The 121,988-nt window shown below is 44.8% G+C and overlaps 1 protein-coding gene and 1 long non-coding RNA gene across 5 annotated transcripts; one reads left to right on the top strand and one right to left on the bottom strand.

The window, feature by feature from the left end:
- Positions 1-11,265: 11,265 nt before the first annotated feature.
- LOC140900545 (uncharacterized) lies at positions 11,266-31,492 on the top strand. Its single transcript, XR_012155661.2, has 3 exons — positions 11,266-11,412; positions 18,651-18,807; positions 31,276-31,492. It is a non-coding gene; the product is annotated as an uncharacterized LOC140900545 (long non-coding RNA).
- LOC140900544 (lethal(3)malignant brain tumor-like protein 4) lies at positions 17,024-101,342 on the bottom strand. Of its 4 annotated transcripts, none has more exons than XM_073317979.1 (22): positions 101,273-101,342; positions 83,547-83,715; positions 79,272-79,434; positions 78,229-78,343; positions 76,933-77,104; positions 74,060-74,117; positions 69,853-69,941; positions 66,974-67,078; positions 64,440-64,575; positions 63,869-63,960; positions 62,546-62,697; positions 60,462-60,538; positions 59,047-59,132; positions 51,432-51,542; positions 49,097-49,211; positions 48,900-48,999; positions 47,321-47,485; positions 41,692-41,826; positions 41,207-41,268; positions 35,494-35,660; positions 26,506-26,568; positions 17,024-21,927 (listed from the first exon to the last, which is right to left on the bottom strand). In XM_073317979.1, exons 2-22 carry the CDS (start codon positions 83,661-83,663, stop codon positions 21,799-21,801), a joined length of 2,409 nt encoding a protein of 802 aa, XP_073174080.1. In that variant the 5' UTR covers positions 83,664-83,715; positions 101,273-101,342; the 3' UTR covers positions 17,024-21,798. The 4 variants fall into 4 exon arrangements, 3 of the variants coding, with proteins under 3 accessions (XP_073174080.1, XP_073174082.1, XP_073174081.1); XM_073317981.2 differs by lacking the exon at positions 101,273-101,342 and adding an exon at positions 100,784-101,055; XM_073317980.1 differs by lacking the exon at positions 101,273-101,342 and having other exon boundaries at positions 83,547-85,704.
- Between the last annotated feature and the right edge of the window lie 20,646 nt (positions 101,343-121,988).

The raw sequence follows: 121,988 nt of genomic DNA on the forward strand, positions 1-121,988 counted from the left end.
TTGCCTCTTATCCATCTGCTCTCTAAACAGTTCCAACTTTTCCATCTCTGCCCACACGGAAATTTCTTTAGGCCTCTCATCATTTTCAGATTCATAATCTCCTTTAATAATTTCCCTTAAGCTATTTATGCCTCGTTCCTTGTTGATTTCCACGTCCCTCTGAATATTGCATGTGCTACCCTTCCCTAAGGACCCATGCTTAACAGAAAGCAAATTCTTTGCAAACCTTTCTGGAGCTGCTAAATGGTACCTTTTCTCTTCACTGGCATTATTATATCTGTGCAATTACCACAGATAAGATTTTCAAGCACACTTAAGTGTTATCCACAAAGTTATTATCTGGAAACTGCCAATGATTAAATCTTGGCAGTACGTGCATCTCCAGGGGTCACGATTAGAAAACGAAAGTGGAGTCTCTTCTTTTGAATGTGGCACATTGTCAGAGATTCAACAGATTTCCAGCGTCACAGCTCTGAAGCGGTCTGACAACATGAGCTGAGATGCATGGGATTCATTCCCATCTCCCCTCGGAATGGGATGGTCTATCAGGCAGAAGCATAATTTAGCCTGTGGGGAGCTATGGAGCAAAAAACTGGCTTCAGCCTCTAGTTTGCTATGGAGAGGCTGGAAGAGATTATTATTGTTAATTTATATAGTGTGTGACAAAGTTCCTCCTCTGCCTTGGGGGGTCCTGCGCTTATTGGCGGATTTTCTCGCCTCAGAAGTTCACGGCAGCCCTCAGTTTGGCTACTTTCGTGGCTCAAATCTGCCGTTCACTCAGTTAGCCTCATCACTGGCCAGCCTGGGGAAAAGGAAGAAGAACAACCCCCGCAGTCTCTACTGATCCACCTAGTGGATCAGGGAACAGGCCAGAGACCTTCCCCTCTGGTGGAACCCACAGTCCAGTTCAACTCCTCTGGTATCAAGTAGGGAGTTGCGGGGATGGAGGTTTGGGGGGAACTTGGGCCCGCCCTCTACTCTGGGTTCCAGCCCAGCGCCCTATGGATTGCAGCTGTCTACAGTGGTTTCTGGAACAGCTGCGTGACAGCTAAAACTCCCAGCGCTACTTCCCCATTGCCTCCTCCCAACACCTTCTTTATCCTCACCATAGGACCTTCCTCCTGATGTCTGATAATGCTTGTACTTCTTAGTCTTCCAGTCGTACGCCTTCTCACTCTCAGCTTCTTGCACCTCTTGCTCCCAGCTCCTCGCATGCACACCAAAAACTGAAGTGAGCTCCTTTTTAAAACCCAGGTGTCCTGATTAGCCTGCCTGTCTTAATTGTTTCCAGAAAGTTCCTGATTGTTCTGGAACCTTCCCTGTTACCTTACCCAGGAAAAAGGGACCTACTTAACCTGGGGCTTCTATCACTTTCCTGTAGCCATCTGGCCTGATCCTGTCACAAGTGCCACAGACATGTATGGGGCTTCTCAGTGAAACATAGGGCCAGACTGTAATCCCAGTTAAAGTGGTGTAGATCCAGAGTGACTCCATTGACGTCAGTGGAGTCACTCTGGATTTACCAACTGTGTAAATGAGGTCAGAATTTGACCCGTGATCTCTGCCTCAAAGACTTTACAATCCAAGGGCCAGATTCTTACCCCAGTTACATCACTGAGTGTTGTGGAGTTACCTTAGATGCATCCAATGAAGTGAGCTGTAGCTCACGAAAGCTTATGCTCAAATAAATTGGTTAGTCTCTAAGGTGCCACAAGTACTCCTTTTCTTAGTGCAAATGAGATCAGGATCTGATTCTAGCCAGAGACGGTGACGAGATTAGTTATTATTACAGACCCCAAGGGGTAGGAGTGACCCTAATACCTAAACAGTAGTTCCTTGCGCTCAAACGCGAGAACAATAAAAGCCCTGACAAGAAAGAAATCCAGACAAAAAGGGGTCCTCCTCTCCAATGTATTCTGGGGGTGTCTTTTGTTTCCTTCCTCTGCCACGGCTGGAGATGGGACATTGGGCAGGGAGGGCCAGGACTCTCAGGTGGCACTTAACATTCTCTCTCTCTCTCAGGTGCTTGGTGGCTGGTTCTTGTTCATGTGCTCAGGGTCTGACTGATTGCTCTATGGGGGGTTGGACAGGAATTCCCCCCTTTTTAGGCTATGTCTACACTATGCAGCTTTTAGCGACACGGCTGTCTCGCCTCAGCCATGCCACTAAAAGGCACGCAGTGTAGCCACTGTTTGTCGTCAGGCGAGAGTTCTCCTGCCAACAAAAACTTCCACCCCCAACGAGCGGAGTTAGAGTTGTTGGGAGCCAACAAAGCGCTGTTCACACTGGCACTTGTCAACAAAACTTTTCTTTTGCGCCCCCAGCTCAGATACGTGAAACTCCCGCAAGGTTCCTGCCATTCTCTGCAGCGTGGGGGTGTGGGTCACTTGCCAGGATTATCTGGGTATAGCTCACATAATCTTTTCCCTGCCACTGTGGGGACCTCGGGCACTGGTGCACCTTGGTGCCCCTGTTCTCTGCCTGAGGCACTGTAGTGGTCCCTCACTCAAGTACAGAGGGAGGCCACTCCGCCTCACTACTTACAGGTGAAAAGCTCCACCCCACCCAAGTGGGGAAAAGCACAACATCCTTTAGCCCACAGCCACCTGGCTGGGGCAGACAACAACAGTCTCTAGAGGGGCTCTGGCCCCCTGGGCAGAACACAGCCACAAACAGTCTGTAGCTGCGGCTGCCTAGCTGGGGCAGACTACAAGCAGCATGCAAGCTTTCTGGCCTAGGGGTGAATAGGCTGCCATCCCAGGGGTGGGGTTGGTGGCAGGAGGACCCAGGCCCACCCTACACCAACAGGTTCCAGCCCAGGGAATCTGGCTGCAGCCCACTGACTCACACTCCAGACTCTGGGTGTACAGTCCCGTGGTCCAAAGAGTCTCTGTCTCCTTAGGACGCTGGGCTGCTGGTAGCTCCTCAGGGTCCTCGTCTGCCTCCCCTGACAGCAAGGCATTGGTCCACTCAGGGGCTGGGCCGGGCTCTTGCAGAGCCATCTGCTCCCTAGAAGAGACATCCGCTCTCTCCCATGAATCAGCCGCAACTGAGCTCCAGGGCTCTCCTTTTCTACTTCCTGTCCCACCCTGGTACTGGGGGGGAGGAGAAAGAGTGAGTATTTGGCTCCGCCCACCCAGGGGAGTGTAGTGGACTCTTCCCACTCCAGTGCGGAGGGAGGCCACTCCGCCTCGCTACAGGCATGAAATAGTCTCATCCCCTGTGGGCTGTAATACTTGGTCTAATTTCAGTTGTTGGGTTTAGTGTGCGGGTGGGCTGTGATACACAGGTCAGACTGGATGATCTGGTGGGCTCTTCCGCCTTAAATTTTATCACCCTAGGACTGTAAAAGGGGATCACAGCCAGGGCAGGATTAAAGCAATCCAGGCCACTAGACACACCGTGACACAGGGCACCTATGCCCCCAACTTTGTGGTGGCAGGGGGCTCCGTGCCCTTCCTGAAAAGCAGGAGCAGCAGTGTGGGGTCAGCATGGGCCCCATCTTCCCACCTTAGGGGCAGGGCTGACTGCAGGGTCACCCCAGCTGCTGGGGTGGACCTGGGATGAGTGATCTGTGTCCACTGCAGCCTCCTCGTGCTACACACAGAGCCCTCTGCTGGAGTGGTGTTGGCAGGGCCCCTGAGCACTGGGTGTTGAAGTTATCACCGTAATGAGATGCATGGGTCAATCACTCTCCTCAAAGCTCTTGTTATAGGCTCTCTGAAGACTCAGGCAGCTATCGCTGCTTTGGTTACACTTGGGCCATAGTTTCAAGCTTTTCTTTGCAACTATCAGGGCTAGAAACTGACTTTCGTTAAGAAAAAATGAAATCCTACAGTCTGATATAATCAAAATGACTTCAGGAGCTGATGCCCTAGGCCTGGGATTACGATGTCTATGCTTTAATCCACCCTTAGTCATGCTGTCTTGTTTAGTGTTTTAGTTTAATGTAACTTGAATTTAAATAAACATGAACAAGAACAGGCTTCAGGGCTCTAGAATAGCTTCAGTTGGACCTTGGTTGGAGATGATCACTTTCTGTAATATTGATAGATCACGTCTGCTTTCCACTCCTTGTCCTGGTTACATAATGTTCTCATGTAAATTTTATAAGAGAAAATACAAAATTGCCTATGCATAAAAAATGACTCACTGGAAAACTGATCACATTGAACTTAACTATGTTTTGATCCACAGCCAAACTGCTTCATTTATTTGAAGTGTAAATTATTCCTTTATCTAACGCCCAGTTCACAGGGAGTTCAAGGCCATTTGCTTTTAATGGGTCTCTAATCAGAAAGTTTTACAAAGTAGTGGGGAGGTGGGGGGCGAGTAGAGAAAGCATTTGGGAGGAACTTGAAATCCTCTTCTGTCAATTTATAGATGCAAGGTTTCTAATCCCCACACCCCCACCTCGGTTCACCCACGCCAACTCCTCTGCATTGCTGGAGGGCACTTCTCAGAGTTGTTTTCTCTGGTGAATTCTCTTTTGAATGTTGTTACAATTTCAGACAAAGAATGTGTACTATTTAGAAACTCTTAAAGTCATCTCTCCCTCACCCTAACCTCATTCCTGGCAGCGTTTGTCCTTGTGATCCAGACTGAAATCTTTAATGCAACGAGGGGGTTTATATTACAGTAGTACAAGACTCCTAAGGCTGCAGTGTGATGGTTCTTGGGTATCCAGGACAGGGAGTTACCTGGTTACCCCCTGCCTCTAGATAGAGGGAATCTTGCTTGAGGGTAGAAAGTTGGCTAGATTGTCGGGCTCAACGGGTAGTGATCAATGGCTCCATGTGTAGCTGGCAGCTGGTATCTAGCGGAGCGCCCCAAGGGTCGGTCCTGGGGCCGGTTTTGTTCAATATCTTCATAAATGATCTGGAGGATGGTGTGGATTGCACCCTCAGCAAGTTTGCAGAGGACACTAAACTGGGAGGAGTGGTAGATAAGCTGGAGGGTAGGGAGAGGATACAGAGGGACCTAGACAAATTAGAGGATTGGGCCAAAAGAAATCTGATGAGGTTCAACACTGACAAGTGCAGAGTCCTGCACTTAGGACGGAAGAATCCCATGCACGGCTACAGACTAGGGACCGAATGGCTCGGCAGCAGTTCTGCAGAGAAGGACCTAGGGATGACAGTGGACGAGAAGCTGGGTGTGAGTCAACAGTGTGCCCTTGTTGCCAAGAAGGCCAATGGCATTTTGGGATGTATAAGTAGGGGCATTGCCAGCAGATCGAGGGACGTGATCGTTCCCTTCTATTTGACACTGGTGAGGCCTCATCTGAAGTACTGTGTCCAGTTTTGGGCCCCACACTACAAGAAGGATGTGGATAAATTGGAGAGAGTGCAGCAAAGGGCAACAAAAATGATTAGGGGACTGGAACACATGACTTATGAGGAGAGGCTGAGGGAACCGGGATTGTTTAGTCTACGGAAGAGAAGAATGAGGGGGGTTTTGATAGCTGCTTTTAACTACCTGAAAGGTGGATCCAAAGAGGATGGCTCTAGACTGTTCTCAGTGGTAGCTGATGACAGAACGAGGAGTAATGGTCTCAAGTTGCAGTGGCGGAGGTTTAGGTTGGATATTAGGAAAAACTTTTTCACTAGGACGGTGGTGAAACACTGGAATGCGTTACCTAGGGAGGTGGTGGAATCCCCTTCCTTAGAAGTTTTTAAGGTCAGGCTTGACAAAGCCCTGGCTGGGATGATTTAGTTGGGATTGGTCCTGCTCTGGGCAGGGGAGATGGCCTCCAGAGGTCCCTTCCAACTCTGTTATTCTATGAACTGGATGTCATCTCCCTAACACCACCAGCCACTCAAGCACCCCCTTCCGGACTATGCCAACTCTTGCTTTGCCTTGCAGGTTAACAAGAGGAGCACCCCAGTCCCTGAGTGCCTAGTGATATCCAGCCCCTGACACTTGTTTAAAGAAAACAAAACCTAGATCCAAACTTCACAGGTGTTTGAAATCCAAACTCCCAACCAAAGCAGGGAGTTAAGCCCAAATCCTAGGCTAATCCCCTTAGCTCTGGGCAATCCTTTCTCTCTAACGGGGGAGAGATCAAACACAGAAAAGAGCACCCATTTTTACATTGGCTTATGGAAGTGTGGGAATATACTGAAGGTTAGGAAGATATTGATAACTTTCATATCAGAGCACAAGTGTAAATTCTGTCCCCAAGTACTTCTGGGAAAATAAACAGTTAAATAATGGAGAGCACACAACTAGTACTCAGAAAGCAATGCCTGAACTTAGTCTGAGGACAGGTCTCATGAAAGATACAAATGAGACACTTTTACATAGGAGATAGTCAAATAATAAATCATAAACAAACTCAGGCATTTCTAAGGCACCAATCACTGTGATTTCTAAGTGCTGGAGAACTGACTCATTGACTCTAAGTGTATTTCTCTAGGAAACAGATGGAGATATTCCAATAATAAATGTACCTATCTCCAAAGGGGGAAAAAAATCTCATTTACATTAACAGTACCTGGGTGGAGATCAAATGAATAAAGCCAAGAACAGAATCATATAAAGAGTTTAAGTCAGACTTAGACTGGACCCTTATATACTTAGTACTGGGGACAGTGTAAGAATCAAACTATTAGAGGATGCTACCCATGATTATACAAGGTTGTAGAAAAATTGCATATGCTGTTTCCCCAAGTAACACAATGAAGTCACACTATTACACTCTTCACTCTCACCCCTTTGAGGCATTAAAAAGTCCAAAGATAAAAGGGAACCAACAACTCAAAACAGAGTCATCCATTATGTGTGGGAGCCATCCTACTCTTCAAACAACCTATCCCTTGGTTGGTCTCCAAGGGTCCAGTCATCCCATCCATTGAGAGGCTCATCCAACCAGCAAGCTGTCTCAGTCTCTCTGCTGCAATCAGGCCTCTCTCCCAGGAGAAGCAGAGCTCTGCCCTCCCTTCTAGCTAGTCCCCAACTCAGCTGAGCCTTCTCCACACCTGATATCTGCTGCAGGTGTACTGGGGCGGGGCTAACAGGGTCCACAGGCCCTCATTAACCCCCTCCCTGTCACACTCCTGGGCAGGGACGGACACCAAGGACTCACTGAACCAGAAAGTCCAAACTCCTTTCAAGAATGAGCCCCTCCACATCAGGCTTAACTTACCTTGGCAAAGCAGCGTGGGGAAGCTTGCACCATAGTTACCTGTTGGTGGAGAGGCAGAAGAATTCACACTGTAGGGCTGAGCGTGCAGCGCTTGCCTCCAGCAGTGAATTCCGTGTTAAGAGAAAAAGAGAGGGACAGATTCTTGGTTGTTGTAAACTGACTTTAATAGAGTGATGCTGGCCCAGAGTCTTAACACCTAAACCCCCTCCCTGAACTAAGGACTTTTGTTTACACTGAGTGCAAACAACTGGGTTGTCCAAGGGCAGTTTTGAGATGAACAATTCATTTGTTTTCATTATATTTTTAAAATTATGTGCCTGCTTTCTTTTTGATCTTGCTGCAACAGATGGATTCTTGCAGGACCCCCTCTCTCAGCAATGAGTAGAATAATCAAGGTTAGAGAGACCAGGACAGGAGTTCCACCAGCCCCAAGCACTCATTTTGGAAGCTTTAAAGAAGAGGAACATGGTGAGAGAATTGGATTTCATGTCATGCCCCGAATTCGCTAGCTGGAGAAATGAGTGTACACAGTCCCACCTGTCACGGTGTGAGACTCACCCCTGCGGCGCCTCCTGCTGGTCTCTCAGAATCATAGAATCATAGAATATCAGGGTTGGAAGGGACCCCAGAAGGTCATCTAGTCCAACCCCCTGCTCGAAGCAGGACCAATTCCCAGTTAAATCATCCCAGCCAGGGCTTTGTCAAGCCTGACCTTAAAAACCTCTAAGGAAGGAGATTCTACCACCTCCCTCGGTAACGCATTGCAGTGTTTCACCACCCTCTTAGTGAAAAAGTTTTTCCTAATATCCAATCTAAACCTCCCCCACTGCAACTTGAGACCATTACTCCTCGTTCTGTCATCTGCTACCACTGAGAACAGTCTAGAGCCATCCTCTTTGGAACCCCCTTTCAGGTAGTTGAAAGCAGCTATCAAATCCCCCCTCATTCTTCTCTTCTGCAGACTAAACAATCCCAGTTCCCTCAGCCTCTCCTCATAAGTCATGTGTTCTAGACGCCTAATCATTTTTGTTGCCCTTCGCTGGACTCTCTCCAATTTATCCACATCCTTCTTGTAGTGTGGGGCCCAAAACTGGACACAGTACTCCAGATGAGGCCTCACCAATGTCGAATAGAGGGGAATGATCACGTCCCTCGATCTGCTCGCTATACCCCTACTTATACATCCCAAAATGCCATTGGCCTTCTTGGCAACAAGGGCACACTGCTGACTCATATCCAGCTTCTCGTCCACTGTCACCCATAGGTCCTTTTCTGCAGAACTGCTGCCGAGCCATTCGGCCCCTAGTCTGTAGCGGTGCATTGGATTCTTCCGTCCTAAGTGCAGGACCCTACACTTATCCTTATTGAACCTCATCAGATTTCTTTTGGCCCAATCCTCCAATTTGTCTAGGTCCTTCTGTATCCTATCCCTCCCCTCCAGCGTATCTACCACTCCTCCCAGTTTAGTATCATCCGCAAATTTGCTGAGAGTGCAATCCACACCATCCTCCAGATCATTTATGAAGATATTGAACAAAACCGGCCCCAGGACCAACCCCTGGGGCACTCCACTTGACACTGGTTGCCAACTAGACATGGAGCCATTGATGACTACCCGTTGAGCCCGACAATCTAGCCAGCTTTCTACCCACCTTATAGTGCATTCATCCAGCCCATACTTCCTTAACTTGCTGACAAGAATACTGTGGGAGACCGTGTCAAAAGCTTTGCTAAAGTCAAGAAACAATACATCCACTGCTTTCCCTTCATCCACAGAACCAGTAATCTCATCATAAAAGACGATTAGATTAGTCAGGCATGACCTTCCCTTGGTGAATCCATGCTGGCTGTTCCTGATCACTTTCCTCTCATGCAAGTGCTTCAGGATTGATTCTTTGAGGACCTGCTCCATGATTTTTCCAGGGACTGAGGTGAGGCTGACTGGCCTGTAGTTCCCAGGATCCTCCTTCTTCCCTTTTTTAAAGATTGGCACTACATTAGCCTTTTTCCAGTCATCCGGGACTTCCCCCGTTCGCCACGAGTTTTCAAAGATAATGGCCAATGGCTCTGCAATCACAGCCGCCAATTCCTTCAGCACTCTCGGATGCAACTCGTCCGGCCCCATGGACTTGTGCACGTCCAGCTTTTCTAAATAGTCCCTAACCACCTCTATCTCCACAGAGGGCTGGCCATCTCTTCCCCATTTTGTGATGCCCAGCGCAGCAGTCTGGGAGCTGACCTTGTTAGTGAAGACAGAGGCAAAAAAAGAATTAGTTCTTCCAGCCTCCAGAGCGCCCTCTGTAGGCTGGTGTCCTGCTTGCCCCCGTGTCCTTCCCATACCCCGGTGCCCCTTTTATCCAGGGTGCTGCCCCCCAGCAGTACCCCCACAGTCTCTAGGTCTCCCATCCCCGGGGAACCCCCACCCACTATCCCCCCCTCGCCTCAGTCTTTGGCTACTGACAGTCACCACTGAGACCCCACACACTGGGGCGGATTGCGGTTTATAAGCCAATCATCACAGGCAAGGGGGGTTTGGACCTGCTGCCTCTGCCTACCCGTGGGCTGCCTCCTGCAACCCCAGTACCCTTTTTGGCCTTCCACTAGGCCTGCAGCCTGGGAGGTTTCCAGGCTGGAGATCCCCAGCTCCTCTGGCCTTCCCCCAGCCCTGCTCTACCTTAGCTACGCTCCCCAGCAGCCAGGCCCTTCTCCCTCTAAAGGCAGAGAGAGTGTCTGCCCCTGGCCCACTGCCCTCTTATAAGGGCCAGCTGAGCCCTGATTGGGGCGTGGCCACAGCTGAGCCTGCTTCCCCCAATCAGCCTGGGAATTGCTTGCTCCCAGCCACAGCCCTGTCCTGGGCTGTTTTAAGCCCTTTAAGGCTGGGGCAGGTGACCTGCTTCAAAAAACTAAAACCAATGTTAGCTAGGCACAGCCCTTTCACTCTTGGACCGGTCTTCAGCAACTGTAGCCACATAGGGCCTTCAGGGTAGAATTCTGACAGTCTCCATCTCTCTGCTGCTTCAGCTCTCAAAGGCTCAGTAAAACCATTCCCAAGCAGTGAGCATAGGCTGCTGGTGCCTTAGTACAATACTTTGCACAGTCTCTGGTGACTTTCATAGACGATCTCAAAGCACTTTACAAATTAGTCTCCAAATGCGCTTGTGAGGTAAGTAGGTATCCTCCCTCGTACTGATGGGGAAAGTGACATACAGAGAGGTGAAGTGACTTGCTCAAGCTTACAAAGGGAGTTAATGGCAAGGCTCGGAGCAGAACCAAGGAAGTGTTTCCCTGTTCCAACCACTAGACAACACTGCCCTCCTAGCAGTTGCAATACATAAGTACCAAATATGTAGATTTCTTTTTATCACTTTATTTAAGAAGCTTTAATAGGTTTACAAATCACTGTTTGAAACACCCAGCTGAGTACATAAACAGGAACCATGCAGAAACAAAACAGAGAAGGGAAAAGAGAAGATTGTCTGTTTCCACCAAGCGTGGCCTGAAACTGTCCAAGAACATCCAGATGTCTAACACCTAAGGCTTTGTCTACACTGGACTTTCGTCGGTAAAACTTTTGTTGTTCAGGGGTGTGGAAACCCCACCCCCACCCCCCAATGACAAAAGTTTTACAGACGAAAAGCACCGGTGTGAACAGTGCTTTGTCGGCAGGAGAGCTCTCCTGCCGACAAAGCAATCACCACGCGTTGGGGGTGGAATTTCTTCTGTTGGCGGGAGAGCACTCTCCTAAGTGCAGGTAGAAAAAGGAGGATTCAACCAGAAAACCGGGCAAGGATCCATCCTGAACCAATTCAAAGGCTGGAGCAGAGGAGACATGCAGTAACAGCTATGCACTACTGCTACCAAGATGTGAGGCTCAGCCAGCATCATGCATCTGGGACACTAGCATATTACCCACCAATTCAGCAGGGTCCATCAAAGTCAGGAGAGGCTCCACAAAAATGTTATACTCCAAGAGTGCATGTTTTCAGTTCAGAGCAGCACCAAGCCAACTCTTTCTGCACATATCTCCCAGATGGAATTCTGAGTAAATGAGTCATCAACTCGTGTCCCCACTCCCTGTTTCAGCGAATAGAGTGTATTTCATTCTGTCTCTGGATAGGATTCATGTAAGAGAAACTGAAGATTAACGTCCTGAAGATTTAGAGCAGGCTGCACTGCAGGGACAGGAGGACGGTGAAGAAATTTGGCAGCATGTGACCTCCAGAAGAAGAAAGGGGAGCGTCCATGTACCAGCAATGCAGATACAGGTAAGTAACCATTTTCATGATCTCTCCACAGGTATTAATGCGGATAGTGGACCAGATGATACGTCTGAGGGAAGGGAGCAGAAGGAGACTCTGCCGATTGGAAGGCATGAGATGCACTGTCCTAGGGTTGGGGGTTCCACGACCACCTGTCCCAAGAGAAGGATGCGGGTGGTGGTGGTCGGGGATTCTCTCCTCAGGGGGACTGAGTCATCTATCTGTCACCCCGACCGGGAAAACCGAGAAGTCTGCTTCTAGCCAGAAGCTAGGATTCACGATGTGATGGAGAGACTGCCGAGACTCATCAAGCCCTCGGATCGCTACCCCTTCCTGCTTCTCCACGTGGGCACCAATGATACTGCCAAGAATGACCTTGAGCGGATCACTGCAGACTACGTGGCTCTGGGAAGAAGGATAAAGGAGTTTGAGGTACAAGTGGTGTTCTCGTCCATCCTCCCTGTGGAAGGAAAAGGCCTGGGTAGAGACCGTCGAATCGTGGAAGTCAACGAATGGCTATGCAGGAGGTGTCGGAGAGAAGGCTTTGGATTCTTTGACCATGGGATGGTGTTCCAAGAAGGAGGAGTGCTAGGCAGAGAAGGGCTCCACCTAACGAAGAGAGGGAAGAGCATCTTTGCAAGCAGGCTGGCTAACCTAGTGAGGAGGGCTTTAAACTAGGTTCACGGGGGGAAGGAGACAAAAGCCCTGAGGTAAGTGGGGAAGTGGAATACCAGGAGGAAGCACAAGCAGGAGCGCGTGAGAGGGGAGGGCTCCTGCCTCATACTGAGAAAGAGGGACGATCAGCGGGTTATCTCAAGTGCCTATACACAAATGCAAGAAGCCTGGGAAACAAGCAGGGAGAACTGGAAGTCCTGGCACAGTCAAGGAATTATGACGTGATTGGAATAACAGAGACTTGGTTGGATAACTCACAAGACTGGAGTACTGCCATGGATGGATATAAACTGTTCAGGAAGGACAGGCAGGGCAGAAAAAGTGGGGGAGTTGCACTGTATGTAAGAGAGCAGTATGACTGCTCAGAGCTCCGGTATGAAACTGCAGAAAAACCTGAGAGTCTCTGGATTAAGTTTAGACGTGTGAGCAACAAGGGTGATGTCGTGGTGGGAGTCTGCTATAGACCGCTGGACCAGGAGGATGAGGTGGACGAGGCTTTCTTCCGGCAACTCACGGAAGTTTCTAGATCGCAGGCCCTGGTTCTCATGGGAGACTTCAATCACCCTGTTATCTGCTGGGAGAGCAATACCGCAGTGCACAGACAATCCAGTAAGTTTTTGGAACGTGTAGGGGACAATTTCCTGGTGCAAGTGCTGGAGGAACCAACTAGGGGCAGAGCTCTTCTTGATCTGCTGCTCACAAACCGGGAAGAATTAATAGGGGAAGCAAAAGTGAATGGGAACCTGGGAGGCATGAGATGGGAATGGGAACCATGAGATGGTCGAGTTCAGGATCCTGACACAGGGAAGAAAGGAAAGCAGCAGAATATGGATCCTGGGCTTCAGAAAAGCAGACTTTGGCTCCCTCAGGGAACTGACAGGCAGGATCCCCTGGGAGAATAACATGAGGGGAAAAGGAGTCCAGGAGAGCTGGCTGTATTTTAAAGAATCCTTATTGAGGTTACAGGGACAAACCATCCCGATGTGTAGAAAGAATAGTAAATATGGCAGGCGACCAGCTTGGCTTAACAGTGAAATCCTTGCTGATCTTAAACACAAAAAAGAAGCTTACAAGAAGTGGAAGATTGGACAAATGACCAGGGAAGAGTATAAAAATATTGCTCGGACATGCAGGAGTGAAATCAGGAAGGCCAAATCGCACCTGGAATTGCAGCTAGCAAGAGATGTTAAGAGTAACAAGAAGGGTTTCTTCAGGTATGTTAGCAACAAGAAGAAAGTCAAGGAAAGTGTGGGCCCCTTACTGAATGAGGGAGGCAACCTAGTGACAGAGGATGTGGAAAAAGCCAATGTACTCAATGCTTTTTTTGCCTCTGTCTTCACAAACAAGGTCAGCTCCCAGACTACTGCACTGGGCAGCACAGCATGGGAGGAGGTGACCAGCCTTCTGTGAAGAAAGAAGTGGTTCGGGGCTATTTAGAAAAGCTGGACGAGCACAAATCCATGGGGCCGGATGCGTTGCAGCTGAGAGTGCTAAAGGAGTTGGTGAATGTGATTGCAGAGCCATTGGCCATTATCTTTGAAAACTCATGGCGATCGGGGGAGGTCCCGGACAACTGGAAAAAGGCTAATGTAGTGCCCATCTTTAAAAAAGGGAAGAAGGAGGATACGGGGAACTACAGGCCAGTCAACCTCACCTCAGTCCCTGGAAAAATCATGGAGCAGGTCCTCAAGGAATCAATTCTGAAGCACTTAGAGGAGAGGAAAGCGATCAGGAACAGTCAGCATGGATTCACCAAGAGCAAGTCATGCCTGACTAATCTAATTGCCTTCTATGATGAGATAACTGGCTCTGTGGATGAGGGGAAAGCAGTGGACGTGTTGTCCCTTGACTTTAGCAAAGCTTTTGCCACAGTCTCCCACAGTATTCTTGCCAGCAAGTTAAATAAGTATGGGCTGGATGAATGGACTATAAGGTGGATAGAAGCTGGCTAGATTGTCGGGCTCAACGGGTAGTGATCAATGGCTCCGTGTCTAGCTGGCAGCCGGTATCAAGTGGAGTGCCCCAAGGGTCGGTCCTGGGGCAAGTTTTGTTCAATAACTTCATAAATAATCTGGAGGATGGTGTGGATTGCACCCTCAGCAAGTTTGCAGATGACACTAAACTGGGAGGAGAGGTAGATACGCTGGAGGGTAGGGATAGGATACAGAGGGCCCTAGTCAAATTAGAGGATTGGGCCGAAAGAAATCTGATGAGGTTCAACAAGGACAAGTGCAGAGTCCTGCACTTAGGACAGAAGAATCCCATGCACCGCTACAGACTAGGGACCGAATGGCTCGGCAGCAGTTCTGCAGAAAAGGACCTAGGGGTTACAGTGGATGAGAAGCTGGCTATGAGTCAACAGTGTGCCCTTGTTGCCAAGAAGGCCAATGGCATTTTGGGATGTATAAGTAGGGGAATTGCCAGCAGACTGAGGAACGTGATCATTCCCCTCTATTTGACATTGGTGAGGCCTCATCTGGAGTACTGTGTCCAGGTTTGGGCCCCACACTAGAAGAAGGATGTGGAAAAATTGGAAAAAGTCCAGTGGAGGGCAACAAAAATGATTAGGGGAGTGGAACACATGACTTATGAAGAGAGGTTGAGGGAACTGGGATTGTTTAGTCTGCGGAAAAGAAGAATGAGGGGGGATTTGATAGCTGCTTTCAACTACCTGAAAGGGGGTTCCAAAGAGGTTGGAGCTCAGCTGTTCTCAGTGGTAGCGGATGACAGAACGAGGAGTAATGGTCTCAAGTTGCAATGGGAGAGGTTTAGGTTAGATATTAGGAAAAACTTTTTCACTATGAGGGTGGTGAAACACTGGAATGCGTTACCTAGGGAGGTGGTGGAATCTCCTTCCTTAGATGTTTTTAAGGTCAGGCTTGACAAAGCCCTGGCTGGGATGATTTAGTTGGGGATTGTTCCTGCTTTGAGCAGGGGGTTGGACTCGATGACCTCCTGAGGTCCCTTCCAACCCTGATATTCTGTGCTTCTATGACGTTATCTCCAGACACCTGGAGATACAGGCTAGTGGGTAGTAATCTGCGTACTATTTTCTCGCAGAACCAGCCGTATCCCTCCTTTCATGCAATCTGCTATTTCACAGCAGGGTCAGCTCAGGGCAGCCAAAGCTAAGCATAAATGCTGCACTGCTTGGCAGAAGTCTGGGGACAGGCAGAGTGTCTACATTTTTTTAGTCAGAGACAGAAGGTCTGACTATCACGTAACTAGCTGTGATCTGTAAAGCAGTGAGGAAGTGTGGTGCTGGACATGAAGTCAAAAGAGCAATAATATTATCAACAAAAGGATAGCTAGATGATATTGCATAGGGCCATATCACCCACACTGCTGTTTTATCTTCAGCTTAAAACAAGGGGACTCCTCAAGCACTGAGGCTGTGATTCAAACACTGCCAGAGAGGCATACAGAATCCTTACTGTAAGAAAGAATCAGGCCTAGATTGATTAGCAATGAACGAATCCAACACAAGCTTGTTAAAATCCAACGCAAGGCTTGTTTCATTTAGCAGGCACAAAATAAGCTATGTGCACACATCTGTATAAGAAGAGATACTCAGAATTCGAATGGGACAAAATGATTCTATGATTCTATGATTTCATGTGCGCTTGAACAGAACAGTCTGCATTTGGGTGAATGGGTGTAAAGCTTGTCTACAGCACTGGAGGCAAAGGATTCTCAAAGATTTGGATGAAGGTGTTTGATGGAATGAGATACATTAAGGCTATAGCACAACATATTGATATTGAGCTCACTGTGCTGACAAAAATACATGCAGTATGTAAAATTCCAAGTGCATAAAGATACAAGAGCACTGAGAACTAAAGCAAAACTCAATTTGACCAGGGGCAAAATGAGATGTTACTGAGCAGACACTGACTAACTTATCTAGATGCTTTAATAAAAAAAACAAGTCATGGGTTAGTGCAGATCAAAATATCTGAAAAAAATCATTGAATGTGAATACTATGACTCCTTACCCCGACAGGAACAGTTCTGGAAGTTATGTCTAGATTTCAAAATGCCAGTGTTTTTAGTTTTGGGTGCACAACAAGGGTTTTGGCAGGTCCAGCTTCAGCTGAGATAGTCAAAAGTCTGCACCTTCAACTCCCCCCTTTTGGTAGGTATAAGTTTAAATGACTTCCCCTTGGGATTGTCTCAGCCCCTGAGCTACATCAAAGCATCATCTACAAGAATTGACTATGTGGATGGGTGGAACTAATTGTTAATCTGCTAATTTGGGATGAACGTGAACACCATCACGCTGCATAATGTTTGCAACATATCAAAAGAAGAGAACTTTAAAGTCAACATGAACGAATGCCAGGCTGGGCTGACTGAAATCAGTTATGTGAGACATAATAAGTGACAAGAGTCCAGCCAGAAACAGAAACAACTGTACAAATAGAAAGACCCTCAAATGAAGAGGCCTTACACAGATTTATGCGGATGTTAACGTGTCATCTCTAATTTGTTACAAATTAGGTACTTCAATCACAGCACTTCTTGAGGATAGTACAAAATAGCATTGGGATGAGTGGAAAGAAAAGAAACTTTAGGGGTTAAAGAAGTTGTCACAAGAACAGAAATCCCGAAATGTTCTGAGATTATGAGCCTAAAATCTCAGTTGATACAAATTCCCATTTGTATGGGAGCTGTCCTGTTTGACGATCGCCTGGAGCACTAACACAGAACAGAACTACACTCATTTTGGAAGCAAAAATACTGGAACTTGTCTTTGGCTGTAAGCAGTTTCATGGGTATGATTGTGAACACAAAAAATTCCTCAAGTCAGCAGATTCTGACCTTTGTCACCCTTACTCAGTTCATATGACTGTAGGCATGAAATAAAGCCCACTTCCTTACCAACACCCATGTCTGTCAGATCCTTATTACAGTAAACTCAGGAAGAATCAGTCACACTGAAACAAATATTATATTAATTTTATTCACAATTCCAGAAGAAAGCATCAGTGGTAGTTCAATGTCAAACATGGGGCAGCTAGCATAAAAGGTTCAAGTATTAAACAGCAAACAAGTTTCAAATGCTGAAATGAAAACCTCACTGTGAATTTCCCCGTTTTGCTCATATTTCCAGTTCAAGTCATAGAAGTTTGAAAATATACTAGCTCATCACATGATGGAGAGAATGTCAAAAAAATTAAAGCTTTCTGTGGTATCATTCCCTTAACAGGGCATAAAAGTAGCAGACAGGAAATCTTCTACAGCTGAACTGGTTTATCCCCTGGGCTGATTCTTTTTCTTTGGTTGTATGATTTTGCTATCAGTGGTGCCGACGACTTCTGTCCAACTCTAATGCGATTAATGACACAGAGCAGAAATTTGCTACCATCAGTTTACAAGGATGTTCATTTGTGATGAGACAGAAATTTGAAAACAAGACTCCCTGTTAAGAGGGATTAAAAAGAAAAGATCTGAACATTTTGGATTTCTAAAAAGGGGATGGGAATGCAACATACTGTACAAATATAACAAAAATCATTTAGAACTTCTGCTTTCCAATTGCCTTGCTGATCCATGTGTAATAATTGTCATGCTTTGTATTGCTGTGTTGATGAAGTCATAGATTTATCTTTGATTGTTTTTTTAAATGGCTGTTGTCTTAAAACTGAAATTCAGTCTGGCTGACAGCTCTTTTTTTGCTTATGTTCAGTGGTCCGATCATGAAAACCCCCAAACCAAGTGACAAGAGCCAAAAAAATTTTCTTTCTACTTTAAAGGAAATTAAAGAGCAGGTTTCAAACTAACAAACAAATATAATTCAAACATGTGCTTTCAGACCTCTTGCTTAAAGACAAATTGACTAGTATTTACAAAAGTGGCAGCCTTTATTTCTAAGATATGTCTGCACTGCAGCTGGAAGTGTGCTTCCCAGCTTGGGTAGACAGACATGCACTAACTCCACTTGAGCTAGGTGCTAAAAACAGCCGTGTAGCTGGGGTCTAACCACCCAAGTTTGTACCCTGGGGTCTGGGTGGGTTTGTATTTAGGGGGCCTACCCCCAGCTGCTGCTTGTACTACCCCAGCTACGCTGCTATTTGAAGCATGATAGGTTGAGCAGAGCTAGTGCATGTCCATCTACCTGAGCTGGGAAGCACGCTGAAGTAAAACTTCAGGTGATTTACTTTTTTAGCTTTCCAATGAAATTATTGGAAATGGGATCTTGAACAGTTATTGTAAAGTTGCTTGTTTTTATTAAAAATAGATATATATGTGGAAGGAATAGAGCTAATAATAGATACATGTTCTTGCTTATTCTGTGAAGAAAGTGACCAGATTAGAAAAATAAGCACAAGAAGCATATTCCCCCTCCTTCTATCCCCAAACGGTTCCCTTCCTTCTTCCTGGCTGGAAGCTACCACTATTGTTCTTCTTGAATAAACTCCAGGCAAGTACAAATTCTCTTCTTTGATGTAGCTGGCTAGAAAGCCCCTAAATTAAAGATCTCACTTCTCTCTGAATAATCCCAGTGATTGCAACCCTCATGGCTCGTTTCACTGATGTTCATTTTCTTTTTTTCCCTTTTTTGCCAGGAGCCAATCTGCTGTTCCCACTGAGGGTCCCAATTTAGGGAAGGAAGGAAAACAGGAAACTCAGTAGGACCTGCTTATTGGGAACAGAGACATAGTGAAACACTGCACTCACACAGCACAATTCATCAGACAATGTCAAAGCACTTTACATGGATGGGTAAGTTGTATCCTGGTTTTACAGATCCTGGGGAGGCACAGTGATGAAGTGACTCACTGAAGATCACACAAGCAAGTCAGTGGAATAACCAGGACCTGAACCCAGGAGTCAGGCCTCCCACACCCCTGCTCTAACCACTAAGTAATGGTGCCTCAATTAGAATGTGAAGTGTGTCAATGCATGAGATGTACTACTTGTGATTCCAATTATAGGGACCCTTTGCTTAGGGTGAAGTTTACCATAAAATGAAAAGCTTCACCATAAAAAGGAGCCCACTGTATTCTAAGTCACCCCACAGCATTTCTTTATATAGTACCAGTACACTCAGACTGTGATAATGAAATTGCACTCTTTGGTGATTATCCCCTGTTATCACACTGGAAATGTACTTATTTTATAAAGTGCATATCTGACCCAGCACCACAAAGCTGCCTTAAATTACTAAACTCTACTGCAGTGGTGTATGCAGTGCACCATCTGTTATTTAATATTTCAGATTAATCATAGAAACTCCCTCCCACCACTCACTTACAGTAGCTCTTCAGTGTGGAAGGCTTAAACTCCTTAACTCCTTGTACAAAAATAGAAAGCTGGGAGACATATTGCTCCACAAATTAATCCTACACTAAACAGATTCAGCAGCCTGGATTCTGCTCTATTTACAATTTTAAAGGACTTTTTACTTGACGAAGGTTACAGAGACCTTGCTCTCAGAAGCTGAAAAGTAAAGTTCGAACATGGATGTAGTGGCTGGAAGACCAACAGTTGCCCTTATGTTTGTGTCACACAGTTGTGTTCAAAGCGTTTAAATAGAGGTTGGTAGTTAATAAGTATTGCGGTAGGTGTGGGACTACGACAAAGGCAGCTACACTGGTGATGTAGACTCCAAGTACAACAGCTGGGGGGTTTGGCGGTGTCTGAGGGCGGTTCATATCTTCCCACCATGCAAACCCCTGGGAAACTCATCCAGCAGTGGTCTTGACTGAGGGCAAGCATGAGCCAAGTCATATAACATTAGCCCTGCTACAGCATTCAGAAGTGCAAACTCTCTTACATACACCAAGCCTTGAGTGGTGGGATTCTATGAGGACAGAATCTGTCCAAGCTCGTGAGGATCCCTCTGAACACCCCCGTCTCCCACATGCACACAAAATCCCCAAGCGGATTTCTGATATGCAACTACCCAGTGAACAGGTTGGCCAGGGATGAAGCCATGATGGTCCAAGGCATGGGAGGTCGCAGAACAGAACTCTTGGGGATGGAAAAAGTGATCACTTCCCCCAGGTTTTGCTATATTGAAAGGAGTTTTCAGTGTATTAACAATTGTGTGTAATTGTCACATATTAGGCATCACACAAGGGGCCTTCTGCCTCTAAAAATGACACTGTGTCTTTTGGAAGAGCAGGAAATATTGCCAGTACTTTATTGGTACCAAAGTGTACGGATTGTTATGTATTGCACAGGGACATAACGACACACTTTGTCCCCCCCCGATACAATTACTACCTGTCTCATTCTGGACAAGCTAGTTCCCTTACTTGAACCTCTGCCTTCCCCAAATAGGCTCAGAAAGCCTGGGACTGTCTGGTGCCATTGGCAAGTTGGGGGTAGGGAATTTTAAGCAGAGGTGGCTGCCTCGCTCTGTTCCTATTCTCTCTTGGCAGAAGCCTCATCTCAGTCCTGCATGCAAAAGGCACTTTTCCCTTTCCATTCAAATCCTCAGCCTCATCCAAGGAGCCTTCTCTGCCAATTCTGCCTGCAGTGATGCTGGAATGCTCCAAGGAACTCTGATATGACAGTGCCATGACAAGCTTTAGTCATTCAACACAGTGCCTGCTGTTAAAAACTAAAGCAAATGTTTTTAGGAGGTCCTGTTCACAATGGGAGGAGAAACATGCTAGCTACAACTGGGTTTAAACAGGACTGTTTAAACATGGTGCTGCTCTTAAGGTGGTGAGGGTCTTAGTGAGACCACCAAATTCATGAATGCCCTTTACCTCAGTAAGATCTCCATGGTATAGAGATGACAATATTCCAAACTATCCCTTGTGGGCATGCACGAGCTAGAATCATTATTCTAAATACCTTTAGTGTAGTCCACTCCTTCAGTAGATATCTCTGCCCAACCACTGCCTGTCTTAAAACAAAACTTCCAATCACTGGCCTATCTTAGAGCTCTCTCCAGTTGCCTTTATCAAACCTGGTGGAATGAAGTCTTTTAAACTCTGCATTCAGAAAAACTGGACCATGTCATACGAACCTTTTGGTCTGAATTGGAATTGCTACTTTCTTTCCAAAAATAACGTAAACCATCCCTGTGATGGAGCCGTTTTGACCCCCAATGTTGCGGTTCTGTTGGTCTGCAGGCATCTCATTAGCTGAAAGTATTTGACAGCCAAGAGCAAGATGATGAACTGTGGGATTTTAAAACCAATCTGGAAAAGGTCAGCAGTTGATTCCTAGTGGTGAGGAATTCAAGTGCATTGCTTTGAAGTGCAACCCGTCCTCCTTTTTTCTCCTACTGCCCCCCTCAAGTTTTAAACATACAGAATATATTGTACACGCTGGTGATAATTCAGACTCTTTCAGGCACTATCATTAGACAGAACAGTCATTTTGCTCATAGGGTTTTGCTTGAGATAGCAGCTCCTCTAATAATATCACCCTGGATTCCCCTTATAACGGGAGGTTTCTTCTAGATCTTAAAAAGAGATCAATATACCAAAACCAATTTCAATTACAAAATATAATCATCTCCTCTTCCTGGAAGTGACACCACCCCTATCCCAGGCTGGGGCAGGATTTTTACATCTTCAATATCCTTTCAACGGGTTTCACATTAAGTCAGTCTGAAACGTGATTAGGCCCCTGCTTACAAGTGTTCCAGTCAGTCTATTCAGCACTGTGTAAAGCAGGCACTAGGCGCTCGGTTGCTGATGCGGTCCCCCTGTTCCTCTTTGTTCCCTCTCGGCCTGCATCAGAGGGATCTTTTCAGTCTTCTTCTGCAGATTTGAACATGAGGATGGCATTGTAGATTTTCAGTGCAGGACCCAGCTTAATGCTCAGTATTTTAACTATGTCCGCCTGGTTCAGGAGGAGGAAGGCTTCGCCGTCTATCTGCTGTAGGACAGAGAAACAGTACGAAATGAAGATTACTGCCAGGAAACTTCCATGATTCCCTCCCCAGCTCCCGGCTTTCAATTAAATAAACATAATGTATTAGGTGCTGATGAAAGAAAGCAGCGTGACAAGCCTTGAGCTCCTGTATTTATCCACAGATAGGCATGCACAAGCTAAGCTTCCCGCACATGCTACCCTTTTCAACATGACTCAATCCTAATGTAGACGGACCATCTCTGGAAGTGAAAGCACCTTTGCTCAGATTACTGATAAGGGTGCAGTTAGTGGCTGTTATGATGGCTGGTTATGTCTATTAGGAACTATATTGTGGCCTAAGGATTACTTCTATTTTAAAATTCAGATGCAATCAAGGATCCTACAAACTATTCAGAAAGTAAAATCATATACCTGACTCTCCAAAAAATCATGAAAAATCATGGAAAGCAAATCTCCAGTAGGATGTTATTCAGAAACCACACCAATCATGGGCTGGAGTAATACAACACTCTGCTACTTTATACAGAGCTTCTTGAAGTCCCATTAAAACTATTCAGGGCAAAACTTAAAGGTGAAGGATCTTTGACCTGCAGATCTGCACAAATGCTTTGGTCACACATGCTGAAATCTCATAGCTGAGAAACAGTTTCCTGTGATTTAAAAGTTTGATTATTTTCAGAACTACAATTCTGCTCATAAATATGGAGTCTCCATGTAAGCAGAAAACAAAACAGATTCATGAGTAATCAGTTTAAAAGGCGTAAAATGGGATTGCTTAGTTTAGGAAGGAGAAATGAGAGAGGTATATAAAACAATGCGTGGTACGGTGAAGATAAAGCGTCCGCTCCTATTTACCCGCTTTCATAATACAAGTGCAAGGGAACGTCCAATTAAATTGAAAGGAAGCACATTTAAAACTGATTAAGGTACCCCTCTTCTTATGTTTTTACAAAATAGGTATTTAAGCTGCGGAACTCACTGCCGCCAGGTATCACTGAGTCCCAGACCTTAGCAATTTTTTTTTTTAAAAGGGAGTAGACATTTACATGGATTAACAAGAACATCCACAGTTACCCTAGAGAGGATAAAGTTATAGGCAAGCGTGACAAGGTGTCCTGAATCAGGAGCTAACAACATCCTGTCACTCTGATACCCACTGGTATTATATTATTTGGTATTAATTGGGACCTAATTGGACAAGTAGTTGACTGAGGGTGTCAATTAACTGAGTAGAGCTACCGCTGAAGGGCTAATTGAAAGGGCAGTAGCCCTAGCAGGTGGGACTATATACATGACAGGAAGGAAGTGTGAGAGAGGAGGGAGTCTGAAGGAAGGCAGGACTGGCTGCAGGGAAGCTGGCTATGGAATGTAAATACATGTAAATAAAACACTACAGGCTGTAGCCTGTTGAAAGAACATAATAAAGCACAGCGGTGAAGGAAACCTGGAGTGGTTGTGGTCTGTGATTAAGGCCTGAAAGGACTCTCTGGGGGACCACCCCGTGATAGCAAACTACTCCATCAATGTCCATTACAGGGATCTGCAGCATCTGGCATGGGCCAATGTCACAAATAGGGTCCTGGACTAGGCATGGCACGTTTCTGATCCACGATGACAATTCTTACATTCCTAGGATTTTTTCTAACTGGAAATCTGTTGGATTTTAACAATTGGCTGAGTAACGTGGGTCTGTCTAATTACACTGGACAGTCAGGTGGGCAAGGCAAAGAAATGGGAGCCAGATCTTATTTCTGTTCCCCTATTCATAAAAACACTGCGCAATCTTGTGCAAGTCACTTAACCTCTCTGTGCCTCAGTATCTGCAACTGTAACATGGGAATGCCAGCAATGCTCCCTAACTCATAGCGGATCACACAACTTAATTCATGAATGTTTGTAAGGTGCTCAGGACTGCTGTGATGAGCACATTAGAAATGCCTAGAAATAAACAGAGAACTGCTTAAATAAAACCAAATGGATCTAAAAAAAAAAAAAGCATGCTGCAAAGCAGTTGTATATTTCAGCATGATATTTTGAGGCTGATACAATTATTACCACTTCACATTGATCCTGTTACTTTCTAAGTCATTTTATTTTAAAGAGACCCAGTCCTGAATTAGTCCCAGATACAAATGTAGTATACCATAGGCACTGATATTATGTGTCACTTTGTTCCAGCCTGCTTGGCCTCTTTCTAAAATTCTTTGCACAATTAGTTCTCTTTAGTGCTAAGGTAACTCAATAAGAAAATAAAGCATCAACTTTCTCTCCTCCCCAAAGCCTGCGCTGGATTCATTTACCTAAACAGAATGCAGTTACAGGCCTGATTACATCTAATGGACTATTCTAGTGGAGTTCAGAGGTTCTGCCACTCACACCTTAATTCTTGCCAGATGCTGGCTAAAGCTCAGCCCATTATTAAAAGTGTTTTAATTTCGACCTGACAATTTAGTTGTTATACAAGTCTGAAAATACATGAACCCCTTCATGCCAAGGGTAGGGACTGGTGCTGAGCAGGGCTCTGGACTGCTGGAGGCAAGAGGTGAAATAGGAAGGAGCTATGCTGGAAATGAAATTAACTCTAATTACAGATATAAAAAGTTTAAATGGTGGATTTATTAGTAGATTTACCACTAGAATCTCATTTATCCAAATCTCTATTTTCTGAATACTTTGTCAGGAATCGGGTTATTTCCCTCTGCTTGGTTACACTAAAAGGTCCCCTATTTATGTGGATAAATTCCATGTTCCCCCCCTATTTAGTTAAACAGTGTTCCACTGTAATATTACCTTCTGTACAGTACTTTTTGAAAGCCTCAAACTGTTTTACAGAATGAAAATATGTACCGATATACATAACTATGAGCATGACTTCCATTTGCCTGCCACTGAAATGCAGCCATCTCAGGGGTGCAATCATTTATGTATATCTGGATTTATTAAAAGTATGCCCATTACAATGAGCACTATGTACTATTATTTATTCGGAACCCAAGAACATGCTAAGTGCCTCACAGAACATAGAGAAGATAAAGTCCCTATCCTCAAGAACTTACAATTGAAATAGACAACACACTGATGGTGCAAAAAGGAGGCACGAATAAGCAAGCTGATCAAAGGAGTGTTAAGTACACCTTGAGTTGCACCTGGAAATGTAATCGGAAGCCAGTAGAGTCCAGAGAGTAAAGGTATGATTCATTAGAGAAAGTTTGCTAAGTAAGAAGACAGCCAGGTTCTGCAGTAGCTGAAGTTTTTGAGTGGTGTTAAAAGGCCAGGCAGAGTGCAGTTCAGAGTAATCCAACTTGGGATGTGACAAAGGCAGGGAAAACTGTGGCAAGATTTGCATCCAAGAGGAAAGGCTACAACTTCCAAAACAGCTGCAGATTCAAAAAAAGGTCTCACCCGTTGTTGCCGCCTAGGAATCCAGGAACAGACAGCAATCCCTAAGAGAATCCCCAGGTTGCCAACCTCACTAACAAAAGCAGACATACCTAAGGCTGCGTGTCTGTCATGGAGGTCACGGATGTCACAGATTCTGTGACTGTCCGTGACCTCCGTGACTTCTGCAGTGGCTGGTACAGCTGGCTCAGGGTCTGCCTGAGCCAGGCAGTCCCTGGGTTAGCAGCAGCAGCAGCAGTTTGCATGTCGGAGGGGGCTCAGGGCTGTGGCAGGGGGTTGGGGCAGCACTTATCTCGGGGAGGATGGGGGCTCCCAGAAGCAGCTGGCATGTCCCTGCAGCTCCTAGGCGGAGGAGCCAGGGGGCTCTGTGCGCTGCCCCTGCCTGCAGGCACCATCCCTACAGCTCCCATTGGCTGTGCTTCCTGGCCAATGGGAGCTGCGGAGATAGCACATGTGGTGGGGACGGCACACGGAGTCCCCCGTCCTTCCTTCCCTTAGGAGCTGCAGGGACATGCTGGCTGCTTCCGAGGAGCTGCGCAGAGCCACGTAGGGAGCCTGCCAGCCCTGCGAACCATCCCCCACCAGCACAGGTCCCAGGCCACTGCCCCTCCCGCAGCACCAGCAGGTGTTCCAGGCCATGTCCCTCCCCCCTCCCCCTCAGTATCAGCAGGGGGGTCGCGGACAACCCCCCCCCGCATCCGCTGCGCCCCTAGAGCACCCCGGCCCAAGTCTTAGTTAGGGGTATATAGTACGAGTCATGGACAGGTCACGGGCTGTGAATTTTTGTTTATTGCCCGTGACCTATCCATAACTTTTACTAAAAATATCCGTGACTAAAATGTAGCCTTAGGCATATCCCATTACTTGAAGGAGCAGATGAGATCTTCAGTGCAGTGCAGTGCAGTGCAATACACTACATGATAGTCCAAGACAGGACCTGAAGAATAACCTATGCAAGTTTAAATTCACCCTCCAGTTTTAAAGTTTTACTCATGCTGGAATTTGGCTAGGATGCTGCAGCTCCCCAGAAGTGCCACATTCTTTTTCGTAAGCAGAAATCATAGCTTAGCTAGGCACTAGGCACCATGCACCATGACTCCAAATCAATAGAAAGGCAAGAGCACGTAGCTGGCATTAGAACCTCCAGTGCTACAGGACAACACTTAATCAAGCTTTACTTACCTCTTCCCTGAATACCGAAGCTTGTTCCTTACAGCCAGGTAAACGCTGGACAAAGCTAGCCACCTAAAATATATAGTGGAAATAATGCAGTTAACACAGAGAGATTAATGGGACACCCTCAACTTAAAAACCGTATTTCCATCTTAGTATCTTAGTATGTTCTACCTATTACAGTTACAAATGACATCTGAAATGTCTATAGCTGAAAGTGATGTCAGCAAAAGTCTCTTTTTCCGTTTGTCTCCTCTGTGCATAGTCAATTCCACGGTCTCCCATGGAGAGTCCACCAGTTTCTCCCTTGCTGAAAAAGCCCTTACAAAACATTGACATTATTTTTAAGGATTTACAAATCAATCAATCAACCAACCAGGAGGTATGATTAAGAGGGCGCTCTGTCAGAAAACAGAACTTTTGGAAATTAAGATAATGTAAATGAGTTGACAGTGTCCCTAAGAGGCAAGATTTAGACAAGTAAATATGTATCACTTGCCCAAGGAAGGGAAACAACAGTTTACACACATGTGAAAAGAGGAAGCACTAGGGAGAGAAAGGAACTACCATTCAGTTATGGTGAAGCAAGGGAGTAGAACTACGACCAATGGGATAAAATGAGGAAAAGTTAATTTTGCGTTGAGTAGCGGGAAAAACTTTCTAATGGTGAGATGTGTTCGACTGTTGAATAGTCTCCCCAGGGATGCGGTGAAAGCCCCATGAGTTAGTTTATTTAAAACTGGACTATACAGTGCACTATATGGGGGAAGAGAGAGAGTAGAAGAAATAGACTAGTTGACTTTATGTGTGTTGTTTCAGTCTCTAACTTCCATGGTTCATGGAAGATTTGTATATCAAGGCATAATTTGTTCAAACATCTCTTACTAATTGGATGCTTCCTATAGGGAATGGCTCTATTTCATAAGGCATGTTCACTTGAGTTGGTATAGATGTGACATTTCTCCCACCAATGCAAATGGACAAGCAGTTAAAAGGGACACTGTCTAATACTATTTCCTCTCTCTTCTTTTTAACTCCTGATTGCCCAACCCCATCCTCTCCTAAAAAGCACGGATACAAAATGCCACCTCCTACTGATTCTACTGTTTCTGAATTTAGCAAATATTAATTCTTCCTTCTCGCTCCCATGAGACTATACAGAAATGAAGCAAACAGGGTTCCTTCTGTTTACAGAAAACTCCCATTGATTTCATTGGAACTGTAGGTGCCCAGCACCATTTAGGATCAGGCCCAGAGTTTAACTACTATTGCCGGGCCAGCAGGGAGAGTTCTGTTTCAGAAGATCCACACAAAAAAATGGTAACTTTATACCACAAGGAAATTTGGGGTTTCTGAATGGTGAGATATGAATCCAGCAGCCTAGGTTGTTTGCAGAGTTAATTTCTCCTTGGTTTCCCCTATGGAAAATTCCTATAGAATTTAAACAAAAATTAAGACCTTTCTATAGGTTTCTGAATTGTGCTACAGAATTTAATAGAAAAATCTATACTACATGTACACGCAACAGGGTGGTCTGTCTCCTTTAAAGGGCAATGGGGCCCAGAGCTAGCCAACCCTATTCCATGATAGGGGCCCTTTAAGAAAATAGATGTTTAAGGGGCTAGCAGACAAACTGGGAAAGGGAGCGAGGGTTAATCAAGTGGCTACCCCTGAACACAATAGAAGTCAGCTATAAGGTGACTTTCAGGGGGCAGAGAAGAACTGCAAGGGAGCAGCTCCCTGGAATGGGAACCAGATCCTGGATACTGGTGGGATAGAGAAGCCTGCCTGAATCACTGCACAGGCCAAGAGAGAGGGCTGTAGAGTCCTGAATGAAGGGGAAGGACTTGTGAATCCAGGCACCAGAGCAGGAGGAGACATGTGGAAACGACTCTGCAGAGAGGCTGCAGGCTGCAGTCGGATGGAATTGCGAGGGGATGGAGCTGGAACAAGTTGAATGGGAAGGCACCAGGAGAAAGACTGGGCCAAAGAGGAATGTACAGTATACTATAAAACAACAATTTAGACCCTAAGAGAGGGAATGTTACTTTATACTTTGGGCTGTGAAGGGTTATTTGGGAGAACCAGGAGGGAACTGAGGGCAGGGTGTCTGCAGAGCGACACCATGCCATGAGAGGGCATGCTGTGAGACCTGCTAGATTAGAATACAGTAATAGGAGGTTCAAAGGCTCTCATTGTCTAAGATCTTATGCCTGATTATGCATTCCCACTCCATCCACGTATGGAGGGGGGTCCTCCTCACATAGCTCTCCACCTCCATGAGGAAGAAGGGCTCAGGTGCTTCATGCCAATAGCCTCCCCACTCCTCTGGCCCAGCAGAGAGTACTTTGCACTGTTGGGGGCTGCCTGGGAATAGAATCAGGGAAGGCCAAGGGAAGCAATGATGCATGGCCAAGAATGAGATTGGGGGAAGCTACAGTGCCAGGGACCCAGTGGGGGCTGTTAGCCACCAGAGTTGGTTCGGAGATACAGGACTTGTGCATGGATACCTCTGGCCTCCTGCAGATCTCCAGGGATCATCAGATTTGTGGGTGGGCTCTAGGGCTTTTCCTGTGGGATGGTAAACCCCAACCTGCCCTTCCCACAGGGAAAGCCACAAAGCCCCCCACATGCTGTGTGGTGATCTCTGCGAGGATATGAGAGATGCCCATGGGAAAAGTCCCCACCTGTGGCTCTGCATGCTGGGGAAAGAAACAGGAGATCTGATCCATAGGTTTTAGAGCAATTTCTAGAGAACATCCTGTGACGCTGTCACGGAGTCCCTGGGCGATGCTCTGGAACTGTTCCCCATGAAGCCAGTCAGGACTCTGGGGCAGTCGCCTTTCTGTGAGCAGCCTGTCTTCAGGACACACAACTCCCACAGCTTCCACCTTCCTGGGTCTGACCTCGGAGCATTCAGCATCCTCTGCCCTTCCGTGCGCTTCCCCCAGCGAGTCCGCTCACGCAGGGCTCCTGGGGAAGCCAGAGGGTCCTGCCCCCCAACTTTGCAGTCAGACGTGACTCTCAGCCAGCCAGTAAAACAGAGGTTTATTAGGTGACAGGAACATGGTCTAAAACAGAGCTTGCAGGTGCAGAGAACAGGACCCCTCAGCTGGGTCCATTTTGGGGGGGGGGGCAGTGAGCCAGACAACCACGTCTGCCCTTCACTCCATGTCCCAGCCAGCCCCAAACTGAAACTCCCTCCAGCCCCTCCTCCTCTGGGCTTTGTTCCTTTCCCGGGCTAGGAGGTCACTGGATTCCTTTGTTCTCCAACCCTTTAGCTCTCACCTTGCAGGGGGGAAGGGCCCAGGCCATCAGTTGCCAGGAAACAGGGTGTCGGCCATTCTCTGTGTCCAGACTCCTGCACACACATGCCCTCTAGGGCTCTGCAATGATCATACACCCTTATCGCACCACCTAGATACTTAAGAACTTCATAGGGGAAACTGAGGCACCCCCACACTATTCAGAGGAAACATTAAGAACAGTCCCACTTCGTCACAGACGCTCTGTACCTTGGGGGAACACCCTGCACGCCCATGTTCACCCTTATAAAATGATTGCGTGGTATCCAATGCAAAGTTTTTCATGTCGGGTGTCTTTGGAAGGCTCATGATGCACTGAGCATTGTTGTTATAGTAATGTTATAGGTTGTAATTTTATGTATATAGTTATGAGGCAGAAAATGTGTCCCCATGGCATAAAACAAGCCCAGGCAAAACTCTCCAGGAAGAGAGGGGCAGTTCGTACCTCATCAGGGCATGTATGGGACAAACCCAGCCCAGCCTCAAAGGAACAAAGGACACTGGCCTAGGCAGCAACAAAGGATCTGTTGGACTCTTGAGTGAGTCACCCCCTCCCTTCCCTTGGGGCTTGTCTACACTACCAAGTTTTGTTGACAAAACTTATGTCGACACCCATAAGTCGACAAAACAAAAATCGCCAAAGGGTGTTCACACTTGCTCCTTCTGTTGACAGATTATGTCCACATTGGGGACACCACAATTGACAGGGCGAGCAATGCACCACGGGTATGTATCCCACAGTGCGTGTTGTGGGAAGGCAGAGCTGATCGCTGCGCATCTTGGGATTCTCTCTGAGTTCTCCCACAGCCCCGTCAGCTGCCGAGAGCAGCATTGTGAGTAGCTCTGTAAGCTCTCGGTGCTGAGGAATGGCAAAGCAGCACAGCAGTCTGTCCCCCTCCCCCTGCAGCAATCTGTCCCCCTCCCCCTGCAGTCTGCCTGCTGCTGTGTTCCTAGTGCAGGGCAGAACAGGAGCAGTCCAATGATTCGCTCTTTGTTTGTTCCCCAAACGGAGCAGCACACAGATACTTCCCGGGGCTTTGAAAGGGGAGGATGCATGCCTGCAGGGCAGCAGAAATCAAAACACTGAGCAAAGCAATCAGAGCAGGCATTGTGGGATACTGGCGGAAGCCAGTTCTGTCAACAAAACAATCCACAGTGTCTACCCTGGCTCTTTGTCAACAATAAAGGGAGGGGAAAAGACAAAAGTCTGTTGTAGAGGTGGAAGTATTTTGTTGCGACAAAAGTCCCATTGTAGTGTGTACGTTCTTGCTGTTTTGTCGTGAAAAGGCAGTTTTTGGTGACAAAACTTGCCAGTGTAGACAAGCCCTTGGCCAGTTTGGGACTACAACAAGGTAATGTTCACCTGACTCTGAAGGGGGGGGCGCGCGGGGCAAAGCCAAGAGGGAATAAAGAACATGATAAAAGGGAGAGACGTTTGCCATACTCTTCCTCTCTCTTCCATTTCCATCTACAGACTTCACCACCAAGCAACTGAAGTGCTGATCAAAGGGGAGAGCCTGGCTGAAGAGCTACCAGTCAGCCTGTGATGAAAAGCATCTAAGTTTGTAAGGGCACTGAAAGTGTTAAGATCAGCTTAGAATGCATTTTGCTTTTATTTCATTTGACCAAATCTGACTTGTGCTTTGACTTATAATCACTTAAAATCGATATTTGTAGTTAATAAATTTGTTTATTCTAACTGAAGCAGTGTGTTTGGTTTGAAGCGTGTCAGAGACTCCCCTTGGGATAACAAGCCTGGTGCATATCAGTTTCTTTGTTAAACTGACAAACCCACATAGGCTTGCAGGATCCAGCAGGCATAACTGGACACTGCAAGATGGAGGTTCCTAGGGTTGTGTCTGGGACGGGAGATATTAGCTAGCATCATTCGGTTGCACAATCCAAGCAGCAGCTGGCCAAAAGTGCCCACTCACGTAGCTGGGAGCAGCTTACATGCCTGAGGCTGTGCGTGAACAGCCCAGGAGTGGGGGTTCTCACAGCAGAGCAGGGTAAGTCTGGCTCCCAGAGTCGAGAATTGGTGTGGCCTAGCAGATCAGCGGTCCAGATAACACCAGGGGAACATCACACATCCTCAATGTCATGAAATTCTATAGGGCTTCTTCCATAAGGGTTGCAATGAGGTCTTAGATTTGAGCTAGGATACTGAAGTCTCCATAATTCTGGCATCTTTAATTACCCCTTTCCTCTGATGGATATGCCTTCTAGCATAGATCTCTATTATTATACCTGGTAACAATTTTGAAGGTAGTGGGACGCTGGAGTCTAAGCCAGTATGGGGCCTCCCTGTAATAACATATCAAAGTAGGATTGACAAGGCCATGTGAAAATATGCAAATAGGAGCTAGTATTAACAAGAGCTTTATAATCCACACGCAGCTTGCACAAGGACAATCTCCCACAGCCTTCTGTATTAACATCTCATGCGGGATTAACTAATGAGCAATTCAAGCTCTGTCACATATTAATAGATCCCTGGGACTCGACCCTCCCAACCCTACCATCTAACTCCACTTTGAAAACATGACAGGAAGCTTTCAATAAATAATAAGCCCTCATTCAAATGACAGCTCTTTTTGACTGGTCAGTATTATTGACGGCAAGCCTTTACTTGGGTGTCTCAGATTACTGCTGGTCATTCATTTCAGCTGCTCTCAAACCTTAGAGATTAAAATAAATTATTTTTCTTTAATGTGGGTTTTGTAAATTAAATAGATCTTTAGTTTCAGACTAAAGGAGAATTTTCAGAGTTCAGAGGCACCTGGCACCAATCACTGACCAACAACTGCCTGGCAGGAAGATGTTACGAGTCCAGCTTTCAAGGACAAGCTCTAGTTAGTGTCCAGTAAAACCTAGCAAGTCCTGCTGTCTTTAGCTTCTTCACAGGCCTTTGTACATCCTGGTTCTTCATGGGAGAACTCCATGGGAGAACTCCATTGACTCCATGGGAATTCTGCAAGATTGGATCCTTTTACTGATATTTAGGACAAAATCTGATATGCCCTGTTGTAACAATTGAGGCCTAGAAGGCCTATTTTAATTGTTAGCCTAACTGGTGGAAAGTTGGTAAATGTTTATGAAGTGCCACAATGATCTGTTATATAAAACTGTTTAGGCAAAGCTGCGAGAAGGCGGCAGACAGACGGCCTTCATTTAAACAGAAAGGATCCACTGACACCACTCCAAGGACTGTGTTAAGAGGAGTGGAAATCAATTAACCAAAATTTGAGTGTCAGAAATTAGGCTAATTGGTGGACAAAATAATGAGAGGATGGATTATTCCACCCACTATTTTTTTGGAGCTGTTAAAGACTTTTTGGGGTGGGGGTTGGGGGAACCAAAAGCAAAACATTTTTTACTATCGGTGCCGTTGCAGCAGAAGGATTGTTGCCGGGACTCTAGACCTCGATACTTCAGTGGGGAAGCCTGTTCATCATTACTGCACCAGCGAGGATCCCAACCTGATACATGTGACATCCTGACATATTTTCCCCTCCCTCATGTGCTCCCTTTCTGCCCGCCTCGCTCTCCCTCTAAGCTTTTCACCTGATCCTGAAATGAACTGTACTGCACCGAACCCACATGGTGAGATGAGCCAGCTCATCCAGCTCTGCTCAGCCTGAGAAGGGCCAGTGAAGAAGAGGGACCTGACCAGACCAGACCAACCAGACTTTGGTCCTGACTGGCATGCTGAGCCAGGGTCCAGAACAACAGCTGTTATGACCAACCTTCTAGCCCAAAGTATCTGTCTGTAACTGACCAGGCGCCCTGTATCCTAAAGTCAACAAAAGCTGCATTTCCCCCATCTTCACTATCCTCTCTCTTCTCTCCCTTCTGTGTCCGTCTGTTTTGTCTAAAGAAGGAAAGCAACTATCATTCCCAATTCAGAATTAAACAGCAGAACTAACTTTATTTCCTCACCAAGAAGGACTGTTTAACTAACCAATATTCACTATCTCCAAAAAGGACTTTGATAGGTTTTGATTAAGTTTCTTTTGCATAAATAATCAATTTCTCATTCAGTGCTCTTTACCTCGTTTTGATTCTTTTCCTTTTGTGTGGTTCAATCAATAAATGTCTAACCTTTGGCATGAATTTTATAGTGTTTGCCAGAGTAAGAAGCAGGCTGAACACCATTTAACATTGGACAGTGATTGGGTTATGTCAACACCTTTAACTCTTTGGGCCCATATATTCTATCAAAACGAATACAATAGCCCTTAGAAATTCTCTGGTGTTGCTATAATTGACCTCCTCCTCAAAATCCCTGGTGGTCACTGTCATAACATGTAGCAAAGACTGTAGCACAGACAAGCATAGTTTAGTGTATTCTGATGTTCAGTGCTCAGCATCTGTACTGCCCCTGCCTCACCAAGGACACATTTTTTGGCTTGTACCCCACTCTGCTCTTTTATGAAAGAAGCCTCAACATTTTGTCCAAAAGAAAAATAACATTCCACTTGTTCTATTTAAATTAGCAGTATCAGGTGTAACAATTCTTGCCCTCCCTGGTTTTGCTGGATGATCTACTGGAAAGCTGAAGTAGAAGCTTTCTCAGCTCTGAAAAGCAGGACACAGGGATGGTGAATCTTCTACAGAGAGATTTTTCTCTTGAAAGTTGGTTGTGAATTGAATTCAAACAAGTTTTCACAAAACCAAAAGAGAGTTTTAAACAATCAGACTAAGTAACCCACCCTGTCATAACTGCTTAGGTTACAGTCTCTTGTGATGTCATAATTTCTCTAGTCTCCAGTCTTCTGACGAATCCTCCAGCATAAAGAGACAAGTTGAGATCTGATTTTCATAGTGTAAAAGGCAGGACGGAAAAAACACTTGTTTGAAAATCTATGAAGCCTCTCTATGGATCATAAAGAAGCAAAAAAGGTCACAAACTTTATTTTTTCTTTGCAAGATTTTTTCACCTCACAACCCACATTGCCACGGATTTCCTCCTGCATGAGCGGGCCAGCCATCACGCTCCAGGAGTCAAGTCTCTGACACTTCAGAACTGGTGGTGCAATTCTAACCAACGCCCCAGGCATCCAAGCAAAGAGAGCTGCTCAGCACACAGCAGTGACATACTCTATCAGAGACCACCTAACTGCAGGGGACACATCCTATTTGCAAGTACTGCATCTCATAAGCTAGGACTGCAAAAATGTCTCTCTGACCGCACAACTATTGCCTCTCAGAAATCATGTCATACTGTGGCTGGTTTGGTTCTGCATGTGAGACAGGCAGGGAGAGGAAAGAAGAAGGAATCTAAGCATGCACAGCACAATTTTACGATTATCTGCAATGTAAAGTGAGTCAGCAGCAGAGTCAGGGGAGGAAAAGACCGGAGGAAGCCAGCATCTACTGTCAGCATTTTGTTTCAGGCCTGAGAATGAAAAGGGTCAGGAATAAGCGGCTGGAAAAAGATCCATAATCAGGGAAACACCACATGGTTTGACAGTAGGGGATTAATACAAAATTTTTTCAGGGACTCAAAGTAAAAACTTTTGGCTGAGCCAGTTATTTCCCTGCATGAGCCATCACTGCAAAGTAAACAGAAAAACCACTGCCTATATAGGGGAGGAAAAAAGATGTCTTCCTATCAGCACTAGAGAAAAAAGGAATGACCTGAGATTCCATCAAGCAGAACAAGCAGAAAAGGCAGATGCACAGCACTCACCTCTTCCACGGTCCATTTGGCCACGCTCCTGGCAGTGAGGCCCGAAACCTCCGGCAGCAGCCTGCAGTGCTGCTCCCAGCATAGATGGAGGCGGTGGGTCGGGCTGGAGGACAGGGAGGGCATGAAGACAGACTGATGAAGGGCCTGCTGCAGAGCAAATTCTGTGTCTGGAAACAGAAACAACAGGAGTCAGAGTCAGTAGTCAGTCCTCAATTTGAAGCAATACCAAAAAAAAAAAAAAAAAAAAAAAAAGTGTGTGTGTGGGTGGGTGGTAATACTTCGAAAGGGGAGAAAGGTGGGGCAGGAGCGCAGACTGCTATTCTATGGCACACTGCACTCTGAGCATGCCCCCACAGAGGGGAAGGAAAAAACCAAAAGCAAGGCTGCCAGGCTGGCGACGTGATCGTTAGCTGTTTCTAGGCAAAATGACGTCCTGCTGCTAACACAGATGATGTTTGCAGCGTTTTATTGACAAGGTGGAGGAGTTCTGGTAACAGCATCTTTGGCTGGAAATAAATGGCACAATTCCAGTTCACAGCCCGTAACCGGCTTGCTAACAGTGAGACGCATGCCAGATGATGGCCTGGACCAACTCCCTCCCCCACAAGAGACTCTAAAGCCAGTAATGCTCCAGACACCAATATTTCTCTCCATTTGTCAAACGAGAGTGAGGCTTAAAAAAAAAAAAAAAAATCACTCCCCCACCTCCCCCCCAACCAAATGAGCTCACTTGATAAGTGCAGAGTCATGGTCCTAAAGGGATTTGTCTGGTAATACAATGGGAACTGACGCAAAGGATGGAACAACACAGAACATGTTCCTCTGGGTTATAATGGTTAATGTTTATTGTCCCCTCTCCTCCCCCCACCAATACAAAAGGGAAGCATTTCTAAACCTTGGAATACTTCATGTAAGATTATGGTCAAGGTTAATGGTGCCACCATGTGGCAACAAAGAATTATGCTTTGCTAGTTTACTGGCAAAAAAATAAAAGCTTATAGCAAAGATACAGCTTCCTCCCTTGTCATCCCTCCAGGGCCGCTGAAAAGTGCTGGGACGGCTCTTTGATTAAAGTCCTGCAGACTTTATCCACAGAAGAGGTGCAGCTTGCCCCACGTTGCCTGGCAATGTGCCTCACCCTTATTCTGGAGGGCCACCCATAGGGGTGAGAAGGAACTGCAGAGTCCATGGGCCATTTAGTTACAGTATTGGACTTTCTACTGAGATTACCAATTGGTGCTCATTGTGGTGGTGGTTGGTGATGTTCCTGTAGAAAACAGACTGAGGGTATGTCTACACTGCAGCCAGAGGGAGGCATACCCAAGCGAGCTTTGATCTAGCTAGCTCCAATAACAATAGCAATGAGGTTGGGCAGCACCAGCAGTAGGGTGACCAGACAGCAAGTGTGAAAAATCGGAACAGGGGTGAGGGAGGTAGTAGAAGCCTATAGAAGAAAAAGCCCCCAAAATCGGGACTTCTGGTCACCCTAACCAGCAGCAGCACAGGCTAGCGGCTCAAGTACATCTCAGAGCAGGGCTGTAGCTGCAGGTTACCCAGGGAGTTTGAGGAATCCCCCCTCCTTGGAGGATTATAAGAACAGGTTAGACAAACACCATCTAGGGTTACTGTAGGACAGTGTTCCCCAAAGTTGGGATGCCGCTTGTGCAGGGAAAGCCCCTGGCAGGCCCGGGGCGGTTTGTTTACCTGCTGCGTCCACAGGTTCAGTCGATCGCAGCTCCCACTGGCTGCGGTTTGCTATGCCCAGCCAAAGGGGGCTGCGGGAAGTGGCGGCCGGTACGTCCCTTGGCCTGTGCCGCTTCCCGCAGCCTCCATTGGCCTGCAGCGGCAAACCGCGGCCAGTGGGAGTCTCGATCAGCCGAACCTGTGGACGCGGCAGGTAAACAAACCGGCCCGGCCCACCAGGGGCTTTCCCTGAACAAGGGCGTCCCAAGTTTGGGAAACACTGGTCTAATATATTTAATCTGGCCTCACTGTGGGGGGATGGAGTAGATCAGTGGTTCTCAACCTTCCCCCCCCCCCAGCCCTCCACAACATGCTATAAAAATTCCACAGCCCACCTGTGCCACAACCACTGTTTTTCGGCATCTAAAAGCCAGGGCTGGCAATAGGGGGTAGCAAGCAGGGCCACAGGGAGCCCCACAAAGCTGTGTTGCTCAGGCTTCAGCTTCAGCCCTAGGTGGCGGGGCTCAGGGCCCAGGCTTCAGCACCGCACAGTGCAGCTTCGACTTTCTGTCCTGGGCTCCAGCAAGTCTAATGACAGCCCTGCTTGGAGGACCCCCTGAAACCTACTCGGGGCTCCACAGGGGGCCCCAGACCCTGAATCACTGGACTAGATGACCTCTTGAGGACCCTTTCAGTCCTACATTTCCGCAATTCTATGAAATCCACTGGGGGGGTCAGGAGAAAGAAAATAAAATCACTAAAAGATGGAGCACCAGAAGAAAAGCTCCAATGGAAAAAAAACAAAGTTGCAAAGAAGAAAAGGCAAGTTTCAAAGACCTGCAGTATCCTCATCAGACCATGGGAAAGCAGCACAAGAAGTAGACTTTAGTCCAGCAGAGAGTCAATGCACTCTTCATTATTAGACACAGAAATCAAAAGGGGAAAGAGACAAAAACAAAGTCAGGTCAGGCAGTGATGAGAATCTCTCTGCATATATGAGAAAATACTGAAAGAAAAAAAAATACCCCACAAGATAGAATATTCTACAGGAAGCAACCATCCCAAAATATAAAACAGGAGCTGGTTATGTCCTTTTTGGGGTGTGGAGGGGAGAACTATAAATAGTCACAACTACCCTTCCCTCAAGGGACTGTGGGATAACTTCCAAAAAGAGACATAGTGAAAGCACTATATTTTGGATTATTTTAAAACTAGACAGGGCAAAGCAGAGGCTAGATTTAGGGAGAAATCCACCAGGGGGAGCACCAGTAGGTTTAGCCCTTCTGCCCCCACCATCTCTAACTTCCATGACTGTAAGATACATGTCATATGTCAAGCTATATATATATATTTTAAAAAGCAGAAAATTACTTATTCAGAGTTTAAAACCCTCAAGCACTCAAGTGCTTGTAAAAGATTTACAAGGGAGGGTATGGAAATTCCTCGGATTTATTCACAATACTTTATTTTACTGACATCATTTTCCTGTTTGGTCACTATTTCTTACAGTGTTGTTCCATCATTGTTATTTCATGTGGCATGTTTGGTTCCCTTGTCTATTCTCTCCTTAACACTGGGGTGGTTTTGCCCCAGTGTTAATCCTTCATACAATACCTTTCCTTTATCTTTGGAGCAGGGGAGGTTAAGGTAAATGTGTGTGTGTGTGTCTGCTAAAAAGTCTGCATGTGTATGTGAGGTGTTATAAATACCACTGAGGGATGGGGGTAATAACTAGGAATAATCAGAATTAAGATTTCTGTGTTTTAAGTGAACACTGTGGGAAAAATTCCTAACTGTGGTGTAGGGACGTTATTTCACATATAAAAAGGAAGTGGCAGAAGCGAGTCTGCCGGATGAGAAGCTGTTAATCTATGAATACTGATACATAATAATGGAATGAACATTGTAAGTGACTTAGTCAATGAGATATAACTGACGTGATCAGACTGTCCTGTGTGAATGTACTGATCTGACTAAGGCTTTGTCTACACTACCACTTCTACTTCTACTTCTACTGCAGTTTCCACGGTATGCATCCAATGAAGTGAGCTGTAGCTCATGAAAGCTCATGCTCAAATAAATTGGTTAGTCTCTAAGGTGCCACAAGTCCTCCTTTTCTTTTTGCAAAGACAGACTAACACGGCTGTTACTCTGAAAACTACCACTTCTGTTGGTAAACTTTTGTTGGTCAGGTGTGTGAAACAACACACACACCCAACTGACATAAGTTTCACTGGCAAAAGTGCTGGTGAGGACAGCACTATGTCGGTGGGAGAGGCTCTCCTGCTGACATATTGGGGGTGGTTTAAATATGCCAGCAGGAGAGCTCTCTCCTGCCGCTGGACACAACCCTTAATAGCGGGCTGCAGAAAGAGCAAAAAGAAAGCCACAACACAGATCTTGATAAGCAGCCTCAAGCACAGACTTGGAAGACAATGGGCAAGCTATCAGCTTCAAGGACCTCATAACCTGTCTCTAACACACAGCACGCCTCATTTTGGCCAAAGCTAGGAGGGTGGAGATCAAAAGAACACTAAACAGTTTAAAAAAAAGAACCTTTTCAGTAGGAGAAGAGGGAGGGAGCTCAGACAGGGAGACAAGCTGACAGAGAGAGAGGGGGAGAGAGAGAGAGGCTCTGTGGAAGAGCCCCAAGGGGAGTTGGTCCTCCCATGCCATGAGGAAAATGGTTAGATAAGGTGTCAGTCAGACATGCATACAGTCTGAAAAGCTTTTGTTCTAAATAAACAGTACTTTGCTTTAAAGAGGCTGTGTGATCACTGCATTAACCAGTGTTATTGCTCCCTGAGGGAACAGAATGGCAGGGTTTGAGCTTAAGACATAATGAGATAATCATTAATACACAGGGCATTGCAATCCAGGGCCTGCTCTGAGAGTGAGAGAATTGTATGATTCCACCTGCAGCCAAGTGATGGTTGGAGGCCCAAGAAAAGATGCACTACACAAGACCAGGAGGGGCTGCAGGTTCAGTTTGCTTAGTGATTGTGGCAGCCGCACTGTTTTAAAGTCAGACAGGACAAAGCCCTGACTAAGATACTATCAGGCACTGGTAGGTTAATGCATGACAGTAAATAACTTAATAGCGCTTTCCATCTCTGTTGTCTATGATTCTGTCTAAGCTGAGCCTAGCTGGAGCAGATGGATATTCTCTAGAAGGCCAGAGCTGCTTCTGGCTGGCAGGGGTACATACGACTGACCACCAAGTAAAGAGAAGAAAAAGTAAGGCATCTGCCCCAGCTTGTGCCTGTTTAGCTATTGTTTACTGGGACCTTATTACAATGTTAAATCCAGCTAAAAGCCAGGTCTGTGTGGTTATCTGAACTCATTTTTTATATTAGATCTGTAAGTTAAACATGCAGTTTGCGGAAGTACAACCAGTAAGAACTTTTTCTTTAAAAAGTGACCCACCACTTGCCCGAGGAAAAATTCCATATTCTCTCCCTTGCTCTGCTGTGGCCTCTCTTATTTTCTGAAAACTAGAACAATTTTAAAAGCCTTAAAAAAAAAAAAAATCATGAGGAGTGATTCAAAACTGCTACCATGTGATGATTGTCTGATGGGATCCATGGGAAAGCAGACAGTGACTCTTAGTCCAGCTTCCAGTGGACACATGTTTACCAAAAAGCCATCTCAGCAGACAGGTCAAGGAGTGAATGGGGAATGAACCCCCGCTCCCCCTTAGAAACGAGTTTCTCCATAAAAGGAATGAGGGTCCATCAATGGGACAGTGTCAGAGGTCAGGCTAACTTGCCTTCCTGCTTCCTGGGCAGTAGCTGTGAAGAAGGGCGTAACTCTAGCGCATTAAATCTGATACCTCCAAGAGCCCTTAACATTTGCTTTAATACATTTGTGTGGGGAGGGGATGACTAGGACTGTAGCACACACTTGAGATAATTGCCTGCAGCTAAAATGCAGCATTCACCAGAGTGAAGTACTACAGATTCAAAAGCTGTGAAGTACCAAATGGTTTGATGGTTTCTTTACCTAAAACACACACACAAAATCAACCAACCTTTCCCTTCGTATTCCTGTTTCACTAGCTGGAGCTTTCTATAGGCATGCGAGCACCCAACCCTGAAAGCATAAATCAGTTATGTAAAGGTAACAAAACAAACAATAGAGACAAATTGTTTTTCTGCAATGAGTGTTAATGGGATTTTTTACAAGAACCAAGAGCTTTCCTCCTTAGAACTGGCACTCACATCCCCTATTTCTCCCTCCACCCATCACCAGACATCTCTCATGGGTAAGTGCCATGCTGCTACATTCACAGGAGGAGATGCAGATTTGGGTCCATGGCAGACAAAGGAAAGAAATCCTCTCCCAAATGTGGGGAAATTTAAATTGGACCTCATTATCTCATTATACAACTGCAAACCTCTGGACAAACTGGCTGCTCCACAGAGCCACTGCTTCCCTTTCCCATTTCAGGTATAGCTGCTGTTGTGGGAAACTTACCCACTAGCGCACTGAAACATGCTGCAAAGTCTCACTTACTTTTTTGGTTTGGCGATGGTATCTGCAGATGATTCCTCTTCCATCAAATCCTTCTCTTGACTGTTTTCAGACTGCTCTGACAGACTATGGACGCTGCTTTGACCCGATCTTTCACTATCTTGCATGGAAGATTTTCTAGAGAGACAATAATTTAAGCTAATTAACTCATACATTCCACTCCTCCAGGAATGCTGGATATTGTTTGACTTGTACGCGACAATAACTTCTAAGCACCAGCTCATGGTTCAAACTTTCCACTCCCACCCACTGGTTAGTGATACACAGCACTTTTCTTAGCACTGACGCAGAGAGATGATGTGAGACAAATCATCCCTCGCTAGCCCAGGCTCTGATCTCAGCAGCAGTAAGGGACCATGGAAGCATTAGTTCTGGTGCATCAAGAGCTTTAAACCTTGATACCTTTGGATAATATTTAAATGAGTTTTCACGGCTAAGTTTGGTGCATAAACTGAGTTGCAACAGATGTGCAAGACAAGGGAGAAGCAGTGGGGTACTGTAAGATTTGCACTAGGAAACTCAAACCTCCCACGAGCAGGAAATGAATTGTTTAAAACAACAGTATATTACATTTCTGTACTGCCTGTTTTCCCACAAGGGTCCCACAGCTCTGTACAATCTTTCTACGTACAGCACCACTGAAACACAGCCAGCTTGGGAATGAGGCTGGCAGCTGGGGACACAGAACAGTGCTGGGAGAGAAAGAGACATTTGGCCAAATACATTGCAATGGAGGCAAACCCTCTTCCTACTAAACATGTCCAGGGATTTTTGACATCCACGCAAAGCAGACAGAATGTTAACATTTAATCAAAAAGACCCCCTCCCACCACACACACACACTAAATAGCACAACTGAAGCAAACTGCTGAGATCTGCACTTCTGGCTCTACAAGAATCTAGGGGCATGTCTACACTACAAAGTGAAATTGATGTATGACAGCTTAAGTTGACCTAACTATGTAAGTGTACACACTACAATGTTCCTCCTGCCGCTGTAACTCGCTCGTTAAGCCGATCCAGTAAATCCACCTTGATGAGAGGCATGAGGCTTAGGTTGACACAGTTCGGGTGACATAGTGTCTGTACAGTCACTGTGGTACTTGCATCACTGAAACTGAGTGGGGTGGAATGGGCTCTCAGCCCCCCACACTATCTATTTCAAGTCAGTGTAAGTGCTCTTGGTGAGGATGCACATCACTGACAGAAGGAGGGCTGTGTGGACAGGAAAAACAACAGTAAGCCCTGGTCTACACTAGGACTTTAGGTTGAATTTAGCAGCGTTAAATCAATGTAAACATGCACCCATCCACACAATGAAGCCCTTTATTTTGACTTAAAGGGCTCTTAAAATCGATTTCCTTACTCCACCCCTGACAAGTGGATTAGCGCTTAAATCGGCCTTGCTGGGTCGAATTTGGGGTTCCTGCGCATAACCAGCAGCCAGGTGATTTGCCTCAACCTCCCACCCCGCCATAAACGTCTCCCCCTTACTCTCACAGATATTGTGGAGCACACAGCAAGCAGTAATAACAATGGGAATATTGGTTTCGCTGAGGTCTAAGTGAGTCAGTAAACTGCGCCAGCGCGCCTTTAAACGTCCAAATGCACATTCTACCACCATTCTGCACTTGCTCAGCCTGTAGTTGAACAGCTCCTGACTACTGTCAAGGCTGCCTGTGTACGGCTTCATGAGCCATGGCATTAAGGGGTAGGCTGGGTCCCCAAGGATACATATAGGCATTTCAACATCCCCAACAGTTATTTTCTGGTCTGGGAATAAAGTCCCTTCCTGCAGCTTTTGAAACAGACCAGAGTTCCTGAAGATGCGAACGTCATGTACCTTTCCCGGCCATCCCACGTTGATGTTGGTGAAACGTCCCTTGTGATCCACCAGAGCTTGCAGCACTATCGAAAAGTACCCCTTGCGGTTTATGTACTCGCCGGCTTGGTGCTCTGGTGCCAAGATAGGGATATGGGTTCCATCTATGGCCCCACCACAGTTAGGGAATCCCATTGCAGCAAAGCCATCCACTATAACCTGCACATTTCCCAGGGTCACTACCCTTGATATCAGCAGATCTTTAATTGCGTGGGCTACTTGCATCACAGCAGCCCCAACAGTAGATTTGCCCACTCCAAATTAATTCCCAACTGACCGGTAGCTGTCTGGCGTTGCAAGTTTCCACAGGGCTATCGCCACTCGCTTCTCAACTGTGAGGGCTGCTCTCATCTTGGTATTCATGCACTTCAGGGCAGGGAAAAGCAAGTCACAAAGTTCCATGGAAGTGCCCTTACGCATGTGAAAGTTTCGCAGCCACTGGGAATTGTCCCAGACCTGCAACACTATGCGGTCCCACCAGTCTGTGCTTGTTTCCCGAGCCCAGAATCAGTGTTCCACAGCATGAACCTGTCCCATTAGCACCATGATGCATGCATTGGCAGGGCCCATGCTTTCAGAGAAATCTGTGTCCATTTCCTGATCACTCACGTGACCGTGCTGACGTCGCCTCCTCACCCGGTATCGCTCTGCCAGGTTCTGGTGCTGCATATACTGCTGGATAATGCATGTGGTGTTTAATGTGCTCCTAATTGCCAAAGTGAGCTGAGCGGCCTCCATGCTTGCCTTGGGATGGCGTCCGCACAGAAAAAAGGCGCGGAACAATTGTCTGCCATTGCTCTGATGGAGGGAGGGGCGACTGACGACATGGCTTACAGGGTTGGCTTACAGGGAATTAAAATCAACAAAGGGGGTGGCTTTACATCAATGAGTATTTCAGGCAGGACTTCACGGAGGGTTCCAATAAGAAATGGTGCACCTAAGTAATTGTTCTTATTGGAACAAGCAGGTTGGTCTGGCCTCTGATTGATACATGGCTAGATTTACCTCGCTGCACCTTCTCTGTGAGTGACTGCAGTGTGACCTAGAGGAATGAGTCCCCTAGACAGGGGAGGGGGGAAGCAAATGAGTACAAAACAAATCTGGTCTATTTCTTGTTTTGATCCACTCCATCTATCTTTTACATCTTTGGCTGGCAGCAGACGGTGCAGAAGGACTGCATGCCATCCACATCTCATGGCTGCTCGGCAGAAGACGGTGCAGTAGGACTGCTAGCCATCCTCATCTCTTGCCTTCCTGGCAGAAGATGGTACAGTAGGACTGCTAGCAATCCGTATCGCCTGCCTGCTCACCATAAGATGGTTCAATAGGACTGACTGCAGGACTAAAGAGAATGACCTGGTCAAGTCACTCCAAATTTAGTCCCTGCGCCCATGTCTGGCCAGGAGCACCTCGGACATGACGATGATGGCTACCAGTCGTACTGTACCGTCTGCTGCCACAAGGCAATGGGTTGATGCTGCTGTGTAGCAATGCAGTACCACGTCTGCCAGCACCCAGGAGACATACGGTGACGGTTACCTGAGCGGGCTCCATGCTTGCCGTGGTATGGCGTCTGCACAGGTAACTCAGAAAAAAAGGCGTGAAACGATTGTCTGCCCTTGCTTTCACGGAGTGAGGGAGGGAGGGAACGGGGGCCTGACGATATGTACCCAGAACCACCTGTGACAATGTTTTAGCCCCATCAGGCATTGGGATCTCAACCCAGAATTCCAATGGGCAGCGGAGACTGCAGGAACTGTGGGATAGCTACCCACAGTGCAACGCTCCGGAAGTCGACTCTAGCCTCGGTACTGTGGAAGCACTCCACCGAGTTAATGCACTTAATGCACTTAGAGCATTTTGTGTGGGGACACACACACTCGAATATATAAAACCGATTTCTAAAAAACCGACTTCTATAAATTTGACGTAATTTCATAGTGTAGACATACCCTAAGTCAGCTGTACGTGGCTGTAAGTGCAGTAGCTGTAAGTCGACCTAACATAGGTTGACTTTACTGTGTAGTGTAGACATGGCCTAGGCAATTAACCCCTTAGTTCCCAGTCTAACCGGTAATATGTTTCGGTTGACTCTTGCAGCCACAGGGTTGATACACAGATTTTCCTGAATGATACTCAACTCCCACAGCAACTGCATTCATAGAGCACCATCATAAAGGCTCCCAAAGCACTTCATGATCCTATGAAGTCATTTCTCCTGCACCTGAAATGCAGTCACCTCCAGGGTGGAATGCTGCAGTGGTTTAACAGCACACAGCAACCCTGCTTGAGAGTTTCAGGACAAGAAGTAAAGAAAAAGCCTATATCCAGTTGAAAGGGCAAGGAAAATATTTATGGCAACAGAATAGACTGTAATTTCCTTACTGGAATTTGACCAGGGCAACAGGATAAAGGAGGAAAAAAACCTATTTAGAGCATGTAAACAGTGTATAAGTACAGTGTCCCATATTGGGATTGTGCAAGACAAGCGTTAGTGGTACTGTGACAAGACACCTGCTTCACCTCACAGAACTCAGCATTCCCCGCTCTGGTGGTGGAGGCCTGGAGTAAATCAGTCCCGCTCATAGGCGCCAACTCCATGGGTGCTCCGGGGCTGGAGCACCCAAGGGGAAAAATTAGTGGGTGCTCTGCACCCACCAGCAGCCAAGCTCCCCTCCCCACCCCACCTCCTCCTCCTCCGAGCACGCCGCATCCCTGCTCCTCCACCTACCTCCCAGCGCTTCCCACCTGGCCCCGCCAAACAGCTGTTTGGCAACGTTAGCATACTCTGGGAGTGGGGGGAGGAGCGGGAACGTGGCATGCTCAGGGAAGGAGGTGGGGAAGTGGCGGGGCCAGGGCGGGGATTTGGGGAAGGAGTTGGAATATTGGCAGGGAAGGGGGGAAATTGGGGCAGGGACTTTGGGGAAGGGGTTAGAATGGGGGCAGGGACGGGGTGGGGAAAGGTGGAGCAGGGCCAGGGCCAGGGGCAGAGCAGGGATTGAGCACCCACGTGAAAAAGGGGAAGGTCGGCGCCTATGGTCTCGCCCCAGACAGCTTTTACTCCTCATTCCGGTATTTACTCTTCAGTATTTACAAGGTGAGCCTCAGGGTAGGTCCCAGGAGTGCTTTTCAGCCAAACAAAAAGAAACAAATTCATAACACAAAAAGGGAATCTCTCTCCCTGCCTCCTCTTGGGAGTGTTGCTTTGTTATGTTGGCCTCTGGTTGCCAGCCCTTCCCCAAACAGTCATTAGGGGGCTTGCTTCCTCTGTAGGGAGGAGAGCAGCCTTCCCTCCAGGAGAAGCCTTTTCTCATTGTTGCAGCTTGTCTCCCATCTCTCCTTACTCTCTTACCAGAAAAGGGTTTTTTTAAAGGTCATAGGCAGCCCTTAATCGGACTCAGGTGTCCCTAATTGACCTGAGGTAACTTCATTTCAGCTCATGGAGAAAAGGGCCTTTAATGTTCTAGGGCTGATACATCTGCCTTCCACCAATGGCAGAATGTATAAGGCAATGAATTTCTAAGTCAGAGATTGTGGGTTCAAGCCCCATCTGGGGTGAAAAACTACCACTGTCTGGTGGCTCCCGCTCTTTGTCCCAGGTATAAAGAGGAGAGATGAATCCAGTGCTTTAACTGCTATCCTGTTAACTCCCATCTTTCAGTCTTGTGAGATAATGCAGACACTGGGTATCAGCAGAGCTCTGGTCAACAACAATAAAGCCAGCCTCACCTGGACTGTGGAGAGTCCTCCTGTGGGTCTATGAATGGAGCAGGAGTCTCTGGTCTCTTGGGTTTCTGGACACTGTTGCTGGGTGAAGGCCTCTCCCCACTGAGGCGATCCTGTAATGAGCTTTCTCTGTTCAGGTTTACTTCGGAATACGGGCAGCCAACTAACCTGTGTTGAAAACAAAGACAACCTCATCTAGCCCTTCCATGCCCACCCTGCCCAAATCAGGGATGCATGCACCAACAAGCCCAGAAGAGCGCAGCAATTTGGGGGACAGAGCAAGGGAAAGCATGTGGGCAGAAGACCCCTGAGGAGCAGACAGTCTGTTTAGCAGCTGCATGCCAGACATGTACAACTGGCAGTATGGGTGTGCTAGGGGGCATAGAAGAGGAAAGGCAGATCAGAGGAGGACGTGTCAAGGAGGTTCTGCTCTGAGTTGCACAGGTGACTTCAATGGGCTGACACCAATATAAATGAGAGCAGAATCTGGCCCAAAGCAGAGGTCAGTGATGAACAACTAGACTAAAGGAGAGTTTTGAGGAAGGATTTGAAAGAGGAGAGTAAAGCTGCATGGTGCACAGGGTCAAGAGAGGGTGTTTCAGGCACAGAGCAGCACAAACCCAGGCACCGGATATCTTGTGGGAGGAGGAGACAAAGGGAGCATCAAGGTGAGCTGATCTGACAAGCAAAGTGAAACTGCAATGTCTAAAGTACAAAAGAGTGAATTTCCTAACAAGAAAAATGATGAGTGAAAGTACAGGGTAAGCCCTCCAATGGCAGTCCCTCTTCACTATGGTATGCCCACTCCACTGCTCTGTTGGGAACAGTTTTACAAATATTAATAAATTAAGGCTCAAAACTTCTCTGGGATCTAGGTATTCTTAGACCAATTTTAGAGATAGAGAAACTAAGCTATAGAGTGCCAGTGACAGAGCCAAGATCAGAAACCATGATCACATGATTCCCAGTGCTGGGCTCTATCTGCTAGACAACACTGACTCCTTACCAATAGCTATTCTCCATTAACCTCCTGGCCTGTGCAGAAATTTTTGCACCTCTATTCTATCTGAGAATTTTGATCACTTTACACCGCATAAAAGCTAGGTATTATTATTATAGACAGTAAGTAACCCTTACGTGAGGTAGGCAAGTATGATTCCATTTTACAGAGGGAGAAAATTAAGACAACAGAGAGTTTGATTCCTCCAAGCTCCCCTGGAAGTCAGTAGCAGAGCAAAACACTAACAACTACACCATGCTCCCTCTCCCTTAAATCTTGTGTGTTGCTTTCAGGGATGTTATTTTATAAAAAGGAACAACATTAATGGCAGTAGGTGGTAGAAATCCTCATCCCACTGAAATACAATCTAGTTTCTGATACCAATAGTGCAAGCTGAACTGATAGTCAAGCAGTCCATTTAGACACAAGAGGGAGCTGCAACCAAAGATATGACATTATCTACAGAATAACAAGACCCATGCAGTGCAAGGGGATATAGTTGTACTGTTCCCATGGAGTCAGGCAGCTAAAATGCTTGTGTCAAGCTTTCAAAATTATCCCTTACAGCCCAGGTGCACGTACGTATAATGTGTTCCATATCGGGGTCCCCTGACATGACCAATACCCTGGCAGCCGGGGGTAGGACACCCCTGCCCTGCTACTTCCATCATATCAGCAGCACCTAGTAATGAAAATAGTTAAACAATATATTTTTTGCACTTGAAGATTAGGCAAGAGAAGAAAAATGTAACGTAATGGCATGACATCATCCGCCTCACCTAACGGGTGCTGCAGGGTGTGTCCGGTTTTTGCACACCAGCCCACAGGGTGAATGTCAAAGCTATCTGCATCGACCCAGAAATCATAGCTGTGGTCCCAACCATCAAAATGTATCTAAAAGGGAAGCCAAACAAGTACAGACCACACCAGCAGTGCGGGAGAGAGTTAAGGTTAGGACTCAGCTTTCATTTTAGCCTCTTCCCTGGCTGTTTTAACTTGTTCAACTTTTCATAAAAATTTCCTTTGGAGTGGCAACTTTCCATGCTGTATGTCACACAATCCTCCCTCTGACCTGGTCAATGTAGAATCATAGAATATCAGGGTTGGAAAGGACCCCAGAAGGTCATCTAGTCCAACCTCCTGCTCAAAGCAGGACCAATTCCCAGTTAAATCATCCCAGCCAGGGCTTTGTCAAGCCTGACCTTAAAAACCTCTAAGGAAGGAGATTCTACCACCTCCCTAGGTAACGCATTCCAGTGTTTCACCACGCTCTTAGTGAAAAAGTTTTTCCTAATATCCAATCTAAACCTCCCCCACTGCAACTTGAGACCATTACTCCTCGTTCTGTCATCTGCTACCATTGAGAACAGTCTAGAGCCATCCTCTTTGGAACCCCCTTTCAGGTAGTTGAAAGCAGCTATCAAATCCCCCCTCATTCTTCTCTTCTGCAGGCTAAACAATCCCAGCTCCCTCAGCCTCTCCTCATAAGTCATGTGTTCCAGACCCCTAATAATTTTTGTTGCCCTTCGCTGGACTCTCTCCAATTTATCCACATCCTTCTTGTAGTGTGGGGCCCAAAACTGGACACAGTACTACAGATGAGGCCTCACCAATGTCAAATAGAGGGGAACGATCACGTCCCTCGATCTGCTCGCTATGCCCCTACTTATACATCCCAAAATGCCATTGGCCTTCTTGGCAACAAGGGCACACTGCTGACTCATATCCAGCTTCTCGTCCACTGTCACCCCTAGGTCCTTTTCCGCAGAACTGCTGCATAGCCATTCGGTCCCTAGTCTGTAGCGGTACATTGGGTTCTTCCGTCCTAAGTGCAGGACCCTGCACTTATCCTTATTGAACCTCATCAGATTTCTTTTGGCCCAGATTTCTTTTGTAACTACTGTTTTCCTGAGCTCCACATCTGTAGTTACAAAGAACAAAGATTCTGGTGACAGTCAAATCTTAGGGCCCTCAACAAAGCACGGGATATGTGGCTATTTAGTCACATCTTATCTTTGGGCTTAATATTTGCAAGCTCAATTGCTTATTTAATTGGTTTGCATTCTAGGAATCCAAAAATGTTGGCCTATAGGTGGCACAACTGGTTATAGAAAATGAGTTAGTACAGTTTTTGCACTGAATAACTAGAACTTTTTGTTCGCAGTGTTGGCGTAGCCATGTTGGCCTCAGGATATTAGAGAGACAAGATGGGTTAGGTAATATCTATTACGGGGCCAACTTCTGTTGGTGAAAGAGATGAGCTTTTAAGCTACACAGAGCTCTTCTCCAGGTCTAGGAAAGGTACTCAGAGCTTGTCTACACTGACAGCGTTGCAGCGGCACAACTGTACCAGTGGAACTGCGCTGCAGTAAGGCGAAGGGCATGGCTACAATGGAAACTTCAAAGCGCTGTCGTGGGAGCACTCCCGCAGCAGCGCTTTGAAGTGTGAGAGAGGTCCACGAGGCGATTAGCTCCCAGCGCTTGGAGCCTGTTTACACTAGCGCTTTAAAGCACTCTGACTTGCTGCGCTCAGGGGGGTGATTTTTCACATCCCTGAGCCAGCAAGTTAGAGCACTATAAAATGTAAGTGTAGCCAAGCCCCTAGTGAAGACACTACCTATGCCGACAGGAGGAATAGGTACTCTTCCTCCCCGAGAGGCAGTAGTGATGTCAACAGGAGAAGTCCTCCCACCACCACATAAACCTGGGCTCACGTTGACTATGGGTTTCCCCTCCCAGTTCCCTGTTAAGGAGAGCTCAGAAGTTGCTGATGAACTTCTCATTAGTAGTATATCAATGTTCCATTCATTCACACATAGATCATGCAGAAATTGCTCAGGGGAAAGCAAAACCATTTCTGCAAATGTCATTCCAAAATAAGTTAAATTAAACTAGTACCTGACAATAGTAAGCAGTAACACGATGACTCACATGGGACAAACAAACGAAACATAATTTCTAGACTGGACAGCTTTGCTTTCCAGATCTGTTATCTGTAGGGTGTTCCTGCCTTTTGTCATTTCCATAACAAGGAGGAGCCAATCTACACACATTCTGTACCTCAAATCTTTATTCCTGGGCAGAAAGGCACTGTGCTTTCCTTGAAAGGCATACCTTGATACGATGGTCCTCCTTCTCAGCTATTGTTGCCACTCTTATTAACATGGGATTTCTCCTGTCCACAGCCTCCAGCTTTGTGTTAACCTGGAACCCATGGGCTGGACGCTGTAAGAGAAGATTGTAAGTGGAATTGTGAAAAGTCCATAATTTCAAGTCATATAGTACTCGTTATCTTTTCTGGATAAATAGGTAAGTTCCTCCACATACCACAAACAATCCTTTGTAACTTTGGGCCCCACTTTTTGATGCCACTGACTACTTTTGAAACCAAAATCAGGATTTCCTGATGGGTTATGTTGGCAATTTGCTAGCAGCCAAAGGCCACAAATGGGACAATCTGAGCAACACAGAGGAGCTTTTTGCACTCCATACTGGTGGCAGATTTTATTTCCCTCTTAAAGGTTAAAAAAAAATTAGAATTCTCAGGGTAACCTTGACACCATAGGTTTAAAGATGCAGGGCTATTAACCACCCTATGTCTGCAATCAGAACTCCTACTGGGATCCAGAGTATGATCCATCCACCTCCTCAGGTATTTTGGAAGGACACTGGACAGCTAACTACTATGTAACTGAGTTAAATGCAGCCTAGGATGGTAGTGACTGAAAGACACCATCATCTGACAGCTCTCTTCCATAATTTAGATGATGGGATTTGGCAGATCTCATTTCAGTCACTTGTGGACATGTGGTCACATCACATAAACCCCTGTCAAAATTGGCAACAAACGGTCCTACTGCTGGTAGTCTCAGCATAGGCCATTAATTTAATGTGCATGGAAACCCTACTACCATTTCATCCAAGATAGTCCCTCCACCTCAGGGTTGACATACACTGCATGCAGCATGGGGGAAGATGGCCCTGCTGTTACCAGTGCTGTTCCTTTTCTGCAGATAAACAGCGAGAGCAAGTATCCCAGGCTGTCAATCTGGCACCTTTTACCAGCAAGAAAATCACTTCACGTTTTTAAGATTTCTTGATAATGTAGCCTCCTTGGCTTCAGGATGCAGCAATCTCTAGTTAACCCTTTGAATACTACACAAAGTCACATCCTCTCTCCATAGCAACTGGAGGCAGGCCAGATCTTTGCTCTGACCCTGGGCTTAGAACAACTGCCAAAGCTGAAAAATACTACCTGTAAGAAACATTTACAAGTGCTATTCAATTCAAACCATTTGCAGCAGAGCCGGGACATGACATCCTGGAAGAACACCCTATTCCTTTTCAAACTATTTAACAAGCAAACAACAGTCAGAAATGTTTCAGAGTAACAGCCGTGTTAGTCTGTATTCGCAAAAGGAAAAGGAGTACTTGTGGCACCTTAGAGACTAACCAATTTATTTGCGCATAAGCTTTCGTGAGCTACAGCTCACTTCATCGGATGCATACTGTGGAAAGTGTAGTAGATCTTTTTATACACACAAAGCATGAAAGGAAGATGATGTCTGTCTGTATCTGTACAAGTTTTTTCATGCAGTTGATAGATTTCCACTCCATACGGCTAAATGCAGTGCCTTGCATAATGACAGGTTTCAGAGTAACAGCCGTGTTAGTCTGTATTTGCAAAAAGGAAAAGGAGTACTTGTGGCACCTTAGAGACTAACCAATTTATTTGAGCATAAAAACCCTGGGCAAAATACAATCCTCTGAGGGAGGATCAGACTGACTGACATGGAGGGTCCTCAAATGAAAATTCATAGGTGAGAGAATTTTCCCTTTCTCTGTCCCCTCCATGTCAGAAAGCCTTCACAGTAGAATGTAGAAAACAGTAAATCAGCCCTATGGTGGGAGGAAGGATTCAGCTTACACATGTAGAATTGAAAAGGAACTTAAGGGCTCCAGGGGCATCCTGTCCTGTAACATCCTTCTACCAAACACTGCACCAGCGGGGGTGAGAATGTTGACTCTACATTATCTGATAAACTGTTTGAGAATGACAGACCTCCTCAGAAGATGAAAAACTTTTTCACTAAGAGGGTGGTGAAACACTGGAATGCGTTACCTAGGGAGGTGGTAGAATCTCCTTCCTTAGAGGTTTTTAAGGTCAGGCTTGACAAAGCCCTGGCTGGGATGATTTAACTGGGAATTGGTCCTGCTTTGAGCAGGGGGTTGGACTAGATGACCTTCTGGGGTCCGTTCCAACCCTGATATTCTATGATTCTATGATGTGTGTGATCTCTCCACCGACAAAAACCGCTGCTCTTTTCACAGACTGCATAGTCACAAGAGGAGTTGTACCTGAGGCTTTGAATACCTTTGCTGTATTTATTTTATTCACATCTAATATGCATTTCTAGTTCCTTAGGATGTTTGGATTCAGCCAGAAGGGCAACATAGCACTTCCTATTATGCGAGGCAGACTTCAGTAACTTTGGGGATGCGGAGCTGGTTAGTTCACTGATGTACCATATTTGATAGAGTGTGTAACCGCACTTTCATTGACAGCAAGCTCCAAAATCCCCTTGGGCGAAGAGGTAAGATACTTTCAGCAAGAAAAGGAAGAGACCTACCAGCTACGAAGCTGAGAGGTGGCTTTATTAGGACTTGTAGCCCACAGATCAAGATCATGGCAGGGATCTGCACATTGCAAGAGGACTGATAAGAGCAGTGGTCCTCCGATGTGTGTTATGTGACTGCACTGAGATTATCATGGGTTTCTTATAGTGTGCAATATGCCTGCAGTCTTTGACTTGTCTTTCCAAAAATTGCTGATCTTGAGCCCCTGGTAAAGTCATCTTGTAAAATGAAGAGTGTTCTTTGTTTTAGCTGACTTTGCTCTGATGTGTCCATTGTAACCAACATCTAAACCTCAAAGGACACAGACAAAATTACTGAATTTCCTTCAAAACAGGAGGGTGTTTATGAGTTTCTTAGAACAAGTGACTGAAGGTATGTCTTCTCACCTTCCTAGTTGATGGGTTAGGTAGCATTGGATTTTGATTCAGGATAAGTCTCTGTTGAAGAAAGAGAGAGAGAGAGAGAGAGAGAGAGAGAGAGAGAGAGTGTGTGTGTGTGTGTGTGTGTGTGTTTTGAGAGGAGGTTCCAGTTACATCTAACTCAGGTTTGAGAACCAAGACCTGAAGGTAGTTATAATCACAATCTTCTTTACCATCTATATTTCAGTGGCTGAAGGGGCAAGGCATAAGGGAGGGTCTTTCAGCACACATCTGAGATAAGAGGACCACGGCCTCTACTTTTGAGTCTCTCTTCCTCTTGTGACACCTCTTTTGGTTTTCCCACTGAACTTGGATGCAAACAGGTTCCTCAACAGGCTGCCCACCTGGCCTGGGATGCACTACAAGGTGAGCTGATCGAGACAGCATTCCCTCAGTTCTGAGAGTATCTTGCTGAGCTGACTGACCCTGATTTTCCTTCTTGGCATTGAACCTGAGGAAAAGAGAGCTTCTGCCCAGGACAGGAACAAGGTTACTTCTCTAAGGAGAGCTGAAGGTTTTCTGCATTCTTAGCAGTTATATACACACTGGATTTCTGAAGAATCATCTGCTGTAAATGGAGGAGTGTCTGATGGCCCAAAGCATGAGACAGGTTATACTCCATGACTCCTCCTTGGACCACACTCTCCCTCAAGTCATATAGAAGTCCAGATGTGTTCCCACTACATGGGATCTGATATCTAAACTGAGCAGGGGTGGCCAAACTGAGCCTGAGAAGGGAATTTACCAATATACATTGCCAAAGAGCCAAGGTAATACGTCAGCAACCCCCCCATCAGCTCCCCGCTGCTCCCAGCGCTTCCCATCCACCGGCAGCCCCGCCAGTCAACACCTCCCCTTCCCTCCCAATCAGCTGTTTCGTGGCATGCAGGAGGCCGGGGCGGGATGGGGAGGAAGAGGAGCAAGGGCACTGCAGGCTTAGGGGAGGGGGAGCAAAGGGGTGGAGTGGGGGCAGGGCCTGTGGCAAAGCCAGGGGTTGAACAGTGAGCACCCTCCGGCACATTGGAAAGTTGGCGCCTGTCGCTCCAGCCCCGGAGTCGGTGCCTATACAAGGAGCCGCATATTAACTTCTGAAGAGCCGCATGTGGCTCCGGAGCCGCAGGTTGGCCACCCCGATACTGAGGATCAGCTTCTCCGGACCCAACAGGAGGTAGCTGTTAAATATAAGAATGAATTTACCTAGAAAGCAATTACATGAATTTGAAGAAATTTGGACCATGTCTCTAGATATATTTGGATAAAAAATGTTCAGATGGCTCGAAGAAAGCCAGTCCTCCATTCTTCCTACCTCCTCTTCTTTCCTTCCCCACCCCTTCTTCCTATTCACGTATGTTTTCTCCTGTTTTATTACTGTTACTCTCCTCCTAACATGTTATGTCTATGTAGTATTGCCTGGTTTTGTATTGTCTGGTCTTGCATCCTTAACAAGCTCCTAACTCTGCATAATTCTACTGGAGATCCCATAAAGCATGTGGTATTTGAAACATATACAAGCTGCAGGTCATTTACCTTTTTGTACTTTGCATTGTCTGGTTCTTTACGGAAATCAATACAGAATTAATCACACACAAAAAATGAATTCATCAAGAGATGCCAGTCCTGGATCTGGACCAAGGTCTTTATATACTCATTTGCTGCAACTGCTGGCTGGAAGCAAAGCAAGAATTGTGCCAGGTCTCCACACGCGAGCCCTACTAGCCCAGGAGATGAGTCAGATTTTAATCTCAGCAGATGTGTGCTAATGTTGGACAAATCAAACGCTATCTTTTCCCATCTCTCTTCTGAAATAAAGAATGCCTGTGACAATAACTTATATGCTAGAGTTTTATGAGGACTGTAATTGGCCCTTCCACTTGTTTGCTCAAAGCCATGCTTCTGAAGGCTTTTGGCAATGGCTGCTGGACCCTGCATAATATGATGAGAAGGTCATCGGACAAGGGTAGACACATATTCCTTTCACTTGAAGGGGGGGATGACATTGGCATTCGTGAATTCCTGTGTAGAAGTTACAACTCTGCTTCTATTGCAGCAGGAAACTAAAGTATCGCTGGGTGACTCGCCTCAATTGTATCTCCAGGAGGATTATTTTCATATTTTAAAACTTTGGGAAGACAATGACATAATGATGGATTTCAGTATTTCCACCTGGAATATTGATCTCCTTATGGACTTGTTGAGAGAACTGAGATATAAAAGAGGTTGCAGGCCATTGTTTCTCTTTGAATCACAAAGAATCTTGCCCCCTTTCCAAAATCTCTCTTTCTCCCTGGAACTGGTTCTATTGTTCCAACATGTAGGAGATGGATTATTGCACCCTTAGTCTTCTGATGCTGTGAAGGGTCTTTAGATAGAGTTTTATTTTAATTAACTTTGTGGAAAACATGAACTTGTCCCTGGGACGAGTGACTTCTATTGAGCATCCTTCCCTGATTGCCTCAAGTATCCATTTTCTGAGGGCCCATCTTGAAGCAAGCCTCATAAAAGGGGGGAGTGGTTCAGACTTGAGAAACCCCAAAACAAGAGAAGCTTTTGGGACTGGATGGTTTGGAATCCCACCAAGGGTCTTCCAACAGCAATGGCCTCTTCCTCATGTGTAATCTCTATGCTAGGACCTGAAGGAGCAGTGACTTCAAAGGTTTCAGAGTAGCAGCTGTGTTAGTCTGTATCCGTAAAAAGAAAAGAGTACTTGTGGTACCTTAGAGACTAACCAATTTATTAGAGCATAAGCTTTCGTGAGCTACAGCTCAAATAAATTGGTTAGTCTCTAAGGTGCCACAAGTACTCCTTTTCTTTTGACTTCAAAGAGAACACTTGTTGGGATAAGATAGTTTGAAGTTTCTCTCACTGGAAAGAGGGAGAGATTTATTCTCGTCTAAAGCTGCAGTGGCTGCTTTGTCTCCACACTCCCCAAAAAGTTTACCAATAAACTATTTCAAGTGAAGCCACAGTTACCTCTGGGAATCAACTATGGAAGTTTTGAATGTACTGCAAATTTAGCCAGCTGAAGCATCAATGCTGAAAAAGCCACTAGGGAAATCTAGCTTTAAGTAGATTTTATTTAGTGGTTTTTCCAGGACTTTTTTGCCCACTCACAATGACTACCCAGTTGAGCACAGACCTCCACGATAAAAAACTTCAGCCAATAACCTCAGGACTGAGGCTGCTGTATCCAAGTTTAGTCTGAGTGATGATCTTATTCTCTTGTCCATGTGTTTGGCAGGAATACTCCCTCGGCTGGTATGATTATGCCTATTACTAAGGACGCTGCAGCAGGCTTAAATTTAGACAGAGTAATGAAGACCTTTTAATCGTTAGGTACAAATAAGTCTTGAAAGTGAATTCCCACTCCACCTTCACCAGACCCTCATAAACCAGGTGAGGAAGAATTACACAGCTCCTTGTCAACTCTGCCAGGTTTTTTTTTTTTTTTTTTGGCTATTTCATTTTCTAGCACAAGCACCCGTGAAGTTAGTCCTCTATTCAAGCTTAATTCTGAAAAGCTAGCTGAAAGTCTGGGGTATCTTGCTTATAGCCCTAGCTTTACAGATTTCTCCTCTTAGGAGGCTCTAGAGGGGAGAGTCTCTTGTTGGAGGTGCTTAGACTTCGCACTGTCCCATTAAGAGCTGATTGTGAACAATGTCCTTCAGTTCCTGGGCCAAATCCCTTTGACAAGGTGAGGGAGGGGCAGAGGCAGGAGGAGAGTGCATTACCAAGGAGATTGAAAGGACAGTCTGTAGGCATGTCTCCTGAAGGAAAATTACTAGTAGTCACTCCCTCCTGTGGGACCCCTGGAGACTGGAAGGGGAGAGGAGGTAGGTCCATCTCCCATGGAAGGGGACCGTGTCATCTGCTGCTGGCTCCAGGCTGAGTGAGCACTGACCAGACAGCATGAGGAGTGAGCTGGAATCAGTGGAGACTGGCTCACTGGTATCAGAAAGGATGCAGCCACTGACACCTTTCATGACAGCTGAGCTCCTGTAGGCAGAACAACTTGTGGGGAGGGTGGAATCTTTGTGGCCTTGTCAACCATCTGAGCATGGACCTTGCTTACAGGCTGGCTGGGAACAGGGCTTTGCTCCTCTGGGTTTTTGCTGTAGGACTTCACCTTCCCCTGATATTCAGGAGACACCAGCGAACGTTTCCTCCTTTGCAAGCCGTGGGAATAGCTTTCATGTGGTCTGCTTGACAGTCTCAGCATGGACCTCTCTCTCCCACTGGCTGAGAGCTTCCCCTTGGTCCCAGGAGCCGCCTGATGAGTGTGCCAGGAGATTGCTGTCTGTATCTGCTATTTCTATGGGTTAGGGGAGGTGCTGGTCTTCATACCCTCCTCACAAAGCCAAAAGATTTTTTTTTTTTAGCTTAGCAGTTTTGAGGAGAAAAACCTCAACGCCAATGAAGAAACAGACATTCAGTTAAAAATCTTTCAGAAATCACACAAAAGCTCCTCTCCAAAGGGAGCCCTGGAGTCTGCCATGTCTGGGGCTTGGAAACAGGATTCTGGAGAGTCCCTCCTGCTAAACCCAGCCTCAGAGCAAAGATCCGGTGTGCCTCAGTGGCGTGGAGATGGGGAACGTCCCACTGTGAAGCCTGCCTGACATGGATGGTACAATCTACAGTAATATTCTGATCCAGTGAGACAAAAGAACTTCACCAACCAGTTTAAATGCTCTTGCTGGGGCTGCCTGGGAACTGGTTTCTTCCAAATATTTCTCCCATGAGAAGCTTTTGGAATCCTTGTATTCTGGAAAAGATGAAGGACTATCTTAAGAGTTAAATTATAAAAAACCCCAATCAAGTACAAAACCACCACCACAGGAGAACAACTATGTAATACATGGCTATTCTTTTGAGAGTGCTCAGTTCACAGATGGCAGATTGACATCCTTGCAGAATTAAGCCACCTGTTTATTCACACAGAAAATGTACAGTACAGGCAGTTGCAGTGCAAGCTTCCAGAACACAGACAATGAGCCTCAACCCAGATTTGAAGAAACTAGGGTAGTTCATTTCTTTATTGCTCCATCAATTCTTGGTCTCTCGAGTAAGTTGCCAAACAGATCCAGTCATGGGTTTTTGTGATGTGAACTGAGATCATCAAATTAATTTCCTACATTGCAGGCTTCTGAACAGCTGTCAGATGGTGGAGACGTTCCATCACTTCCTACCTATCCATAGGCTGGATGCAAATTAGTAGCCTGGAGGTGAAAGGCTCCATCTCTCCCATTAACTTCCTGAGATTATGGTAAACCAATTTCTTGTATTTCAACAAGAGTGGGATATGCTCTCCTTCGCAGCACACTGCAAACTACATTTTAAAAAATTGTTCTATGTCTTTTTTCTATCCCTGCTCTTTATCACCATCTTAGCAGCCTGAATTTGAGAGTCTCAGTGGTGTTCCCATTGGACAGCCGTGCACATCACAAAATCACACAACTGGCAAATTGAGGACTCCCAGAGAAGTCAAGAATTGAACAGACACTAGCTTTCCATTGTGGTAGAAGCTCACATTCCCACCAATGCTGCTAAACCTATTAAGCAAATAAAGAAAGAACTTCGTGCTACAGGGCTGTCAATCTGGCACCAAGTGGACATGATTTCTTTTAAGCAAAAAAACAAAAACAAACCTGATAAAGCCTGAAAACAACACAATTTCCCTGCAGATTTTATCCTTTCCATTTGGTAATATCTCAATTTCAATGCAGAAAAAACAGACAGGGGTCCAATCTTTCCACCTTTTTCCAGGAATTCCATACCCCCATCTTCAAGGGCATGAGACTGATCCTCTTTTTTCCAGCTCGCCTTCAAGGAAATACTGCATCTACCTCAAAAGGCCTCCCCCCAAAAAATTAAATTCAATTCCAAATGACCAAACCCTATGTCAGTGGCTTGAAAGAGCTATAGAAATCAAATAGAGTTGCACTTCAAGTGCGCATTAATAATAACCCTGTTCAGCCAATAAAAGAAAGGGTATTGAATAGAACTCATAACTTGCAAATTTATAATTATGCAGGAGATAGAGCTTGCAGGTCTTCTCACTGAAGCAAGAAACACAATCCTGCTTTTAACATACCAGGTGGTGTTGTCAGTGGGGTTCCAGTTTCTTGGCAGTAACCAACAGGACGAATATATGGGCTGCTAGCATCACACCTGGATCAAAAGGAAAGAATTGGCTCCAGTCAACTTTAATGTGAGAAGAAACACAGCAGATCAAATCCCATCTGATGTTTCTTTGCTGGGGCAGCAGATGCTTTTAGCGTGTGTGATCATGATGTACAGCACAAGTGCTTCCTTGCTGGAATTCACAAAAGGTACATTTTCAAGAACTGACATTTAAGTTGCCCCAGCAAGACAGGTGAATACTAAAGAGCCAAAGTATGTGTTTGTGTAGCTAACACATATTTTCTAAGCACTGTTCTTTGAAACCTGAGCCCACTGAATTAGTCTGGGCACAGATTTTCAAAACTAAAACACAAAACAAGCAAACAAAAACTGTAAAAACACATACCACAAAAAGCCTATGCAAGAAATAAAAGCTATGGCGGTGGGGGGCAGGGGTATGATTTGAAGACTTGAGCTTACAACTGTGTACATATTTCATTAATTGAACCTGAAGCCAAGTGGAACTTGCCTGGCTTCTGATTTTGTTACAAATCCCAAACTTGGTCCAAGTACTTGAAATTTTGAGAGAACACGACCCAAGTTCTGAGAAAGCCCCTTTCTTCCCATGCGTTCTGGGGAAGGGACTGATGGTTTCATGCCAAACCAGGCAAAACAATGCAGCTTCAGCCAAATTTTGTTTTGAAGGTTTTTTAATTTTTATTCTAAGTTTTTTCAAATCTGAAACTCAAAATGAAACGTGGAGCAAACGTAAAACCTTGCAGACTAAGACAGTAATGGAACCAATTCTAAAGCCCTGCAAACTAAAACTGCAGTGTTGGACACAGCTCTGGATGAGACTTATCTGTGGGAAGGAAAACATCAGAACATAAGAACGGCCATACTGGGTCAAACCAAAGGTCCATCTAGCCCAGTATCTGTCTTCCGACAGTGGCCAATGCCAGGTGCCCCAGAGGGAATGAACAGAACAGGGAATCATCAAGTGATCCATCCATCCCCTGTCACCCATTAGCACAGTACAAACAAGCAAGTGCCTATTTGCCTTCCTGGAGTAAGAAACAACTGGGAAAAGAGTGTAATAATAAAGAAACAACCACCACACACAGAGCTGATGGGTGAGAATCTAAATGCTTTGTATTGCTTTCATAGATCAACAGCTAAGTTTTTTTTATAAATTAAACTAAAGACTGCACACACCTATAGTGTACATTGGGATATACGGAATGGAGAAGAAAAGTGTTTCCTTTACAAATATTCAATATGGTCTCATGGTTAAATGACACTAAATGAAGGAGTAAATGACACTTCCTTATTTACTCTCTCCACACCTGTCAAGATTTTATAGACCTCAATCATATCCCACCTTAGTCGTCTCTTTTCCAAGCTGAAAAGTCTCAGTCTGATTAATCTCTCCTCATACGGAAGCTGTTCCATACCCCTAATAATTTTTGTTGCCCTTTTCTGAACCTTTTCCAATTCCAATATCTTTTTTTGAGATGGGGGTGACCACATCTGCATGCAGTATTCCAGATGTGGGTGTACCATGGATTTATATAGAGGCAACATGATATTTTCGGTCTTAAATTATTAAAATTAAATATTCACCATCTAAAAAAAGCACCCTGAGATTCTCAGATGAAAAGTGCAATAAAAGAATAGGCCGTAATTTTCAAAAAAGAGTAAGACCCTGACCTAAATCCATTGAATTGAAGGGAAAGACTTCCATTGATTTCAATATATTCACAGAAGGCAGTCAGACACGGGTCTCCATCCCAGGGAGGTGATAGCTGGAAGCCAGAAACCTTTAAGAGGATGCTCTTGAAGGACCATGAAGAGAGAAATACAGGTGCAGTTACCTCAAAACTGTGAGGAGGCCACTTATTTAGAAGCCTGAAAATGGATTCAGGAGCCCCAAAGCACTCACACTTAAAAATCTTAGCAGCTAAATATTAGAGAGCATGCACTTTACGGCAAGATGTTACAAGGGGAAAAATATCACAGTATTTGCAGATACAGTTTGGAAATAGTTTTCTTTACCAGTAGTCATAACTCTCATCCCAGTTGTCGAAATGAATTAGCAGCCGGTTATCCAACATATCAGCGATGCTTGCCACGCACATCAAAGATGGATTCTTTCTGTCCACTGCCTCTAGTTTCATTCCCACCCGAAAACCAGATGGTGTGACAGGCTAAGAAATAGCATAGAGGGAAAAGGTATGTCAAGCTCTATGCCAGGTCATTTAAATTACTGTTCCAAACCTATTTGGTTCAGGTTATTTAAACAAAACACTGTAGTAGTAGAAAACAATATCACACTGTAACTACTTGCTTGTCAGAACATCTGTCAGGAGGGTTAAAGCCCAGATTTCCATGTGTTCTGACAACAATGCCCATGATTTCTAACAATGGCTTGGTGCAATCTGAATACTGCTTATGTTCAATTACACCAGAGCCAGGCAGTTCAGAGACAGAGGTACAGAGGGCCCTTCTGGTGATGAGTACTGATTGAGGATGGATACTAGCACTGCAAGCCCTACCATATTAATGGAGGAGAAGTCAGATGTGGCTTGTGAGAGTCTCCAGGGTATACAGGTGGGTCAGTCCAAAAAGCAGAGCCAGAACTACATGCTAAGGCCCCAATCCCTATAAAGCAAATCCTCCATCCTTTTGCAATATCAGGGTAAGAATACTTTGATTAGGCTGAATGGGAAATGGTGCTGTTCAAAGAAACCAGGAGACCACTTGACTAACTCAGGATGGGGAAAAAACAGTGGCAGTGAAGATAGAAAAACGACAGAGATATAGGTAAGCTTGAAAGCTTGTTTCTCTCACCAACAGAAGTTGGTCCAATAAAAGATATTTCCTCACCCACCTCTAATATCCTGGGACCAGCAAGGCTATAACAACATTACAAACAGAGATATGTACAGGGATGAACACCTTTGTGTATGGTGCTGGATAAACAGGACTTGTGAGATTCTTAGAGTACAGGGAAGTATCACAAACATCTAGAAGCTGAGACCTAAGCAAAAACAGAGTATTACAATTTATTTAACTAATGCTAATGTAAATCAGCAGAAGAGAGATCAAGGAGGAGAGCAAATGTACATCTTTGCCTGGGAAGTTAGTGAATGTTGTGGGGGGCCTTGGGGATGGATAAGTAAGAAAATTACTCTGGTTTCCCATCCTACAAATAAATTGCTGTGGGAAACTGCTCCCATATGACTCCACTAAGTTCTGCAGTGTTACAGCTTCTGTCCTGAGCATATAAAAAGGACATGTTTATATTCTGGCCAAAGTTTTAGGCAGTGGTTACTTAATATCAGTCGTATCAGCATTATACCCGATGCCACCACTTACTGTGTTGAGGGTCTTGAAAAGGTTTTTTGGGGCTGCTTGAGCTTTGCAATTCTTCAAATACAAAACCCAATTAAATTCCCCTTCCTTGTAACCTAGAAAAAGAGATCAGAGATTGTTTTACATTGTTCCTGCCATATTCAGATTGGTTTTTCAAAAATGGAAATAACCTAGAGAAGGATTTGAACTTTGCATGATACCTGCCCATGTACAATCTTCAAGGGTTATGCATTTCAGTTAACACATTATTATTCCCTCTTTTACTGCACTGTCTAATCATTAATCTGAAACTTCAAATGTTTCTAGGAAATGGAACGCAAGAAAGAAAGCATAAGTTGTGAACAAAGACATTCACTGATTTGCATGCTCACTTAATAAAGAATTGCAAATTACTTTCACTAACGATGCCAAGCACTGGGAATATCAGTAAGAAATTGGTTTGCTCTTCTGGCAATTGTCTTCCCACTTCAAATCATTCAAAGTGGGTTTGACATGAAACAAAACATGGACACTAAGGGCAGCCAGTTCACAGCAAAATGTGTTGCTTCTTGTACAGGTTTATTTCTCCATGTACCTTTCGGAGAGAGCAGCTTGTGACCTGTCTTTTCACACCAGCCAACAGGGTGGATATCTGGGGAGTCAGCATTAACCCAGAAGTCATAGTACTCAGAATAACCATCAAAATGTAACCGCATCCTGTATCCTTGCACCTACAAGCACAAGAGATTGCATTATCTTAAAGGGACATTGACAAGTGACATAAAAATACTATTTTTTAAAGTCATTAACTCTCTTCCCTTTGGGTTTGTAAAACTGAAAGGATCTTTAAAAAACTAATTTACTTTTCAAAATTCAGTTTTACTTTTTCCATTTATGCTGTTTGCTTACTTTTTCCATTACACTCAGGGCTGGTCTACGCTACCATTTAAGTCGATCTAACTTATGTCACTCAGAGGTGTGAAAAAGCACTGCCCCCCTGAAGCGATGCAAGTTTCGCACTGCCCAAACCGGCGCTATGTCGGTGTGAGACATTCTCCCGCCGACACACCTTCCACTTCTCATCAAGGTGGAGTAACTATGCCAACGGCAGAGAGCTCTCCCATTGGCACAGCTACATCAGTGCTGTTGTGCCGATGTACTGCTGTACCGTAGACTTGCCCTCAGTTTGGACAATGTAAAATAAGACTTGTCAGTTTCATTTTCTTGTTCTCATACTGTAGCCCTACATTGCAATGTTTTGGGTTGCACATACTACAGGGGAACTGCAGAGGGTCCAACCCAACCCAGTTTTTCAATGATTTAAAAAGACACTATGAAAACATTTCTATTCGTATATGTTTTACAAAGCCTTAAGGCCCGGTTTTGAAATCCTTGCCCATTTCAATCCACCTGGATTGACTGGGGCACTGTGCTGGGGGAAGCCCCCTTGCACCACAATCTGGGGCTACAGCTCTTCTCTGGCTCTCACAGAGTTCTCTCCCTGCTTGTGGTATACAAGAGTTTCTTCAAACAAACAAAGGAAAAGGGGATCTTTCCCTCTCCCTCCCTGGGGACCAGGAGAATTAAAGTAAAAAATAAATAAATAAAAGGGTATTCAATCTCTTAGGCAGTTTCTCCATCACCCTTTTGTCAGTCTGCTTATCTGCTGGCTTTAGTATCCTTGATCAGGGCTAGGGGCCATCTTTAGGCCCTCCCCTTTCGGTAACCCGACTCAGCTTCAGGAGTGGCAGGCTCCACATCATCCTCTTCATTGATCTATTCCTGCAGTCAGTTGTCTCTGAGGCATAGCAGTCTTCCCCATAACTGCCACCCCTTGCTGTGACAGGCTTTCCCCTTTTCAGCTTCCTCCCCTGCCAGGCAGAGCAAGCCTTGTAGGTGTGTCTGTGTTGGCTTATTTTATCCATTGTTATTGTGTCCATTGTAAATGGTTCCCTGGTTGTTCCCCCTTATTTTAACTAGCACAGACATTCTGTTTCCAGCCTGCTGATCCACTTACCTCCCTAATCCTGTTTCTCACGAAATGAAGCCTCACCCATGTCCAATTACCCTTGTCAAACCAGGCCTATAGTCCGGTTAGTGCTGGCTGAGTCCAGAGAAGCTCATTAGGTTCCCCTCAATTAAGGTGAGGGTGTGCCCCCTTACAGGTGCACATGTGAGTTAGAATTACATAACAACTGAAAAAAGAAAAAGAGTACCTGTGGCACCTTAGAGACTAACCAATTTATTTGAGCATGAGCTTTCATGAGCTACAGCTCACTTCATCGGATGCATACTGTGGAAACTGCAGAAGACATTATATACACACAGAGACCATGAAACAATACCTCCTCCCACCCCACTGTCCTGCTGGTAATAGCTTATCTAAAGTGATCATCAAGTTGGGCCATTTCCAGCACAAATCCAGGTTTTCTCACCCTCCGCCCCCCCCCACACAAACTCACTCTCCTGCTGATAATAGCCCATCCAAAGTGACCACTCTCTTCACAATGTGTATGATAATCAAGGTGGGCCATTTCCTGCATAAATCCAGGTTTTATGCAGGAAATGGCCCACCTTGATTATCATACACATTGTGAAGAGAGTGGTCACTTTGGATGGGCTATTACCAGCAGGAGAGTGAGTTTGTGTGTGTGGGGGTGGAGGGTGAGAAAACCTGGATTTGTGTTGGAAATGGCCCAACTTGATGATCAGTTTAGATAAACTATTACCAGCAGGACAGTGGGGTGGGAGGAGGTATTGTTTCATGGTCTCTGTGTGTATATAATGTCTTCTGCAGTTTCCACAGTATGCATCCGATGAAGTGAGCTGTAGCTCATGAAAGCTCATGCTCAAATAAATTGGTTAGTCTCTAAGGTGCCACAGGTACTCCTTTTCTTTTTGCGAATACAGACTAACACGGCTGTTACTCTGAAACATAACAACTGAAGGATCTGGTCCCAAATTTAGATTCTCAAGTACGTTCCTTTAGCTTTCAGCTCAAACTTCTCCCAGCCCTTACATTACTTGGCTTATTTTATTTTTTTAAAACAATCTAAAAGATTACTCCTCCTTAGACTTCTGATGTTGTTTTCTAATTAAAAGGAAATCAAATCCAGGAAGAACAATTACCTCAACAATGGTGAGGACACAAAATAAAGATGGGTGTCCAGGATCCAGTCCCTCCAACTTCATTCCAACTTTAAATCCATTCCTAGTTTGTGGGAAGGATTGATACTGTGGGGAAATTAATGTTGGAGGGAAAAAATTGTATTTCACTTTTACAGACACAACCTATTTCAGAATAGTCACCAGAAACACTAAAGACTTCTAGTTTTCAGTTTAGCAAAAACTATCATCACTAGAAATCACTTCAGTGTTACCCTTGCATAATTTTGAATGGTTTCCCATGACTGGATGCAGGTGCCCTCAGTTGTTTCCTGTTCTGTATCCCTTTTAAAATGAGAGGTGATGTCCAATGGTCAAGCACAGTTACATGGATCAAAAATAGCATCATCACGTGTCACTAATATATCTGCAGATGACATTCTAAACCCTCACTGTCAAAGTATCTGATTTTTTTAAGAACTAACTTGGAAGTCTGTTTTAATTAACTACAGGTACAAGCAAATCTTTTAAAATGTCCCAAGGCAAGTTTAATTTTTACATAAAGGACCCCTTTTATAGAGCCCCAATCCAGAAGGCCTGCCATAGGGAAAACCATTGGGGACTTTTGCCTGTGTCAGGATTGGGTCCGTACTACAGTCATTATCCCAACAGAGCACATTCATTCTTTAGGGCTTGTCTACATGTGGAGTTATTCAGGACTAGCTGCTCTGGAATAACTCCATCGCCTGGTCTATACCAGAGGGGGGATCCATCTAAGTTACGCAACTTCAGCTACGTGAATAATGTAGCTGAAGTCGATGTACTTAGATCGACTTACCGTGGTGTCTTCACTGCAGTGCTGCTGCCGCTCCCCCATCGACTCCGCCTGTGCCTCTCTCAGCGGTGGAATACAGGAGTCAACGGGAGAGCACTCGGGGGTCGATTTATCGCGTCTAGACTAGACGCGATAAATCGATCCCCGCTGGATCGATCACTGCCCGCCAATGCGGCGGGTAGTGCAGACATACCCCATATGTGAGTGTTCCTATTCTGGAATAAGAGTGTTTTGTTCTGGTTTGGGTTAATCCACTTTGAAGAAAAGTGTCCACACATGCTGTTATTCAGGAATAGTTTTTACACTCCAAATTCACATCCAACCTCAATCCGAATTAACTTTCAATTATAGATAAGCCTAAAGAATAGGTTCTCTATAACTGGAACTGCAAACAGCTTACTGCAATACAGTGAAACCTTAAAAGATTTTCCTTTCACTTTATGGTGGTCTCGGTCCTACAAGTTGCTGAGTACCCTCTACTGCCAACAAAGTTGGTGGCATTTGTGGGAGATCAGCACCCTACGGGGTCGGGGCCTATAGATAAAGTTTCACCATATCCAACTTCTCTGTACTCTGATTTAGACACAGCAACTGGATGCTACTTCTACCCTCACTTGTAATGACTGCCTCTTAATAAAATAATCTATAACTGTCCAAGATTCAAGCATCCAATTAATTTTAACAGTGTTTTAATTAGTAAGGCTAGAATCAGCATCACACAACCACCAGTCATGAGTAGGACATATAAAAAGATACTAAACTGCGCCTCTCCACTGCGACTGAGTGATCTGCTAATAGCTGATTTACTCATAACTGAAGCAGACTACAACGTTATTTGTGGCCAAGATTAAGTGCAAGGACTACAAAGGGTGTGTAAATGTCACCTAGACGCACTGTTGCCTTAAAAGAAAAATAAGAGATTTAAAACAAATCAAATATTAGCCAATCATATCTGAAATCTAGAGAATTAACTCTTCGTCCCCTGAATTAACTTCAGTAATAATATTTTGCCTCTTTATACTACTTTTCAGAGAATCTCAGATTGTTTTACAAGGATTAACTAATTGAGCCTCACAGCCCTTCCATGAGGTAAGGTACATTATTATATTTGTTTTTAGTGTGGGAAACAGTTTTCCTGTCCCACAAAATTTTTTGAGGTTTCAAAAATTTTCCCTGTCCTGAATTGGGACAAAAAGTCAAAATTCTCGAAAATTTTCACAAACCAAAAATCCAAAAGTATTTTTTGTTCGGGTCAAGCAAAACATTTCATTCTGATTTTGACTGCTTTTTATTTATTTATTCAAATTGAATTAACTAACTTTTAAAATATGTCTGTCTGAACCAAAAATCTGCAATTTTGTATTTATTAAGTGTCAAAATGGAACACTTCTACAACTTCAAAACCTTTTATCCCTACAAATGTTTTTGAACTGTAAATTTGTTGAAACCAACTCTTTCCCACAAAAAGTTTGTTATGATTAAATGGCATTTTTAAATAAAAAAATGTTGAGTCAAAAAACTGCTGACCAGCTTTATTCATTTTACAGGTAGGGAAAATGAGGCAGGGGAGGTTGCATGACTTGTTCAATCTGCAGCTGTGGGGCTCTATTCTTGACTCGTTGCGTGTCCTTGGGAAAGCTACGTAACACCTCTCTGTATCTCAGTTTTCCCATCTGTAAAGTGAAAGTGGGGATAACAATGCTTGCTCCCTTTTGCAAAGGACTGAGAGATCTACAAATGAAGAGTGCTTTAAGTGCAAAATATTATTATTGCAATGCAGCAAAAATCAGCAGGACAGCTGGAAATAGAACACAGGAGTCCTAACAAGTCCCCTCCCTCTAACCACCAGAACACACAGCCTCCATAGAAGATGCATAGCGGGGTTTTTTTATACCACTTACGGTGCTAGAAGTCAACATTTTTTATGCTACCTGCTTATAGCAACCCAAGCACTACTTGCAACTAGTGGTGTCAGGGAAGTCTCCAACTCTGGCACCAAAGGGTTAATTATGAGGTGACGCTGAATTAGAATTATCGAAGCAGAGAAAGCATCCAAGGGGCTACCAACCTCTTTGAACAATTTGAGGGGAGCAGCTGGCATCCGTTCCTCTTCCAAGTAAGAAACCCAGTTCCATACCGTCTTCTTTCCAGGAACAACTGAATAATCAAAAACAAAAAGAGATAACATTTATCTCATGGAGGAGAGAATGCTGAATGGAAAGCAGCCATCTCCTCCCATTCCTTCCCACTCACTGAACGGCCACGATTACCATCTGGAGCAGATCCAGATGCCAGCCCAGCCCTCCTTGAATGCTTAAAGATTAGGTAAAAAGAGCCTCGGAGGAGCTCAAAGCTCAGTCAGGGAGCCAAACACAGCTGGTGACTGCTATCCCCATCACTTTTAATTGCTGGTGAACTACACTCAGAAGCTACCCACCTTGAGGAAAATACAACCCTCAGGCAATATTTTGACTGTATCTATTTTTCATTAGAAAAAAATATGTTAAATTATATGCCAATTAGTTATGGCACACAGGCTGCTGGCAAGTTGCCACTGGAATGCTGGTGCTGCAAAACTTGGACAGTCCTAGAACGGGAACTTCAGAAGGAGGAAAAAAATTTCTCCACCCAATATCTCAGAGCATGAATAAGGGGTGGGGCTCAAACTAAAAACAGCACAGGAAAGGCATACAACAGCAGCTGAAAATAAACCCACAATGAATCAAATGAAAAACCAAACAAACTTTTGTTTAGGAAACATTAGTACATGGATAGTGAATACGATCACAAAGCAGGTGTCTGGATTCAGGCAAGCAGAACCACACTAACAAAGAAGAAAAAGTTACCCATTTAAAATGTATTAAAAATTACCCCAAATTATCTATAAATATCTCCCTTCGAGTATATAATAAATCTCTAAACCCATCACCTGCAAAGTCTGTAAACAATTCCCTATTTATTTACATTACATCTTCTATTCAGAATTTGCTGCATATAGATGTGATCCAAAGCTCATTGAAATCAATGGGAAAAGACTCCTATTGACTTCAATGGGCTTTGGATCAGGCCCACGCTTTCTAGGTTCTTATATTGTGCCCAGAACGGAGGCGAGAGCCTGTAATATCCCATCTGATAACTGCAGAGGGTGAATGTACAAAAAGTGAATAGTTGCCTTCACCGGGGGAAGGAGACCCTGAGGTAAGTGGGGAAGTGGGATAAGAGGAGGAAGCACGAGCAGGAGCGCGTGAGAGGGGAGGGCTCCTGCCTCATACTGAGAAAGAGGGACGATCAGCGGGTTATCTCAAGTGCCTATACACAAATGCAAGAAGCCTGGGAAACAAGCAGGGAGAACTGGAAGTCCTGGCAAAGTCAAGGAATTATGACGTGATTGGAACAACAGAGACTTGGTTGGATAACTCACAAGACTGGAGTACTGCCATGGATGGATATAAACTGTTCAGGAAGGACAGGCAGGGCAGAAAAAGTGGGGGAGTTGCACTGTGTGTAAGAGAGCAGTATGACTGCTCAGAGCTCAAGTATGAAACTGCAGAAAAACCTGAGAGTCTCTGGATTAAGTTTAGAAATGTGAGCAACAAGGGTGATGTCGTGGTGGGAGTCTACTATAGACCACCGGACCAGGGGGATGAGGTGGACGAAGCTTTCTACCGGCAACTCGCAGAAGTTACTAGATCGCACGCTCTGGTTCTCATGGGAGACTTCAATCACCCTGATATCTGCTGGGAGAGCAATACAGCAGTGCACAGACAATCCAGGAAGTTTTTGGAAAATGTAGGGGACAATTTCCTGGTGCAAGTGCTGGAGGAACCAACTAGGGGCAGAGCTCTTCTTGACCTGCTGCTCACAAACCAGGAAGAATTAGTAGGGGAAGCAAAAGTGGATGGGAACCTGGGAGGCAGTGACCATGAGATGGTCCAGTTCAGGATCCTGACACAAGGAAGAAAGGAAAGCAGCAGAATACGGACCCTGGACTTCAGAAAAGCAGACTTTGGCTCCCTCAGGGAACTGATGGGCAAGATCCCCTGGGAGAATAACATGAGGGGAAAAGGAGTCCAGGAGAGCTGGCTGTATTTTAAAGAATCCTTATTGAGGTTACAAGGACAAACCATCCCGATGTGTAGAAAGAATAGTAAATATGGCAGGCAACCAGCTTGGCTTAACAGTGAAATCCTTGCTGATCTTAAATACAAAAAAGAAGCTTACAAGAAGTGGAAGATTGGACAAATGACCAGGGATGAGTATAAAAATATTCCTCGGGCATGCAGGAGTGAAATCAGGATGGCCAAATCACACCTGGAGTTGCAGCTAGCAAGAGATGTTAAGAGTAACAAGAAGGGTTTCTTCAGGTATGTTAGCAACAAGAAGAAAGTCAAGGAAAGTGTGGGCCCCTTACTGAATGAGGGAGGCAACCTAGTGACAGAGGATGTGGAAAAAGCTAATGTATTCAATGCTTTTTTTGCCTCTGTCTTCACGAACAAGGTCAGCTCCCAGACTGCTGCACTGGGCAGCACAGCATGGGGAGGAGGTGACCAGCCCTCTGTGGAGAAAGAAGTGGTTCGGGACTATTTAGAAAAGCTGGACGTGCACAAGTCCATGGGGCTGGATGCGTTGCATCCGAGAGTGCTAAAGGAGTTGGCGGATGTGATTGCAGAGCCATTGGCCATTATCTTTGAAAACTCATGGCGATCGGGGGAAGTCCCAGACGACTGGAAAAAAGCTAATGTAGTGCCCATCTTTAAAAAAGGTAAGAAGGAGGATCCTGGGTACTACAGGCCAGTCAGCCTCACCTCCGTCCCTGGAAAAATCATGGAGCAGGTCCTCAAGGAATCAATTCTGAAGCACTTAGAGGAGAGGAAAGTGATCAGGAACAGTCAGCATGGATTCACCAAGGGCAAGTCATGCCTGACTAATCTAATTGCCTTCTATGATGAGATAACTGGCTCTGTGGATGAAGGGAAAGCAGTGGACGTGTTGTTCCTTGACTTTAGCAAAGCTTTTGACACGGTCTCCCACAGTATTCTTGCCAGCAAGTTAAAGAAGGATGGGCTGGATGAATGGACTATAAGGTGGATACAAAGCTGGCTAGATTGTCGGGCTCAACGGGTAGTGATCAATGGCTCCATGTCTAGTTGGCAGCCGGTATCAAGTGGAGTGCCCCAAGGGTTCGTCTTGGGGCTGGTTTTGTTCAAGATCTTCATAAATGATCTGGAGGATGGTGTGGATTGCACCCTCAGCAAGTTTGCAGAAGACACGAAACTGGGAGGAGAGGTAGATATGCTGGATGATAGGGATAGGATACAGAGGGACCTAGACAAACTGGAGGATTGGGCCAAAAGAAATCTGATGAGGTTCAACAAGGACAAGTGCAGAGTCCTGCACTTAGGACGGAAGAATCCCATGCACCGCTACAGACTAGGAACCGAATAGCTCAGCAGCAGTTCTGCAGAAAAGGACCTAGGGGTTACAGTGGACAAGCTGCTGGATATGAGTCAACAGTGTGCCCTTGTTGCCAGAAAGGGCAATGGCATTTTGGGATGTATAAGTAGGGGCATTGCCAGCAGATTGAGGGACGTGATCGTTCCCTTCTATTCGACATTGGTGAGGCCTCATCTGAAGTACTGTGTCCAGTTTTGGGCTCCACACTACAAGAAGGATGTGGAAAAATTGGAAAGAGTCCAGCAGAGGGCAACAAAAATGATTAGGGGACTGGAACACATGACTTATGAGGCGAGGCTGAGGGAACTGGGGATGTTTAGTCTGCGGAAGAGAAGAATGAGGGGGGATTTGATAGCTGCTTTCAACTACCTGAAAGAGGGTTCCAAAGAGGATGGCTCTAGACTGTTCTCAGTGGTAGCAGATGTCAGAACAAGGAGTAATGGTCTCAAGTTGCAGTGGGGGAGATTTAGGTTGGATATTAGGAAAAACTTTTTCACTAGGAGGGTGGTGAAACACTGGAATGCATTACCTAGGGAGGTGGTGGAATCTCCTTCCTTAGATGTTTTTAAGGTCAGGCTTGACAAAGCTCTGGCTGGGATGATTTAGTTGGGGATTGGTCCTGCTTTGAGCATGGGGTTGGACTAGATGATCTCCTGAGGTCCCTTCCAACCCTGATATTCTATGATTCTAACAAAGGTAATTATTACTCTGAATGTGTAAAGGGCTCCACTGAGCTTGTTTTTTCTGTTTACTATGATCCATCTTGTAACAGCTGGTAAAGTTTGCAAAGAATAAGAAAAGAGACTATGAGCTCAGCTCACCTTGTTTTAGAGGTTTAGTATTTCTGCGGCTTTTCATATTATTTGATTTATTCTTCTCCTAAACACAGATATGATTAAAAAAAAAGTTTAGCCATATTGTTGTCTCTCCCCGAGTGGTCATTTCACAATGCAGGTATGATAAAGATGTAACATGTTACTAACAGAAATATTCTTCTTAAATCAAACCTGTGAGTGCATTACAGTAATAGTAAGATCTTACATATTCAGCTACTTTTACCCTAAAGGATCGCAAAGTGCTCTACAAATTGTTTCCACCATAGATAGACTCATAGATATTCAGGTCAGAAGGGACCATTATGATCATCTAGTCTGACCTGCACAATGCAGGCCACCAAATCTCACCCACCCACTCCTGCAATAAACCTCTCACCTATGTCTGAGCTATTGAAGCCCTCAAATCATGCTTTAAAGACTTCAAGGTGCAGAGAATCCTCCAGTAAGTGGCCCATGCCCCATGCTACAGAGGAAGGCGAAAACCCCCCAGGGCTTCTGCCAATCTGCCCTGGGGAAAAATTCCTTCCCGACCCCATATATGGCAATCAGCTGAACCCTGAGCATGTGGGCAAGATTCACGAGCCAGACACCCAGGAAAGAATTCTCTGTAGTAATTCAGATCCCATCACATCTAACATTCATCACAGGCCATTGGGCCTATTTACCATGAATAGTTAAAGATCAATTAATTGCCAAAATTATGTTATCCCATCATACCATCTCCTTCATAAACGTATCGAGTTTAATCTTGAAGCCAGATAAGTCTTTTGCCCCCACTGCTTCCCTTGGAAGGCTGTTCCAGAACTTCATTCCTCTGATGGTTAGAAACCTCCGTCTAATTTCAAGTCTAAACTTCCTCATGGCCAGTTTATATCCATTTGTTCTTGTGTCCATATTGGTACTGAGCTTAAATAGTTCCTCTCCCACTCTGGTATTTATCCCTCTGATATATTTATAGAGAGCAATCATATCTCCCCTCAGCCTTCTTTTGATTAGGCTAAACAAGCTAAGCTCCTTGAGTCTCCTTTCATAAGACAAGTTTTCCATTCCTTGGATCATCCTAGTAGCCCTTCTCTGTACCTGTTCCAGTTTGAATTCATCCTTCTTAAACATGGGAGACCAGAATCATCAAAGATCATTTAAGTAAGTCACCATGGTGTAGTAAAAACTGAACTCTCTAGTGTAGTGGATTGGATTCATTGTCTGCACTGCAGGATTTGCAGCAGTAAGCAACTTTATTACTATGCTACACATTAGATTCACACAAATTTGTTTTGTGGGTAAAAAACCACTTCTTCAGTGGCATCTGAAGAAGTGGTTTTTTACCCACGAAAGCTTGTGCCCAAATAAATCTGTTAGTCTTTAAGGTGCCACTGGACTCCTTGTTGTTTTTGTGGATACAGACTAACATGGCTACCCCCTGATACTTGACACAAATTTGTGTCCATCTGTGCTAGTGCGTGGATACATAGAAAGGATATTTCACCAGCCATTGAAGGAAACAGAAGTTCTGAGTAACTGCTGTCACAAAAAGACACCCCTAGAAACTATATTTTGTCTTTAAATATCACAGATTATGTCCAATAACTTGTAAACTACAAGGAAGGAATGTTAACATCGTGTTAGTTCACCCAGGGTTCACTTCTTGAAGCAAAGCAAGAAAGGCAAAATTTGAAAATCAGAGCCAAAATATGTCCCATGCCCTTTAAAAGTTTTTTTTTTTTTTTTTTTTTTTTTTTTTTAATGAGGGCAGGCGAAAAGAAAGGGAAAGATGGAAGAAGGAAAATAGTTTTGACATCTTGCATACAACCCCTCAGATAAAAGCTGAACAATGGGATGAATTAAACTGTATGCAACATAAGAAACTTCAGCCTGTGTCACCAGTAACTGCTCCAGCTGAGCTCAGTGTCACAAAACAAGCAAAACACATGAATATAAATAAAAATACTCTGATATGGCAGCCTGCATATCAAGTAGCGGAGTGGGGACCTTTCAAACAGAGGACAGTAGAGTTCTGATTTTATGAACACTGATCTTGTGAACGGCTTCTTTCCCTTGATCAGCAAGGTACAAGACTATGTATTTAAACAGCAAGCAGAGGTCACAAGCACTCAGAGGATGCGTGTATCGACCTTCCCATGCTCTGGTGAAAGTGCCTTTGTAACGGACAAGTCATGCCTCAGAAATGGTTTAGCAGTGTATTGAAGGACAAGAAGAAAACCATGTGGTACAACTCCTAAGTTTGAAAAGACTGAGGGATTTGATGGCAAAGAAGGGATACAATTTTCTCAAGCAAAAAATATCAGTGATTTATTTCACCTGTGACTACAGGCACACTACAGTTTTTTCAACACTGCTGGGGTATTTTTGTTTTCCTACTATTAGTCTCTAGATATTTGAATGCACAGAAAGGTCTGCAGATAGCACATCCAATGCATGTGTAACACTGAACTGAAATTCCACTGTCTGTTTCAAATGTTGATAGTAGAGTTTTCTGTAATGTGGCTTTAGATTGTACTCTTAGGTACAGGGACCTTGCCGTGTATGTATTTTTACGACTGTAAAGGACTCTGTACCTCTCTGGCACTAGATATGCAAATTATAGGTGTGAACAAATTATAGCCTAAAAACTCAATTGCGACTTCACGTCAGTTTTTCACCAACATAACTCCATTGATTTCAGTGGAGATATTTCCGATTTACACCAGTGTAATGAGGTCAGACTCAAGTCCGAAAGATTCATGGAGCCCACCAGTGTACATAGAATACACCCTTTGATTTGATTTTCTTTGTATATTGACAAGTAATCTTGTTTGTTACAATTCCATTCAATCAAAGTGCACGCCAATCTCGTTTACCTCATCATCATCTAAATTTTCGTCCTCATCCTCAGAATCCAGAAGAAGTTTCCTCTTCCTTCGGAGTCGCTTGAGGGGTCTGTCAGTCTCATTAACCTGGCAGCCAATGCTGACATTAAGGTTTCTACTGCTTATTCTGTTTCTGCAATCAGCTGGGATGTCTTTAGAGTCACTGCAAACAGCCACAATTTAAAATAAAAAAAACCTGTTCTATAACCAGTGTATGGATTGTGTGGAGGGCTTGGGCTGGCAAATAAGAAGTGAATTTAATATTTGTGGGAAGAGCCGGATTTTCTATCTATCTTAGATACTTATATATAGGTGAGGAAAGATTAGATTTTTATCAGTACATGTGTGAAAATATTGATTTCCTTGTACACATACAAATCAACTAAAAGATTTTTCATCGATAATAATCTAATGTACAGACAGAAAAGAAAGAAAAATGCTGCCTGAAACCTTATTAGAGTTTGCTTTAAGGATATTTACTATATTTATTTTGGTACGTGATGTTGACTGTGTTTTAACTGTTACAAAGCTTTAACTTTTTGAATCTCAGTGTCTGCTGTCATAAAATTATTATCTGAAACCCCTCTATAATTTTGTAGAACTTGGAAAATTTAAATAGATAAAAATCTAATAAAATGCTTAAAAATAAACATTGATATTACCTGTTGAAATTATAGAAATAAAATTCTGCCAATTCTACTTATATGGCCCTGTCACCCCAGTATCTGATCACCTCACAATCTTTAATGTATTTACCCTCACAACATCTCTGTAAGGTAGGAAAGTGCTATTATCTCTGTCTTACAGCTGGAGCACTGAGGCATAGAAGAACTAAGTGACTTGCTCTAGGTCACACAGGAAATCTGTGGCATAGCAGGGAGATGACCTGGGTCTCCCAAGTCCCAGTCTAATGCCCTAACCAACGGACCATCCTTCTTCATGGGAAATGTCAGATTGACAGGCCAGGAGGCTTAAATCCTGCATTTATCTCCTGAGCAGGTACAGCACACACAGTGGCAATGCAGCCAGACTTGAGCAGTTGAAACTAATTGACCTTTTTGCTGGCAATCTTGGCAGAGAGGCCAAAGACTGAGGTCCTAGAGAGCGAACTCTCTTCTCCTCTTTATAGATGGTACTTCAGGACAGGACCAGGGTGAGCAGTAGGCTTTGCACTGCTACTGCCAGTGCTGTGCTGATACCTGCTCTGTCGATCTATTGCTGTCACTGCAACACCTTCCACAGATGCTAAATTCTCATGAAACGGGAAAATAATGTGAGGTTTCTTACTTGTCTTGCTGCTGAGCACAGGTTCGAATACAAAACTTCCCATTCTCCAAGCAGTCCATTTGCCCACAGGTTTCACAGGCTGGGATGTCAGAACTAGGCACGTTGCCTTTGGGCTCTGCAGAAGAGGAACGAGGACAATGATTACAGAAAAAGTTGTAAAGTTTTTAAATGTATCACCTCTCAGTCTAATCCAAGGAGCTCTCCCAACGCCCTTTATAAACTTTCATTAACTAAGCCGCACACCCCCTTTAAGAGAGGTAATTATTATCTCTGATCTGGTATTTAAAGAGAGTGTTTTCTGCCATTAAAGACCAAATCACTCATATCTAAAGAAGTGATATTTTAATATTAGGGAAATTCATGCTCTCCTGTAAAGGTGTCAAAGAATTAAATCTCAAGGCTCTAACTAGGGTCCAGTTAGAAGACTTTTTTTTTTAAGTACCCCTATAGCTTTGAGACAAGTGCAAATATTGTTTGAAATTTTGTCAAAAGTGACTACATTTTTGGGGGGTGCTTGTACCATGCAAATGTGTTTTAAAAGTCAGTCTTTACATATATTTTTCATACTTCTTGAAAACCTCTATTAAGAGGCCCTGGAAAAGCCTTGTTATAGGTATCCCATTAAAAGTATCTGAAAATATGTCTATATAAATGGCTGTACGCTAGCCAGGAAAACACATGAGTTGACTACAACAAAACTGACGTACATAATGAGCATGATGATCCCAATATAACAATTTTACAGCCTGCCCTGATTTAGGTTTTTCCTAATGTAAGTTAAATCCTGATCTAATATCACATTAGAAAACACAAAGTCCATATTTCCAAAACTTAGCACCAAAGTAATGCACATTTTGTTCATCTATAACTAAGTAATTTTGTGCAGAAATTATGCGCTTGGGCATACATGTGGGCTGGGTGCAATCACCGCTCAGCTCATGCCAGCAAGCACTGTATTGCTACAGGAAACGCTTCTTAAAACATGTGGTTCCAGCATCCTATCAAGCTGTGTATTTGGTCCCTCAGCAGTGCACAAAGCTCACCTTCAGAATCAGTGCCAGAGGCAGCAGTCGTGTTGGTTGCACCAGGAGTGGAAGCACCAGGGTTAAGGCTGGCTATTCTGGCATTTATTGCTGGAGCCAAGAGAGTTTTTATGGCTTCTGCTTCAGTAATGATTTCTAAAGTTCCAAACTCACTTAAACGGAACTGCAGGTAACAAAAGAAAGAAAGGTTTCAGAGTAGCAGCCGTGTTAGTCTGTGAAAGCTCATGAAAGCTTATGCTCAAATAAATTGGTTAGTCTCCAAGGTGCCACAAGTCCTCTTTTTCTTTTTTAAAAGAAAGAAAGCAGTTAAAGAAGACAATCAAACTAAACAGCAGCAGATAGGTTTCAAAGTGGGAAAGATAGTGCATGAGATTCAGTATGCAAGCGGAGCTAGGACAAAAAGTGCTACTGGCAAGAGAAATTGCTTTCCATACAACACAGTGTCACAAAAAATCCTATTTTATCAAGAAATGCCTGTTCAGTGGTGATCTGCTTCAGTGTTAATACAGAAAAGCTACATTTATTCTTATGTGCTTCATAGTTTTTCCCTTTATGTAATTCAAACCTACAGCATTTCTAGCAAACAAACTGGAGCGACTTATATGTCCTCTGAAAGAGAGCAGTAACTTGGCCAAAATCCCTGTTGTGAGTTTTCAGGATTATCCTATGATGAATAAATGGACAATAATGTAGTTACCAAACAGTAGCAACCCACCTAAAAATCTTCTAGGAAGTAGGAACTGTTAAGAAAGAGGTTCCTTACCAGTAACTGCAGTTCTTTGGAGAGTATTACACACACCTGTAGGATGAGCCGCCTCTGCCCCCCGCACCCAACCAACCAACCTACCTCCTGCCCCGCTCCACCCCCCCACACACGCACCCTACCATATCTTTGAGCTTTGGGAACCTTCCATAAATGCAGCATCAGCAGGATTGCACACGTGGTCCTTCACAGCACTAAGTATTTTGAGTTAGAGTTATAAGGGGCCATGCAGTTCTCAATCCCATCAGTTCCTTCTACTAAACTCAAGAGTCTTCTGGCAAATGAACTTTACAGGAAGATGGGTGGCAACATTACTGGGTGGTAACTTCTCTTTCTTCAGGGTGGCCTCTGCAAAATCCTATTTGTAGAAGTCTAACAAATAGGAGAGATCCCTTCACTGGAATGGGGTACTGACCCAAAGGTGGATCAGAGAGTCTAGCTCACAGGGCTATATCAGAGTCTCCTCAGGACAGACTGGAGAGGAACATGACTATCCTTTCAACCTCAAGGTGTAAAGATTGGGCATGCAGAACAGCAGTCTGGATTCTTACAACTTTGGCTTCAAATGTCTGGGGCCCTAGTGGGGTGCTTGCTTGGTCCAAGCAGACACTGCTTTTCTAGCAAGTTCCTGCACAGCGCCAGTAAGCGCAGTCTATAAGTGGGTGTATGCAAAGATCGCCACAAGGAAGGAGGACTTTCTTATGATCTTGGAACAAAAACTAACTGCCATTCCCTCGGATCTCAATATCCTCTGCAATATGGAGATGGCTACCCAACAACAAGAGAAATAAACTACCAGAGGTCACTCACGCTAGCAGACTCTGTGGTAGAGTTTTCATTGACACTAGCATACAGATTGTATATAACTCCTTAAAAATCATAACAAATCTCCTCACCAAACCCAGTTCACAAAAGCACTAGCCCTGACTACTTAGGCCCACTGACAGAAGCATCATCTTCCTTCTCTCCTTCCCCCTTACTGTTCACAATATCGCTAACTCAGTTCCACCCATAGCTTATAAAAGCTCTCCCCAAAACCCTCTCCCCACTCGTTTGAGCTGCAGCCTGTGTTCCTCACAGCTTCCAAGATGCTGCACCAGAAGAAACATATTTCTGCCCCTGAATCCCAAAGTAACCAAGAGTATTATTTTTATTTAATTAAGAGCAAAGATAACCCACCTCAAACAAATGGTAATTATATATATGGGATTCTGGTGGGCTTTTCTATAGACATCTTTACATCAGTTTAACGAGGGAACTAACTCCTTCTTGAAATGGTGGAAGAACAGTAGTGGAATGGATGGAAGATATCACAGGCTGAGGGTTCCTCAGAAATGCATATAATAGTAACAGACTGGTGAGGCTCCGCATTGTGACCTTTTGTTCACAGTATCAGAGCTCTGGTGTCCCATTAAGCATCAGAGCTAACTACTGAAGGAAGCAAGGATATTAAAGCAGTCTTGTATTAAGGGACTAGATTCTTGAAGATAATGAGATATATAGAGCCTTTTAGATATAAAATCATCAACTCAAACCAGTAGTGACAGAACGCTGTTATGTTACCATCTGATGGCTCACCTGAGAGCACCTGTGTTGGCGGGGCTCAGTCCACTTTCCAGCGGACAAGTACTCTCATCAGAAAAAACCACCACCACCACCGGCGTCTTTGCTAGAAGTCTCTGAAGACTGAATGAGCCATGGAGTTGAACTCTACTCTTACTCCTAGAGGTTCCTTCTGATCAAGGACAAAGCACATGAGTATATGGGGTGGCTGATTCTGCTACTGCCTGCACTGTACCTGCTCTCTAGTTAAACAGAGGATTTCAATCTGCAGAGCTGCCAGTACAGCATATTCACTAATTCTAAAGTCACATGAAAATTTTTTAAAACATTCTCCTTAATAAGAGACAAAAGAAACGGAAATTACAAAAAACGTAACTGTGCTGTTTTCCTCTCCACATGCAAGAATTCTGACATACATGAGGGAGGGGGGGAAAAAAAGAGGCAAAAAATAAAAGGGAACTGGACAGTGAAATCAAAACAGAACCCTGTTATTTTGGATCATAATAGTGAGACGCACACCTGCGAGGCTAGTTAATAATGAACAACCTGGACATTTGTACCACACTCAGTCACTGTGGTACCTGAGAACTCATCTTTGTATTTGGTAATCCTGTATTTAAATGGTTCTGAATAAATCCCATCATGCTTTGTAGACAGTACACTGTTATTCCAGAATCAGTTAAATACAACCATCTCTGGGGAGGAATATAACTGCTATTTAAGAGAACACAGCAATGTTTCTCAAGAGGTTTTCTTTTAGGAAGTGAAGAATAATGTTTCCAAATGAAAGTACAGGGGAGTACAGGAGACAAGTTAGCCATTAGAAAGTAATTATCCAAACTGCAATTTGAACAAAACCCCAGGACTCCTAGGAACTCCATGAACTTGATTCTGTATTACTCAGGTTTTAGGTCAGTATAACTCCCATTGATTTCAGGTCTCATATGTTGATCAAAACACTTCAGATACACAGCGTCATGCATGCACTTATTCTTTTGACTTCTGTGGAGATACGCCATGGAAGAATTTGCTTCATAGACTGAAGTAAGCTTTGAACGACTGGGTTGCAGATTTTTCAAAGAAAAGGGAGGGGGAAAGTGAAAGAAAAAGACCAATGTTTTCCAGGGAGGCCCCTGATTTTGGAATGGATGCCTAATTTGAGACGTGTGGAGCCTGATTTTCAGAGGCTCGGAGTCCCCACAGCTCCAGGTCACTTCAGCTGGAGCTGTAAATGTTCAGAACCTTTAAAAAATATATTTATATCAGGCTCAGGGTATCACGTTAGACATCCAAAAAAATCCGTGAAAATGTGGCCTGAATCATTTTAAAAGTACAACTGAACTAAGTCTGTCAGGAAACTTGGAAACCACAATAAACTGATGGGGTCATTTTCTGTCTACCATATTTGTGAACAACCTCCTCCAAAAATCTCAGCTGTGATTTATTTACATTACAGCCACTATCAATAAGAAAGGTGTAGCTAGACAATAGCTGAGAAAATAATCACAGACATCCTAAAGCAACCATACTAAAGCAATATTCTACAAATATTCACTCGTGAGAATAGCCTTTGCTCATTATGGGCTGAATTTAACAGGATTTCTTGCCTGAATAAGGTGTACCCATACAGCTGAGAAATGGCAAGTTCAGGCCTTAAATGTATGAGTAGCAATGAATGAAGGCTCTTAAATACCTCCTTGCAGCTATAATTATGACACTTTAAATTAACTGAACAAGAGTCAAGAGGAAAACAAAAAAACAAAAAAAATCAAATTCAGAAATCTCACTAGGAATTCACTACTTGTTTGGTGACTCCAATTCTGCAGCAGCTGACGGGATAATCATTTTAAAGCAAGTCTTTTTTTCTAACCAAAGAAAAGAACATGTACTAACTTCAATGCATTACTAAATGCTTGATCATTTTTTTACCCTATTCCTTGGTTTCTTACTTGTATGTTGCTACCTGGCAAGGTAGCAATGCCGTCTTTCCAGTCTAAGGCACCCATTACATCGAAGTCTGCAGTCGGGGTGATAGTGGGTTTTCTCTCCGAGACACTCTGTTCCATCTTTCAGCTTAGCCTTTGGGTTTGTTTGTTTTTAAATTTTTAAGAAAGAAAACTAGGGGTTGAAAACAAAACAAAAGAGAGGCACAGAATCAACAGGCCTGTCACATTTCATGAAGGATTTTAAGAGTGACGCTGCTTATGCTTCATATAGTTAATGGCTTTCAAAAGATGGAAAAAAATGTCAACTTGTAATTTGCTCAAAGCACTTTAAAAAAAAAGGCAGTGGGGGGTGAAACAAATATGCAATTTCTGGACAAAATTATAAAACAGAAAGCTGTGACGCTCAATTGGGTTTGCATAATTATTGTCCATTTTACAGTTTATGGGCAAAACACTGGTCTTTCAAGTCCATGGGAGCTTAACCATTGATTTTAAATGGGACTAGGATTTGGGCCAACATACACATGCGCACATACCCACACACTGTTGTGGCACTGGGGTGCCTGAAACAATTTTAAAGAGCAGTATTATCTTAGCAGCACTGGCAGATTGCACTGTTATTGGTCGTCACCTCCTACAGTGTTCACGCTCTAGGACTGCTTTGCAGCCATATAGAAGTTAAGTAGAAATATCTAGCAGGAGAATCAACTAAAAGCTATGTTGCTATGTGGACTAAGTGTATCTGATGACAGCAACAACACTACTAATATAGCATTTTATATGCAATAATCAATCATCAATAAATTGTACTGCATTGCCTGGTATATATAACTTAAATAATACGAATACTGAAAAAAAATGGCTGCTTAAAAAAAAGGAAATTCACTTCTCATTCTTGAACTAGAAGTTTTATTATTTTTCCTATCTGACCACATAACCTACGTTACCTTAGTAAAAACAGGCCATACCAGTGACAAATTCAATTTAATCCTTGTCCTACAGAAACAGGCTTCAACTGCCATAGGGAAATCATACCACCATTTGATGTCAAAGTCTCTTACACATCACATTATCAGCATGTTCCAAGGCAGAACTTCATTTCACTGGAGGTCAAAAGCTCACCTTTGAGGTAGGACAAGTCTCACTCCATGCAATCATGTATCTCCAATTCAAGCAGCTTAGGGAGTGCTGTATGTTTAACCTGATTAATTCACTTGTGGGATGGACATTTGCAAACAGTACTTCTAAGCACCTCTGAACAAAACTAAGTCCGCTGTTGATGTCAACTAGCAGGCATCGCAATCTGATTATTTCCCTTGGGGCTGGTTTATTTTGTCTACGTTTTTAAATTTAAAAATCAAACAAGGACAACTGCTTTTGCACCCTGAGAGACTGGCAGAGATACAAGCACCATATACTGTGATCATGATGAGTCACGCTGATGAAATTGGGAATCTGTTAGCTACATTTATGGCCCAATTCTTGAAGGTGCTCAAGAACTTCAACTCCCACTGACTTCAACAGGAGATACAGAATCTTACCATCAGGCTCTTAGTGCCCCTATCTAATGGATGAGCAAACAAAAATTCCACTAAGTTAATACAGAGATCACATGACAGCATTACACTCTTTTACCAAGACACATTGGTACAGTTACTCAGGATCATCCTTCATCTAAGTCTTCTTCATCCAGTTCCAACCCTATACATGAATATTTTAATACAGACTTGTTAAACTGTAAAAGCCTATTTGTAGTCTACAGTTTGATGCCATGTCCTGCAAAGATACGATGTATCACACGATTTGTCATTCCTCCAATTCGCCCTTTATTTTAAAGGACCTTTACTGCAGAAAAATACCCTCAATCCCACACCAAGTCAGAGTTCACATTTGATGCGTTGTTACTGATGGCACCAGAATGTTATTATTGGAGTACTGGAAAGAGCAGTTCCTAATAAATAGGTGGAGCAAGAGATGGAGGACTGAATCCCTGGATTCTGGGTTCTACTCTCTGTCACCTTCCTCTTTTTGTGTCTCAGCTTGTCCCCTTGTAAAATGAGGATTAATAATACAGACCTACCTCAACGGAGGATTAATGAACATTTGTACAGAGCTTTGCGCAGAAGCAGCACTAGGCAAATGCTCAGCACTGTTCCCCACCACACTCCCAAGAGGTCCAATGCTGCAAGGTGCAGAGTGCTCTGGGGCACTGAGCAGGATTGGGTCCTGGGTCAGTAAGAACATTTGCAGAGGTCTCACTGGAGCCGGAGGCTTTGAGGCCACTCAGATAGTACAGCTTGGAAGATGTTAGTTTAAACCAGTGGTTCTCAACATTTCCAGATGACTGTACCCCTTTCAGGAGTCTGATTTGTCTTGCGTACCCAAGTTTCACCTCACTTAAAAACTCTGCGGCCGTCCAGCTCTGAAGGCAGTGCCGCCACCAGCAGTAGCACAGACGTAAAGGTGGCAACCACTCTTTGCGGCTTGGGAGTACTATTTTTAAAATCCCACTCCCGCAATACCTGCTCCCACATTGTTTGTTGAATTTTATCCTTCTCCAGCTGTTATGGCAGTGGATCCTGTGGGACCCACAAGATCACAGACCCGCTGCAGAGCTCTAGAGTCTGTCATACTAGGCCAATAGGATGAGTCGACATACCCCCTGGAAGACCTCAGTGTACCCCCAGGGATATGCATACCCCAGTTGAGAACCTCTGATTTAAACTATATGAGTTATTTAAAACCAGACCAAGCAAAGCATTAGAAAACACAATGTATGGAATAAGCTCGTACTGGCCAGAGCAGGACTAGCTAAAATAGGCCTTTTTCACCTCCATGTTCCATAAATCTAATTAAAAAAACTAGAAAAATATCATAATAAAAAATTACTTTTCTTATAATGCTCCTTTTATAATCCACTATCAGTAAAATCTACATTACAATAAAACCAATATAGCCCAATAAAGAGAAACAAAATGTTCAATTAAAAGAGATGGCAGAAACCAGCTTGAAACATTGGAAAAAGCTTTTGCCCCAGTATGTGATTGTTTTTCTTTTAACTTTCAAAAAGACCCAGAAAACATTACCATGCCAGAAGACTGGATGTCCTGTAACTGTAATTTAAAATGTGGCAAAACTAGAATGGAAATTTCAGCTCTAAACAGCAAATTCTGGTTATAAATGATGCAAGCATCCTGGGAGAGATAATAATTTACAATGAATACATCGTAGTCCAGGTTTGGATATAGTCCATACCACACTTTGCTTTTCAAAGGCAGTGGGTAGGTGCATAGAAAGTGGGAGCCAGCAATGCCACAGTTTTAATCTTGTCTCTGCTACCAAATCACCTTGTGGCAAATCACACTTAGGACAGACAGCTTGGATCTTCAGAGGTGCTGAGCACCCACAGCTTCCATCGTCTTCAGTAATGGCAGTTGTGGGTGCTTATCATCCATGAAAATCAGTTACCTTTTATTTAGGTGTCTGAATTTGGGGTTAGGTGACAAACTTTATGCACCCATATTTGAAAATGTGGCCATTAACATCTGTCTCATCCTATTTGTAAAATACAGATAAATAATACAGACATCTCTGGCAAAAGTGTTAGGGTTAATTATATTTGTAAACAGCTTTCAAAATATAAAACATTACAAAAGATCTAAATATTATTAGACTTTCAGGGAAAGGACCGGCTTTCAAAAAGAGTTCTACTTCACATGCAATCAGCCTGAAACCTTACTACACGGGGAGTTCAATGTAGCTAGAGCAATGTAAAACTGGAGCAACACAGTGGTGAATTAAGACCAAAGACTTTTTAAAATCAAGTAACAACAATTTCAAGTTTTCAACCCTTCTGACTATGTCTTTACACAAGGCAGAATCCCAGCTGAAAAATACTTGGAGTCAAGAAAACCACCTCATTTTCTGCTCTTCTGAGAATGACTGTAATTATAAGTTTCCTTTTTGCCCAGAAAGAGAACTGGGAACCTATTAGAGCTGGACATCTCATTTCAGCCAATGCAGCGTGGAACTGACAAGAGATACACCTGGAAACAGGTTTTTCAGAATTTCCTGTGAAAACACTTTACTTGAAACATCCATCATCTAGATGCTTTAATCTGTAAGTGTCTTTGCCTTGTATGAGTGATTGTTTCAAAGCTCCATATTACCTCACTTTTTTATATGACTTATTTAATGTATTTAACAAATATCTAGTGCACAATGCCTGTAATTGACTATTTCTCTGCTGATGATAACCAAAAGTGAAGAGACTCAGGCCTTTTCCTAGGTTACAACTAATCTAACCTCAAAATACTGCCCTGAAAATGTATCAGACAGACACACAATTGTTTGCCTGCCCTTTACTATGATGATGATGACTGACAATACTTTACTTGCCCATCAAAAACTATGACTTGCGCTGTGCAAGTAATATTTTGCAAGGCTCAACTAGTCTTCTTACCAAGAAAGCCAGCTTACCACTGGCCTCCTGTCAGCCTAGCCAGAAACATAAAGGATGATCAAAACCTGCAGTGGAACTAGAGTTGCGCCACTATTTCAATATAAATTACTAGCAGCCACAGCAGGCACTTAGTGCATCAGTGAGATACAATTGCTCATGCTGTCCTCTGTCTCAAACTAGAAAACACACAATGGACCATACTCAAACAAAATGCTAACAGCCTTAATTCATTATGCTTTCTATTTGCTTCTCCCATTCTTAGTACCTGTGTTCGCAGTGGCGAGAGGAAAGAGTACAGTTACAACTACAAAAGCAACCAAAATGCTATTAGACTCAAAGACAAGAGAAGGATGGTGTAGGAAAGGGAGGATGTCCTTTTAGTTCAGACACTGAGCTGAGACTCAGGAGATCCAAGGTCTCTTCCCAGCTTTGCCACAGACTCCTGATGGGCAAGCCACTTTACTTCTCGATGTTTCCATTGTTCATCTGTAAAATGCTTATCTCCCAAGGATGTTGTGAGGCTAAATTCATTACAGTTGTGTGGTACTCTAGCATGATGTTCGGAGATAGATAAAAATAGTACCAGAGGCTATCCAACCCTTATCAATGTATAAGGTCAGACAGCAATACTATATGGGTACCCTTCTAAACCCAATCCTTACTCTTGCAGTAAATCCAGACTAGCACCATAGTCCACAGAACGTCTCTCTCTTAAAAGCCACTGGTCAAATATGCACATATGCCAACTGACAGAAGCAAAGCTCCAATATAGCACAATTACTAGACCAGCATTTATGTAGTTTAAGAATTTCTGTCCCTCTCTCATACTCACACCCCCCCATCCTCCAACCACCAGCCACTGTATGTTACAGCAAAGTTTCAGTAGAAAACGTAGTGAAAAGAAATCATATGTCAAGTCAAGTGCAACAAATGCAATTCCAAGGGTCAGTGCTTCAAATCACACATTTTCCATTCAGTTTTTCAAGTCTTCTCCAGTTAAGTTTCCTTCATCGTGCAATCATACTTGCTTTGCTACCCTTCTCTTCACATTGTATATCATCTTGAAGTTAACTAGAAAGCAGTCTTTTTTCCTGTCTTTTTTCATTACAGAAACTCAATGAGGCATTCAGTGCCATGCTGGAAAAAATATTTCAGTCTATTCCCAGAAGAGGAGAATGGAAGCAGAAGGAGGTACAAAACATACTTGTGTGTCCACAAAGTTAACAGTTTGTGTTCAATTACTCTAAGTGACAAATAGCACCACATAATACATTAACTTGTTTTTGTGACTTGCATTAAACTGTTATCCTGCTAGGGCTTTTTCCTCCCCTCTAATCCCCTATTTTGAAGCTTTTGGTGATTTTTAATGCTCGCTGACAGTCCTCCTCTAGATAGCCAAGGAACAAGGACAGTATAAACAGTGGCCATACAACCTTGCCCCACCAATGTGCATGAAGAGTTCACATACAGGGCAAAGTGAGGAATTCAGGTTACTTGGCTCATCCAAGTTACTTGGCTCAGCCCCTCTACTGCAACAGCGATCAAAGGGGCCACTTGTACACAAAAAACGTACACACAATTTACAAATTTCAGCCAATGCAGCGTGGAACTGACAAGAGACACACTTGGAAACAGGTTTTTCAGAATTTCTTGTAAAAACACTTTACCTGAAACATCCATCATCTCGATGCTTTAATCTGTATCGTTCCCAAATGTATAAATTTACCATCGGAAGGTATAGCCATTTCTCTACCAGTTTTGATTTGAATGATTTTTATTCAAGACCTAATGACCTGAAGATAAACAATACAATTTTGGGTTCCAAATTACGTCAGTCTGGTGACATCACTGAAAGAGTCACAATTCTGAAAAAACATCATAATGGTTCTTCCAAGGGGAAACTAAAATGTAAAGTAATGTGTTGAAGTTTAACTGAGACATAAACCAGGAATGTTGCAATGAAATACTTTCATTACATGTTCAGAAAATTAAAGTGCATAACGGACAATAATTAGTGGACCCTTCCTTCCAAAGGAAAATGCCATTCTCCATAATATTTTGTTGTCCTTAAAAATTTCTGTTGAAGTTTAAGACAATCGCTGGATATGGGTTCCCAAATAGAAAGATTAAGGGAACTGTAAAGCTTTGCACTGGTTCCCGCCCCCCCCGCCCCACATTTTAAGCCACTTTGTTAAATTGTATTTTCTCTGAACATTTCACCTCAAATATCCTTTTGGTAATGTGAGCAAAAAGAGGTCAGAATGCACCTATTTGATTGATCACCTACAAGGTGAGGTTAAGAAGAATAATACAGCTACTCACTGTTCAGTTTTGGAAGAACTGTTTTTAATGTATACCAAGTGGACATTAATAATTGTTCTTTTCAAGGCTAGAATAATTCACCTTCAGGTCGTACAAGAACCTTAAAAATATACAAGTGTTACAAGTGTCCAAAATAAGCATAAACCAATACAAACATTTTAATATATACACATATGCAGGCTGGTGATTAAAATTCACCTGACCTTGAAGTCAATAGCAAAAACTAGTCTGAGCACCCATATTCTAACTACCAGTAGCTCAAAAAAAAATACTGCAAAATGCAATTAAAAAAAAGCTATTTTCTAAACTGGTTGATAGAACATAGTAAAACTTTCTAGGATTTTGCTCAACAAGACTAAAATCTGAAGTAAAATCTGGTAGTGGTATAACAAACTTCCAAGCTCCAGGAAACTAGCCCTACATAGAAAAAACAATACAACATCAAAATGTCTTCTCCAGATTAAATATACTAGAGCAGTGGTTCCCAAACCTGGGACACCACTTGCGCAGGGAAAGCCCCTGGCGGGCCGAGCCGGTTTGTTTACCTGCTGCATCCGCAGGTTCGGCTGATCACAGCTCCCACTGGCCGCAGTTCGCTGCTCCAGGCCAAGGGGGGCTGCTGGAAGCAGCACGGGCCTAGGGACGTACAGGCCACCGCTTCCCATAGCCCCCATTAGCCTGGAGCGGCGAACCACAGCCAGGGGGAGCTGCGATCGGCCGAACCTGCGGACTTGGCCCAGGCAAACTGGCCCAGCCCGCCAAGGGCTTTCCCTGCACAAGCGGCATCCCAACTTTGGGAAACACTCTACTAGAAAGCTGCAAAAGCTCAAGTGTTACTATATCAGGAAAAAGTTACAACAAAAATGACATCTTCCTACAGAATGATTCTGCTCCTGGCTAATCACTTCACTTTACTGATTAACAGTAAGTAAAAAGCTGGGAAAGCACTTTTTCAGAGAATATGAACATACTTATACATTACACAGCACAGTTCTTGCTATCCCCCTTCATCCATTAGAAGCTTTAAAAAAAAAACCATAATATTAGTTTTGCAATTTGGGAACTGCACATTTAGTCGATAATATATTATTATACAAGGCCTTGATCCAGCAAAGCATTTAAGCATATAAACAACTTTAAGAATATGAATAGTCCTATTGACTTCTCACAGACCATCTCACATGCTTAAAAGTTTTGCTAAATCAGGACCTTGCATAACAGTAGAATATTATTGATTAAATGTGTAAATGCATCCCCTATACCCAGTCTCCAACCCTGCAAAACCAATATTAAGTCTTTATCTTAAGCTTGTAAGAGTTATCACAATTCAGATCTGAATGATTATATTATACAACTTACTTTTCTGCCTAAAGAGATAGAGCCCAACTTAATACACCAAGTACTAATGTTTTCTGGACCTCATACCAAGCACAATTTACAAAACAAAAATTAAACACACACTGTATCTGGGGACTTGGACACAGCCACAAGGGTGTATCAATAGTTTCAGTATTTTAAGAGCTATAAACCACTCTTCAAATAGTATTGATCTGTGATATCCCAAACAGCCCAAGGACTTTTGCATTAAAGATTTGGATAACATTCCGTCCCCGAACCTGCCATCTTTCCTCAATGGGAGTTTTGACCGAGTAAGGTCAGTGGCATCAGGCCCTCTCCAGGCATTGTAGAAGCTGTTCTTATTGACAGTCTCTTTCATAGCCAAAGGCAACACACTGAAAAGATGGAAGTCTGCACCTCTTTTAAATATAATGGTGTGATACAATGAAATGAATGTGCTGGCAAATTCAGAGAGGGCCTCGTGCTGTTTGAAAGATAAGGAAATGCAGTTCGATGGGATTTGGTCTGTGTTTCTAGTTTGACAGGATTAGTTTTTAATCTGTGAAGTGTACCAGTCCTCCTTTATTATTCCCAGATTTTAAAAAGTTATATTATGCTGGAGTTAAGACTAGAAGTAAACATCAGAAGCCCCCACATCTTTCCTTCCACAGCCTCACTCACTCCCCAGCTCCCAGCAACACCAGAAAGCAGCACCATGGGAAGCAAGGATCGGGAAAAGGAGAAAAAGCAACTGTGTAAGGAGGACATGGAGGTGTGAATGGAAATGTGAGGAGGCAAGGTCAGAGAACAAGGATACAGGGGTGGCTGTCATATAATCTTTTAAAGTGAGATACTGTTAGGGTTACCAGATAGCAACTGTGAAAAAATGGGACGGGGTGGGGGGTAATAGGCCTATATAAGAAAAAGTCCCCAAAAACGGGACTGTCCCTTTAAAAACGGAACATCTGGTCACCCTAGATACTGAAGTGTATCTAGATAATGAAGTGAGCTGTAGCTCACGAAAGCTCATGCTCAAATAAATTGGTTAGTCTCTAAGGTGCCACAAGTACTCCTTTTCTTTTTGCGAATACAGACTAACACGGCTGTTCCTCTGAAACCTAGATACTGTATAAGTTTAGAAAGACACAATAAATCCCTCTTCTTCCCATTGAAAAGAGGGGTACCCACCTTGCACAACTCCTGTTCAACTGTTCTGAACAAACCTTACTACAGGAATCAAGCTTAGGCATGTGGCACACACCTTTTAAAAGCAGCGACAGTTAGGGTCAACTGCTTGAGTAAGGTTGAGCAATGAGAAATCTCATTTCTACTAATGAGAAATCCTAACACCTGGGTACAGTCCATCCCCTGTTCCACTCCACTCCCTTACTTCAAACAAGAGAACAGCAACATACAAATTAAGGGGAGAAGACAGGTGGCTGATTAAATTACCTCTTAAGAACGACCTCAGCTATTGCCAAAGTCTTCACTTCTTGCTGTAAAATAAATTATGATTACAGATGTTTAAAAACTATATTTTAAATAGTTTTGGAGGGAAATTTACCCTACATGTCATAAGCATATATTATACTTTGAAAGGTCTGTTGTACTTCATTATTCAGACTACAAAAGCAAAAAAAAAAAAAAAGCTTACAAAACTTTTTAAAAAAAAGAAAAGGAGGACTTGTGGCACCTTAGAGACTAACCAATTTATTTGAGCATGAGCTTTCGTGAGCGCTCACGAAAGCTCATGCTCAAATAAATTGGTTAGTCTCTAAGGTGCCACAAGTCCTCCTTTTCTTTTTGCGAATACAGACTAACACGGCTGTTACTCTGAAAACTTTTTAAAAAATCATTTGAAAATACTTTCTTTCCTAGAATAAATATTTTATCTATAAATGAGCTGAAGAGTTCAGCTGTCTTCAGAGAAGTAAGTGTGTTAAATTTAGAAATTAAATACATTATACTGTGAAACACAGAGATTTTAACTTAAAGTGAAAATCCTCAACCTGAACTAGGGAAGCACTACTGTTCCCTCCATAATAACACACCTTACTCCAATATGTAAATACTTCATGCATGTATATATTACAATTGCAATTTCCCTTCCCTTGAGTTTAAAATAGAAAATATCAAAATATTTTAAATAGGGGGTTCAAAAATGACCCAATATATTGGTCTTGGAACATTCCAATCTCTCCATCAAAAATCATCCTAACGTCTGTCAACAGGGGGGAGGGATAGCTCAGTAGTTTGAGCATTGGCCTGCTAAACCCAGGGTTGTGAGTTCAATCCTTGAGGGGGCCATTTAGGGATCTAGGGCAAAAATTGGGGATTGGTCCTGCTTTGAGCAGGGGGTTGGACTAGATGATCTCCTGAGGTCCCTTCCAACCCTGATATTCTATGATTCTAGCACAAGAGAAAAGAAAAGCTGGTTTGCACAGATACTTCAGATACAGAGCACAGTTAGTAAAACAACATGAAATTCTATCACTCTACCTTCAAAATATTTAAATAACTGTATCTGAATGCTGAAATTAACACCATGTGCATTCCAGAGTCCATTATCACCAAAAACTTTTCTTCCCAACATAATCAGATCTTTCAGCCCCAGCTCATCTCTCATTATTCAACAGCAGAATTATGAAGATTTCAAATAATTATGTTTTTTGCTTTGACCGGACTTCAAAATCTTCCATGTTATTTGGGCACTGAGAATCACATCTTGCACCCCATTCTTAGACTTGCAAGTCCCCAAAGACAGAGAGAACCCTGCATATCCACAATGAGCTGGTGGAGATTGTGGTTGGGGCAGTCAAAGGCAAGATGCACTGGAACTTGGTGGTGGTGGAGGAGATAAAGGTGCGTTGAGGGAATCTGTATTTATTGCAGATCTACTAGTCTAAACCCATACCCCACAAGGGACGTGCAGCAGGTTGCAGGTGGTCCTCCTCCTCCCAAAACTGTGTCTGGATGCATGCATGCACGCACACCAAGGACAAACAAACAGATTCCATATCTCAGCCATACAATGTTTACATGGGCTCTGCTTTACTGCTCAGGATTTGGCCCTAAATTTATTAGTCATTCCCCAAAGATCAATACTTCATCAAGCCTCAGGATGTTCAGATGAAAAGCTTTGTTGTGTGACAGAAGGGAGACAACAGGGGAACCTAGACCACAACAACAAACAACAGAATTTAGCAAGCCTTAAAAATTTAAACTGAAAATCTAGACTCTTGATACAAAATGTCTATTGCAATAATATGCCTACAGACTAGGAGTCCCTACCATCTCCTCAAGAAGCAAGTAAACCAAAAAATGTGTTATAGTTTACATATTAGTATAAACCATTAAATAGCATGCTTGAGGAAAGTAAGGCATAGCCTGAGGTCATGAGAAGTTTGGTCGAGAAAGTAAAAGACTGCAAAGCACACCTCTGTTACATTCATCACATTAAAATTCATCATTGTTATTTACTTGTGATGGCATTAAAAATAATATAAGAAAGCAAATTCATTCTGACCAAAACAAACGGGAATTGCACAGTCTGTCAAATACGTATGCTGGAGTTCTATTAAGCAACTCTAAACATAGAACTCAGTTCTGACACCCATACTCATGCTGAATTATATCTTATTCCACAATAATTTAATTTTAATGGGTATACCTGCAGAGAAAGGTATGGTCAATGTTATGTCAAAATTGGACCCACAGTGAGTGGATTGCTGTTATAGTGGGCACAAGTGCCATTAACGAGACTATTCACAGTAGCAAATACCAGGCACAGCAGTAAGTGTTTGCACTATCAGACACAAATTTTGTCCCCCTTTATACTTCTGTCTTACTACATATTAAGACACTCAAGAAGCTGGTTGTAGAGGAGAAATCTTGTGTAATTCAGCACAAAAGCTCAGAGCTCTTTATTCCTTAATCTAACTACATATCAACATTTAAATTATTTTTGCTGGTCCAGTCAGTGGTTGAATAAATTACACTAAACATTTTCAGATTAAAAATGTAATCCCATTCCTCCCAGTACCAAACACCATTGCAATTGCACTATATTAATACTTATCCCTATACTGGGATGATCCCCATCAAGAGCTATAATCAATATTTCTGAAGTATTAAATACATCCCTCCACTCATCTGCCACTAGCACCCTTTCCTTTCAAAAAACCTTTTCCTCTGAAGATTCTACTTCTAGAAAAGCTTTATAACATTTCTCCCACACATCAAATCTCCACTTCAAGTGAAAAAAATTTTCTGTCTTTCCTAAGTCTCTTAACTTTGTCAAAAAGAAAAGGAGTACTTGTGGCACCTTAGAGACGAACAAATGTATCTGAGCATAAGCTTTCGTGAGCTACAGCTCACCTCATCAGATGCATTCAGTGGAAAATACAGAGAGGAGATTTATATACATAGAGAACATGAAACAATGGGTGTTACCATACACACTGTAACCAGAGTGATCACTTAAGGTGAGCTATTACCAGCAGGAGAGTGGGGGGGCGAAGGGGGGTTCCTTTTGTAATGATGATCAAGGTGGGCCATTTCCAGCAGTTGACAAGAACGTCTGAGGAACAGTGTGTGTGTGGGGGGGGGACGGGACACAAACATGGGGAAATAGCTTTACTTTGTGTAATGACCCATCCACTCCCAGTCTCTATTCAAGTCTAAGTTAACTGTATCCAGTTTGCAAATTAATTCCAATTCAGCAGTCTCTTGTTGGAGTCTGTTTTTGAAGTTTTTTTGTTGAAGTATTGCCACTTTTAGGTCTGTAATCGAGTGACCAGAGAGATTGAAGTGTTCTCCAACTGGTTTTTGAATGTTATAATTCTGGACGTCTGATTTGTGTCCATTTATTCTTTTACGTAGAGACTGTCCAGTTTGGCCAATGTACATGGCAGAGGGGCATTGCTGGCACATGATGGCATATATCACATTGGTAGATGTGCAGGTGAACGAGCCTCTGATGGTGTGGTTGATGTGATTAGGCCCTAAATAGATATGTGGATACAGTTGGCAACGGGCTTTGTTGCAAGGATAGGGTCCCGGGTTAGTGGTTCTGGTGTGTGGTTGCTGGTGAGTATTTGCTTCAGGTTGGGGGGCTGTCTGTAAGTAAGGACTGGCTTGTCTCCCAAGATCTGTGAGAGTGATGGGTCGTCCTTCAGGATAGGTTGTAGATCCTTGATGATGCGTTGGAGAGGTTTTAGTTGGGGGCTGAAGGTGATGGCTAGTGGTGTTCTGTTATTTTCTTTGTTGGGCCTGTCCTGTAGTAGGTGACTTCTGGGTACTCTTCTGGCTCTGTCAATCTGTTTCTTCACTTCAGCAGGTGGGTATTGTAGTTGTAAGAAAGCTTGATAGAGATCTTGTAGGTGTTTGTCTCTGTCTGAGGGGTTGGAGCAAATGCAGTTGTATCGTAGAGCTTGGCTGTAGACAATGGATCGTGTGGTGTGGTCAGGGTGAAAGCTGGAGGCATGTAGGTAGGAATAGCGGTCAATAGGTTTCCGGTATAGGGTGGTGTTTATGTGACCACCGCTTATTAGCACCGTAGTGTCCAGGAAGTGGATCTCTTGTGTGGACTGGTCCAGGCTGAGGTTGATGGTGGGATAGAAATTGTTGAAATCATGGTGGAATTCCTCAAGGGCTTCTTTTCCATGGGTCCAGATGATGAAGATGTCATCAGTAAAGTGCAAGTAGAGTAGGGACATTAGGGGACGAGAGCTGAGGAAGCGTTGTTCTAAGTCAGCCATAAAAATGTTGGCATACTATGGGGCCATGCGGGTACCCATAGCTGTGTCACTGATTTGAAGGTATACATTGTCCCCAAATGTGAAATAGTTATGGGTGAGGACAAAGTCACAAAGTTCAGCCACCAGGTTTGCCGTGACATTATCAGGGATACTGTTCCTGATGGCTTGTAGTCCATCTTTGTGTGGAATGTTGGTGTAGAGGGCTTCTACATCCATAGTGGCCAGGATGGTGTTTTCAGGAAGATCACCGATGGATTGTAGTTTCCTCAGGAAGTCAGTGGTGCCTCAAAGATAGCTGGGAGTGATGGTAGCATAGGGCCTGAGGAGGGAGTCTACATAGCCAGACAATCCTGCTGTCAGGGTGCCAATGCCTGAGATGATGGGGTGTCCAGGATTTCCAGGTTTATGGATCTTGGGTAGCAGATAGAATACCCCAGGTCAGGGTTCCAGGGGTGTGTCTGTGTGGATTTGTTCTTGTGCTTTTTCAGGGAGTTTCTAGAGCAAATGCTGTAGTTTCTTTTGGTAACCCTCAGTGGGATCAGAGGGTAATGGCTTGTAGAAAGTGGTGTTGGAGAGCTGCCTAGCAGCCTCTTGTTCATATTCCGACCTATTCATCATGACGACAGCACCTCCTTTGTCAGCCTTTTTGATTATGATGTCAGAGTTGTTTCTGAGGCTGTGGATGGCATTGTGTTCTGCACGGCTGAGGTTATGGGGCAAGTGATGCTGCTTTTCCACAATTTCAGCCCGTGCACGTCAGCGGAAGCACTCCATGTAGAAGTTCAGTCTGTTGTTTCGACCTTCAGGAGGAGTCCACCCAGAATCCTTCTTTTTGTAGTCTTGGTAGGAAGCTCTCTGTGGGTTAGTATGTTATTCAGAGATGAATTGGAAATATTCATTGAGTCTGTGTGGTATGTAGAATATGCTGACAGCTTGTGCCACATGCTCTCAAATCAGCGGCACTGCTATGGGTACCCGCATGGCCCCACTGTATGCCAACATTTTTATGGCTGACTTAGAACAACGCTTCCTCAGCTCTCGTCCCCTAATGTCCCTACTCTACTTGCACTTTACTGATGACATCTTCATCATCTGGACCCATGGAAAAGAAGCCCTTGAGGAATTCCACCATGATTTCAACAATTTCTATCCCACCATCAACCTCAGCCTGGACCAGTCCACACAAGAGATCCACTTCCTGGACACTACGGTGCTAATAAGCGATGGTCACATAAACACCACCCTATACCGGAAACCTACTGACCGCTATTCCTACCTACATGCCTCCAGCTTTCACCCTGACCACACCACACGATCCATTGTTTACAGCCAAGCTCTATGATACAACTGCATTTGCTCCAACCCCTCAGACAGAGACAAACACCTACAAGATCTCTATCAAGCTTTCTTACAACTACAATACCCACCTGCTGAAGTGAAGAAACAGATTGACAGAGCCAGAAGAGTACCCAGAAGTCACCTACTACAGGACAGGCCCAACAAAGAAAATAACAGAACACCACTAGCCATCACCTTCAGCCCCCAACTAAAACCTCTCCAACGCATCATCAAGGATCTACAACCTATCCTGAAGGACGACCCATCACTCTCACAGATCTTGGGAGACAAGCCAGTCCTTACTTACAGACAGCCCCCCAACCTGAAGCAAATACTCACCAGCAACCACACACCAGAACCACTAACCCGGGACCCTATCCTTGCAACAAAGCCCGTTGCCAACTGTATCCACATATCTATTTAGGGCCTAATCACATCAGCCACACCATCAGAGGCTCGTTCACCTGCACATCTACCAATGTGATATATGCCATCATGTGCCAGCAATGCCCCTCTGCCATGTACATTGGCCAAACTGGACAGCCTCTACGTAAAAGAATAAATGGACACAAATCAGACGTCCAGAATTATAACATTCAAAAACCAGTTGGAGAACATTTCAATCTCTCTGGTCACTCGATTACAGACCTAAAAGTGGCAATACTTCAACAAAAAAACTTCAAAAACAGACTCCAACAAGAGACTGCTGAATTGGAATTAATTTGCAAACTGGATACAGTTAACTTAGACTTGAATAGAGACTGGGAGTGGATGGGTCATTACACAAAGTAAAGCTATTTCCCCATGTTTGTCCCCCGCCCACACACACACACACACACACTGTTCCTCAGACGTTCTTGTCAACTGCTGGAAATGGCCCACCTTGATCATCACTACAAAAGGAACCCCCCTTCCCCCCCTCCCACTCTCCTGCTGGTAATAGCTCACCTTAAGTGATCACTCTGGTTACAGTGTGTATGGTAACACCCATTGTTTCATGTTCTCTATGTATATAAATCTCCCCATTGTATTTTCCACTGAATGCATCTGATGAAGTGAGCTGTAGCTCACGAAAGCTTATGCTCAAATAAATTTGTTCATCTCTAAGGTGCCACAAGTACTCCTTTTCTTTTTGCGAATACAGACTAACTTGGCTGCTACTCTGAAACTTAACTTTGTCAAGTTTTTTGAGATTGTACAGAAGCCAGTATATAAAACAAACTAAGTTATCTTAAAAAATACATAACATTTGTGGCAACAGTAGCAATAATAACTATAGCCTCATAATAAATAATATTAATAATGAGCTGTGCTAGCAACAATGCAGCCAACAGAATAACTAAGTTCCACTTTTCTCTACAAGTATTCCTGTCCAGGGATTTCAGGGTTATAAAAAAAGGCAGATTGTATAGTAAATGCTTCACTATATTTTAAAATATGCTTTCAACCATCCAACTGGCAGTGTTAAAATAACAGCGAAGTGAATTTTTAATGTCACACACATGACTTCCAGTTCAGAGACATTAGAAGACTTTCCCCCAGAGTATAGGGGGGGCTCCCACCAGAAGATCCCTGACACTATGGTATATCAGTCCCTCTTTCTCCATCAATCAGCAATGAGATATTCACCAGGAACAATTTGTGTGGGTCAGCCCCTCTCAGACAGAAATGGCATCTTCTCACTAGATACCCCGGTATTGGGGTGAATAGGGTCCTCTGTCAGTCAGACATCAAGTGAGAGTAGGGACAGAGTGAATGGAGAGGGAGGGGAACTGAGGTAAAGGAGGATGGGGGGTGTTTCTGGGGGAGCACGTTGGGGAGGCATAGGCAGGTATTGACTCGAGGGGGCTTTGCTGTGTGGACGCTAAGGGAGCACGCTTCCTGCTCCTGCCTCGGCATCCACCCTGTAATGTGGCAGGATCAGGAAACACACAAGTTACATATGAGAGGAAGGAGGGCCCTCCTGCCCCCCCAGCAGGAGGATATTTTCTATGCCCCCCCCCACACACACACATACATACCAGGCTGTTATGGCCCTGTACCCCTCTCCAAACAGCTGATGGCAAACTTTCCAGTCACTTCCTATCGAGCCTAAGACCCCCCAGCCAGGGGGGTTTTGCGGGGTGGAGAACTATCTGAACTGGGAATCACTGGGGAGAGATAAATGGGGAGTCCTGTATGGGGAGGGTCCCCCCATACCCCAGCCAGACAAGGGAATAAGGCAGCCCCCCCCCCCGGGGGAACCAGGAAATTTGAGCCACGGGGGGGGGGATATAGGACAGCCCCGTATCCCCTCCGTCCCCCAACTTGGGGGGACATGGCGCAGCCCCTCACACCCCTGCCCCAGGGGCACAGGGCAGTTCCCCCCCCGGGGACAAGGGGCACCCCCACTCACTGGGAGGAAGGGGGCATGAACCCCTCCAGGCCCGAGGGGAAAGGGGCTGGGACGCCCCCACCCGCACAGGGCGCCCCACTCACCGCCCCGCCCCCACACAGAGCGCCCCACTCACCGCCCCCCTCCTCTCCGTCTCCTGAACTCTTCCCAGGACAGTTTGTTACTGGAGTGGCCCGGGGGCAGCCAACGCGCATGCGCGGCCGCTGCTCCGGCTGGGGCGGGGAGAGCTGTGGGGGGAGGGGAAAAGGGGGCACAGTGAGGGGGCAGGATGGGGGGGGGTCAGAGTGAGGGTGGGTTAGAGGGCGGGAGAGGGAACCTAGAGGGCAGGATCTGGGGGGTGCTTCAGAGGGGGCAAGATGGTGGGGGGGACTCAGGAGCAGGATGGAGGGTGTTTCGGGGGGACAGGATGGGGGGGCCAGAGGGCGGGAGAGGGGACCTAGAGGACAGGATCGGGGCTGGGGGCGTTTCAGAGGGGGCAAGAAGTGGGGGGGGGTCAGAGTGAGGGGGCAGGGTGGGGGGGACCCAGGAACAGGATGGGGGGTGTTTCAGAGGGGGCAGGTGCAGGGACAGGTTATGTGGACAGGATGGAGAGAGAAAAGGGAAGGATGCAATTGATGGAGGGGGATAGACTGGGAGCGAGACATTGGGCAAGGGGGACACAGGGCAGAGGGAAGGGGTGCACCTAAGGGTCTGAGGGAGAGCAAGAGGGGGGCAGGAAATGAGAGCTGAAGAATGGGAAAAACTGGGGGCAGGACAGAAGCGGGCCACTAGGGAGCAGTGTAAGAGGTCTAGGGGGACAGGAAGAGGGAGGAGACAGACATTGGGGGTGATAAAAGAGGGCAGTGTATGGGAGCTGAGTGCTGAGGCTGGTCCATGGTCTGGGCACTAGCCTAGAATTTGGGAGATGCAGGTTCAAGTCTCTGCTGTGCCATAGTCTTCCTGTGTGACTTTGGGCAAGTCATTCAGCACCTCTTGTGCCTCAGTTCCTCATTTGTACAATGGGAATAATGATGCTTTCCTAACTCATAGGGGTGTTGTGAGGATAAATATACAGTATTAAAGATTGTGAGATGCTCAGATACTTATCAGGAACCCATTACAGTAGTATCTTTGACAGATAGATAAAAGAACAGCCAAACAGAGAAACAGAGAGGGTCTGGGAATCTGAAGGGGAGGGGAAAGCAGGGAACACTTGGGAGAGTGGACAAAGATGCACAAGGACATTTTCTGTAAAGAGGGTAGCTTCTCCTGGCCACCTGAACTGACAAAGGGAAACATCAAACCAATTTTCAAGGCAGTGATTTATTAGGAAGGGGCAAAGCCGAGGATTCACCCTCCAATCCGCTAGTCTGTATACTTCATACATGGTTTTGACAGGATCATTTATGCCCTGATCCTGCAAATTTCATCTGGGAGGACAGAATTGCTTAGAATGTTAGGACATGTTAATTTGCCAAGTGTAGGTTTGGGGAATGCTGTTTTTTATAGATACTTCCAGCCCCAATGGATTTTTTGACAGAGATTGTTAAACCCTGACAATTTTTAATGTAAAATATTTTACCTTTGTGCATTTGTTAGAATTGTCTTCTTACCTGAAAATGTTTTAACTTTCATTTGTAGTTTAATTTTGAAACAATAAAAAGAATGATTATTTTAATAACACTATTTTCTATTTTCTGCATTGGTAAGACACAGAAAGAAGCACAAGAAGGCCTCAAGCTGTGACAATTTGAATGGAATGGGATTTCAGTAAAATAAGTGAGATTTGAAATGGCTCATTTGAAACACATTCTTCATCACTAGCATGAGAAACTTAAAACAACAACAACATCTCTCACCTCATCTCCTGCCGTGATTTCATTCCAAGAGCCTGATTCTTTAAGCACATGCAAGATCCAGATCTTTAAAGGCTCCTATCTGCCTCTTTAGGGGCCTGCCTAAGTCCATCATTTAGGCGCCACTGACATCTTCAAAGCCACTGGTCAGCAGCTGACCAACACTATAGCTGTCTAAGTGCCGGTCAGAACTTGCAAAGCCAGCTAAGTGCTGACGCCACCCCCACAGCTTGAGCCCTAGCCCAGACTGAAGCCCCAGAGGCCTCAAAGCCATTTTCTCAAGCTAGGTGGGGGATGCTTCTCTCACCAGTGCAACTTGATCCCCTTAGCATCTCAGAGCACACCTAACACCTCTTCCCTGCCAGCTCCCACATCAGGAGGGTCAGAGGCAGGCCACCAGCAGGTGAGGGGCAACGAAGCACCAGCACAAAAGACACATGGGGGTGCAGGGAAATGCAGGGCAAGCATGAGCAAACTGTCTAGAAAGAGTGAGAGACAGTTTTGGCTGCTGGGGCCTGAGCTACCTGAGCAGCTGACCTGTCTTAGGTGCCTCACTGCAGGAAGGGGTTTGCAGCTACGGATCCTGAGCAGCGGGAGTTGCCTACATTTGGTTTGGGTATGCAGTGTTGTAGCCATGTCGGTCCCAGGAGATTAGAGAGACAAGGTGGGTGAGGTAATAACTTTTATCGGACCAATGTCTGTTGGTGAGAGACAAGCTCTCAAGCCACACAGAGCTCTGTGGAAGCTCGAAAGCTCGTCTCTCTCACTGGCAGATGTTCGTCCGATAAAATATATTACCTCACGCACCTTGTGCCTCTGGTCTGTCAGCCAGGTGCACCAGGTCAGCTGCTTAGGCACCTAAGCCCCCTCTCTCACAACTCCTTGGCATTTCACATCTGGATCTCTTAGGCAGCTCCCCGCTTAGCTGACCAGTTTCTGAAAATCCCTTTCTTAAGCACTTAACTATTGCATGCACACTCTAGGGAGCCACCTAGGTGCCACAGAGCCACCTAACTCAGGACTGAGAATTCCACTAGGAGGCGGGTTGCCCATGGCTCAGGCGCTGCTTCACTCCGTCAAGCAATCCCTTTCAAAATCTAGGCCTAGATGTTTGCAGCATCAGGACCTAATTCTGGTCCCAGTCCTGCAATCTGATCCACACGGATAGATCCATGGAAGCTAGTGGGGCTCTCGACAAGTGCAGGGGTTCAAACGTGTGGTTCAGATTGCAGGATCAGCTCCTAGGCTGGGGAAGTGTGTAAACATAGTTTTCTGAGTGGGAAGTGGCAGGTACAATATAAACCAAACACATGACCTTCTGATTCATGAAATTAGGGCTCTCTAAACTTTAGATTACTTTAAATTAAAGAGCTAGGCTTGAAACTTAACCCATACTGGTTTCACAATGGTCCACTGCCATGGATTTCTGGGAACAATGCTAGTTAAAGGCAATCAGAAGTAGACCCATTTTAAGACTATAAGCTCTATGGGGCCTTGGACTCTCCTTTATTGTACTTTTGTACAGTGCCAATGGGGCCCTGATCCTGTGCTACTGTAAACCAGTGATGGGACCCAAACTTTATTGGGGATTCTGGGCATTATTGTAATGCAAATTAATAATAATCATCAGGTAATTTAGTGCCCCAAAGTAGGTTTTTGTTAAGGAAAAAATGATCAAAAACTATACAAATAGATCATGTATTTGTATTCATTCAAATACAAAAGTTTTTCTTTTAATTTCAGTAAAAAGGGACTTGTTTTTATTTAGAACTAAATATTCAGGTTAAAAATGAAGCGGCAAGATTTTCATAAATGACTTCCAATTTTGGGTGCCCACCTGGAGGCACATTAAAGGGGCTTATTGTCAGGGAATGGGCATTTCACTTTGTGAAAATCACACCAAGGGAGCGTCCAACAATACAGGTGGACTTACAGTCATTAATAGAAAGGAAACTGCAAAAGCATTTCTTTGTCATATAACAATCTTTTTCCAAGTTTGCCCCTTTCTTCTCTTTGTAAATGGCATAATGAAAAGAAAGAAGCCACACAGGGACAAACAGGACACATTGTAGCCACTTATTCTGTGGAATTTTGTTGAGATTGCAGCTCTGGATGGAATTCTGATAGCAAAAAGCAACTGTAAAAGTCACATTGTGAGATTCCATATTTATCTCCTCTTGGGGCCTAATCTTGGGAAGTGCTGAGTGCCCCCAATTTCCATCACCTGAACTGGGAGCTGAGTATGCTCAGCATCTCAAAGGAGACACTTGGCTGGGTCAAACCCTACCTGATTCTGGCTCAAACTTGCAGAGCTAGCAAGATGTTGGGCCTGCTTCTTATTTACACTAGGACTCTTTACACTGCTCTAGCAATGCCATTTCAGAAATTACATTTGCACTCCTTTAAGGCCCCTTTATGCTGCCAAAGTAAAATGAGAATCAGGCCTGATGTTTCTACTTGCAAACCCATGCTTGGGGGCTGCAAGCCCAGCAGGGCTCTCTCTCCTTCATCACCACCAATGTGTATTTTGTTATAACACTTCCAATGCTTACTTGCTGTATCATCACTAATGTAATTTATTATTTAGAATAAAACTTTTAAAGAGTTTATGGGGGACTGAACGGCCCGTGGGATCTGCAATGGAATATAAGCATCTTTTGTCTCTAGTTGGTTCAAATCCAGCCCAAGTCATTTGTGACTGAAAATTATTAACATCTGATAGCGGCTCTGTGAAATACAGTATGTGAAATTAGCTTTTGGGGGCTCAAGTCTAGTTCCCAGAGGGCTGATGTCTTCATCATCATACAAACATGTTTATCATTAACTGGCAGACTCAACAAAGGGGCCAAGGACTGAATGGGTCATGGAGTTGGAATTACCTATCGCCCCTAACGGACGTCCCTCCAGGGGTGCATTGGCAAGGTAAGGTGGGAAGAACTCTGTAGAGCCATGGCTCCAGCTGCCTTGTTCCATGGATAGACGGAGGACATCAGTCTCTAGGGCTGTCACGCTAGCCTCTTTTACCAGCACTAGCTTCACACACACTTATTAACAAGTTTCAGTTTCCTTTTTGCCTGTGTGCCACCAGTCTGTCCTGAGTCATTTTATAACGGAAACTGCCCCCTGCGGTGACTCTAAGTCATGCTCTCTCTGGCTGCAACTGGCTTTTAACTTTCACTTCCTGTGAATAAAGCTGCCCTAGTCCTAAACTAAAGCTATTTTAAAAAATGCAACTGGGTGGAAGTGTCCATTTTAAAGCTGGCTGTTACTAGTATTTAAACAGTTCCTGCTTGGTTATAAGAGTAAATATTCATGAAGAAAGTGACTTTTTAGTTGATTCTTTAGATCTTGTGATGGAAATTATTTTTTCTCTATTTGTCATTGTTACTTGGAGAAGAGATTAACCCTCTAATTTGCATACACTTCATGGCGCTGAGCTATACTTGTACCAGTGGAGGTTCCAGTTTGAGGAATAGATTAATAGAGTCACATATTCGAAGTACAGAAGGGACCACTGTAATCATCTTGTCTGACTGCCTGCGTAACTCAGAACTTCCCTGAAATAAGTCCTGTCTGAACTAGAGCAGATCTTAGAAAAACATCCACTCTTGATTTAAAAATCACCATGATGGGGAATCCAACACCACTGTGATGTACTTTGAATGCCAACATTGTTGTGGCACAAAGGCCACAGCTCAGGTATGCTATCGTAATGCAACGTTAGGGAAAAACACCTTTCTGAAGCTACATGGCCAAACCCCAACTCCAAAGAGTCTGGAAGATTTTACGCTCAATCAATCATCTGCTAACAATTGCAAACTCATATTATATTGTAATTAATTGGCTAGTGCATCCCTGCATGGAACCTGAACTGCCCAACAACCTGTCATAGGTGGCCAATAGAGATTCTCTGTCAAGTGACAAAGGCTGTGGTGCAAAAGCTGAGTTCTGTCCCCACCCACGCATGTGAACTGCTTGAGTGACAATGAAGCCACACAGACATGCTGTGAGAGATGGTGCTTCATTAGAATCACATGGGAAGGTGTGTCCTGTAAAGACCCTTATTTGAAATTCTTGCTGTAATGCCAAGCAAGTGTCATGCATCTGCTGCTGTGAAGGCTGAATTCAAAATCACTCCCTTACTTTTGCAGAGAAGGGTTACTACAACTAACGCAAGAGTTTGCACTTCTGTAGCACTTGCCACCTGAGTATTTGAAAGCACCTTGCATGCATTAGCTAATTAAGCCTTTCACAACTCCTGTGGTGTGCGTGAGGGGTATATCGGGATGACTTTACTCACCGCTGACATGAGGTCCCTTCCGGGATGGGATACAGCAGCTGGTTAACGCTGCAGGAGATTAGGTACGTGATATTATATTTGAAAGCGCAAGAGGGTGTTTAGTTTGGCAAAATGTTATCCTGAGCTGGAATTATGCCAGGGCCTTGGGGCTGAAACCTACACTTCTACAAAAAGCGAGATGGCCAAAAGTGGTCAGGACTTTGGGTTTTGGTTTCAGTCTAAATACATCCAGCAGCATAGCACCCCTGTCAACATAGTACCAGAATGCTGAACTACAAAGTACCAAGAGAAAAGAGTGTTGGTTCTCTTCAAACTCCCAATATCCAGGCAGAAGTGAAGGGGTGACATGTATTGTTTTTGGCCCAGATCCTCCCAGGTATCCAGATTCCTAACTTCTATTGAAATCAGTTAGAAGTGAGGTTTCAGAGTAACAGCCGTGTTAGTCTGTATTCGCAAAAAGAAAAGGAGTACTTGTGGCACCTTAGAGACTAACCAATTTATTTGAGCATAAGCTTTAGTGAGCTACAGCTCACTTCGTCGGATGCATACTGTGGAAACTGCAAAAGACATTATATACACAGAGACCATGAAACAATACCTCCTCCCACCCCACTCTCCTGTTGGTAATAGCTTATCTAAAGTGATCACTCTCCTTACAATGTGTATGATAATCAAGGTGGGCCATTTCAAGCACAAATCCAGGTTTTCTCACCCCCCCCCCTTTTTTCCAAAAACCACATACACAAACTCACTCTCCTGCTGGTAATAGTTCATCCAAAGTGACCACTCTCCCTACAATGTGCATGATAATCAAGGTGGGCCATTTCCAGCACAAATCCAAGTTTAACCAGAACGTCTGGGGGGGGGGGTAGGAAAAAATAAGGGGAAATAGGCTACCTTGCATAATGACTTAGCCACTCCCAGTCTCTATTCAAGCCTAAATTAATAGTATCCAATTTGCAAATGAATTCCAATTCAGCAGTTTCTCGCTGGAGTCTAGATTTGAGGTTTTTTTGTTTTAAGATAGCGACCTTCATGTCTGTGATTGCGTGACCAGAGAGATTGAAGTGTTCTCCGACTGGTTTATGAATGTTATAATTCTTGACATCTGATTTGTGTCCATTTATTCTTTTACGTAGAGACTGTCCAGTTTGACCAATGTACATGGCAGAGGGGCATTGCTGGCACACGATGGCATATATCACATTGGTGGATGTGCAGGTGAACGAGCCTCTGATGGTGTGGCTGATGTTATTAGGCCCTGTGATGGTGTCCCCGAATAGATATGTGGGCACAGTTGGCAACGGGCTTTGTTGCAAGGATAGGTTCCTGGGTTAGTGGTTCTGTTGTGTGGTATTGTTACCAGCAGGAGAGTGGGGTGGGAGGAGGTATTGTTTCATGATCTCTGTGTGTATATAATGTCTTCTGCAGTTTCCACAGTATGCATCCGATGAAGTGAGCTGTAGCTCACGAAAGCTTATGCTCAGATAAATTGGTTAGTCTCTAAGGTGCCACAAGTCCTCCTTTTCTAGTTAGAAGTGAGGAGCCTCAATCCTTTAGTGGTTCTGGGGCACTGTTACTGATGAGCCTAAAATTACCAGGATCTTTACCAAGTGTGACAGAACCGTAGACATTACATACTTCAGCCTATCTCCCAACCAGCACAGTACTGTGCCCTACAGCCCTTTTACTAGAATCTTCTCCAGATTCCACCATTTCCCCTAGAAGGCTGTTTTGTAGCCTGATTGATTCTTTGCTGCCAGGGCATTTTTCTTGATCTGAGCCTAACGTTTCCATGTGTTAATTTCATCCCTTTCCTGTGTCAGGCAAGAAGTTCTGCTTCTTTCTGCCTTAGTAACCCCACCTTAAATATGGGGATAATATTCCTGAGCAATCAGGAGGGTTGTGGGGCTAACTTCATTAATTATAGTAAAGTCTTTTGTGGTTATCAGATAAAATATAAATGAGGGAGAAGTATTAGTGATCCTGGGGTTATTACATTACCAGTGATTAAGGGGATGCTTATAACCTGGTCAACCCAAGGGAGCTGCAGCTGTTTAGCCCCTCTGGAAATCAGGACGTGTTTCTTTAGTTGCCTAAATAGGTGTTGAAGTCCCTGACTTTTTGAAACTTTAGCCTGCCTGCTCCAGGCCTGTGGTGCGATTCTAAACTCAGCGGGAGCTAGTTCTCGTTAACAGAGTCCTGAAACAGGACTAGCTACCTGTGAGTTCACACTAGCAGCATCGACACAAGGCAGTTACAGAGCAACACTCCAGTGTGCACTGCAGCTCACGCCCCTCTAGTCCACACTCAGAGCTGTGCAGGGAAGCCCTAAGACACTCACATGTGTGTGTGTGTGTTCCCCTTGATTCCCAGATCCTACTATCCTCCTGCTGAGCCCATGCAATCCTTCACATAGATTTTCCCTCCTTAGGTCAGGAGTTCCGTACCCACAGCCCACCTTCCAGGGGCTGGGCTGCCCATTCAGGCCAGCTGCCTTCCTCATTCAGCTTCTCCAAGCCGGTCCCTTCCCTGAGAAGCAACCCTCCTTCAAGCTGCCTGCTCACCCGCTCCCCATTTGGTTCTCTAGAGGCTCCTCTTACCACTAGGCTATCACTGATCTAGCCACATGATCTGCCTGCCATGTGTGTGCCAGATCTTTCTCCATCCACACAGGGTTGCCAGGCATTCGGTTTTTGACCAGAACACCTGGCTGAAAAGGACCCTGATGGCTCCAGTCAGTGGTGCTGACAGGCTGCTAAAAGTCTGGTCAGTGGTGCAGCAGGGCTAAGGCAGGCTCCCTGCCTGCCCTGGCTCCATGCGGATCCCAGAAGTGGCTGGCATGTCCCTGAGGCCCCTAGGCACTGGGGCGATCAGAGAATCTCTGCGCCCTGCTTTTCACCTGAGTGCTGGCTCCGCAGCTCCCATTGGCCGGGAACTGAGGCCAATGGGAGCTGTGTGGACGGTACCTGCGGGTGCGGGCAGCGTGCACTGCGCAGAGCCATCTGGCCGCCCCTGCAACTGGGAGCCGGACATGCTGGCTGCTTCCCGGAGCCGTGCAGAGCCAGGGCAGGCAGGGAACCTGCCTTAGCTCAGCTGCGCTGCCCAACCGGGAGGCACCTGAGGTAAGCGCCTCCTGGCTGGAACCTACACCCCGAACCTCCTCCCACACCCCAACCCCCTGCCCCAGGTCAGAACCCCTTTCTGGAGCTTGCACCCCCTCCTGAACCCCAGCCACCTGCCACAGCCCTGAGCCCCATCCTGTCCCCAACCCCCTACCCCAGCCCTAAGCTCACTCCCGCACCCCAACCCCCTGCCCTAGCCCAGTGAAGGTGGAGGAGAGTGAGTGATGGAGGGAGGGGGGATGGAGTGGGGGTGGGGCCTCGGAGAAGGGGTGGGGGCAGGGAGCAGGTCAAGGGTGTTCAGTTTTTTGTGATTAGAAAGTTCACAACCCTACCTGGGGAGGAGAATTGAGTGAGGCTGGACCCACTACCTCTTAAAGGGGCCAGGCAACTTGTGACAATCCCCTCGATTTCACCTTGGAATCACCATTGATTTCCATGGGATTTCTCAAGAAGCAAGTCAGAGCAGAACTGGGCCGTCTATGTTACCCTTTGTTCTGCAGGAAGCAGCAACTGTGCAGAAGGAAGTGTTATTTATTCCTTCACATAACACAAGAACCAAGGGTCACCCAATGACATTAATAAGCCGCAGGTTTACAACAAACAAAAGGAAGTATTTCTTCACACAACACACAGCCAACCTGTGGAACTTGTTGCCAGGAAATGTTGTGAAGGCCAAGACTATAACTGGGTTCAAAAAATAACTAGACAAGTTCCTGGAGGATGGGTCCATCAATAGATATTGGCCAGGATGGGCAGGCATGTAATCCTCTCCTCTGAGTGTCCCTAGCCTCTGTTTGCTAGAAGCTGGGAGTGGACAACAGGGGATGGATCACTCAATAAATTGCCCTGTTCGGTTAATTCCCTCTGAAGCATCTGGCACTGGCCACTGTTGGAAGACAGGATACTGGGCTAGATGGACCATTGGTCTGACCCAGTATGGCCATTCTTATGTACCATTGTGCATTTGCTTCAGTGTTTACACAACCAACTACTTACAATAAAAGCTTTGTATTGAATATTAATAACTGACTTGTATAGGTGCCTTATTCTCAGGCTCTCAAGGCACTTTGCAGATACGAATCAATTAAGCTTCACAGACGACCGGTCAGCATCATTACCTCCATTTTACAGCTGGGGAAACTGAGGCACAGAACCGTTAGGAGATTGGCTCAAGGACATATGGTTAAACATGGCCAACCTGGGAAAAGAACCCAGGAATCCTGGCTCCCAAGCCACTACTCTCACCATTACACAACACTATCTAAAGTTTCAAAGTTTAACTTTCCCGCCCCCTCCCAAACCGGTTGTTCATGTTTCTATACGTCTTTACCTTTCTTGCCACCCTCTCAAAGAACTGCAGAGAATTCACGGAGTTCAGGTCCCTCTAATCTGCCACGGATTATGCTGCAAAAAAGCTGCTGACATGAAAATAACCAGGATCATTTTTTTCTTCCCTTCCAGATGAGCTTTTAGTACTTTCCTTTTTTCTTGGACAAAACATAAAGCAAAAGTAGAATCAGGGGGAAAAAAGAGACTCAAACATACGTGGAAATTCAAACACTGTCCTGCTTAGATTTCACCTCTTGAAGCTGGCAAGTTTAGATAAGAGTTTAGCATAATGCACCCAAATGATTGGCAAGGGGGTTCCTCTCACCTCAATTACAGTGGTTTCTCGTCTTCGCCAGAAATCTACTCCATGTGAACCACGGCATTGCCATGAATTAGAGAATAAAACAACCTTGGGCCTTTTTATTTTTGAGACCCCTATTGTTTATCTGCCAATTCAGTCCTAACTGGTTCAGATTTCTACTGGGCAGACTAGACCCTCACTCTGAGTCCTCTTAACAGGGTTGAAGAGACAGGAAAGCCAAGCGATGGAGAACTAGGTTTACTGTCCAATGTTTTAGTGTCGAAAGAGTGAGCATGGGGCCTGATCCAAAGCCCACTGAACTCAGTGGAAAGTCTCTCATTAACTTCAGTGAGCTTTGGATCAAGCCCTAGGTTAGGTTTATCTCGCCTACATAGCCTTTGCTGTTCCTGATGCAGTGTCCCCGGCAGGGCTAATAGCCTGGGGTCAGTGGGCTTTAAGTGCCATGGATACCACAGTACATTTCTTAGAGGCAATTCTTCATATGCTAACTCCTCTCCCTGCAGTGACTTGCTCCTGCCATGTATGAGTGTCACAGGTAAGGCTTTGGAACAGTGCCCTTGTGAGCACTTGGGCTTGGAGTGAAATCTTGGCCCCACTGAAGTCAATGGGAGCTTTGCCATTGACTTCCAGGGAGCCAGGATGTCTCCCTCGGTTTTCTCTGTTAAAGAGTAATTGATTTTTCAGTTCAGGGGTAGTTCTGAAAAATTAAAAAAAAAAAATTCAATGATTCAGATTGAACCAAACTGAAATCTTCTGGGATTCCTGTGAATCGAAAACGGCTGCTTTGCATGTGTTCCTGAGCGAGGGTTAAACCCTGGGTCTTCCACAGCCCGAGGGAGAGCCCGAACCATTGGGCTAAATGTCCTGGGGGCGGGGGATATACAGCAGTGCAGCCTCCTCTGGCTATTTTGTGAGTATCAAATTCGCAACTAACTGCAGGTCGAGTGAAACTGCATTTGTGTGGAATAAATCATTCCTCTGAACAATTTCGACCAGGTCTGCCCCTGAAGACATAAAATCAGATTCCACTCTCAGTGACACCAGTGTAAACCTGGAGAAACCCCCTCACCATCAGTGGAGCCACTCTAGTTTGATACCAGGGTACATGAGAGCAGAATCCAGCCCATAACTGCCACAGAACTCTTTGGAAGCAGGTCTTTGCTGCTGCCGCCCATGCCTTAGCCCCTGTAGGGTTCCACGGCACACTCTCCCCTGGAGGGCTGCAGGGGACATGCTCCACCTGAGTCACTGGCACAGCCTGTGGGCAGATGTCAAACTTTCCAGTGCCCTGTCGGCAGTTCCCACCTGTAAACGTGTTGATTCTCTTCCAGCATGTATTTCAGGTGGTTACATCACCCTCCCTGAACCCGGGGAAGAAAGTGATCAGCTATTGTCAGTCAAGGGTGTTTGCTGGTAATGTAGTATAGACATTTTATTACTGATATCAATAGGATTGCTATTTTATCAGAGGCCACAATTTAGATCAGGGCCCCATTGCACTAGGCGCTGTACGCACACATAGTAAGAGACAGTATTTATGCCCCAACTGGATTGCATTATAAACAAAGGAAAGATTATTATCCCCATTTTGCAGATGGGAGACTGAGGCACAGAGATGAAGGGAGTTGCCTAGGGTCACTTAGTGAGTCAGTGACAGAGTCAAGAACTGACGCCAGGTCTCCAGAGTCCCAGCTCAGTGCCTTAACCGCAAGATCACCCATCCTCAGTCTCCCCATTGTACAGAAGAGGAAACAAATGACATTTCATCCTCAAAGCCCCCAATGTATTACACAAATCCACCAACCTGCTCTCTAGATGCCACACAGGGCTCATTTTGACCACCACTGAAATTCAGCCAGGCTTTTTGCAATGTACAGCAACATCACACAACAGTTTAGGACAGAAAGTGAAGAATCCTGTATCCAGTTGCAAGTGCAAGGAGAATGCAGAGAATCAGGATGTCACATTGCCAGCTCTCATGATTTTACCATGATTCTCACAATATATGGTCTTTTCCTTAATGCCCCAGCTTCTGGAGTCATGTGATTATATGAGACTCTCCACTGTAATGGCTGTGGAGAAAAGCCTGACAGTGTGAACTGAGGGTACCCGAAAGGCTCAAAACCAAAAGGTGAATTAAAATAACCCACTTTTGATTGTTTTTTTTTAAATCCCATAGTTTTAAGCCCCTCTCATGAATGTAACTCATGGTTTGCGAACCCTCAGGTCAATAATACTGAGAATGTAATTAGCCAAGTTGAAATGCAACCAGGACCCCTTCCCTTTCAAAAAGTTCTGGGTGATCTCTAATGGCCACAAGCTGCCAGTAACTTAGTTTAACCCCTTCGTCATTGGTTCAATACAGATTCAGATGGAATAACATCACCCACTGAATCGTCCGCATCACTTCCTACACAGAGGAGGCACAGAGAGAATATGGCAAAATTTGCCAAAGGTGCCTCAATTGTTCGGTGTTTGACTTTAGACCTTTAGGGCCTGATTTCCAGAGGTGCTGAACACCCCTAATTCCATATGAAGTCAATGGCAATGTGTTTGGCGCTTTTGAAAAACAGGCCCCCAGTCTCTACAATTGGGCATTCACAATTAGAATCCAAGTCATTTGCTCAAGATAACATGATAAATTGGTGACAGAACTGGGAACCGAACCTATGAGTCCTGATACCTGCTTCTGCATGACTCATGTTACTCACATGGCTTAATGCACTCCTGGAAGGTGCTCAGGGCCAGCTTTTTAAAAGGTGTTTTGGTGCCTATTTCCCATTGATTTGGCAATTAGATACTTAAATACCTTTAAAAATCTGGGCCTCAGATATATGGTGATGAGTGTAATATAAGAACCTATATAGACTAGGAGACCTCTCCTCTGTATTTGGGCAGTGGTTTAAATAGCACACGCGTAGCAGCCAGCCCAAACGGCTTCTTCAGTCTATCATTATTATGGGTATGAAATTAACTGAGTGGGATTTCTCAGAGCTGTTTTATGTCTGGGTGCAATACTTATTTATATCGATCTTTAAATACATAGTCAATTACCTGGCAGAATGGAATGGGAGTTAAATCGTTGATTTCTTACATGGTTCTATTTTCCCCCCACTGTTTCAGAATGACTCTGATCTCTTGAGGAAATATTTACTTTTGCACTCCAGCAGAGCCCCGTCTGAGCCTTTTTGGCCAATCAGGCAAAAATGCTCCCAGGCAATGTTTTCAAACAGGGATTTTGAACCTGAGAGATAAGGTGTCTTCTCGGAAGCTCTCTTCGTTAGTCATTAAATGCTTATCAGACATTGTGTATGACCTGGGGATTCTGAAAAGGCGGATGCAAATGCCCCCTCTCCCCCCAGCTCGCAGAAGTTGGAGGGTGAGTTGTATACCAATGAGAAGGCCAACCTCCCTAGATTTGCGAAACGGCTGCGGAGCAATGTGTGGGTTCTACAACTATCTGTGGGAAGGAAAAATAGATGCTTGAATGGTTGGAGGCAAATGCAGATGGGTGGGTACAGCTCCACTGGCTTCAATAGAATTGTACTTGCTCAAACTAACATGGCCCTTGGCATGTACCTAACTGGGGGGATGGAGTTCAGCATGGACTAAAACTGGACCCTAAGCCCCAAAGCCCCTTCTGGTGATTTCAGTTCCAAGCCCCAGATCAGAGCCCACCTGACAGCTTGGTTTCAACTTGGAATCAGAACCAGACAAGGCCAATTTCCCTATTCCTGTTTGGCTCAGGATTGTGGCCATCTCATGAGAACACCTGATCTCATGAAACTGCTCCTGACTGGGCTGACGCCATGTGAGAACAGCCCATGCTGCCTCTGCACCATTTGAACACAAACCTTTTCTACGCTTTAAAATGCTGCAGTGACAGAGAGGTGGCGCATCAGTGAAGACACTAGCTACACCGGCAGGAGGGGTTCTCCCATCCGTGTAGGTACTCCACCACCCCAACAGGTGGTAGCTAGGGCGATGGGAGAATTCTCCCATTGACCTAGTGCTGTCTACACTGGGGATAGGTCGGTTTAATTTCATCTCTCAGGGGCGTGGATTTTTCAAGCACCTGTGTGATGTCGTTATAGCAACCTAATTTCCTAGTGTAGACCAGACCTCCGCTTCAAACCCATACCCCAGCTGAACCCTGATCCAGCTCCCAACAGCGTTCCTTGTCTCACCTCTGTTTTAAACCATTGGCTTCACATGATGGGCCATATCTTTCTAGTCCACACATGAGCTAAAATCCACCCAGCACATGAGCCGCTACTGAATGTTCAGCCTCTTAGTAGCTAGGGCTTTATCTGTAGCTAGCCCTGTGGATGGAGCTAGATGGGCACCACTGGGTGTTTCCTTCAGCATCCAGAGCCTGGGAAAGCCTGATAACAGAATACAGCCGTACACTTGAGTCATGGCCATGGTGGTGGGGGAGAGAGTTGCCTCTAGGATCCTGCCCATCTTACATAAGAACATAAGAATGGCCATACCGGGTCAGACCAAAGGTCCATCCAGCCCAGTATCCTGTCTACCAACAGTGGCCAATGCCAGGTGCCCCAGAGGGAGAGAACCAACAGGTAATGATCAAGTGATCTCTCGCCTGACATCCATCTCCACCCTCTGACAAACACAGGCTAGGGACACTATTCCTTACCCATCCTGGCTAATAGCCATTAATGGACTTAACCTCCATGAATGTATCTAATTCTCTTTTAAACCCTGTTATAGTCTTAGCCTTCACAACCGCCTCAGGCAAGGAGTTCCACAGGTTGACTGTGCACTGTGTGAAGAAGAACTTCCTTTTATTTGTTTTAAACCTGCTGCCCATTAATTTCATTTGGTGGCCCCTAGTTCTTATATTATGGGAACAAGTAAATAACTTTTCCTTATTCACTTTCTCCACACCACTCATGATTTTATAGCCCTCTATCATATCCCCCTTTAGTCTCCCATCTTGCTAATGTCAGTCATCTCTAGGGCTGCTTCACAAGGGGAATCCCCTTCCTAGCCCATCCATCCTTGCCTCATCCTTGCCCACTGATTGCCGCTCTGATTCTATCCAGCAGATGACTATGGTAAGTATGTGCACAGGCACACACACACTCATGCATGAGCACTCACACAGATCAATTCACTTCATACTTCAAAGCATGTAGCCATCTGCATGGAATCTGGAGGGAAGATCACAGGTAGGAGGAGGGAAGGGTTTGGAGGAGGCACCAGGAAGTCAGTCTGTGTGCACGTGGCTAGCATGCTGGCTGCAGGTGCAGCAGCTCTGTAAAACGTTCTCTTAAGAGCCAGTTTTGTTTGAGAAGCACAGAGTCTTCTCATATTATTACCCAGCACATGACGCAAAGCATTTTATAAATATTAGCTAATTAATCGTCACAAACCTTCCTCCCCAGGGAGTGGGATGAGTATCATTATCCCCATGGGGAACCTGAGGCCCAGAGCAGGGAAAGGACATGGCCAAAGCCAATCAGTGGCAAAGCCAGGAACAGAACCCATGAAACCTGGCTTCCAGTCCCATGCTCATTCCTTTGGACAATGATGCCATTGCCTTCAGCAGCAGCCCAGGCAGGCTGTCAGGTGCAGACTTGCTTGCTGTCCTGGAAGTTTTTGCCCAGGGGGACAAAGACCCTTTAAAGTAGCTGTTGGGGGTGTGTGTTACATTGTCAGGATGCTGAGCAACTTGTACCAAGGGCACTGGTTATCATCATGAGCCACTTTCCAATTGTGCTCTGTTTTTCCAGAACTCAGAGCTACATCCCCAAGACCTTTAACCACCCCTGCTGAACACAAGCACCACAGCTCCTGGACGGTGCCACCCTTCTGCTGCTGCTGCCAACCACCAAGTGCCCCCGGTGTCATTCTGGATTCTGTGTGCATTCCAGCTGCTCGCCACATGTGATCAGGCCCGCTCAGGGGAACAGATGGATTCTGCCTGCCATGTGTCAGTGCACAGTACCTTGGCTCCGTGGGCTTAGCACCTGAAGAAGGCTGGGGATAGAGTCTTCTGGCATCAGCACTGCCGGTCACATCCCGACCCTGACAGCAGCGAATCAGAGAAACTTCTTCCTCGGCATGGCTTTCTCATTCCTGTCTTTTGCTCTAAAGCTACAGCATCATCTGTGTCCTCGCCTTGAGCACTCTCTCTTTGAGTAGCTATTCCCTTTGGCGAGGAAATGGGGCCTGGGTACCAAGGAGACGAAGCTAGCTAGCTAGATTTGGACTCCCTAGCTGTAGCATCTAAGTCTTTGCAACATTTGTAAGACACATGTAAATGCTACACACGCTAAACAACAATACATGAACTAATATGATGTCACGGTGCTTGGGAATTCTTTATTGGCCCAGTTCCCCAGCTGATGTAAATCAGTGTAGATCCATTGATTGCAATGGGACTAGCTGGGTGTCTGGCCAGCTGAGAGGGCAAATCCTCCTGAAAGTGAAGACTGATCACAGCTGCACTTGTTACATCGTGTTAAAAAGCATAGAATTTTCCAGTAAAATACTTTTCAGTTGTGGCTAAGAGGTTTCTAATTCCAGCCCCCTTCCCCCTGCACAAGCTAAGTGTATGACCCTGGGGCATGTCACAATTCAGTAATGATGGACCCAGACCCAAACTGCCGCCAAAGTTGGGTTGGGGTGTTCTGTTCTGGGGCAGAGGAGACTCCTCCACAACCCCTGCAGAAGAACTCAGACCATCCACTCCATCCTACCTGAAGAAAGCTATGATCAGAGAATCATACAAATATAGGGCTGGAAGGGACTGCAATAGGTCATCTAGTCCACTCTCCTGCACTGAGGCAGGACTAAGTATTATCGAGATCATCAATGACAGGTGCTTGTCTAACCTGTTCTTAAAAACCTCCAATGATGGAGATTCCACAGCCTCCCTAGGTAATTTGCTCCAGTGCTTAACCACCCTGACAGGAAGTTTTTCCTAATATCTAACCTAAATTTCCCTTACTGCAATTTAAGCCCATTACTTTGTTGGATCATATTAAAGTTCTGTGTTAAAATCACAAATGAGTTTGATTCCCCATAGTTTAAATTCCAGGGTATTACTAATTAAGAGGTCTCTTGGTTTTTGGTACTGTTTCTCTGCCTCTCTCTGTGAAACTTGCAAGCTGCTAATTGTGTTAGTACATTCTAAGACAGAGTCTGTTCTCAAAGCAATTCTTTGTAACAACAACTACTCACACAGAGAGAGACTCAAAGCAATACTCTGTAACAACAGAAACAGCACCCAGAGACTCCCCACCCTTCTGTTGTATTCATCTCGCTTTGTTAACAATTGTGATTAAAATAGAGATAGAGGATGTAGATGGATGGATGCTTGATGTGGACAATAACTGAATGATCAGGGAGGTGCCAGCCTAAGAATCCAGTGTCCATCGGCTGAAGAAGGCGTCAAGTGGAAATAACCAGAGGACCCCCGGAGGGCAGACTGGAATCTACCCAACAGCCTCAAGGATGGGAGAACCAAAGAACAAGATAACATCTAGCAGCACGGAGCTGTCAGGAATGTGCCATCTGCTGATTGATTCAGCAACAGCGTGATGAAGCAATTCCCACAGACTGGCATAGGAAGAAATTCCTATAAAAATGGACTCTAGAAAGTGAGAAGTTTGGGGTCTGATTCTGCAAACCAACTTCCAGGAGTATCAGATATGCATCTGACAAAGCCCTGCTCCCTCCTCATGTCCAGGCCAGCTGGCCAGTGGCTTGGCACGAGCAACTCTAAGGCTGGTAATTATAACAACCTTGCAGAACCTGTGTGTGTGTATGAATGAATGTGTGAATAAATATGAAATTGAATGGAATGTTATACCTATAACTAACTGCTTACTATGATTCTTTCTGTATTCACAATAAATGTGGCATTTTGCCTTTTCCCCCTTTAATAAGATCCTGCTGGTTTTTATTTTATTGGTATAACAACTTCTTGTCCTGCCCTCAGTGGATAAGAACGATTTATCCTCCTTCTCTTTATAACAGTCTTTTACGTACTTGAAGACTATCACCCTGCCCCTTCTCAGTCTTCTCTTCTCCAGACAAAAGAAACCCAATTTTTTCCAATCTTTCCTCAGAGGCATGTTTTCTAGACCTTTAGTTATTTTTGTTGCTCTTCTCTGGACTTACTCCAATTTGTCCATGTCTTTCTCGAAGTGTGGTGCCCAGAACTGGACACAATACTCCAGCTGCCGTCTTATCAGCACGGAGTAGAGCAGAAGAATTACTTCTCGTGTCTTGCTTACAGCACTGCTGCTAATACGTCCCAGAATGATGTTTGCTTTTTTTAGAACCAGTGTTACACTGTTGACTGGTGTGTATTTTGTGAGCGCCACTATGACCCCCCTGATCCCTTTCCACAGTACTCCTTCCTAGGCAGTCATTTCCCATTTCGTATTTGTGCAGTGTGTTGTTCCTTCCTAAATGGAATACTTTGCATTTATCCTTACTGAATTTCATCCTATTTATTTCAGGCCATTTCTCCAGTTTGACGGTTGAGTTTGACCACTGGAGTGGACTCAGTAACACCAGCAATCGCCTCCATTTATAGATTCGGAATTCGCACAGGGGGGATATTGTTAAACACCATGGAGTCCCTTTCTGGGACTCAGGCTACTGCCTCGGTGACAAGAGTCCTCAGCACAAAACATCACCACAGCTGGCACTTCCTGGGTCCAACCAGACTTCGGCACTAAACAGCGGAGCACAAAGATCATCCTGAGCCAAAGCTTGGGGGCAGAGCTGCTGCGCAGTTCAGAGAGGCACATGACAGTCTGGCAGCTTCCCAGATGCAAGCTAAATGTCACATGTCACTGGGGGCTCTGCATGTCATGCAGAGCCGCCCCCGTTGGCCCAGTGTGGGGCTGGTACACCCCATCACACAACCATTGGGACTCCCTGTGAGATCAGGCAATTGCAATAAGGAGGGCTCAGGACCCCTGGTGGGGCTGAACAAACACTCAGTTCGCAGCCCCCAAGCAGGGCAGGGCAAAACACACAATCTGTGGCCCCTCAGCCTCCTGGCTGAGGCAGGGAATAGCAGATGCGGGTTCTGACCCTCCGGGCAGGGCAGAGTAAACAAACAGTAGCCACACCTAGTGGTGGTGGTGAGGGGGAGGACCTGGGCCCATTCTACTGCACCGGGTTCCAACCCAGGGCCCTATGAAGCTGGGAAATTCCCACTTAAGGGTTTAAGCATCACCTTCTGATACATTCCCTGAGTCACTTCCTATCACTAGGGTCCTCTCAGGCATCTCCGCGGCTGGCAGTGGCTCAGCATCGCAGTCAGTCTTCACAGTCGACTGTTTGCTCGCAGCGATCTGGGTCCACGGTTCCCACTGCTTGGAGCGTCGCAGACGCCTGCAGCACACGCCCGTCCTCCCTCTCAGCCAGCCTCGACTGAGCCGGCCTGCCTCCTTTTATCTGGCCCTTCCAACTGTCAGGTGCGCAGCAGGGGCATGGTCTCCTGGCCACAGTGATTGGTCAGGCCCCCTCGGCCCACTGCGGGGTTGGTACACACTGTCACACCACAATCAAAGCAACTTCGGGGGCATTAGGGAGGCGGGGGCATAGATGGAGGCAGGCGAGAGAAAAGCCGCTCCAACCGAAGGCAAAAGCCTGAGGATCACCCATTAGCACCAGCTCGTCAAGCACTACGTGGGGTGAGGGCCCGTGGCTTGGACCCACAGGCCAGCCCCAAACGGAGAGACAGGGATAATCCCAGACACGAGACTCAGGGGCAAGGGCGCCAGGCTGGAGCAGTGGGGAACAAAGGGATTATTTCCTCAGAAAAAGGCCATTTCAGTGCAGGGCTTGAACAGAACAAGTTTGACGGATTAAATCTAACCATAGCCGAGGAACTCAGGTGTCAGACTGGCAGGAGAGAGAATAAAGGCAGC

This window comes from Lepidochelys kempii, chromosome 19 (genome assembly GCF_965140285.1).
Source record: "Lepidochelys kempii isolate rLepKem1 chromosome 19, rLepKem1.hap1, whole genome shotgun sequence".
NCBI classification, from domain to species: Eukaryota; Metazoa; Chordata; order Testudines; family Cheloniidae; genus Lepidochelys; species Lepidochelys kempii.

What these genes read in the sequence shown, in the direction of transcription:
- LOC140900544 (XM_073317979.1), bottom strand. Translation starts at nt 83,663, where the DNA reads ATGGAACAGAGTGTCTCGGAGAGAAAACCCACTATCACCCCGACTGCA. An exon ending in TGCCAGGTAGCAACATACAA is followed by an intron (nt 79,435 to 83,546) that starts GTAAGAAACCAA and finishes TGTTACCTGCAG; the next exon opens with TTCCGTTTAAGTGAGTTTGG. An exon ending in ACAGGAATACGAAGGGAAAG is followed by an intron (nt 35,661 to 41,206) that starts GTTGGTTGATTT and finishes TTCTGTTTCCAG; the next exon opens with ACACAGAATTTGCTCTGCAG.